Here is a 144,179-nt window from a genome sequence, read left to right as displayed (position 1 = left end):
TACGATCTGATTCGTAGGGACATCCTGTACTATAAGGGCCTAACAACACCTCTCTCCTCTACGATCTGATTCGTAGGGACATCCTGTACTATAAGGGCCTAACAACACCTCTCTCTCTAGGATCTGATTCGTAGGGACATCCTGTACTATAAGGGCCTAACAACACCTCTCTCTCTAGGATCTGATTCGTAGGGACATCCTGTACTATAAGGGCCTAACAACACCTCTCTCTCTAGGATCTGATTCGTAGGGACATCCTATACTATAAGGGCCTAACAACACCTCTCTCTCTACGATCTGATTCGTAGGGACATCCTGTACTATAAGGGCCTAACAACACCTCTCTCTCTAGGATCTGATTCGTAGGGACATCCTGTACTATAAGGGCCTAACAACACCTCTCTCTCTACGATCTGATTCGTAGGGACATCCTGTACTATAAGGGCCTAACAACACCTCTCTCTCTACGATCTGATTCGTAGGGACATCCTGTACTATAAGGGCCTAACAACACCTCTCTCTCCTCTAGGATCTGATTCGTAGGGACATCCTGTACTATAAGGGCCTAACAACACCTCTCTCTCTAGGACCTGATTCGTAGGGACATCCTTTACTATAAGGGCCGTATCGACATGGACCGCTATGACGTGCGGGACGCCATCGATGGTCGTGACGAAGACTTCAACGTGAGCGTGAAGAACGCATTCAAATTGCACAACAAAGACAGCGAGGAGCTCCACATCTTCCTGTCCAAGAAACTGGAGGAGAAGATACGATGGCTCCGGGCTTTCCACGAGGAGAGGAAGATGGTGCAGGAGGATGAGAAAATCGGTTAGACACACACACACATTCTTACACACTTACAGACACACACACACAAACGCACACACACCCACCACGTATACTCATGCACATACACACACACACACACACACACGCACACACACACAAGCACACACACACATGCACACACACCCACCACGTATACTCATGCACATACAGACACACACACACACACACACACACACACACACACACACACACACACACACACACACACACACACACACACACACACACACACACACACACACAGACACACCACACACACACGCACACACACACACCACTTATACTCTCACACACACACATACACACACACAAACACACACACACCACTTATACTCACACTCATCTTCTTGATGGTTCTCAGTCACACATTTTTCACCTACTTGAGATGATGTCAAATGTTAATTTTTTCAAATGTTAACAAAGAGGGTCTATTCTATTCTATTTGTGTTCAGACAGTAGGCTTGCAGTCAGGGTGTACACTCTGCATTAACTCAAGGTTAACATAGAGCCTGTGTGTTTCAGGGTTTGAGATCTCAGAGTACCAGAAGCGTCAGGCAGCCCTGACTGTGAGGAAGGTATCTAAACAGAAAGGTGAGACATCACGAAGACACCAGGTGATATACCTTTCTCTCTCTCTCTTCTCTCTGACACTCTGTCTTCTCATCGCTGTTTACTTAACAAGCCTCACACACACTTTTACCTGCACACACACTCCGTACAAACACACCGCACTCTTTTACTGTAAATACACACCACACATCACTCTTTTACTGTAAATACACACCGCAAATCACTCTTTTACCGTAAATACACACCGTACATCACTATTTTACCGTAAATACACACCGCACATCACTATTTTACTGTAAATACACACCGCACATCACTCTTTTACTGTAAATACACACCGCACATCACTATTTTACCGTAAATACACACCGCACATCACTCTTTTACCGTAAATACACACCGCACATCACTCTTTTACTGTACATACACACCGCAAATCACTATTTTACTGTAAATACACAGCGCACATCACTATTTTACCGTAAATACACACCGCACATCACTCTTTTACCATAAATACACACCGCACATCACTCTTTTACTGTAAATACACACCGCAAATCACTCTTTTACCGTAAATACACACCGCAAATCACTCTTTTACTGTAAATACACACCGCACATCACTCTTTTACCGTAAATACACACCGCACATCACTCTTTTACCGTAAATACACACCGCACATCACTCTTTTACCGTAAATACACACCGCACATCACTCTTTTACCGTAAATACACACCGCACATCACTCTTTTACCGTAAATACACACCGCACATCACTCTTTTACCGTAAATACACACCGCACATCACGTAAATACACACCGCACATTTTACCGTAAATACACACCGCACATCACTCTTTTACCGTAAATACACACCGCACATCACTCTTTTACCGTAAATACACACCGCACATCACTCTTTTACCGTAAATACACACCGCACATCACTCTTTTACCGTAAATACACACCGCACATCACTCTTTTACCGTAAATACACACCGCACATCACTCTTTTACCGTAAATACACACCGCACATCACTCTTTTACCGTAAATACACACCGCACATCACTCTTTTACCGTAAATACACACCGCACATCACTTTACCGTAAATTTCACCGTAAATACACACCGCACATCACTCTTTTACCGTAAATACACACCGCACATCACTCTTTTACTGTAAATACACACCGCACATCACTCTTTTACCGTAAATACACACCGCACATCACTCTTTTACCGTAAATACACACCGCACATCACTCTTTTACCGTAAATACACACCGCACATCACTCTTTTACTGTAAATACACACCGCACATCACTCTTTTACCGTAAATACACACCGCACATCACTCTTTTACCGTAAATACACACCGCACATCACTCTTTTACCGTAAATATCACACCGTAAATACACACATCACTCTTTTACCGTAAATACACACCGCACATCACTTTTACCGTAAATACACACCGCACATCACTCTTTTACCGTAAATACACACCGCACATCACTTTTACCGTAAATACACACCGCACATCACTCTTTTACCGTAAATACACACCGCACATCACTCTTTTACCGTAAATACACACCGCACATCACTCTTTTACCGTAAATACACACCGCACATCACTCTTTTACCGTAAATACACACCGCACATCACTCTTTTACCGTAAATACACATCACGCTTTTACATCACATCACTTTTACCGTAAATACACACCGCACATCACTCTTTTACCGTAAATACACACCGCACATCACTCTTTTTACCGTAAATACACACCGCACATCACTCTTTTACCGTAAATACACACCGCACATCACTCTTTTACCGTAAATACACACCGCACATCACTCTTTTACCGTAAATACACACCGCACATCACTTTTCTTTTACCGTAAATACACACCGCACATCACTCTTTTACCGTAAATACACACCGCACATCACTCTTTTACCGTAAATACACACCGCACATCACTCTTTTACCGTAAATACACACCGCACATCACTCTTTTACCGTAAATACACACCGCACATCACTTTTACCGTAAATACACACCGCACATCACTCTTTTACCGTAAATACACACCGCACATCACTCTTTTACCGTAAATACACACCGCACATCACTCTTTTACCGTAAATACACACCGCACATCACTCTTTTACCGTAAATACACACCGCACATCACTCTTTTACCGTAAATACACACCGCACATCACTCTTTTACCGTAAATACACACCGCACATCACTCTTTTACCGTAAATACACACCGCACATCACTCTTTTACCGTAAATACACACCGCACATCACTCTTTTACCGTAAATACACACCGCACATCACTCTTTTACCGTAAATACACACCGCACATCACTCTTTTACCGTAAATACACACCGCACATCACTCTTTTACCGTAAATACACACCGCACATCACTCTTTTACCGTAAATACACACCGCACATCACTCTTTTACCGTAAATACACACCGCACATCACTCTTTTACCGTAAATACACACCGCACATCACTCTTTTACCGTAAATACACACCGCACATCACTCTTTTACCGTAAATACACACCGCACATCACTCTTTTACCGTAAATACACACCGCACATCACTCTTTTACCGTAAATACACACCGCACATCACTCTTTCTTTTACCGTAAATACACACCGCACATCACTCTTTTACCGTAAATACACACCGCACATCACTCTTTTACCGTAAATACACACCGCACATCACTCTTTTACCGTAAATACACACCGCACATCACTCTTTTACCGTAAATACACACCGCACATCACTCTTTTACCGTAAATACACACCGCACATCACTCTTTTACCGTAAATACACACCGCACATCACTCTTTTACCGTAAATACACACCGCACATCACTCTTTTACTGTAAATACACACCGCACATCACTCTTTTACCGTAAATACACACCGCACATCACTCTTTTACCGTAAATACACACCGCACATCACTCTTTTACCGTAAATACACACCGCACATCACTCTTTTACTGTAAATACACACCGCACATCACTCTTTTACCGTAAATACACACCGCACATCACTCTTTTACCATAAATACACACCGCACATCACTCTTTTACAGTAAATACACACCGCACATCACTCTTTTACCGTAAATACACACCGCACATCACTCTTTTACCGTAAATACACACCGCACATCACTCTTTTACCGTAAATACACACCGCACATCACTCTTTTACCGTAAATACACACCGCACATCACTCTTTTACCGTAAATACACACCGCACATCACTCTTTTACCGTAAATACACACCGCACATCACTCTTTTACCGTAAATACACACCGCACATCACTCTTTTACTGTAAATACACACCGCACATCACTCTTTTACCGTAAATACACACCGCACATCACTCTTTTACCGTAAATACACACCGCACATCACTCTTTTACCGTAAATACACACCGCACATCACTCTTTTACCTATGCCTCTCACCATGTTGTGACCTGATCTTCGGCTTTCTGTTTTCAAATCGATTTACAACCGTTCAAAAAGCGTCAAGTCGAGTCACACACAGTTTTCCAGCAGAGACTTGTGAATCAAAAGACTGCTAAACACCTATGAAAAGACAGAGGCTTTTATGCATGGTGAATATTAAATCATAGTTTTCATGAAGTGAAAATGCAGAAGGTGTAAAGAATGCCAGTTGGATGTGTGTTGTTTTCCGTTGTTGATGTGATGTGTGTTTTGTACCTTTAGACTCATCATAACAGATGATGAGTATCAATGTACTATGAACGGTAGTAGTGTCAATATACGTACTATAAAGTGTAGTAGTATCACAATACTATCAACTGTAGTATCATTATACTATAAACTGTAGTATCAATATACTATAAACTGTAGCAATATCAACATACTATAAACTTTAGTATCAAAATACTATCAACTGTAGTGGTATCAATATACTATAAGCTGTAGTGGTGTCATTATACTATAAACGTTGTATCAATATACTGTAAACTGTAGTGGTATCAATATACTATAAACTGTAGTGGTGTCAATATACTATAAACATTGTATCAATATACTGTAAACTGTAGTGGTATCAATATACTATAAACGTTGTATCAATATACTATAAACGTTGTATCAATATACTGTAAACTGTAGTGGTGTCAATATACTATAAACGTTGTATCAATATACTGTAAACTGTAGTAGTATCAATATATTATGGACCAGGAGGAAAATATGCCATGTCCCCAGCCGAACTTAAAGACCGTCAATAACTTCCAGAACTCGAGACAAATGCATGCAGTAGACTAAGCCATGGAACACATGGATTGGCCAGTGAGTGGCCAGGCCCTAGTCACACCTACAGGTTGTTTATTCGTCAAAACCCCGCCCTTTCACCCCACCGCCAGCTACTGCACTCATAATTCTGGCTGTGAAAATAGTACAAATATTTTGACCTATAGCGCTACTGCCATCTCTGAGATTTACCACTGGGTTAGGCTTGTTAAAATAGAGCCCTAGATGTGTGTCAGAACTGTGTTGTTCTGTGTTTGGTTTGGTGTGTCACAGTACTGTACTGTGTGTGTGTTACATCGTGGTTTGACATTAACTGTGTGTGTATTACATCGTGGTTTGACAGTAACTGTGTGTATTACATCGTGGTTTGACAGTAACTGTGTGTGTATTACATTGTGGTTTGACAGTAACTGTGTGTGTATTACATCGTGGTTTGACATTAACTGTGTGTGTATTACATCGTGGTTTGACAGTAACTGTGTGTGTATTACATCGTGGTTTGACAGTAACTGTGTGTATTACATCGTGGTTTGACAGTAACTGTGTGTATTACATCGTGGTTTGACAGTAACTGTGTGTGTATTACATCGTGGTTTGACATTAACTGTGTGTGTATTACATCGTGGTTTGACAGTAACTGTGTGTGTGTTACATCGTGGTTTGACAGTAACTGTGTGTATTACATCGTGGTTTGACAGTAACTGTGTGTGTATTACATCGTGGTTTGACAGTAACTGTGTGTGTATTACATCGTGGTTTGACAGTAACTGTGTGTGTGTTACATCGTGGTTTGACAGTAACTGTGTGTGTATTACATCGTGGTTTGACAGTAACTGTGTGTGTGTTACATCGTGGTTTGACAGTAACTGTGTGTGTATTACATCGTGGTTTGACATTAACTGTGTGTGTATTACATCGTGGTTTGACAGTAACTGTGTGTGTATTACATCGTGGTTTGACAGTAACTGTGTGTGTATTACATCGTGGTTTGACATTAACTGTGTGTGTGTTACATCGTGGTTTGACAGTAACTGTGTGTATTACTTTGTGGTTTGACAGTAACTGTGTGTGTATTACATCGTGGTTTGACATTAACTGTGTGTATTACATCGTGGTTTGACATTAACTGTGTGTATTACATCGTGGTTTGACAGTAACTGTGTGTATTACATCGTGGTTTGACAGTAACTGTGTGTGTATTACATCGTGGTTTGACATTAACTGTGTGTGTATTACATCGTGGTTTGACATTAACTGTGTGTATTACATCGTGGTTTGACATTAACTGTGTGTATTACATCGTGGTTTGACAGTAACTGTGTGTGTATTACATCGTGGTTTGACATTAACTGTGTGTATTACATCGTGGTTTGACATTAACTGTGTGTATTACATCGTGGTTTGACATTAACTGTGTGTGTATTACATCGTGGTTTGACAGTAACTGTGTGTATTACATCGTGGTTTGACAGTAACTGTGTGTATTACTTTGTGGTTTGACAGTAACTGTGTGTGTATTACATCGTGGTTTGACATTAACTGTGTGTGTATTACATCGTGGTTTGACAGTAACTGTGTGTGTGTTACATCGTGGTTTGACAGTAACTGTGTGTGTATTACATCGTGGTTTGACAGTAACTGTGTGTGTATTACATCGTGGTTTGACAGTAACTGTGTGTGTGTTACATCGTGGTTTGACAGTAACTGTGTGTGTATTACATCGTGGTTTGACAGTAACTGTGTGTGTATTACATCGTGGTTTGACAGTAACTGTGTGTGTGTTACATCGTGGTTTGACAGTAACTGTGTGTATTACATCGTGGTTTGACAGTAACTGTGTGTGTATTACATCGTGGTTTGACAGTAACTGTGTGTGTGTTACATCGTGGTTTGACAGTAACTGTGTGTATTACATCGTGGTTTGACAGTAAGTGTGTGTATTACATCGTGGTTTGACAGTAACTGTGTGTGTATTACATTGTGGTTTGACAGTAACTGTGTGTGTATTACATCGTGGTTTGACAGTAACTGTGTGTGTGTTACATCGTGGTTTGACATTAACTGTGTGTGTATTACATCGTGGTTTGACAGTAACTGTGTGTGTGTTACATCGTGGTTTGACATTAACTGTGTGTGTGTTACATCGTGGTTTGACAGTAACTGTGTGTATTACATCGTGGTTTGACAGTAACTGTGTGTGTATTACATCGTGGTTTGACATTAACTGTGTGTGTATTACATCGTGGTTTGACAGTAAGTGTGTGTATTACATCGTGGTTTGACAGTAACTGTGTGTGTATTACATTGTGGTTTGACAGTAACTGTGTGTGTATTACATCGTGGTTTGACAGTAACTGTGTGTGTGTTACATCGTGGTTTGACATTAACTGTGTGTGTATTACATCGTGGTTTGACAGTAACTGTGTGTGTGTTACATCGTGGTTTGACATTAACTGTGTGTGTGTTACATCGTGGTTTGACAGTAACTGTGTGTATTACATCGTGGTTTGACAGTAACTGTGTGTGTATTACATCGTGGTTTGACATTAACTGTGTGTGTATTACATCGTGGTTTGACAGTAACTGTGTGTGTATTACATCGTGGTTTGACAGTAACTGTGTGTGTATTACATCGTGGTTTGACAGTAACTGTGTGTATTACATCGTGGTTTGACAGTAACTGTGTGTATTACACGGTTGGCACAAGGTGAAGTACTGCTCTTGAATTTTCAGATTCATTGTTAGATATCATCTTGAGAAAGAGGGCCTTGTTTTATGGACATGGTTTGAAAATGATAAAGGTATATCATTCATTAGAGTTTTGTTTACTGTAGAGATAATGCAACAAGATGCCATGGCAACTGATAAGAAATCTACGACTACTATAATTACCAATGGCATTAGAGCATGTTGATCTAGTATGTTCTATTTTACTCTCAAGGCTCTCCAAGATCTCCATAGAGAAACCGTGTCTATAATCAGTTAAAAAATACGAAGGACACTGTGTTTTTCAAGATGCCATGGCAACTTTAAAACTTTCCATCATCAAATATTGATTATTCACAGTTTTATATTGGCTGTGGAGTAGTTGTTGTAATGCTCATAGATCGTAGTCCAGCAGCTTTCTATTCTTATAAATCTATTTTGATTGCTCTTACTTTGGGTAGTCTTAGGGTGCTATTCAATCAAACACATAATCAGCAAAGAAGGAATAGCACTCTCCTTCATCAATGGAAACGCCTGATTTCATATATGTGCTGGAAGAATGTTATTGATTCAAGGATTGTTTGAATAGCATCTCTAGTTCTCCCTTGTGTCATTACTAGAACAGAGATGTGTATTTTCCATCCTCAAGCATCATCATACGATCATAATATTACATGCTACAATAGTAACACAGAGCTGAACAATGTAGTGCATAGTTGTAGTTGCCTGTTTGTTGTGAAAGCATGACTAGATGTTGTGTACAATGTTCTGTTTCTGATGCAATACTGACCATGTTTCTCTGGTTATCCACTTCTCCACCCACTCTTTGCCTCTTCCCCTACTCTGTTCCCTCCTTCCTGCCCCCTACTCTGTTCCCTCCTTCCTGCCCCCTACTCTGTTCCCTCCTTCCTGCCCCCTACTCTGTTCCCTCCTTCCTGCCCCCTACTCTGTTCCCTCCTTCCTGCCCCCTACTCTGTTCCCTCCTTCCTGCCCCCTAATCTGTTCCCTCCTTCCTGCCCTCCTACTCTGTTTCCTCCTTCCTGCCCCCTACTCTGTTCCCTCCTTCCTGCCCCCTACTCTGTTCCCTCCTTCCTGCCCCCTACTCTGTTCCCTCCTTCCTGCCCCCTACTCTGTTCCCTCCTTCCTGCCCCCTACTCTGTTCCCTCCTTCCTGCCCCCTAATCTGTTCCCTCCTTCCTGCCTCCTACTCTGTTCCCTCCTTCCTGCCCCCTACTCTGTTCCCTCCTTCCTGCCCCCTACTCTGTTCCCTCCTTCCTGCCCCCTACTCTGTTTCCTCCTTCCTGCCCCCTACTCTGTTCCCTCCTTCCTGCCCCCTACTCTGTTCCCTCCTTCCTGCCCCCTAATCTGTTCCCTCCTTCCTGCCTCCTACTCTGTTCCCTCCTTCCTGCCCCCTACTCTGTTTCCTCCTTCCTGCCCCCTACTCTGTTCCCTCCTTCCTGCCTCCTACTCTGTTCCCTCCTTCCTGCCCCCTACTCTGCTCCCTTCTTTCTGCCCCCTACTCTTTTTCCTCCTTCCTGCCTCCTACTCTGTTCCCTCCTTCCTGCCCCCTACTCTGCACCTGCCTTCAAGGTGTGAACAGGTGCGTGCCCCCCTCCTACCCGCCTCCCCAGGAATACCCTACCCCTGGGACAGTATGACCTAGCAAAGGACTTGGCACATGCAGAGGTTTTTGAATTGAGTCAATCCAAACGAGGCCAGGCTCCTTTCTGGCACAACAATTTTACTAGATTAACACCTTTTAAGAAATAGGGAAACAGACTCTTTCCAAGGACCATCTATTTTTTTCTGAGAAACACTCAAACTAAAATATTTGGAAGATTACATCGTTGTCCTGTGAAAAATAATTGAAGACAAAAAAATAACTACTGGAAGAAGGACCAATGATGTTTATTTGTGAGTTTCATTGTGGAGACTGAGTTTGTGAGTTGTCACCCAGGAGACTGGAGAACTATGGATTCTAACTTCTTCACTTCATTCTAACTGTTCTTGGTTCTGAGTTCCAATGCTTCTCTCCTTCAGTAGACACTCCTGTTCCATACTGAACTGTACTGTACAGGAATCTACTACCACATCCCTCAACCCCACCATCGCCATCTGAATGTCCTGGATTCATGGAGATCGCTTTTATTTGGTTCTTTTCAGGCTCTGCCTCTTTTCCATATTTGAAGTAAGCATATTTAATGTTTCTTTACCAGAACTAGTGAGTCCACCTACCTACAGTACAGTATGATTGTGTAGATGACAGGCGTTGTGTTGATGTGTGTGTCTGTGAGGATTATGTTGTTGTGAGTGTGCACTGCAACCATGAGGCTGAAATGGCATCCTATTCCCTATATTGTTTGGTAGGTGGGGTGCCACTTTGACTGACAGGAGAGCTGTTGGCCGGTTCTAATGTTTCTCAGAAGTTCTGTCGTCAGCATCACTGACGACTGTCCCATTAAAGACTGGTCAGACCATATCTCTCTCTCTCATTCTCTCTCTCGTCTATCTATCTCTCTCTCTCTCCCTCTTCTCTTTACCCTCTGTCTATCTATCTCTCTCTTGAAAAATCTTTACCCTCTGTCTATCTATTTCTTTCATTCCTGAGTTTGTCTTTCACCTCTGTCTATCTCTCTCTCTCCTTCATTCTCTTTCTCTGTCTATCTATCTCTCTCTTCCTCTTCTCTTTACCCTCTATCTATCTCTCTCTCTCTCCCTCTTCTCTTTACCCTCTGTCTATTTGAAGTCTTAATATCTATCCCTCTCTCTCCCTCTTTTCCATCTTTACCCTCTGTCTATCTATCTCTCTCTCTGAGTCCACCTACCTCTTTACCCTCTGATTATCTAGATCTCTCTCTTGTGTTGATCTTTACCCTCTGAATCTATGTTCTCTCCCTCTTCTCTTTACCCTCTGAAATCATCTCTCTCTCTATTCTCTTTAGGTCTGTCTATCTCTTCTCCTCTCTTTACCCTCTGTCTATGTTTCTCCCTTCTCTTTCTCTCTCTCTCTCTCTTCTCTTTACCCTCTGTCTATCTCTCTCTCTCTCTCTCCCTTTCTCTTTCCTCTGTCTATCTCTCTCTCTCTCCCTCTTCTCTTTACCCTCTGTCTATCTATCTCTCTCTCTCTCTCTACCCTTCTCTTCTATCCCTCTGTCTATCTATCTCTCTCTCTCTCTCTCTCTTTCCCTCTGTCTATCTCTCTCTCTCTCCCTCTCTCTCTCTCTCTTCTCTTTACCCTCTGTCTCTCTCTCTCTCTCTTCTCTTTACCCTCTCTATCTATCTCTCTCTCTCTCTCCCTCTTCTCTTTACCCTCTGTCTATCTATCTATCTCTCTCTCTCCCTCTTCTCTTTACCCTCTGTCTATCTATCTCTCTCTCTCTCTCCCTCTTCTCTTTACCCTCTGTCTATCTCTCTCTCTCTTCTCTTTACCCTCTGTCTATCTCTCTCTCCTCTTCTCTTTACCCTCTGTCTATCTCTCTCTCTCTCTCTTTACCCTCTGTCTATCTCTCTCTCTCCTCTCTTTACCCTCTGTCTATCTCTCTCTTTACCCTCTGTCTATCTCTCTCTCTCTCTCTCTTCTCTTTACCCTCTGTCTATCTCTCTCTCTCTCCTCCCTCTTCTCTTTACCCTCTGTCTATCTCTCTCTCTCCCTCTTTCTTTCCTCTGTCTATCCTCTCTCTCTCTCTCTCTCTCTCTTTACCCTCTGTCTCTCTCTCTCTCTCTTCTCTCCTCTGTCTATCTCTCTCTCTCTCTCTCTCTTTACCCTCTGTCTATCTCTCTCCTCTCTCTCTCTCTTTACCCTCTGTCTATCTCTCTCTCTCTCTCTTTCCCTCTGTCTCTCTCTCTCTCTCTCTCTCTCTCTCCCTCTGTCTATCTCTCTCTCTCTTCTCTTTACCCTCTGTCTATCTATCTCTCTCTCTCTCTTCTTTACCCTCTGTCTATCTATCTCTCTTCTCTTTCTTCTCTTTACCCTCTGTCTATCTCTCTCTCTCTTCTCTTTACCCTCTGTCTATCTCTCTCTCTCTTTCTCTGTCTATCTCTCTCTCTCTTCTCTTTACCCTCTGTCTATCTATCTCTCTCTCTTCTCTTTACCCTCTGTCTATCTCTCTCTCTCTCTCTCTTCTCTTTACCCTCTGTCTATCTCTCTCTCTCTCTCTCTCTCTTCTCTTTACCCTCTGTCTATCTCTCTCTCTCTCTTCTCTTTACCCTCTGTCTATCTCTCTCTCTCTCTCTTTACCCTCTGTCTATCTCTCTCTCTCTCTCTCTCTCTCTTCTCTTTACCCTCTGTCTATCTCTCTCTCTCTCTCTTCTCTTTACCCTCTGTCTATCTCTCTCTCTCTCTTCTCTTTACCCTCTGTCTATCTCTCTCTCTCTCTCTCTTCTCTTTACCCTCTCTCTATCTCTCTCTCTCTCTCTCTTCTCTTTACCCTCTGTCTATCTCTCTCTCTCTTCTCTTTACCCTCTGTCTATCTCTCTCTCTCTCTCTCCCTCTTCTCTTTACCCTCTGTCTATCTCTCTCTCTCTCCCTCTTCTCTTTACCCTCTGTCTATCTATCTCTCTCTCTTTCCTCTGTCTATCTATCTCTCTCTCTTACCCTCTGTCTCTCTCTCTCTCTCTCTTCTCTTTACCCTCTGTCTATCTCTCTCTCTCTCTCTCTCTCTCTCTCTATCTTCTCTTTACCCTCTGTCTATCTCTCTCTCTCTCTCTCTTCACTCTGTCTATTTCTCTAGCTGCTTTGTGTTTTTCTTTATTCCCTTTCTTTCTCTCTCTTTACCATCTTCTCCTCTCTCTCCCCTCTCTCTCTCTCCCTCCCTCCCTCTCTCTTTCTCTCTTCTCAATCCCCATTCCCCTCTATATCTGTCATATCTCGCTCTTTCCCCTCTCTCTGTCTCTTTCCCCTCTCTCTGTCTCTTTCCCCTCTCTCTGTCTCTTTCCCCTCTCTGTCTCTTTCCCCTCTCTCTGTCTCTTTCCCCTCTCTCTGTCTCTTTCCCCTCTCTCTGTCTCTTTTCCCTCTATCTTAGTTGTCTCCCTCTTTCTGTTCCCTCCCTTCTATCTGACTATGTTTTTGTTTAATGAGGTTAGACATCTAATTTGATGTCTGCCATTATCCATGATATTACGGCAGGTCAGGGAAATAATCAATAGCCGTAACATCAATACAACATTTACATTATCTACTACGCACCAAACACTGTTGACAGGGTATAATCATTGCGTCCATCCACAGAGGCTGGCTGTTGGGTCACAAAGGGTTTCATGTTCCTGTCTGTCTGAGTACTAAGATGTAGACCAGTAGAATGTCTGTTTGTCTCACCTGTCTGCCTGAGTACTGAGCTGTAGACAGGTAGAATGTCTGTCTGCCTGAGTACTGAGCTGTAGACAGGTAGAATGTCTGTCTGCCTGAGTACTGAGCTGTAGACAGGTAGAATGTCTGTCTGCCTGAGTACTGCGCTGTAGACAGGTAGAATGTCTGTCTGCCTGAGTACTGAGCTGTAGACAGGTAGAATGTCTGTCTGCCTGAGTACTGCGCTGTAGACAGGTAGAATGTCTGTCTGCCTGAGTACTGAGCTGTAGACAGGTAGAATGTCTGTCTGTCTGAGTACTGAGCTGTAGACAGGTAGAATGTCTGTCTGCCTGAGTACTGAGCTGTAGACAGGTAGAATGTCTGTCTGCCTGAGTACTGAGCTGTAGACAGGTAGAATGTCTGTCTGCCTGAGTACTGCGCTGTAGACAGGTAGAATGTCTGTCTGCCTGAGTACTGAGCTGTAGACAGGTAGAATGTCTGTCTGAGTACTGAGCTGTAGACAGGTAGAATGTCCGTCTGTCTGAGTACTGAGCTGTATACAGGTAGAATGTCTGTCTGTCTGAGTACTGAGCTGTAGACAGGTAGAATGTCTGTCTGCCTGAGTACTGAGCTGTAGACAGGTAGAATGTCTGTCTGCCTGAGTACTGAGCTGTAGACAGGTAGAATGTCTGTCTGTCTGAGTACTGAGCTGTAGACAGGTAGAATGTCTGTCTGTCTGAGTACTGAGCTGTAGACAGGTAGAATGTCTGTCTGTCTGAGTACTGAGCTGTAGACAGGTAGAATGTCTGTCTGTCTGAGTACTGAGCTGTAGACAGGTAGAATGTCTGTCTGTCTGAGTACTGAGCTGTAGACAGGTAGAATGCCTGTCTGTCTCACCTGTCTGTCTGATCGGACGAACACATATCATCTAATTCCATGACAGAAATGACAAAATTATATGACAGATCATTTTATTTTTTTCATTTTGTTCAGCTGTCGAATAATTAACATTCACAATGAAGCAAATAGGTTTTTTCTCGTTTTTTTTTCAATTCTGCATATGTTGAGGAAGCAGAGCCAACCATACAGTTGTGTGATACCTTGTTTTAGACATTAGTAAGAATACTACACTATTGGAGATGGTATCAACCAGTGGAGGCTGCTGATGGGGAGGACGGCTCATAATAATGTCTGGAACGGCGTCAATGGAATGGTATCAAACACATCAAACACGTGGTTTCCATGGTTTCCATGGTTTCCATGGTTTCCATGTGTTTGATACCATTCCATTGACGCCGTTCCAGACATTATTATGAGCCATCCTCCCCATCAGCAGCCTCCACTGATATCAACTGGTGTCGGGTTTCACTTCAAGTTCTGATGTGGCTCAGTTGGTAGAGCATGGTGCATGTAATGCCAGGGTTGTGGGTTTGATTCCCTTGGTGGACTGGTATGAAAATGTATCCACTCACGACTGAAAGTTGCTCTGTAGAAGAGCATCTCCTAAAAGGTCAATGTTTTTTAAGGGTGAGAATGTTGTAAACTAGAGAGAAATATCCACTGGATGTCTCTGTTTATAGGTCTTTGTTTTCCTGTTTCAACGTTTGAATTTAAGTTCATCTATCTGTCATATTAATGATCAACTGTCATATTAATGATCAACTCTGTCATATTAATGGAAGCGATGTTCATACTTAGACACAAATTCAGAAACAGATTTTTTATCAGATGATACCAGTTGATGGAAATCAAATACAGTATGCCAACTTGTGCAATGTGATATATCATTGTATCTACAAAACTCACGACAATGTGATATAAAACAATTATTATATAGTTTTATGTAATTTGTTTGCCTTCTCATAGGCCCTATATAAATTAATTATTGAAGAAGAAATCATTTAGATTTTATTTGTATGGTGTGTAATTTATGTTTTTTCATTTCAGTAAAACAAAAGTGATAAATGGATGATTTGATTCCTGGTATCTCTAGAAAGTGTTCCTAGAATGATTGCTTTAGATCAGGGTGGCCAACCCTCCTCCTGGAAAGATACCCTCCACCTGGAGAGATACCCTCCACCTGGAGAGATACCCTCCTCCTGGAAAGTTACCCTCCTCCTGGAGAGATACCTTCCACCTGGAGAGATACTTTCCTCCTGGAAAGTTAACCTCCTCCTGGAGAGATACCTTCCTCCTGGAAAGATGCCCTCCTCCTGGAGAGATACCTTCCTCCTGGAGAGATACTTTCCTCCTGGAGAGATACTTTCCTCCTGGAGAGATACCTTCCTCCTGGAGAGATACTTTCCTCCTGGAGAGATACCTTCCTCCTGGAGAGATTCCCTCCTCCTGGAAAGTTACCCTCCTCCTGGAGAGATACCCTCCTCCTGGAGAGATAGCCTCCCGTTTGATTTTATTCCAACCCTGCACCTACACACCAGACTCTACTAACCAGCTGGTCCCCAAGACCGTGATTATCTTGAATCAGGTGTGTTAGAGCAGGGCTGGAACAAAAGCCTGCAGGGTTGGAATAAAAGACTATCTCTGATCTAACTGTGTCCTAACAAATATGCATCCCAAATGGCACCCTATACCATATACAGTGCAATACTTTTGACCAGTGCCCATGGTCAAAAGTAGGGAATAGGGTGCCATTTGGGACACAATCTAACTGTGCCCTAACATAGATGCTATCTAACAGAGATGCCCTAACAGAGATGCTATCTAACAGAGATGCTATCTAACAGAGATGCCCTAACAGAGGTGCTATCTAACAGAGATGCTATCTAACAGAGATGCTATCTAACAGAGATGCCCTAACAGAGATGCTATCTAACAGAGATGCTATCTAACAGAGATGCTATCTAACAGAGATGCCCTAACAGAGATGCTATCTAACAGAGATGCTATCTAACAGAGATGCTATCTAACAGAGATGCGATCTAACAGAGATGCTATCTAACAGAGATGCTATCTAACAGAGATGCCCTAACAGAGATGCTATCTAACAGAGATGCTATCTAACAGAGATGCCCTAACAGAGATGCTATCTAACAGAGATGCTATCTAACAGAGATGCTATCTAACAGAGATGCCCTAACAGAGATGCTATCTAACAGAGATGCCCTAACAGAGATGCGATCTAACAGAGATGCGATCTAACAGAGATGCTATCTAACAGAGATGCTATCTAACAGAGATGCTATCTAACAGAAATGCCCTAACAGAGATGCTATCTAACAGAGATGCCCTGACAGTGATGCCCTAAAAGAGATGCTATCTAACAGAGATGCTATCTAACAGAGATGCTATCTAACAGATATACCCTAACAGACATGTTATCTAATAGAGATACCCTAACAGAGAGGCTATCTAACAGAGATACCCAAACAGAGATGCTATCTAACAGAGATGCTATCTAACAGATATACTCTAACAGAGATGCTATCTAACAGAGATACCCAAACAGAGATGCTATCTAGCAGAGATGCTATCTAACAGAGATGCCGTAACAGAGATGCTATCTAACAGAGATACCCAAACAGAGATGCTATCTAACAGAGATACCCTAACAGAGATGCTATCTAGCAGAGATACCCAGACAGAGATGCTATCTAACAGAGATGCTATCTAACAGAGATACCCAAACAGAGATGCTATCTAACAGAGATACCCAAACAGAGATGCTATCTAACAGAGATACCCAAACAGAGATGCTATCTAACAGAGATGCTATCTAACAGAGATACCCTAACAGAGATGCTATCTAACAGAGATACCCAAACAGAGATGCTATCTAACAGAGATGCTATCTAACAGAGATAGCCTAACAGAGATGCTATCTAACAGAGATACCCAAACAGAGATGCTATCTAACAGAGATGCTATCTAACAGAGATGCTATCTAACAGAGATGCTATCTAACAGAGATACCCTAACAGAGATGCTATCTAACAGAGATGCTATCTAACAGAGATGCCCTAACAGAGATGCGATCTAACAGAGATGCTATCTAACAGAGATGCTATCTAACAGAGATGCTATCTAACAGAGATGCTATCTAACAGAAATGCCCTAACAGAGATGCTATCTAACAGAGATGCCCTGACAGTGATGCCCTAAAAGAGATGCTATCTAACAGAGATGCTATCTAACAGAGATGCTATCTAACAGATATACCCTAACAGACATGTTAAATGCCCTAACAGAGAGGCTATCTAACTGAGATACCCAAACAGAGATGCTATCTAACAGAGATGCTATCTAACAGATATACTCTAACAGAGATGCTATCTAACAGAGATACCCAAACAGAGATGCTATCTAGCAGAGATGCTATCTAACAGAGATGCCGTAACAGAGATGCTATCTAACAGAGATACCCAAACAGAGATGCTATCTAACAGAGATACCCTAACAGAGATGCTATCTAGCAGAGATACCCAAACAGAGATGCTATCTAACAGAGATGCTATCTAACAGAGATACCCAAACAGAGATGCTATCTAACAGAGATGCTATCTAACAGAGATACCCTAACAGAGATGCTATCTAACAGAGATACCCAAACAGAGATGCTATCTAACAGAGATGCTATCTAACAGAGATACCCTAACAGAGATGCTATCTAACAGAGATACCCAAACAGAGATGCTATCTAACAGAGATGCTATCTAACAGAGATGCCATAACAGATATGCTATCTAACAGAGATGCCGTAACAGAGATGCTATCTAACAGAGATGCCGTAACAGAGATGCTATCTAACAGAGATACCCAAACAGAGATGCTATAAAACAGAGATGCTATCTAACAGAGATGCCGTAACAGAGATGCTATCTAACAGAGATACCCAAACAGAGATGCTATAAAACAGAGATGCTATCTAACAGAGATGCCATAACAGATATGCTATCTAACAGAGATGCCATAACAGAGATGCTATCTAACAGAGATGCCGTAACAGAGATGCTATCTAACAGAGATGCCCTAACAGTGCCTTCCAGCGTCCCACTAGTGATTACTGGATATATTCATGCAGCAACGATGATTCAGGCATGTATTCTCTTTCCCACTCCAGTGTAGGACTTCTCGTCTTTCTGGGCCGTCCCAAATGGGAAACCAGACGCTTTATCCCAGTCATAGGTCTCGTATGGGTGGTGGAACCCACTACCCTGGCGTTACAAGTGCCATGCTCTACCAACTGAGCTACAGAAGGACCAATTCCCTATAGGTCTCTGGCCAAAAGCAGTGCACTATATAAGGAATAGGGTGCCATTTGGGATGCTCTGTGCCTGCGAGTGGGGATTCCCAGTGTTAGAGAAACCAGACAGACAGAAACATGAAGGGCAGGAGCCTGGGAGCCAAACTGAATATCACTCTAAATATCACTCAGAATATCCTTCTAAATATCTCTAAATACACCAGTCAAGCACAACAACCTCTGCTCACATATGCAGTGTGTATTCCAGGATAGGTCAGGCTGTTTCCATGTGAGCGGAGGTTGTTGTGCTTGACTGGTGCATTTACCCCCTAACAAACCCCCAAATTATTATTGTAGTACCAGAGCATCTGTTGAATATCAGGGACATTTCACTCTTTTTGCCTGACGAATCCTAAGACTATCTAAAACCTACATTTTCGCCTAAAATGACATACCCAAATCTAACTGCTTTTAGCACAGGACCTGAAGCAAGGATATGCATATTCTTGGTACCATTTGAAAGGAAACACTTTGAAGTTTGTGTAAATGTGAAATGAATGTAGGAGAATATAACACATTGTATGTGGTAAAAGATAATTCAAAGAAAAAAACATGCTTTTTTTTCATCATATTTGAAATGCAAGAGAAAGGCCATAATGTATTATTCCAGGTTTGGTATGATTTTGATTTTGGCCACTAGATGGCAGCAGTGTATGTGCAAAGTTTTAGATTGAACCAATGAACCATTGCATTTCTGTTCAAAATGTTGTATCGAGTCTGCCCAAATGTGCCTAATTGGTTTATTGATACATTTTCAAGTTCATAACTGTCCACTCTCCTCAAAGAATAGCAAGGTATTATTTCACTGTAACAGCTACTGTAAATTAGACAGTGAAGTAAGATTAACAAGAATTTAAACTTTCTGCCCATATCAGATATGTCTATGTCCTGGGAAATGTTCTTGTTACTTACAACCTCATGCTAATCCCATTAGCCTGTGTTAGCTCAATCGATCCCGTAGAGGTAAAATTAAATGTAGATTAAATCAGTTCATTTAGATTTTAATACATTTTCCTATTGATCTCCTCAGTGTATTAATGAAAGACGTAGGGGGTTTGACTGAATGGTGGGAGATGATTATATAGTTAGTCAGTATTTGGTTTATTTACATTACTTTTTAATTTTCCAGTTCAACTTCCACATTTTAGAGAAGCTAACTGACATAAAATGGTGAGGAAACAGACAGAACAGGCGTACTACCTGTGACTAGCAGCTAACTACTTGTCCATACTGTATAAACAACAAATCATATATTATGTTACAATATTAGTATTTCCGTTGGAGACTGCCAACAGTGTTGCTTCAGTTCTAGTTTGAATGTCAAATGACAACATAATCCCCAATATAATGCACTACTTTGGACCAGAGCTCCAAGGCTCCTGTTCAAAAGTAGGGCACTGTAAAGGGAAGAAGGTGCCATTTGAGGCCCAGTTCTATCCTCAGTACCAGAGACCCAGTTCTAGCCTCAGTACCAGAGACCCAGTTCGATCCTCAGTACCAGAGAACCAGTTCTAGCCTCAGTACCAGAGACGCAGTTCTAGCCTCAGTACCAGAGACCCAGTTCTAGCCTCGGTACCAGAGACCCAGTTCTATCCTCAGTACCAGAGACCCAGTTCTAGCCTCGGTACCAGAGACCCAGTTCTATCCTCAGTACCAGAGACCCAGTTCTATCCTCAGTACTAGAGACCCAGTTCTATCCTCAGTACCAGAGACACAGTTCTAGCCTCGGTACCAGAGACCCAGTTCTATCCTCAGTACCAGAGACACAGTTCTAGCCTCGGTACCAGAGACCCAATTCTATCCTCAGTACCAGAGACCCAGTTCTATCCTCAGTACCAGAGACACAGTTCTAGCCTCGGTACCAGAGACCCAGTTCTATCCTCAGTACCAGAGACACAGTTCTAGCCTCAGTACCAGAGACCCAGTTCTATCCTCAGTACCAGAGACACAGTTCTATCCTCGGTACCAGAGACCCAGTTCTATCCTCAGTACCAGAGACACAGTTCTAGCCTCAGTACCAGAGACCCAGTTCTATCCTCAGTACCAGAGACCCAGTTCTATCCTCAGTACCAGAGACCCAGTTCTAGCCTCAGTACCAGAGACCCAGTTCTAGCCTCAGTACCAGAGACCCAGTTCTAGCCTCAGTACCAGAGACCCAGTTCTATCCTCAGTACCAGAGACACAGTTCTAGCCTCAGTACCAGAGACCCAGTTCTAGCCTCGATACCAGAGACCCAGTTCTAGCCTCGGTACCAGAGACCCAGTTCTATCCTCAGTACCAGAGACCCAGTTCTATCCTCAGTACCCGAGACACAGTTCTAGCCTCGGTACCAGAGACCCAGTTCTATCCTCAGTACCAGAGACACAGTTCTAGCCTCAGTACCAGAGACCCAGTTCTATCCTCAGTACCAGAGACACAGTTCTAGCCTCAGTACCAGAGACCCAGTTCTATCCTCAGTACCCGAGACACAGTTCTAGCCTCGGTACCAGAGACCCAGTTCTATCCTCAGTACCAGAGACACAGTTCTAGCCTCAGTACCAGAGACCCAGTTCTATCCTCAGTACCAGAGACACAGTTCTAGCCTCGGTACCAGAGACCCAGTTCTATCCTCAGTACCAGAGACACAGTTCTAGCCTCAGTACCAGAGACCCAGTTCTATCCTCAGTACCAGAGACACAGTTCTAGCCTCAGTACCAGAGACCCAGTTCTAGCCTCAGTACCAGAGACCCAGTTCTATCCTCAGTACCAGAGACCCAGTTCTAGCCTCAGTACCAGAGACCCAGTTCTATCCTCAGTACCAGAGACACAGTTCTAGCCTCAGTACCAGAGACCCAGTTCTATCCTCAGTACCAGAGACCCAGTTCTATCCTCAGTACCAGAGACCCAGTTCTAGCCTCAGTACCAGAGACCCAGTTCTATCCTCAGTACCAGAGACCCAGTTCTAGCCCTACCAGAGACCCAGTACCAGAGACCCAGTTCTATCCTCAGTACCAGAGACCCAGTTCTATCCTCAGTACCAGAGACCCAGTTCTATCCTCAGTACCAGAGACCCAGTTCTATCCTCAGTACCAGAGACCCAGTTCTAGCCTCAGTACCAGAGACCCAGTTCTATCCTCAGTACCAGAGACCCAGTTCTATCCTCAGTACCAGAGACCCAGTTCTATCCTCAGTACCAGAGACCCAGTTCTATCCTCAGTACCAGAGACCCAGTTCTATCCTCAGTACCAGAGACCCAGTTCTATCCTCAGTACCAGAGACCCAGTTCTATCCTCAGTACCAGAGACCCAGTTCTATCCTCAGTACCAGAGACCCAGTTCTAGCCTCAGTACCAGAGACCCAGTTCTATCCTCAGTACCAGAGACCCAGTTCTAGCCTCAGTACCAGAGACCCAGTTCTATCCTCAGTACCAGAGACCCAGTTCTATCCTCAGTACCAGAGACCCAGTTCTTCCTCAGTACCCCCAGTACCTCAGTACCAGAGACCCAGTTCTAGCCTCAGTACCAGAGACCCAGTTCTAGCCTCAGTACCAGAGACCAGAGACCCAGTTCTATCCTCAGTACCAGAGACCCAGTTCTATCCTCAGTACCAGAGACCCAGTTCTATCCTCAGTACCAGAGACCCAGTTCTATCCTCAGTACCAGAGACCCAGTTCTATCCTCAGTACCAGAGACCCAGTTCTATCCTCAGTACCAGAGACCCAGTTCTATCCTCAGTACCAGAGACCCAGTTCTAGCCTCAGTACCAGAGACCCAGTTCTAGCTTCGGTACCAGAGACCCAGTTCTATCCTCAGTACCAGAGACCCAGTTCTATCCTCAGTACCAGAGACCCAGTTCTATCCTCAGTACCAGAGACCCAGTTCTATCCTCAGTACCAGAGACCCAGTTCTATCCTCAGTACCAGAGACCCAGTTCTATCCTCAGTACCAGAGACCCAGTTCTAGCCTCAGTACCAGGTAGATCATTATCATCATATCATGGTGTTTTATGACATTCAGAGTTCTGCATGACACATCTTCTTTGAAGATTTTGTTTTCTCTTTTAACAACCAACGTGTTTGCCATTATTTTACAACCTTCCACTGTTTCATTCCATGTAATGATATGATGATTTCTCTAGGCCATAATATTCTGTTTCCCTCTCTCAAGGGATTATATGTATTCATGGCAGACAACAGTAGAATATGAATCCACAGACATGCCTTAGTCATAATATTATAACACTTGATTGTGGTTTGCTATCAATCAATAATTAATTGATTGGTGGTTAAGACATTAACATAACACTGGACTCTAGTTTATACTTTGATAAATCATGTGTTCATTTGATCAGTTAGTTCTCTGCCACACACTGACTATTGATAGAATATCCTACCACTCCTACAGAGCAGATTCAAGGTAAATGGGTCATTTTCTATGGCATCGGCACACCACATAGGAGATTTAGCTGCTGTTCATGGTGTTCGCATGTATTTATGCTGAACCAATCAGAAACGTGGTAGGAGGAGCTATATGTAACCATGGTCCAGAATACAGTCATGTACGCCGTTTATTCATGGCAGCAGCTCTACTCAACACAGTTATGGATTCTTTGAGGTGCATTTTGGAGACACTATTTATTTTCCTTCCAATATTATCACAAATATTTATGAAATGTAATATTGTGTATTATGTTGATATTAATGTTGTTGTTTTAGTCATTGACAGAATAAGCCCTTGATTCTGTTGTTGGCCGGGTGTCTGTTGTTGGCCGGGTGTCTGTTGTTGGCCGGGTGTCTGTTGTTGGCCGGGTGTCTGTTGTTGGCCGGGTGTCTGTTGTTGGCCGGGTGAGTCTATATTTAGGGCTGGAAGGAAGGAGGAATCTGTAGCAGCCATGATACATATGATGCACTGGTTTCGTCCCAAATGGCATCCTATTCCCTATATAGTCCCCATGGGCCCTCGTCAAATGTAGTGCACTAAACAGGGAATAGGGTACCATTTGGGACATACACACAGTCATCATTACAAATCCTTGTTGCTTTTCTCTAGTTGGTTATACAGTAGTATGTGGTTTCAGAACAATCAGGGTACTAATGTATGGACACTGAAACAGGTAACAAGACAAGTAATAAGTTTAGTTGGAGCTATTAGGCTATTCACTGTACATTCACATTGCCATCTAGAATGGGGGGGGGGTTGGACTCTGGTATGAATTCTATTTTATCTGTCAGTCTGAAATGTCATCACCATGTTTGTACAGTACAAATAGCAGGAACATATATTTTCTCTCTGGCCTTCGATTAGGTTTGTTTTGATTTGTTGTAGAAATGGAAAAAAACAACCCTGAAACTAAGTAATGCCTATTCAAATCCTGAAACTGTGAATGGGGATCGTGGAGAAGTCTATGTATATGTTTTGATGTAATCAAAGAGCACTGGGAATTATTACGTTGTATTTCTCTGTAAAAACTGAACCACATTGATATAACTGTACTTCTGTTGAAATTAAAACCTCTATATACTGAACTGTGTTCTAAGGTCAATGTGGACGTTCGACAGGATATCCTTATCCTGTAATGTGATGTAATATCCTGTCTGTGTACTAATCCTTCTGTTCAAATAAGGCAATGTCTTGTTTCCCTGTTTGTTTGCTGCTCCAGTGACTGACTGGGTTTGAACCTGGTTTGATGCACTACACCATACTGTGTCGCTGAGCTATCAGCAAGGACACTCCTAATGCCAGCAAGATTCCACAAATGACATTGTTTTTAGCTCGACGAAAGATGGAGAATACATCTACAGTGGTAGTGTGACACCTAGTGGTTACTCGTAGTTTTACACTTACTAAAGGTTTCTCCTGAAGCTCTGTGCACTTATATAACTGTCCAAGAAGAGAGGGCATTGTCTTCACCATGGTTTCAGCATTCTTCAACCAATTTCCAATGATTACATTTACCAAACATTTGCTGAATTCAATCACAGAGAATAAGTTAAATAAACATGTTTATTCTAATTCAACCTCTACAGCTATTCAAAGACAAACTTGGCATAATTATTATTCACACCTACAATAGAAACAGAACAAACTGGACTTTGCAGCCCATGATGCACTCAGTAGAGACAGAAGAGGATGGTATGAAATTGTTGCACTTTTTTTTGAAAGTTTTTCAGAAATCACCCTCCATATTGTTTCACCTAACATGTGTTTTCAGAACAGTGGAGATGAAGCAGAGGAATCCCCTGTAGACTATTGAGACACAGCCATATAGCGTATCCATTTGTGACATCATCTTCATGCAGAGTTCAGAGGTCAGGAGATAGAGGTCATGTGAGATGTTTCAGGTAGTTCCTCAGTATCTGGGGAATGTCCAAGCGGTCTATGGACGTCATTTTATTAACCACGGGGAGGTGTCTCCGAATCGCAAGCCGTGTCAGTGACATCAGAGTATTGGGACAAACTGGAAATAAAACACAGGGGAGGTTCTAGTTAATTCAATGAAATACGAGAATGTCTCCAATGTTCTCATCATTAACAACCATCAATCAATTAGAGTTACAAAACAGACTGAATATGTGACAGTACAATATGTAACAAATGTATAACTTATGTGCAACAAATGTAACGAATGTATAATAACTCTTTAACAAATATGAAACAACTGTTTCACAAATATGATACAAAAGTAAAACAAGTGTGTGTGATGTTCTCACCTCTCTCCTTGAGCAGCAGAGCCACCGCCTCGTTCTGCTTGGTGGTCTTGTCAATAATCAGCGTGGGCAGATACACGTCTGCCCCAAAGTCTATGAGCAGCTGTATGTATTCCACTCCACAGCCATACCTGAGACACATCTCCAGCACCGTCTTGGGCTGCTTGATCCTGGCCAGCATCTTCTCTGACTTACAGTTATAGTCAGGATTAGCCCCGTGGAGCAGCAGCAGCTTGAAACAGTCCAGGTGTCCATATACAGCGGATATGTACAGGGGTCCCCTGCAGGCTGTGGCGTTGGAGGCCCACTCAGGGACTTTGGGCCAGACGTCGACCTCGGCTCCAAACTGAAGCAGCTCCCTGAGGACCTCCACGTCTCCTTCGCGGGCGGCGGTCAGCACCGGGGAACAGTTGTTGTACGGGCTGCCGTTGGGGTCGGCTCCAGCCTTCAGTAAGACCACAACACAGTCCAGGTGTTTACCACTGACCGCTGTAAACAGAGGGGTCTGGGCCTTCACATCTAGACTGTCCACCTGCAAAACCAATCAATCACCAAACAATAATGAATCAATAGGTTAAATCACATTTATTTCTAAAGCCATTTTTCCATCAGCAGCTGTCACAACAGGCTTTTACAGTAACATAGAGTAAATGACTGTTGTTTGAATCAACCTTAACTCTAAAAGTGCAGACTAAATTAAACCAGGATTTTTTAGTCCATGTCAGGAGTAGGCGTCGGGGTACGAGAAGCTAGTCCAAAGTACTCTATCGCCATATCTCACCTCCGCTCCGTGCTCCAGCAGGAGTTCCAGACACCTCAGGTGTCCGTGTGCTGCGGCAGTCCGTAGGGGGGTAACAGGGATCCCCCAGCCGCTTCTGCTGTTGATAGACTTTCTGTAGCTCTCCTGGGACAACAGCTCAGCTAACACCACCACGTCATCACTGCTCACTGCCTGGTTCAGAGCCTGGGGAACAGAGCAGTATTATACTTCCGCTTATACCTCCACCATACACACAGTGTTATTGGGCTGCACTGCTGGGTGGTATTCACTACACTCAAAACACAAAAAAACTGAAGCAGGGAGGTACTATCTGAACTTGTTCAATAAAATAAGCTTGTCATTTGTAAATGATGTCCTTATGAATACGACCCTGGTTAGATCACACCCATGTAGACTTGGAAGTCACACCCTCTGATGCTGTGCACGTCTACTGATGCTGTCTCAGTGATAGGTTGCTAAGTTACAAAGCACTGCAAGCTCATTGGCTGTACCTGGCCATGCTCATTGTCCTCCTCATCCTCTTCCTTGGGCTGAAGCAGAGAGAAGATCTTGGAGACGTCCATTAGACTCATCTTGAGAGGGTTGGTGGCTGTGTTGATACTGTCTAGGACCATACTGTTACTATAGCTGTAACAGTTACAACTCCCCCATCTATTTCACTTTATATATTCACTTTATATATTATCTACCTCACTTGCTTTGGCAATGTTAACACATGTTTCCCATGCCAATAAAGCCCTTGAATTGAATTGAATTGAGAAGAGAGAGAGAGGAGAGAGAAGGGGGGATACAATTCAGTTAATGAATAACCTTTATAGATCCTTGGAGAGAACATTGGAATCAGACAAAGACAGGGAGAATACAAACACACAGGCATAGCTAAACTGTTTGGGTTTGTACCAACCAGGACTAATCTGTGCTTCAGGACAGTAATAGATAGAGACGGAATAAATAGAGACAGGGAATATATAGAGACAGGAATAGATTGAGACAGGGAATAGATAGTGAATAGATATAGACAGAGACCAGAATGGATAGAGACAAGGAATAGATAGAGACAGGGAATAGATAAAAGACAGGAATAGATAGAGACAGGGATAGATAGAGACAGGGAATAGATAGAGACAGTGAATAAATAGAGACAGGAATAGATAGAGACAAGGAATAGATAGAAACAGGGAACAGATAAAATACAGGGAATATATAATAGAAAGTAATACATAGAGACAGGGAATAGATAGAGACAGTGAATAAATAGAGACAGGGATAGATAGAGACAGGGAATAGATAGAGACAGGGGTAGATAGAGACAGGGAATAGATAGAGACAGGGAATATATAATAGAAAGTAATACATAGAGACAGGGAATAGATAGAGACAGTGAATAAATAGAGACAGGAATAGATAGAGACAGGAATAGATAGAGTCAGGGAGTAGATAGAGACAGGGAATAAATAGAGACAGGAATAGATAGAGACAGGGAATAGATAGAGACAGGAATAGATAGAGACAAGGAATAGATAGATACAGGGAATAGATAGAGTCAGGGAATAGATAGAGACGGGAATAGATAGAGACAGGAATAGATAGAGACAGGGAATAGATAGAGACAGGAATAGATAGAGACAGGGAATAGATAGAGACAGGGAATAGATAGAGACAGGGATTAGATAAGAGACAGGAATAGATAGAGACAGGGAATAAATAGAGACATGGAATAGATAGAGACAGGAATAGATAGAGACAGGGAATAGATAGAGTAAGGGAATAGATAGAGACAGGGAATAGATAGAGACAGGGAATAGATAGAGTCAGGGAATAGATAGAGACAGGAATAGATAGAGACAGGGAATATATATAGATAGGGAATAGATAGAGACAGGGAATAAATAGAGACCGGAATAGATAGAGACAGGGAATAAATAGAGACAGGGAATAGATATAGATAGGGAATAGATAGAGACAGGGAATAAATAGAGACTGGAATAGATAGAGACAGGGAATAAATAGAGTGTCACGCCTTGGTCATTGTATTTTGTGTTTTCGGTTTATATGTTGTGGTTCGTATTGGGGTTTTTGTATTATTGGGATTACGGCTGAGTAGGGGTGTTGCATAGGCTTGGCTGCCTGAGGCGGTTCTCAATCAGAGTCAGGTGATTCTCGTTGTCTCTGATTGGGAACCGTATTTAGGTAGCCTGGGTTTCGCTGTGTATTTCGTGGGTGATTGTTCCTGTCTCTGTGTAGTTTCACCAGATAGGCTGTAATTAGGTTTCACGTTCCGTTTGTTGTTTTTGTATATGTATAGTTATTTCATGTGTCACTTTGTTCATTAAAGTCATGAGTAACCACCATGCTGCATTTCGGTCCGACTCTCTTTCTACAAACGAAGAACGACGTTACATAGAGACCGGAATAGATAGAGACAGGGAATAAATAGAGACCGGAATAGATAGAGACAGGGAATAGATACAGTCAGGGAATAGATAGAGACAGGGATAGATAGAGACATGGATTAGATAAGAGACAGGAATAGATAGAGACAGGGAATAAATAGAGACAGGGAAGAGATAGAGACAGGGATTAGATAGAGACAGGGAATAGATAGAGACAGGGAATAGATAGAGACAGGAATAGATAGAGACAGGGAATAAATAGAGACAGGGATTAGATAGAGACAGGGACAGATAGAGACAGGGAATATATAGAGACGGAATAGATAGAGACAGGGACAGATAGAGACAGGGAATATATAGAGACAGGGAATAGATAGAGACAGGGACAGATAGAAACAGGGAATATATAGAGACAGGGAATAGATAGAGACAGGGACAGATAGAGACAGGGAATATATAGAGACAGGGAATAGATAGAGACAGGGACAGATAGAGACAGGGAATATATAGAGACAGGGAATAGATAGAGACAGGGACAGATAGAGACAGGGAATATATAGAGACAGGGAATAGATAGAGACAGGGACAGATAGAGACAGGGAATAGATAGAGACAGGGACAGATAGAGACAGGGAATAGATAGAGACAGGGAATAGATAGAGACAGGGACAGATAGAGACAGGGAATAGATAGAGACAGAAATAGATAAGCCACTTAAGTGCTGGGAATGTTTGTGTTACATGCATCTCTCACACACACTACATAGAGACCAGTTCACAGAATAATATATACAATTCAGTTCATTTACTATCAGACATCTGTAAATGTGTTATTGGAAGCCAAGTAGGATGAGCACTTCTTGGTATAGACATTACTATGCAAGAGTTAAATTAGTAAACTCCACATCCTCGCCATATGGGTTTGCACAACTTTGCAGAGAGGGCATAATGGGGAACTGAAAATGAAATATTTCTAGGTATGATCATGGAAAATACGATCAAAAAGCAACAGATTTGGGGATTGTTAAAAACGTCCAACCCAGAATCCCATTCCCCATGTAACTCCTGCTATAGCTACCATGATCCAAAGGCCCAGAGCCAAACAGCAAATGGTGGTTAACAATGCTTTCCACTTACCTCACCTACAGGGTCACCAACCAGGGATTTTTCTGCCAACAATGTTAATCAGGACGTTGGTAGTAAACACTTACCACTCTCTTATAACTCCATGGTCCGTTGGTCACGTGAAGGAAGAGGAGACTCCAAGAGGAATGTGTTGCTGTATCCACACAGGGACTGGGGTCTGAGAGCTGTGTGTGTGTGTGCATGTATGTGTGGGCACACGGGTGTGCATATGTGTTGCTGTCTAACACAGCAGAGCAGAGAGGGGGTCTGGCTGGCTGGGTGCTGCTTGGGGGCTATTTTTAGTCCCACAGATGGACCTATCTAAACTTCCATTCTTGGAGAACTGTGGGGGGTTATAATTAGATGGGTGATAGACTAGTGACACTGACACTCAGGCTGTGAGTTTGGTTGGTGGGCAGGGGCCTTGGTACTCCCTGGTGTTTCACTGTGTCCTAAGTAAAGATCACATGATAAGGCAGCACTTCTAGTTCTGATGGTCAGTAGTAGAAATACACAACTAGACTACTCTACCAGCAAACATGTCATTCAATGATGTGTGACCTGAAATCAGATAGGCTTACTTCAGTCCATTTTAATTTTAGCTTGCCATAATCACCAAAAGTAACTTTAACCCTTTAGGGTTTTTTTTTAAATAGTGTATGTGTGTAGTGAAATCCTTTAAGATAAATGATTTGTGCTGTATTGTGTCTATGTGTAACAGGCCTGTCATCACCTCCATTTCTTTAGTTTGCACTGTGACTGGCATCCATCTTATAGTCTGTGCGCAGCTGTCTGACTGTCAGAGGCTGTTGTAGACTATCAGCTGTTCACACAGCCCTGCCCTGCCTGCAGAACCATGATCAAGAAGACCTCTGCATTTGTAGAAGTATGGTGGTCATGGTCATCTTACATTCCTTTCCAAGATGATCTGCACATTCCAGGCATTTTGGGAAGTGAAGTCTGTTTCCGCCTCTCAAAAACACAGGGAAGGGAAATTATTTGATGTAACCATTGTTTGCTTATAGCTTAGATTACTTTGTCCTTATAACTAAACTGAAAATGCAGCCAATTTCTGAAAGTAGGCCTGCTTTTGTAGTTTAATTATGCCTGCCTATAACATACATGCAGGTAATAAAGTATACTATGATATAATATCATAAAGCATCACGATTTACATAAAATGTTGTCACATAAAAATATATAAGCAGGCAGATAACAAGGTTAGCCAAAAGTATTTCTAAATATGAACTTTTTCTTTTTCGGGCCCTCTTCATCTACCCCCCTCCAGTACGCTAGGTGGCGGTAAATACTCATTGTTAGCAGCACTGCGCTTGCAAGAAGAAAATATTTGCCCTGTTGTAGTTTTGGGTGTGTAACTCGCTATCTAACGCGTTTTAAATTGTATATAATAGCTAGCTAATTCATCACAAAGTTTGGGGATACATAATTGCGCCAACAACGTTAGGTTTTTAATGTGACGTGTACGTTGTAGTTGTTTGCACTTTACTGTATTCGTTGAGGCTCGACGTTATGGTCTGCTGGCAGCGGTAAAGCTAGCTAGTTTAGGTAGCATCAATCAAACTTTCGTCAACTCCTCTCGTTACGTGATTCAGTTGTCCGTCAGTTGATCAGAAAATCACGAAAATAATATCACATAGTGGCCACAGTGTTTGATATTAGGTCGGTTTGTTCAACCTTTGAAAATCGAAGTTACGTTGGCAACATCATAAACAAATGCGTCGCCATGTTGGCGGAAGTTGTGTTCCCTAGACATTGAAGTGGCGTTTCTGGCGGCGTGAAAATAGCTTTTTCTTGGCCCGAGGTATGGAGGAGAACGAGGCACTGGAGATCTACTGCAGGAGAATGATAACACAGGTCAACAATCAACTAAACCCAGAAACTGCAGGGGAGAGGGGGTGGAGAGAGAGGCAGGAGGAGAGGGGGGAAGAGGGGGAGAGAACAGCTCTCCGAGTGAGGGGGAGGAAGAGGTTGCAGAGTGAGGTGTGGAGGAGGATGATCATACAAATACACAGAAAACAGAACACAGAAACTATAGCAGCGAGTGAGAGGCAGAAGGAAAAGACTGTGAGGAGACAGAGGGAGTGTGAGGACCTTGCAGGAGAGCCTGTCCCTATACAGCTCATTTCTGCCCTGAAGATGAAGACTTTCACAGAGGAGATGAGACAGGTGAGACAGACACTATCTGGGCATAGTAATTGCCTATCAATTCTGGTGGGTCTACCCTGGTTTAGTCTCATTGTATCTCAGCCGTATCTCTCTATGTGTGTGTGTGAATTAACAGGCCATGGACACAGAGCTGCATGACCCATCAGTGTGTGGAGTGTGTGTGCAGCAGCAGGCAGCTTTGTCCCTAAACACCTTCATCAGGAGGAAGACTACTCAACTAGACACTAACATACTGGAGGATAAACTACACACACACCTCTATAACAGGGTACAACACACACACACACACACACACCTCTACAACAGGGTACAACACACCACTACAACGGGGTACAGTACACCTCTACAACAGGGTACAGTACACCTCTACAACAGGGTACAACACACCTCTACAACAGGGTACAACACACCTCTACAACAGGGTACAACACACCTCTACAACAGGGTACAACACACCTCTACAACAGGGTACAGTACACCTCTACAACAGGGTACAACACACCTCTACAACAGGGTACAACACACCTCTACAACAGAGTACAACACACCTCTACAACAGGGTACAACACACCTCTACAACAGGGTACAATACACCTCTACAGCAGGGTACAACACAACACACCTCTACAACAGGGTACAACACACCTCTACAACAGGATACAACACACCCCTACAACAGGATACAACACACCCCTACAACAGGGTACAAGACAACACACCCCTACAACAGGATACAACACACCCCTACAACAGGATACAACACACCTCTACAACAGGGTACAACACACCTCTGCAACAGGGTACAGTACAACACACCTCTACAGCAGGGTACAACACACCTCTACAACAGGGTACAACACACCTCTACAACAGGGTACAACACACCTCTACAAAAGGGTACAACACAGGAAGACGGACTGCACATAGAGTACAGGATATTCAATTGTGGTGTTCCTTTCTGCTTCTGTCTTGTCAATACATTCCCTGCTTTGGTATGTTATTATTTTAGGTTTCTGTGCCAAAATGGCCGTCTAAACTACCAATTGTCCCAGAAAAAAAATGTGGTGTGTAGTGGGTGAAGTAACCTGTGTTCTCATGTGTTGTAGGACGCTGTGTGTCTGTTGGGAGAGTTGCTAAGGGGCCTCCCCAAGCCCTCTGACGCCCCCAGTGGGATTTGGGAACAACTGCAGGCCAGAGGAAGACAGCAACTTGGGGTTACCTTGGAGACAGAACAGGAATCTGGATGTACCCAGACAAGAGAACGTCAATCTGGGGTTACCCTGACGACAGTACAAGAACTGAGCTAAGTGCACCCTCATGCTGGCCATGTGACTGAGCATAGCAGAAATGGCACCCTTTTCCCTATGTAGTGAACGAGTTTTGCGTCGAGACAGCCCTATGTGGAAGTGGATTGCAGCCTGTGATTTTCACTGAGTGTCACTGAGTGTCATTGATCATGTGTATTATGAGATGCATCTTATAAAAGAAAATACAATTCCAACTGCAGTACAAAATACATTTTATTTTTGTATTCTCTGGATAAGAGCGTCTGCTAAATGACTTAAATGTAATGTATTCAAGTTTCACATACAACACTGTTAAAATCAAATGAGCATTGTGGTTTTCTCAGTCCTTTGACCGTCCATTATGCCTTCAGTAAACATTAGAACAACTTCCTGGGTTATACAGTCCAATATCACAAACAGTTACAACACAGTCATTATAGTTCAGCCATGGAGAGTGTTCATGCAATGTACACATGTTAAATACAGAGGAACAAGTAAATACAGTACGTTTCACATTTAACGCCAGAACCAATCACAACATGGGTACAGCTACAGTATAGTATTGTGTATTATTGCATATAACATGTTAAATACAGAGGAACAAGTAAATGCAGTACGTTTCACATTTCTAATGTTCGAGCCAATAGCAACATTAGCTGAAGAACGCTCAACTCCGTTCGCTTATATCGAGGCAGAGTTGAGTTTTGATAACTGGTTGCATGATGTGCGAGCAACAACATTGAGTCACCATCAGTTGATACTTGTTAAAAAGTCAATTCTGAAAACGCCTACCTGCCCCTATATTTGTCCTGTACAACCTGTATAACCGCAGTGCCAAAATTCATACTTTGAATAAAAACTTTTAGCGAATACAGACCTCGACTTTTTCCTAATTTATGTTGCTTGTAAACTGGCTGTTTATTATCTATGCATAGTCACTTTACCCCTACCTACATGTACAAATGACCTCAACTAACCTGTACCCCAGCACATTGACTCGGTACATTGAAAATTCTAGCCCTTCAGCTGCTGCCATAGAAGTGCCCATCCATGAAGGCTCAAGGTCATTGGCCACAGATAAAATGACTTCAAATCACGTTATATGTACAGTAGCTTTGATTGGACTGATCATGTCAACATCATACTTTCACAATTTTAGCTAGCAAGCTAGACAAGCAGTCATCATCATGAATCAAGATGACAATCTACTGGCAAATCCAATTTAATCCTTGTCATAGGAAGAGAAATAATGAAGAGAAATTATAGATAAAACGTATCGGTGCTCATCGGCCATTGGACATTAACATTAAGTTGGAAATCGCAAATTCAACGAGTGGTTTGGAAGGAATCAGTGGCTGTGTGGACAAGGCTCTCCTGGCCTCTTATAGCCTGCACTTGGGTAAGATGTAAGTATCTCATGTGCCTCACCCTAATAATTTACCCCTCTTAATTTCGCCTACTGTTCTGTATGTAGCCTATAAACTGTTTTGGAGAAATGTAAAAATCAAATATTTTAGGTGCTTTCATTGTCTGCTTCTATGCCTCCTTTATTCATCCTACTGTTCTGACTTGGTGTGCAGGGAGAACACTATAAGAACGGCCCATCTTCTGAATTATGTTGATGTACATTTCAAAAGTGCTAAACAAATAGTTATATTGACTGACATTACGTCTGTCCTAGCTCGCTCATTGTCTTAATCGAAATTGCTGATTGCCTCTTATCCGCATGTTGTTCCCTCATGCCATAGTTTGTACATCTCAATTGTCAGTAGAAACCACATTTGTTTAAGCAAGTCAGCCATATCAGCTATGTTTTTAAAAGGCAGTAAATGAGGCTGAATGAACTGTTTCGCTGCCAGACAAGGCTCTGCTGATAGCCAGGCGTAGCAGTGGTAAGATGTTGGGACTGCTGTTGTGTTTATGGTCACCATTATAGTGCAGTTCATGTATTGTTTAGTGTTGTGTTGTGTATTGGCTTTTCTGGCATGCATTCCACTTGTTTTTTTTGCCCCACCAAGATTTACATGCTAAAATCACCATTGGAAACCTGGCACCATCCCTATGGTGAATCATGGTGGTGGCAGTATCATGCTGTGGGGATGTTTTTCAGCAGCAGGGACTGGGAGACTAGTCAGGATCAAGGAAAAGATTAATAGAGCAAAGTACAGAGAGATCTTTGATAAAAACCTGCTCCAGAGCGCTCAGGACCTCAGACTGGGACGAAGGTTCACCTTCCAATAGAACAACGACCCTAAGCACACAGCCAAGACAATGCGGGATTGGCTTCAGGACAATTGCTCTGCCAAAACCCGGACTGAAAATAGCTGCAGCGACATTCCCCATCCAACCTGACAGAGCTTGAGAGGATCTGCAGAGAAGATTGGGAGAAACTCCCCAAATACAGGTGTTCCAAGCTTGTAGCGTCATACCCAAGAAGAATAGAGGCTGTAATCGCTGCCAAAGGTGCTTCAAAAAAATACTGAGTAAATGGTCTGAAAAACTGAAATATCACATTTACATATTTTCTTTAAAATTATCAAACATTTTTCAAAAATTTTTTTGCTTTGTCATTATGGGATATTTTGTATAGGTTGATGAGGGGGAAAAACAATTGAATCAATTTTAGAATGAGGCTATAATTTAACAAAATCTGGAAAAAGTCAAGGGGTCTGAATACTTTATGAATGCACTGTAAGTTTAACAATTACATTTTAATACTCAAGCACTGATTTAAAAAGAAAACACATAGGATAATGAAGATGATACTAAAGGTAGGTTCCATGGCATGGAGAATGTTATGTATTACTGAATTCCAGCGATTTAAATGTATCAAAATGAGGTGGTCGTAGGAGAGTGTGTGTACTCTTGTCAGGCTTCATCTTGGGTTTCTTGTGGGAGAGACTCTTGGCGGTACACAATGGACAGATAGGAGCGTTATGATGGAACTGTTGGTGGCATGGCAGACAGGAATAGGATACATTTACATTTTTGTAACTTAGCAGACGCTCTGCAATAAGTGCATTCATTTGAAGATAGCTAGTTGAGGCAACTACTTCAGTCTTAGGTATACTTTTCCTGAATAAAGTAGTTATCAGCAAAGTCAGTGTCGTAGGAAAATACACGTGCGGGTTATATATTTTTTACAAATGTAATGGAGTAATGTGACATATAAGCGAAAAAAAGTGTAGTTTAAAGTATCGTTATTTTTTCGATCCTTTTCATGATCTAATCCCACTCCAGTACGGTAGGTGGCGGTAGGGAATCACTGACAGCGCTGAACTCGCTAGAAATAAATGGTTCTGTTGTGGTTATTCGTGTGTAAACAATTGAGTTGCTAGCAGTCTTTATAATCTCTTAGCTGGCTAATTATTCACACAGTTTGTAGATACACAATTGGAACAACATTTTTATTTCTTGCACGTTTAAGGTTAGATTTGTATTTGCACGTCGTAGTTTTTTTTGCACTTTACTACAACGACATTCGTTTCGGCTTGCTAGCTTTTTGTTCTGCAGCAGTACGGCTTTGAAGCCGGTTTAGCTACTATAGATAGTTAACGTGACCCGTGACCCGATTCTCGTCATCTCTTCTGATTACGTGATTGTTGTCCGTCAATAGATCAGAAAATCCTGAAAATATTATATCATAGTGGCCACTTTTCTTTGATATTAGTTCGGTTTGGTCAACCTTTGAAAACTTACGTTAGCCGTTCTTGTCGGCTTCACAGTCAGCGGTCGCCGGTACGATTCATTTGGTTTATTCGTTTTGTTTACTTCTAGCTAGCTATCTATCATCAATTCGTAATGCATTCGTGATAGCGTATAGTTTGGTTAAAGGCAGCATAATTCGCAATCCCGTTTATTTCCGTCGTCACGTTTGAATCAATCTGAATTTGGTATTGTTTTTTGTTAACAGGTTTTGAGCCCATTATGGACCTTCACAAGATAATCCACGATACCCTGCAGGAGTTCATTCAGACATGCATTCCCGAAGCAGACCTGAGTTCTCTGGATGATGTGTTGCTTCCCTACATCACTGGAGTCCTGGAGGATCTGGGATCTCGGGAGAGCGTGGAGGAGAACTTTGACGTGGAGGTCTTTGTAGAAATGCTGGAGGCCTACATTCCTGGCTTTGCTGAAATTGACAGTGTTAACGTTTGTGATATGATGTTCAGCCTGGCTTCAAAACTAGCCACAGCCCGGAGTTCAGAAAATAGTGTGCCAAAGGCTAGAATGGAGGTCCCACTGACAGTCAGCGCTACCTCCACTGGGCCTCCTGTGAGGGAGATGCACTGCCTTACTACACAGACTGAGGGGGCCACCGCCAAGGTGCCATTCCCTGAGTGGGAGGCCCAGGAGCCACTCCTTCTGGAGATGTTCCCCAAGTGCAGACTATCAGAGGCCAGGAGTGCGTTGTCCATTGCTAAAGGTGACATGGAGGAGGCTGTCCGCCTCATCATCGAAGGAGACATCCAGCTCAGCCACACACCTCTAAACGTAAACCATGGGAAGATGGGTTCCCCTCAGGCAGAGCAGAAGATGAAAGAGAGCATCCTGGAGAAGTACATGCTAGTGGACAGAGAGGAGGATAAGAAAACACACAGGCCTGTTGCACCTAAAGATGCCCCTAAGAAACTGGTGCGTTACCACAGCAACCAGGTGGTGACCACAAAAGGGGAGCGGTACCAACTGGTGAAGAAAGAGGAGACGGAGGAGGTGAAGAAAACTTACATCAGCATCAAACCCGCACGCAAATCCAGATTCCATTGATGACTGACTGGCACTCTTCTGGAACACCAGCCATTGACTTGGTTGTTTTACATCCTTTCTGAATGCCTTGGTTTTTTTGTTTTCCTGGTTATGGAAAATGTTTGTTTTTGGTATGTGTAAGTGTCTGATTTGAAAAGTGTGTGGCCATCGTCTTGCTTCGAATATAATTTCTCCTTTGCAGTGATTCTCTGGCATCATTGTTTTGTTCTCTAGGTGGGTCATGATGTGCTCTTGTGGTGGGCTGGCTTGAACAACTGCTACATTTGATTCTCTTATTATGTCCAAACTGTGTAATGTTTTTTTTCCATTTCAGCAGGTCTGACATGGTACAGATTTTTTGGGGTCAGATATAATTGTTATTGGTATTTTTCCTGGCAGGGGGACTTAGTGATTTGGGGCCTGTTTCAAAACACTATTTTCAGTACTCTATCGCAATACCTTACTCCTCATATAAGGGTAAGTTTAGTCCATTCAGCCTGTGTACCCATTTTTTTAATAAAATAAAAAATATTTATATATTTTTTTTTTTTACTAAAATAAGTTATCGGCAACCTCATAAACATGCGGCGCCATGTTGGAGGAAGTTGTTCCTTAGACTGGAAGTGGTATTTCCCGCAGCATGAAAAGGGCCTTTTTTTTACTAGCAAGGCACTGGAGATTTACTTCTGGAGAATGATAACCAAGGTCAACAATAAGCTGGACCCAGAAACTGCAGGAGAGAGGGGGTGGAGAGAGAGGCAGGAGGAGAGGGGGGAAGAGCAGTCCTCCGAGGGAGGGGGAGGCAGGGGTTGCAGAGTGAGACGTGGAGGAGGATGGTCATACAAGTACACAGAGAACAACCAAGAAAGGAGAGGGGAAGCACCCAACCCTAAAGGACAGAGAGAGAGACAGGAGCAAGGGCTGCAGAGGCAGTGAGAGTCTGTGGACCTTGCAAGAGCAAGGAAAGGACCAACCCTGCTGCCCAGACTGGGACCCAGTTGGTCCCCCTACAGCTCATCTCTTGCCCTGCTGCCCAGACTGGGACCCAGCTGGTCCCCCTACAGCTCATCTCTTGCCCTGCTGCTCAGACTGGGACCCAGCTGGTCCCCCTACAGCTCATCTGTTGCCCTGCTGCCCAGACTGGGACCCAGCTGGTCCCCCTACAGCTCATCTCTTCCCTGAAGCTCCAGACTGGGACCCAGCTGGTCTCCCTATAGCTCATCTCTGCCCTGCTGCCCAGACTGGGACCCAGCTGGTCCCCCTACAACTCATATCTGCCCTGCTGCCCAGACTGGGACCCAGCTGGTCCCCCTACAGCTCATCTCTTCCCTGAAGCTCCAGACTGGGTCCCAGCTGGTCTCCCTACAGCTCATCTCTGCCCTGCTGCCCAGACTGGGACCCAGCTGGTCCCCCTACAGCTCATATCTGCCCTGCTGCCCAGACTGGGACCCAGCTGGTCCCCCTACAGCTCATCTCTGCCCTGCTGCCCAGACTGGGACCCAGCTGGTCCCCCTACAGCTCATATCTGCCCTGCTGCCCAGACTGGGACCCAGCTGGTCCCCCTACAGCTCATATCTGCCCTGCTGCCCAGACTGGGACCCAGCTGGTCCCCCTACAGCTCATCTCTGCCCTGCTGCCCAGACTGGGACCCAGCTGGTCCCCCTACAGCTCATCTCTGCCCTGCTGCCCAGACTGGGACCCAGCTGGTCCCCCTACAGCTCATCTCTGCCCTGCTGCCCAGACTGGGACCCAGCTGGTCCCCCTACAGCTCATATCTGCCCTGCTGCCCAGACTGGGACCTAGCTTCTCCCCCTACAGCTCATATCTGCCCTGCTGCCCAGACTGGGACCTAGCTGGTCCCCCTACAGCTCATCTCTTCCCTGAAGCTCCAGACTGGGACCCAGCTGGTCCCCCTACAGCTCATCTCTTCCCTGAAGCTCCAGACTGGGACCCAGCTGGTTCCCCTACAGCTCATCTCTTCCCTGAAGCTCCAGACTGGGACCCAGCTGGTTCCCCTACAGCTCATCTCTTCCCTGAAGCTCCAGACTGGGACCCAGCTGGTCCCCCTACAGCTCATCTCTTCCCTGAAGCTCCAGACTGGGACCCAGCTGGTTCCCCTACAGCTCATCTCTTCCCTGAAGCTCCAGACTGGGACCCAGCTGGTTCCCCTACAGCTCATCTCTGCCCTGAAGCTCCAGACTGGGACCCAGCTGGTTCCCCTACAGCTCATCTCTTCCCTGAAGCTCCAGACTGGGACCCAGCTGGTCCCCCTACAGCTCATCTCTTCCCTGAAGCTCCAGACTGGGACCCAGCTGGTTCCCCTACAGCTCATCTCTTCCCTGAAGCTCCAGACTGGGACCCAGCTGGTTCCCCTACAGCTCATCTGTTGCCCTGCTGCCCAGACTGGGACCCAGCTGGTCCCCCTACAGCTCATCTCTTCCCTGAAGCTCCAGACTGGGACCCAGCTGGTTCCCCTACAGCTCATCTCTGCCCTGAAGCTCCAGACATTCACAGAGGAGATGAGATGGGTAAAATAATATTTCTCTTCACATAACTGTCTGTATCTTTTGAGCTGCATGTCCCTTCTGGCTGTGCCATTTACTGACACACGTGTGTGTGTGTGTGTGTGTGTGTGTGTGTGTGTGTGTGTGTGTGTGTGTGTGTGTGTGTGTGTGTGTGTGTGTGTGTGTGTGTGTGTGTGTGTGTGTGTGTGTGTGTGTGTGTGTGTGTGTGTGAATTAACAGGCCATGGACACGGAGCTGCATGACCCATGAGTGTGTGTGCAGCAGCAGGCAGCTTTGTCCCTAAACACCTTCATCAGGATGTAACAGGGTACAACACTCACACACCTCTGTAACAGGGTACAACACACACACACCTCTGTAACAGGGTACATCACACACACACACCTCTGTAACAGGGTACAACACACACACACCTCTGTAACAGGGTACATCACACACACACACCTCTGTAACAGGGTACAACACACACATACCTCTGTAACAGGGTACAACACACACATACCTCTGTAACAGGGTACAACACACACACCTCCGTAACGGTACAACACACACACACCTCTGCAGCAGGGTACAACACACCTCTACAACAGGGTACAACACAACACACATCTCTGCAGCAGGGTACAACACAACACACACCTCTACAACAGGGTACAACACACCTCTACAGCAGGGTACAACACAACACACACCTCTACAGCAGGGTACAACACAACACACACCTCTACAGCAGGGTACTACACAACACACCTCTACAACAGGGTACAACACAACACACACCTCTACAACAGGTACAACACAACACACCTCTACAACAGGGTACAACACACACCTCTACAACAGGGTACAACACACCTCTACAACAGGGTACAACACAACACACCTCTACAACAGGGTACAACAGGGTACACCACAACACACACCTCTACAACAGGTACAACACAACACACACCTCTGCAGCAGGGTACAACACAACACACACCTCTACAACAGGGTACAACACACACCTCTACAACAGGGTACAACACACCTCTACAACAGGGTACAACACAACACACCTCTACAACAGGGTACAACACACCTCTACAACAGGGTACAACAGGGTACACCACAACACACACCTGGACAACAGGCTACAACAGGGTACAACAGGGTACACCACAACACACACCTCTACAACAGGGTACACCACAACACACACCTCTACAACAGGGTACAACACACCTCTACAACAGGGTACAACACAACACACACCTCTGCAGCAGGGTACAACACACCTCTGCAGCAGGGTACTACACAACACACCTCTACAACAGGGTACAACACAACACACCTCTACAACAGGGTACAACACAACACACCTCTACAACAGGGTACAACACAACACACCTCTACAACAGGGTACAACACACCTCTACAACAGGGTACACCACAACACACACCTCTACAACAGGGTACACCACAACACACACCTCTACAACAGGGTACAACACACCTCTACAACAGGGTACAACACACCTCTACAACAGGGTGAAACACACCTCTACAACAGGGTACAACACACCTCTACAACAGGGTACAACAGGGTACACCACAACACACACCTCTACAACAGGGTACACCACAACACACACCTCTACAACAGGGTACAACACACCTCTACAACAGGGTACAACACACCTCAACAACAGGGTACAACACACCTCTGCAACAGGGTGAAACACACCTCTACAACAGGGTACAACACACCTCTGCAGCAGGGTACACCACAACACACATCTCTGCAGCAGGGTACACCACAACACACATCTCTGCAGCAGGGTACAACACAACACACACCTCTACAACAGGGTACAACACACCTCTACAGCAGGGTACAACACAACACACCTCTACAACAGGGTACAACACACCTCTGCAGCAGGGTACACCACAACACACACCTCTACAGCAGGGTACTACACAACACACCTCTACAACAGGGTACTACACAACACACACCTCTACAACAGGGTACAACACAACACACCTCTACAACAGGGTACAACAGGGTACACCACAACACACACCTCTACAACAGGTACAACACAACACACACCTCTGCAGCAGGGTACAACACAACACACCTCTACAACAGGGTACAACACACACCTCTACAACAGGGTACAACACACCTCTACAACAGGGTACAACACAACACACCTCTACAACAGGGTACAACACACCTCTACAACAGGGTACAACAGGGTACACCACAACACACACCTCTACAACAGGGTACAACACACCTCTGCAACAGGGTACAACACACCTCTGCAACAGGGTACAACACACCTCTGCAACAGGGTACAACACACCTCTACAACAGGGTACAACACACCTCTACAAAAGGGTACAACACACCTCTACAACAGGGTACAACACACCTCTACAACAGGGTGAAACAGGGTACAACACACCTCTACAACAGGGTACAACACACCTCTACAACAGGGTGAAACAGGGTACAACACACACAGTACTTTAGACTGCTCACTATCTGTGTTCTTTGCTGTTGAGGTCCTATAGCTGCTGCCATGTTATTATAGTCACTTTCTGTCCTTATGTTCCTGTACACTTAAAAGGCCCTCTGAATGGCAAACAGTCCCGAGAACAGAATATTAATCAGTGTTCTCATGTGTTGTAGGACGCAGTGGGAGAATCTCAATTGCATACTTCTCTAACCCCATTGGAGGAGGTCAGAGAGGTGGTGCCTGTAGCTTTCTCATCCAATGGGGTTTGAGGAGACAGGGAAAGAGGACACCAGGAGAATGCAAATGAGGTTTTCCCAGTATGTTTGTTGGGTGAGTTGCTAAGGGGCCTCCCCAAGCCCTCTGACTCCCCCAGCAGGATCTGGGAACAACTGCAGCCCAGAGGAAGACATAGCAACTTGGGGTTACCTTGGAGACAGAACAGGAATCTGGATGTACTCTGCCAACGCAATGTCAATGAAGGGGTTACCTTGAAGGCCCAGAATGTTAGCCTGACAGCAGTACAAGAACTGAGCTTAAGGTACCTTCGTACTGGCACTATCACCGTGTGGACATATCTGAAATATTTCCTACGTACTGCACGACTTCTGATCAGAGCCCTGTGTGACACAGCCTCTGACTTTCATTGCGTGTCATTGATCATGTGTATTATGAGATTCATCATATAAAAGAAAATACAATTCCAACTGCAGTACAAAATACATTTTATTTTTGTATTCAAGTTTCACATTAACACTGTTAAAAGCAAATAAGCTTTGTGGTTTTCTCAGTCCTTCGACCGTCCATTATGCCTTCAGTAAACATTAGAACAACTTCCTGGGTTATACAGTCCAATATCACAAACAGTTACAACACAGTCATTATAGTTCAGCCATGGAGAGTGTTCATGCAATGTACACATGTTAAATACAGAGGAACAAGTAAATGCAGTACGTTTCACATTTAACGCCAGAACCAATCACAACATGGGTACAGCTACAGTATAGTATTGTGTATTATTGCATATAACATGGTTATGGTCTATTAAACCTTAAGGTTAACAATTACATTTCAACACTCAAGCACTGTTAAAAAGAAAACACTTAATGACGATTACACTAAATGTAGGTTCCATGGCATGGGGAAAGGTTATGACGACATGTTTTACTGAAGTCCATATGTGAAATTTAGCAATATGAGGTGGTAGTAGGAGTGTGTGTGTGTCTACTCGTCAGGCTTCCTCTTGGGTTTCTTGGGGTTGCGGGAGCGACTCTTGGCCTTACACAGTGGACAGATAGGAGCGTTACGATGGATCTGCTGGTGGCATGACAGACAGGCCTGGAGAGAGGACAGAGATGTTAGTGTGTTATTACTATGTAGACACACAGACGTCAGTACAGTGTCATTATTGTGTTGGTACACAGACAGGGGAGAGGTGTGTATGTGTGTACCTTCATAGGAGGGTGTGTACTGTGTACCTTCATGGGAGGAGGCTGTTGTCTGAAGGTGGCGGTCTGGCGGGCATCTTGTTTCCGGGAGACCTGGAGCTGTTGGGCCGCGGCAGCCGCTGCTGCAAGGGATTCTGGGATGGTGGGCTCATGAGGCTCCTTCTGCCACTCAGCCTTCTGCTTCTCAAAGTAACTATGGCAACAGAGATAGAAGATGGCACAGAGAACAGTTGATGTGTGTGTGAATGTGTGTGTGTGTGTGTGTGTGTGTATAGGAAGTGTACTGACTCCAGAGAGAGTTTCTCCTCCTCTTCGTTGAGGTTGGGCAGTCTGTGAAGGCCCAGGGTCATCCTGAGGGCGTCGACATGTTCCTTCAGGGGTTTGTACTCATCATGGAGCCTCCGCGTCGTCTCCAGCAGCTTGTTCAGGTCGTTCTCTGACTGCTTTATAGTGCTCTCCATCTGGGGAGTAGGAGGACAGAAATACATATACTATTAAAGGGTAACTCTCAACCCCTTCACCTTCAAAAAATGCATCCAGGTGAGAAGTTGTGGGTGGCGGGAATTGCTCATAAATATTCATATTGCGGGTGTGTAAACGTAGTTGTGCCTGATCCCAACACTTTCTCACTAAAGAATATTTACCAGAAGTCCACTGGTATGCTCTGATAATAAAATGATGCATCGTCAGTAAGCATTTCACTGTAAGGTCTACTACACCTGTTGTATTCAGCATTTCACTGTAAGGTCTACTACACCTGTTGTATTCATCATTTCACTGTAAGGTCTACTACACCTGTTGTATTCAGCATTTCACTGTAAGGTCTACTACACCTGTTGTATTCATCATTTCACTGTAAGGTCTACTACACCTGTTGTATTCAGCATTTCACTGTAAGGTCTACTACACCTGTTGTATTCATCATTTCACTGTAAGGTCTACTACACCTGTTGTATTCAGCATTTCACTGTAAGGTCTACTACACCTGTTGTATTCAGCATTTCACTGTAAGGTCTACTACACCTGTTGTATTCAGCATTTCACTGTAAGGTCTACTACACCTGTTGTATTCAGCATTTCACTGTAAGGTCTACTACACCTGTTGTATTCAGCATTTCACTGTAAGGTCTACTACACCTGTTGTATTCAGCATTTCACTGTAAGGTCTACTACACCTATTGTATTCAGCATTTCACTGTGAGGTCTACTACACCTGTTGTATTCAGCATTTCACTGTAAGGTCTACTACACCTGTTGTATTCAGCATTTCACTGTAAGGTCTACTACACCTATTGTATTCAGCATTTCACTGTAAGGTCTACTACACCTATTGTATTTGGCATTTCACTGTAAGGTCTACTACACCTATTGTATTCGGCATTTCACTGTAAGGTCTACTACACCTGTTGTATTCAGCATTTCACTGTAAGGTCTACTACACCTATTGTATTTGGCATTTCACTGTAAGGTCTACTACACCTATTGTATTTGGCATTTCACTGTAAGGTCTACTACACCTATTGTATTCAGCATTTCACTGTAAGGTCTACTACACCTATTGTATTCAGCATTTCACTGTAAGGTCTACTACACCTGTTGTATTCAGCATTTCACTGTAAGGTCTACTACACCTGTTGTATTCAGCATTTCACTGTAAGGTCTACTACACCTGTTGTATTCAGCATTTCACTGTAAGGTGTACTACACCTGTTGTATTCAGCATTTCACTGTAAGGTCTACCTACACCTGTTGTATTCAGCATTTCACTGTAAGGTCTACTACACCTATTGTATTTGGCATTTCACTGTAAGGTCTACTACACTTATTGTATTTGGCATTTCACTGTAAGGTCTACTACACCTGTTGTATTCAGCATTTCACTGTAAGGTGTACTACACCTGTTGTATTCAGCATTTCACTGTAAGGTCTACTACACCTGTTGTATTCAGCATTTCACTGTAAGGTCTACCTACACCTGTTGTATTCAGCATTTCACTGTAAGGTCTACTACACCTGTTGTATTCAGCATTTCACTGTAAGGTCTACTACACCTGTTGTATTCATCATTTCACTGTAAGGTCTACTACACCTGTTGTATTCAGCATTTCACTGTAAGGTCTACTACACCTGTTATATTCAGCATTTCACTGTAAGGTCTACTACACCTGTTGTATTCAGCATTTCACTGTAAGGTCTACTACACCTGTTGTATTCAGCATTTCACTGTAAGGTCTACTACACCTGTTGTATTCAGCATTTCACTGTAAGGCCTACTACACCTGTTGTATTCAGCATTTCACTGTAAGGTCTACTACACCTGTTGTATTCAGCATTTCACTGTAAGGTCTACTACACCTGTTGTATTCAGCATTTCACTGTAAGGTCTACTACACCTGTTGTATTCAGCATTTCACTGTAAGGTCTACTACACCTGTTGTATTCAGCATTTCACTGTAAGGTCTACTACACCTGTTGTATTCAGCATTTCACTGTAAGGTCTACTACACCTGTTGTATTCAGCATTTCACTGTAAGGTCTACTACACCTGTTGTATTCAGCATTTCACTGTAAGGTCTACTACACCTGTTGTATTTGGCGCATGTGACTAATAACATTTGATTTGACATAGATGTGCGTGAAACGGTAAACCAAAATGTAGAATTTGTGTGCCTTACTGCCTTTTGAATTTTGTGTAACGTCAATAGTCTAGTCAAGGAAGCATCAAGTAAAATATATTGGTACACTCCACTATATATTGGCGCACTCCACTATATATTGGCGCACTCCACTATATATTGGCGCACTCCACTATATATTGGCGCACTCCACTATATATTGGCGCACTCCACTATATATTGGCGCACTCCACTATATATTGGCACACTCCACTATATATTGGCACACTCCACTATATATTGGCACACTCCACTATATATTGGCACACTCCATTGCTAAATAAGGTGCTTGTTTCTATACGAAACCAGAAGGTGGTACCACCCAGCACATCTAGAAGGGAGTGTATTTCATACCGAACCCCTCCCTTGAGGTGACGTATAGGAACCTTCTCCAGGTGCCTCTCCATCACAATTTCAATGGTAGAGTTGAACCACTGGGGCAAAAAGAGCTAGATGTACCACTAAAAGACCAAATTACAAAACATTATGAACACCTGCTCTTTCCATGATGTAGACTGACCAGGTGAAACCAGTTGAAAGCTATTATTGATCTCCCTTGTCAAATCCACTTCAAGGGGAGGAAACAGGTTAAAGAAGGATGTTTAAGCCTTGAGACAATTGAGATATGAATTGTGTATGACTGCCATTCAGTGGGTGAATGGGCAAGACAAAAGATTTGTGTCTTTGAACGGGGTATGGTAGTAGGTGTCAGGCGCACCGGTTTGTGTCAAGAACTGCAACACTGTTGGGTTTTTCACGCTCTAGTTTCACGTGTGTATAAAGAATGGTTCACCACCCAAAGGACATCCAGCCAACTTGACACAACTGTGAGATGCATCGACATCAAGATGGCCAGCATCCCTGTGTAATGCATTCGACACCTTATGTCCATGCCGTGACAAATGTTGGCTGTTCTTAGGGAACTCAATATTAGAAAGATGTTCTTAATGTTTTGTAAATATCAAAATGAATACACCAGAATTTAGGTTTCACTATAACTAAGCCGAAACGTCTTTTTCAAACAAAATAACTTTTAAAAAATGTACGCATTAATTTTTAAATATTTTTGTGCATTCAGAAGTCGAATAGTGGCTTCTGTCTCACATACACACACACTCTTTATTGCTCTCTCTACTAGAGGTCGACCGATTAATCGGAATGGCCGATTAATTAGGGCCGATTTCAAGTTTTCATAACAATCTGAAATTGGTATTTTTGGGCGGCAATTTAAAATAAAATAATACCTTTATTTAACTAGGCAAGTCAGTTAAGAACACCTTATTTTCATTGACGGCCTAGGAATGGTGGGTTAACTGCCTTGTTCAGGGGCAGAACGACAGATTTTCCCCTTGTCAGCTCGGGGGATCCAATCTTGCAACATTACCAGTTAACTAGTCCAACGCTATAACCACCTGCCTCTCGTTGCACTCCACGAGGAGCCTGCCTGTTACGCGAATGCAGTAAGCCAAGGTAAGTTTCTAGCTAGCATTAAACGTATCTTATAAAAAAACAATCAAATCAATCATCACTAGTTATAACTACACATGGTTGATGATATTACTAGTTTATCTAGCGTGTCCTGCGTTGCATATAATCGATGCAACGCTGGGGAATGATTTAACAAAAGCGCATTTGCGAAAAAAGCACAATCATTGGACGACTGTACCTAACCATAAACACCAATGCCTTTCTTAAAATCAATACACAGAAGTATATATTTTTAAACCTGCATATTTAGCTAAAAGAAATCCAGGTTAGCAGGCAATATTAACCAGGTGAAATTGTGTCACTTCTCTTGCGTTCATTGCGTGCAGAGTCAGGGTATATGCAACAGTTTGGGCAGCCTGGCTCATTGCGAACTAATTTGCCAGATTTTTACGTAATTGTGACATAACATTGAAGGTTGTGCAATGTAACAAGGATATTTAGACTTAGGGATGCCACCCGTTAGATAAAATACCAAACGGTTCCGTATTTCACTGAAATAATACATGTTTTGTTTTTAAAATTATCGTTTCTGGATTCGACCATATTAATGACCAAAGGCTCATATTTCTGTGTGTTATTATGTTATAATTAAGTCTATGATTTGATAGAGCAGTCTGACTGAGCGATGGTAGGCAGCAGCAGGCTCATAAGCATTCATTCAAACAGCACTTTTTTGCCGGCAGCTCTTCGCAAGCACAGCGCTGTTTACGACTTCAAGCCTATCAGCCTAATGGCTGGTGTAACCGATGTGAAATGGCTAGCTAGTTAGTGGGGTGTGCGCTAATAGTGTTTCAAACGTCACTCGCTCTGAGACTTGGAGTGGTTGTTCCCCTTGCTCTGCATGGGAAACGCTGCTTCGAGGATGGCTGTTGTCGATGTGTTCCTGGTTCGAGCGCAGGTAGTGGCGAGAAGAGGGACGGAAGCTATACTGTTACACTGGCAATACTATAGTGCCTTTAAGAACATCCAATAGTCAAAAGTATATGAAATACAAATGGTATAGAGAAATAATCCTATAAATATATTAACTACAACCTAAAACCTCTTACCTTGGAATATTGAAGTCTCATGTTAAAAGGACCCACCAACTTTCATATGTTCTCATGCTCTGAGCAAGGAACTCAAACGTTAGCTTTCTTACATGGCACATATTGCACTTTTACTTCTCCAACACTTTGTTTTTGCATTATTTAAACCAAATTGAACATGTTTCATATTTATTTGAGGCTAAATTGATTTTTATTGATGTATTATATTAAGTTAAAATAAGTGTTCATTCAGTATTGTTGTAATTGTCATTATTACAAATAAATAAAAATTGGCCGATTAATCGATATTGGCTTTTTTTGGTCCTCCATTAATTGGTGTTGGCGTTGAAAAATCATATTCAGTCGACCTCTACTCTACCCACCACATTGATATCAGCATGTATGAGTCGTAGCTCCTCTACATGGGCCATCTTCTCCTGCATTAGGAGGTCCATCTCCTGTTTGTATTCCTTCAGATGTTTCTCCTCAGACTCTAGGGACTCAAACTCTGACTTCAGACGAGACTTGATCTTCTGCATCTGTACCGTCTTATTCCTGAAATGATAGAAAACACAATTTAACCAATACATTACTACTTAGTTATCACTGTACACCCCTAGTTACCAATGTAACACAGTAGATACTTTACAAATGCACTAGTAGTTAGTTACCAATTATACAACAATCTGTCATTTTTTTACCTTTATTTAACTAAGCAAGTCAGTTAAGAACAAATTCTTATTTAAAATGACTGCCTAACCCGGACGACGCTGGGCCAATTGTGTGCCGCCCTATGGGACTCTCAATCACGTCCGGTTGTGATACAGCCTGGAATCGAACCAGTCTTTAGTAACGCCTCTAGCACTGAGATGCAGTGCCTTGGACTGCTGCACCACTCAGTAGTTACATACCACTGGGCTACTTACCAATGATCCAGTTACCAATTCTACAGCATTAGGTAGTTACCTACCACTGCACTATTTACAATTGCAAGTATTCATTTGATTACAGGGCAGAAGGCACAAAGACAACATTCTGTCAGTTCAACTTCACATAACTCAATCATGCTTCAGAAACCAATTGCCCTAAGTCATCTTCTATTGTTTCTCATTTATTTAACCAGGTTAGCCTCTTCAGATAAAAATGTTTTTTTTTTAAAGAAAGACCAGAACCCGAGACATCATAGTGTATTATTGTGTTGCTGTTTCAATGGATGAGTTTGTGAAACAAGGAGCATAAGGTATATAATGCATGCATAACCGACATATTCGTGCACGACATGCCATTGTTATAACTGGAGCAATTATTGTCTAGACGTCTTTTTTTTCTACTGATGCCAAGCTAATCAGCGTCACATCTATTCAACAATGTGCAAATTTGCAACTGGTTCCGCCTGAATGAACTCATTGGGGGAACCAGACCACCAACCATGGTTAGCCAATTATTAGCTAACGTTACCTGGCTAATGACAGAAAGCTAGCTAAGTAGCCAACTAAGCCGATAATCTGGCAAAGCACTTCGCATCTGGATTTTTGTTGATGCAAACAGCTGGATTGGTTATGCATAATACATAACTAGCAAGCAATTTTGTAATGTGCAAAACAAAAGCGAGAGTTTATCTGCAGTTCTTTCAAGAACAATAGAACGGTCACCACTGCTGGCTAACCTTGATCAAGGCTATGTCGCCACATATAGCTAGCTCCCTAGCTCAATAACAAAGCCAAGACGCTAATATTAGCTCCTCGCTGCTCTTTTCCTGAGCCATCCAGCTACCTGATTTACCAGATGTGGTTTCTTTGAAGAAGAAAAACAATCTTTACCGTATTTCCATAATGTTTTCTAGTTTGCACATTATCTCTTGTTCGTCCCCCATGATTTAGACTTTAGGCCCTGATAAATTAGATCTTAATGGAAGGACAGGGTGGTCTGCCAGCTAGCTAATAAAAACACAATACCTTCAGCCGTGACATGCGCTATGAAGCACCACGCATGCGCTAGGAAAGCCAGTGCCTACGTGTCCTGTACTGCAGTGACCCTGGCTGGAAACTGTTACATAGTGTCCGTCTGGCACTGAATCTGATAAAACCCGTTACATCAGGGGTTCTTAAACTTTTTCAGCCTGGGAACCAAATAATAAATTATGTGTTTTCCTGGGACCCAAGCGTAGGAAAATATGCAACTATACGTAAATATCATTGCCCTTATGTCTAAAAAAAACGTAATATAGACAAAAACAAATAATGAAATACCTATAGATATCTTTTGTTTATTTTCCCCCATTAAAAACACTCTTACATACCTGTCTAGATTGGAACTGTTGCTGTTAAAATACAATAAATAATTTAATTCTGAACTTGAATAAACGGATTGATCACGTTACACAGATGTATAACAGAACAAACACACACATGCACACAGGCTTTTTGATCGTGCAACCCAAAGTAACAGTAACAGTATAGATAAAACATTAGCAGGCCTACTGTACATCTTACTGTATAAATTATTGTTGATAGAAAGTCATGGTTGTTACTGTTGCTGTTAAAATACATATTTTTATATTCTGAACTGGAATAAACTGATCATATCACACAGATGTAGACCAGAAAACACACACATACACACAGTCCTAATGAGAGGTGTATGGCTGGTTGAAGTTTTCAACAAACATGTATATTCTGGGCTGCTTTAGACAGGAGAACCCTGACTTGTATAAGTGTGTGGTGCCAAACTGTATCAGAACAACTTACTGCTTTCTCAGTCAGGCTGGAGACCGCTTCCTGTTGCATATGAGCAACCCAGAACTGTGTGAGTGTTTGCCTCTAAAAGCATCTTGCTTCAATCAGTCAGTTTATTCCAGTTCAGAATAAACATTATTACCTATAACAGCAACAGTTCCAACCTAGACCCGTTTTCAACAATAATATCTACAGTAAAATGTACAGTAGGCCTGGTCATTTTTCATCTTCATCTGTAGTGTTTCTTAGGGTTGCTCTATCAGTGGCTAGTTAGCTTGCTTTGGCTAACGTTAGCTATTAGCTGTATAACGTTAAAAGGCCAGGGGATTGTTGAAAGAGAAACTCACATCTACTACTATGAGAGATAGTACTCCCTTATTTATGCCTACCGTCACTTGTTATAAAATGACAATGCCTTGCTATTTGAATTACTGTTCCACTTTTGAAGCACTGTTTCTTGAAGCCCGGTTCTGAAATCACTCCCTGGGTTTACCGTCATGTACAGTAGTGCCTGGATGTTTGGTCAGGACGTGCCGTTTTGTTCATTTGTTCGTTTTGAGACGCATTACTAACCACTTCCTCACACACACAAAAAAAACCCATTGTGGGCGCTCCTCGTTATTTCTCAAAGTTTGTATGACAGAGACAAAAAGTCATCACTGTATTTGCGTTTCATGACGATTGAGCTCAGTGAGAACGTGTGGCTTGCATGAGTCCATTTCCTGTGACAGCGGTGAAGAACAAGTCAGTGGCTTGAACCACAGCGCTGCAGCGGGTGGGTCGCGGAGGGATCTTCAACAAAACTGGAGATAAAAGATCCGGTAAACCACGAAGCACACGGGTATCTCCCTCTCGTGCAGCTGCCACCCTGAGCAGAAACCGCTGCCAAGCAGAGAGCGCGCTGAACCGGGAGCGCAGTTGCACTTGACCAAATCAATTCTAGTAATTCATGAAATAATTATACATTTACGTCGCGACCCATACTTTAAGAAACGCTGCGTTACATTGTTGTTGTAACATTGTAATGGAAACGGTTGCATTGTTTCAATGTAATTCTAAAGATAATGATGCCAACTGCCTACACTCATAGGGTAAAGTTGATAGTAGATTTCTTATTGTGTTTCAAATCTTAAAACATTATTTTCACAAAATAACAATTACATGTTGTATTAAGAAAGAACAATGAAAAAGACAAAGAGGGTCTTTTACAAAACAACAACAATGTAGAAGTAGGAATGAATGTCTTGAGGCTAATCACTTTTTCCTTGGCTAGTGGCAATGTGGTCTAGGGTTTAAGGCTAGGTCTACAGTATATTATCAACATTGCCTTATCATATATCTCATATGAAAGTATCGTATTCTAAAGGTGGATGTAAATTCAACGTCTTGTGCGCCATTTTGCGGTGGTCCTGTGAGGGTCAAGTGTTAGTACACCGCAATAATCCACCTTGAGTTAGATTCCTGGGCTGCCATTGGATTAGTCCTGAGAACACAACAATGGCTCGTTTTAATTCACCATAATCCCAGTGAATATTGAAAGCACTTTCATATGACTCTGTGGAGAAGAGGCTAATGCCGAAAGAAGAAACTCTCAGGAACGTAATAATATAGGAGATAAAATATTTACAAATGTCTTCTGTGAGTATCCATTTATACTCTTAATCCTATCAAATCTGGATTGAAGTTCAAATGTGGCTGTTTGTGTAAAATTAGGGTGAGATTGTGTAAATGTAGCATTTGACAGTAAAACAAGGCCAACTTTTTCCCATAGTAATGTCTCTGTTGCTCTGTGAGACAGAATAATGGTCTAGAAAACTATTTATTGTATATAATATGCTTACTTCCTTTATTGTGTATTTCACATTTCCTATTCTTATTTATTGTGTTCTTTTTCTAGTATTACATTGTTATTTATTATTGTATTGTTGGGGTTTTGAGTTTTCAAGAATCGCATTTCACGGTACGTGTGCATGTGACATTACAACTTGAAACCAGCCATTTTAAAGGTTTACGGTATTACTACCCTGAGTTATACCGTGTTTGTTAAAAGTTACATTTTTGTTTGTTAACCACTCACATCAGATACAAAGGTTTTTTTAAAGTTTGCGTTTCAACACAACACGTTGTTCTGTGAGATACTTGTAGTACAGTGAGTTCACTCAACTTTGAAACTCAATCTTTTATATCTTAGCACTTTTGAGTAATATAAACATTGTACTTGTAGAAACATTCATATTTTTGTGGTTGAAGTCTCCTGGTCAGAATAGGCCGATGTGATCAACATTAAACATCTGATAATTGGCCTAAATATGGGCCTTCCTGGTTGGCCTGGTCGTCTCTGATCTCAGCTGTTTAGTAACTTTATCCCAATTTGCTCCATAATCAGTGTTAATAAAAACCACCTCGTAAATCCTAGCGGGGGCTACCTGGGATAGGTTTGAACTTATTATATATATTCTTATTGTCCACACAATGTGGAAACTTTCACTAACATGATTGACATCAAAACAACAACAGCAACAATAGAAACCTACGCTACAGTTCTGTGTGGATCATGGAATCCTAGAATAAACCTACACTACAGTTCTGTGTGGATCATGGAATCCTAGAATAAACCTACACTACAGTTCTGTGTGGATCATGGAATCCTAGAATAAACCTACACTACAGTTCTGTGTGGATCATGGAATCCTAGAATAAACCTACACTACAGTTCTGTGTGGATCATGGAATCCTAGAATAAACCTTCCCCTGTTCTGAGAATACTCTCAACTCTATTTTGTTCTGAGAATTCTCCCTAAATAATATTTAACGTTTAAAAATACCTTGTGGGCTTCATGTTTTGATTGTAGTCCCCTACGACCTCTTGCGATTGGATGATCCTGCAGGCTGAACAGAAAAATGTAAGAAACATAATTATATTATATTTTGAGGGTCTTCTACGTCCCTAAGAACCTAGCACACACTTTTACAATCATAGTAAGAGACATATAATTTGCTTAGCCCCTTAGTACACTGAACAAAAATATAAACGCAACATGTAAAGTGTTGGTCCCATGTTTTATGAGCTGAAATAAAAGATCCCAGACATTTTCCAGACACACAAAAAGCATATTTCTCAAAAATGTTGTGCACATATTTGTTTACATCCCTGTTGATGAGCATTTCTCATTTGTCAAGATAATCCATCCACCTGACAGATGTGGCATATCAAGAAGCTGATTAAACAGCATGATAATTACACAGGTGCACCTTGTACTGGCAACAATAAAAGGCCACTCTAAAATGTGACATTTTGTCACACAACCCAATGTCACAGTCTCAAGTTTTGAGGGAGCGTGCAATTTGCATGCTGACTGCAGGAATGTCCACCAGAGCTGAATGTTAATTTCAGGCGCCTCCAACGTTATTTAAGGGAATTTGGCAGTACGTCCAACCGGCCTCACAACCGCAGACCACGTGTATGGCGTCGTGTGGGCGAGAGGTTTGCTGATGTCAATGTTGTGAACAGAGTGCACCATGGTGGTGGTGGGGTTATGGTATGGGCAGGCATAAGCTAAGGACAACAAACACAATTGCATTTTATCTAAGGCAATTTGAATGCACAAAATGCCCTTTTTTTTAAAAAGGTATCTGTGACTAACAGATGCATATCTGTATTCCCAGTCATGTGAAACCCATAGATTAGAACCGACTTAACTTATTTCAATTGACTGATTTCCTCATTTGAACTTTGAACTCAGTAAAATCTTTGAAATTGTTGAATGTTGCGTTTATATTTCTGTTCAGTGTATTCTGCATGCCTATCCCCTATTGTAAACCATACTACCTATTATACTAACCATTACTCTATATATGTGTTTTATTAGGCTATTAAGTTCTCTCTCCTCCCATTCATACTCCAGTTTGTGTCTATGTGAACGCCCTCTGGTAGATCAATGTTCGCGTCACCACCATGGACGCTGAGCTGGAGTTTGCCGTCCTGCCCAGCACCACTGGCAAACAACTTTTCGACCAGGTACGTGGACAGGCGGACGGACGGACAGACAGACAGGCAGACAGACAGACAAATCTTTGTTTCCTCGACTATGGACAAACAAGTGATCTTCTTCTTCATTGTTGTGTAGATAGTGAAGACCATCGGGCTGAGAGAGACCTGGTTCTTTGGCCTACAGTACCAGGACAGCAAAGGCTTCTCTACCTGGCTCAAACTCAACAAGAGGGTGAGTACATTCTCACTACTCTCCTCAGACAGTAACAACATATAGGACTGCCTCTTCTGCTGCCCTGCGCTCCTCCAGACGCTCTACCTCCTCCTGGGCAACCGTCCTCTGCTTCTCCAGACGCTCTGCCTCCTCCTGGGCAAACGTCCTCTCCTTCTCCAGCTCCAGGGCCCTGCGAGTCTGCTCATCCAGCTCTGCACGCACGCACGCACACACAGAGTAAACACACACGCATGCAAACACACACACACACACACACACACACACACACACACACACACACACACACACACACACACACACACACACACACACACACACACACACACACACACACACACACACACACACACACACACACACACACACACACACACACCCATCCATGCCCATTCATTCACTTATTAACTCACTCATGTTGTTGCAATGCTGTAATGTTCCCAGGTGACAGCTCAGGATGTACGCAGGGAGAACCCTCTGTTGATAAAGTTCCGGGCCAAGTTCTACCCTGAAGACGTAGCTGAGGAACTGATCCAAGAGGCCACGCAACGACTTTTCTTCCTGCAGGTCTCGCACACACACACACACACGACTACATGCGCATACACAGACACACACACAAGAGCTGGCCAGACACACGTGCACACACAAATACATCAAATCAAAGTTTATTTGTCACGTTCACAGGAAACAACAGGTGTGAACAGTACAGAGAAATGTTTACTTACAAGCTTTTCCTCAACAATGCAATGTTCTATATCAAAGGTAAAGGAGACCTGATTGTTTTCATCAAGGATCTCTCTGTACTTTGTTCCATTAATCTTTCCCTTGATCCTGACTAGTCTCCCAGTCCCTGCTGCTAAAGAACATCCCCACAGCATGATACTGCCACCACCATGCTTCACCGTAGGAATGTTGCCAGGTTTCTTCCAGACGTGACGCTTTGCATTGCTTGGAGAGAATCTTGTTTCTCATGGTCTGAGTCCTTCAGGTGCCTTTTGGCAAACTCCATGTGGGCTGTCATGTACCTTTTACTGAGGAGTGGCTTCCGTCTGACCACTGACGTGTCTTTACTATCATTAACTGAAGACTGATAGTTTTTATCAAAGATTCTCTGTAATTAGTTATTACGCGATCAACTGATTATTCACGTAACTAATTAACTAGGAAGTAGGGGAACCAATGAAAAATATTCAGATTACAATGTTATAATTTCCTAAAATAACTTTTCAGATATTTATCTGATCAATTAGTCTTTGAATTAATGAATTATTTACTTTACCTCACGTTAGTCTCATTCCAAACGTCGTAAATTGTTGGTTATCTGCACGAACCCAGTCTTCACTATGAGTCATCCATACATCAATTGTCTTAAATCATTTATTTATTATTAACTAATTCACAGAAATGCATAAACAAACAAACAAGGTAAATGTGGTTACATGAAATGATAGGAGAATGTGCCCTAGTGGGTTAAACCGGCATGGTGGCTTGTTAGACAAAAGGGGAAGTGGGGGTCGACTAAGAAGTCACTACAGATAATATCTGTAGTTATAACAATTGAAATGCTAATCCTTTGCACATGAACGCTCACTCATTCAGGAACAATTGCAATCAATATATATATTTACGCTCAGTGTGTCGTCTTGATCGCTGGTGAAAAGTTCATTTCTTTTGTAGAATTGTCCGTCTCTCTCCCTCTCTCTCTCGGTTGTGGTTAGAGGGAATTGTTCAGAGTGACATTTGTTATAGAATGGATGTTTCGGTGGTTGTCGTTCTTCGTGTTCAATGATACCGAATTCCTAGCTGCAGACTGGTAATTAATATCCAAGACTTGTTCTTATTCTGTCGGTATCGATAGTCTAAGAGTTTAACCACGTGATATGGTTAAAATATTCAGCAATGGTCTACAACATTTGTCCTCCTAATGGAGAAAAACATGGTCTGCAACCTTTAGCCATCTCGTAGTTGAGGTAAGCTCGGTCTGCTGATCGAAAACCCGAGTGGGGTTTTTATTTGGAATGGCAGAAAAGGCCGTCCCAGGATGTCTGACCCTACTGGGCTCAGGGGCAGTCCTCTGATTTAGTTAACTCCAATCCCCTTTTTGAGTTTTCCTTCATTAAACAGTCCAAAATTAAACAGTCCAAAATCACATGGTAAAATTGTGTAAACAGTATCATAGTCACTCATTCATCTTATACAACAATTAGATGTAAACCTCATATCTGAGGCTATTATATAAACAGCGTTATGGTAATGTGGCCACACGTCTCCCATGAGCTTCCCCAAGTCGTGACAAACGAACCAGTTCGTAGCTGGATTCTTCACCGATCTTTTATACTTTCTCCGGAACATAAAATTGTTCGTACCTCAAGTTCTGTGAGGTGGAAGATTTTCCTTTGTCCTCTATGAAAATTTACTCTCTCTATACTATGTGGCAGGGTTTTCTCGGGAATTTACGACCTCTGACCACAGCAGCCTAGTTGAAGGAGGCAAGGGGGAGGCAGGGAGAGGGGGACGGGTTTGCTATACCCAAAGAGGCTAATGTCATGACACCACTATACCATAAAGTCATGTTTGGTGGAATACGGCAGAGAAGGTTGTCCTTCTGGAAGGTTCTCCCATCTCCACAGAGGAACTCTGGAGCTCTGTATGAGTGACCATCCATTTCTTGGTCACCTTCCCCAGATCTGTGCCTGGACATAATTCTGTCTCGGAGCTCTACTGACAATTCATTAGACCTCATGGCTTGGTTTTTGTGGGACCTTATATAGACAGATGTGTGCCTTTCCAAATCTTGTCCAATAAATTGAATTTACCACAGGTGGACTCCAATCAAGTTATAAAAACATCTTAAGGATGATAAATGGTAACAGGATGCACCTGAGCTCAATTTCGAGTCTCACATCAAAGGGTTTGAATACTTATGTAAATCATTTATTTCATATTTGAATTGTTTTTAATTTGCCCCCAAAAATTGACGAGGAACATTTTTATTTGATCTATTTTAGAATAAGTCTGTAATGTAGCATAATGTGGAGAAACTCAAGGGATCTGAAATGCACTGTATGTATATTAAGATGTACACAGGTTAGACACACACACACAGCTCATACTGTTTATAATGTATGTCACTGCAGGTGAAGGAAGGCATCCTGAATGATGATATCTACTGTCCTCCTGAGACGGCTGTGCTGTTGGCCTCCTACTCTGTTCAGACCAAACATGGAGACTACAAGAAGGACTACCACTTCCCTGGTTACCTCAGCAGGGACAAGCTGCTTCCCCAGAGGTGTGTCGTCTCTCCCAGTCCCCCTGTGTGACATACCTCAGCCCACAAACAGAAGCTAAACTGGTGATCATTTTGAAGAGAGATCTATTCCAAGTCTCCCTGAACGCTCCTCTGATGGTTGTCTTCCATACTCAGATCAGTGTTGGGGTCAATTCCATTTAATTTAGCAGACACTCTTACACAGAGAGAGTTACCTAGTCTGCTCTGGGATTTGAGTACCGGCCCAACGCTCTTAATCACTAGGCTACCATCTTCTCTCTACCCTCCTAATTGACCCTTCTCGGTTCCTCTACCCTTAGGGTTCTGGAGCAGCACAAGCTGAACAAGGAGCAGTGGGAGAATAGGATAAAGGTGTGGCATGAGGAGCACAAGGGAGTGCTGAGGTAAGACCACATGTCCTCTCTACTCACAGTACAATCCAAGTTAACACTGGCTTACTTGTATTGCACTGATTTTACACTGATGTACAGAACATTAAGAACACCTTCCTAATATTGAGTTTCACCCCCCTCTTTTTCCCTCAGAACAGCCTCAAATCGTTGGGGCATGGACTTTATAAGGTGTCGAAAACATTGCACAGGGATGCTGGCCCATGTTGACTCCAATGCTTCCCGCAGTTGTGTCAAGTTGGCTGGATGTCCTTTGGGTGGTGGACCATTCTTGATACACACAGGAAACTGTTGAGTGTGAAAAACCCAGCAGCTTTGCACTTCTTGACCCAAACTGATGTGCCTGGCACCTACTACCAGACCCCGTTCAAAGGCACTTAAATATTTTGTCTTGCCCCTTCACCCTCTGAATGGCAAACATACACAATCCGTGTCTCAAGACTTAAACATCCTTCTTTAACCTGTCTCCTCCCCTTCATCTCCCGTAATTGAAGTGGATTTAAAAAAAACTAAAGTCAATGTCCGCACCCCTGTGGAAATCTAATTGGCATAATAAACAAATCCCCAGGAAATATATGTCAGTTTAAGCCAGAGATAGTCAGTTTAAGCCAGAGATAGTCAGTTTAAGCCAGAGATAGTCAGTTTAAGCCAGAGATAGTCAGTTTAAGCCAGAGATAGTCAGTTTAAGCCAGAGATAGTCCGTTTAAGCCAGAGATAGTCCGTTTAAGCCAGAGATAGTCAGTTTAAGCCAGAGATAGTCAGTTTAAGCCAGAGATAGTCAGTTTAAGCCAGAGATAGTCAGTTTAAGCCAGAGATAGTCAGTTTAAGCCAGAGATAGTCAGTTTAAGCCAGAGATAGTCCGTTTAAGCCAGAGATAGTCAGTTTAAGCCAGAGATAGTCAGTTTAAGCCAGAGATAGTCAGTTTAAGCCAGAGATAGTCAGTTTAAGCCAGAGATAGTCAGTTTAAGCCAGAGATAGTCAGTTTAAGCCAGAGATATCTTTAGTTTGCTTTGGATATGTCTCAATCCACCGCATTCGGACTTCTGCGTATGTTTGTAAGACCATGAGACATCCCAGAAAATCGTCTGTAGCATCCTAACGGTTTGGCCTACAAACCCACTCTATGGGAAGATGAGACTCTCATGAACACAATGGTGGTTCTCCGTTTTTCCCTTTCGACCCCCTCAAGCGTCTTGGTACTCGTCTGAAATCGGTACAGCCGATCTGCCAACTTATGTCTGTAACGTCCCAACAGTTTGGGCTACACACTAATAGGACCCCTCTGTGGAAAGGTCTCACGAACACATACACATTTTCTGTTGATTGTTTTGCTCCACAGGCCACACAAGACTCGTCTGAAGGTCCCCCAGTACCAGTTGAAAAAACGTATGGAATTATATACGGAGAATGTGTAGTGCCAAAAATAAGGGGTTAAATACATGTATAAAGATCTAAAAAACAACAACAAATGTTTCCTGATCTTTCTTATATCTCTCAGATAGAGGACAGACACTTCAGAACAAACTCCCTTTAGATTTTTGGGGGGACTATCAATGCATTTGCTAATAGCAGTAAGACCAATTTAAAATATTCATCAAATAATAATACTTTTTTTGGATACATCAAGGGGTCTTAAAATTCAAAATAAAATATCTAAATGATCCTTGGTATGACCTTCTGAAGACATTTCCCTCCCCCGGAATATAGACAAGGTTTAGTCTGTAGACTGTAGAGGGTTCAGGTGACATTAATAAGAGATCATAGCTTTCACCTGGATTCACCTGGTCAGTCTATGTAATGGAAAGAGCAGGTATCCTTCATGTTTTGTACACTCAGTGTATGTAGAATGTGCTATGCATTATGATAGCTGCATACAGAGCATCTTCCTCACTGATTGTCTTTGTCTATGTGTGTCTATGTATGTCTGTGTGTGTCTATGTATGTCTATGTGTGTCTATGTATGTCTATGTGTGTCTATGTATGTCTGTGTGTGTCTATGTATGTCTATGTGTGTCTATGTGTGTCTGTGTGTGTCTATGTGTGTCTATGTATGTCTATGTGTGTCTATGTATGTCTGTGTGTGTCTATGTGTGTCTATGTATGTCTATGTGTGTCTGTGTGTGTCTATGTGTGTCTATGTGTGTCTATGTGTGTCTATGTGTGTCTATGTGTGTCTATGTGTGTCTATGTGTGTCTATGTGTGTCTATGTGTGTCTATGTATGTCTATGTGTGTCTATGTGTGTCTTTGTATGTCTATGTGTGTCTATGTGTGTCTATGTGTGTCTGTGTGTGTCTATGTGTGTCTATGTGTGTCTATGTGTGTCTGTGTGTGTCTATGTGTGTCGATGTATGTCTATGTGTGTCTGTGTGTGTCTGTGTGTGTCTGTGTGTGTCTATGTGTGTCTATGTATGTCTATGTGTGTCTATGTGTGTCTATGTATGTCTATGTGTGTCTATGTGTGTCTATGTGTGTCTATGTGTGTCTATGTGTGTCTATGTGTGTCTGTGTGTCTATGTGTGTCTATGTATGTCTATGTGTGTCTGTGTATATCTATGTGTGTCTGTGTGTGTCTATGTGTGTCTATGTGTGTCTGTGTGTGTCTATGTGTGTCTGTGTGTGTCTATGTGTGTCTGTGTGTGTCTATGTGTGTCTATGTGTGTCTGTGTGTGTCTATGTGTGTCTATGTGTGTGTGTGTGTGTGTCTATGTGTATCTGTGTGTGTCTATGTGTGTCTATGTGTGTCTGTGTCTGTCTCTGTGTCAATCTGTCCCCAGGGAGGATGCCATGGTGGAGTATCTGAAGATAGCTCAGGATCTAGAGATGTATGGAGTCAACTACTTCAGCATCAAGAACAAGAAGGGTTCAGAGCTGTGGCTGGGGGTAGACGCTCTGGGCCTCAACATATACCAGAACACTGACAGGTTGGAACCGTTAACTACACTGAACAAAAATATAAACGTAATATGTCAATTTAGCAGTGCCCCATGGTGGCGGTGGGGTTATGGTATGGGCAGGTATAAGCTACGGACAACGAACACAATTGCATTTTATCTATGGCAATTTGAATGCACAGAGATACCGTGACGAGATCCTGAAGCCCATTGTCGTGTCATTCATCTGCCGCCATCACCTCATGTTTCAGCATGATAACGCACAGCCCCGTGTCGCAAGGATGTGTACACAATTCCTGGAAGCTGAAAATGTCCCAGTTCTTCCATGGCCTGCATACTCACCAGACATGTCACCCATTGAGCATGTTTGGAATGCTCTGGATTGAGGAGTACGACAGCCTGTTCCATTTCACACCAATATTGAGCAACTTTACACAGCCATTGAAGGTGGTGTAGGACAACATTCCACAAGCCACAATCAACAGCCTGATCAACTCTATGTGAAAGAGATATGTCGTGCTGCATGAGGCGACGTGGTCACACCACATACTGACTGGTTTTCTGATCCACGCCCCTACCTTTTTTTAAAGGTATCTGTGACCAACAGATGCATATCTGTATTCCCAGTCATGTGAAATCCATAGATTAGGGCCTAATTTATTTATTTCAATTGACTGATTTCCTTATATGAACTGTAACTCAGTAAAATCTTTGAAATTCTTTGAAATGGTTGCGTTTATATTTTTGTTCAGTATAGATCCGAATTCTCCATAGGTTCATCATGATATGAGACTACTTTTGTCTGAAGTCTGAAAACATTGGATGAACTTTGATTTTGGAGTGAACTATTCTACAGTGTTTTCTTTATAGGATGACCCCTAAGATCGGCTTCCCATGGAGTGAGATCAGAAACATTTCCTTCAACGACAAGAAGTTTGTTATAAAACCCATGGACAAGAAAGCCCCGGTATGTCACCTCTGTTTCTTTATCTGCTGTGTATTTGGTTATAATTCAAACCTCTGACCCGTTTTTAAGTATTAAAAAAGGCCACTTCATTTTTTCAAGAGGCATTTATGGTAAATGAGTCTGTTCCAGGATTTTGTGTTCTACGCCCCTCGTCTACGGATCAACAAGCGTATCCTGGCGCTGTGCATGGGGAACCATGACCTGTACATGAGGAGGAGGAAGCCAGACACCATCGAGGTCCAGCAGATGAAAGCCCAGGCCCGTGAGGAGAAGACGAAGAGACAGATGGATAAGTGAGGACAGAGAGAGGGGGAAAGAGAGAGAGAGATAATGTTGTTAGCAGGTGTTTACTCATCCCTCATATCCCTCATTTCAGAGCTCTGCTTGAGAGCGAGAAGAAGAAGAGAGAGAATGCGGAGAAGGAGACAGAGAAGATCGCCAGAGAAACCATGGAGCTGATAGGCAGACTTAAACAGATTGAGGAAGAGACCAAGAAAGCTCAGGAAGGTCAGACTCATTCTGTCTTCTGACAGTGTGTGTGCTGTATGTGCATGCATGCTTGTGTGTCTTCATATTATTTTGTGTGTGTGTGTATTTGTGCGTGTGTGTGTGTATGTGTATGTGTAGAGCTGGATAAGAGGACTCGCAGGGCCCTGGAGCTGGAGAAAGAGAGGACATTTGCCCAGGAGGAGGCAGAGCGTCTGGAGAAGGAGCGCAGGGCAGCGGAAGAGACCAAGGCAGCCCTCCTACAGCAGTCAGAGAGCCAGATGAAGAACCAGGAGAACCTGGTACACACACACATAGACACACACACATAGATAGGCAGACAGACACCACACAAAGACAGATAGATAGACACACATACATAGACAGAGACAGACAGCCACACAGACAGACAGCCACACAGACAGACAGACAGACAGACAGACAGACAGACACACACACACACACACACACACACACACACACACACACACACACACACACACACACACACACACACACACACACACACACACACACACACACACACACACACACACACACACACACTATACATACACATGGATTTAGTACTGTAGATATGTGGTGGTGGTGGAGTAGGTGCCTGAGGGCACACAGTGTGTTGTGAAATCTGTGAATGTATTATAATGTTTTTAAAATTGTATAAACTGCCTTCATTTTGCTGCTTTGACAGCAGATAATGGGGATCCATAATAAATACAAATAGACAGACAGACCGACAGACAGACGGACACTAGGAGAATAATTTATTATTCTAAGGTTCTTTTTCCAGGCTACTGATCTGACCTCTAAGATCTCCCTTCTGGAGGACGTGAAGCAGAAGAAGGACGACGATACAAAGACATGGCAGAAAAGGGTGAGAGAATAAATGAAGGAATTAATGAATAAATGTGTGAGTGTGTGTGTGTGTGTGTGTGTGCCAGCGTAACCCTCCATCTAACCACAGTGATTAAATGTGAGTGTGTGAGTGCCAGCGTAAACCTCCATCTAACCACAGTGATTAAATGTGAGTGTGTGAGTGTGTGTGCCAGCGTAAACCTCCATCTAACCACAGTGATTAAATGTGAGTGTGTGAGTGTGAGTGTGTGTGTGTGTGCCAGCGTAACCCTCCATCTAACCACAGTGATTAAATGTGAGTGTGTGACTGTGTGTGTGTGTGCCAGCGTAACCCTCCATCTAACCACAGTGATTAAATGTGAGTGTGTGAGTGTGTGTGTGTGCCAGCGTAAACCTCCATCTAACCACAGTGATTAAATGTGAGTGTGTGAGTGTGAGTGTGTGTGTGTGCCAGGGTAACCCTCCATCTAACCACAGTGATTAAATGTGAGTGTGTGAGTGTGAGTGTGTGTGTGTGCCAGGGTAACCCTCCATCTAACCACAGTGATTAAATGTGAGTGTGTGAGTGTGAGTGTGTGTGTGTGCCAGGGTAACCCTCCATCTAACCACAGTGATTAAATGTGAGTGTGTGAGTGTGAGTGTGTGTGTGTGCTAGCGTAACCCTCTATCTAACCACAGTGATTAAATGTGAGTGTGTGTGTTTGAGTGTGTGTGCTAGCGTTATCCTCTATCCAACCACAGTGATTCAATGTGAGCGAGCGTGAGTGTGAGTGAGCATGTGAGTGAGTGTGTGTGAGTGCGTGTGAGTGTGTTATCCTCTATCTAACCACAGTGCTTCAACGTGAGCGAGAGTGTGTGAGTGAACATGTGTGTGCATGTGTGTGTGTGTGATAGCGTTATCCACTGTGAGCGGTCATGTGTGTGTTTGTCATCTGGCGGTCATAGTGGATGTTGATTTGAAGACTAAAGTCATCCGTGTCCACCTCCAGGACTCTGTGCAGGGGGACCACGACGAGACCGACGAGAGCAGCGCCGAGGCCAGCGCCGAGCTGACATCACCAGGCATGGTCAGAGACCGCAGCGAGGAGGGACGCATGACGGAGGCTCAGAAGAATGAACGGCTACAGAAACACCTCAAGGTCAGAAACACCGGACTTAAAGGGGAACTCCCATTAGTCCACTGTTGATACGGTCATGTCAGCAGTCAAGTTGTCAAGATATTGGATTTTCATGAAGAAAAGTGTCACCAACCACATCATCATGATGATCCTTGCTCCAAGATGGCATAGCAGTCAGACGTCTTTTGTCCTCGTCTTGTCGTGTCCCGTATATATACAGTGGGGCAAAAAAGTATTTAGTCAGCCACCAATTGTGCAAGTTCTCCCACTTAAAAAGATGAAAGAGGCCTGTAATTGTCATCATAGGTACACTTCAAATATCACAGACAAAATGAGAAAATAAAATCCAGAAAATAAAATTGTAGGATTTTTTATGAATTTATTTGCAAATTATGGTGGAAAATAAGTATTTGGTCAATAACAAAAGTTTATCTCAATACTTTGTTATATACCCTTTGTTGGCAATGACAGAGGTCAAACGTTTTCTGTAAGTCTTCACAAGGTTTTCACACACTGTTGCTGGTATTTTGGCCCATTCCTCCATGCAGATCTCCTCTAGAGCAGTGATGTTTAGGGGCTGTTGCTGGGCAACACGGACTTTCAACTCCCTCCAAAGTTTTTCTATGGGGTTGAGATCTGGAGACTGGCTAGGCCACTCCAGGACCTTGAAATGCTTCTTACGAAGCCACTCCTTCGTTGCCCGGGCGGTGTGTTTGGGATCATTGTCATGCTGAAAGACCCAGCCACGTTTCATCTTCAATGCCCTTGCTGATGGTAGGCTTTGTTACTTTGGTCCCAGCTCTCTGCAGGTCATTCACTAAGTCCCCCCGTGTGGTCCTGGGATTTTTGCTCATTGTTCTTGTGATCATTTTGACCCCACGGGGTGAGATCTTGCGTGGAGCCCCAGATCGAGGGAGATTATCAGTGGGCTTGTATGTCTTCCATTTCCTAATAATTACTCTCACAGTTGATTTCTTCAAACCAAGCTGCTTACCTATTGCAGATTCAGTCTTCCCAGCCTGGTGCAGGTCTACAATTTTGTTTCTGTAGTCCTTTGACAGCTCTTTGGTCTTGGCCATAGTGGAGTTTGGAGTGTGACTGTTTGAGGTTGTCTCTTTATCCACACGATAGCAAGGGGTGTAAAGCCATAACACATACGTTTTTCCAGCAGACTATGATCGATAATGTCAAAAGCCGCACTGAAGTCTAACAAAACAGCTTATAAAAAAATGTTACTATCAGTTTCTCTCAGCCAATCATCAGTCATTTGTGTAAGTGCCGTGCTTGTTGAATGTCCTTCCCTGTAAGCGTGCTGAAAATCTGTTGTCAATTTGTCTAGAGTAAAATAGCATTGTATCTGGTCAAACACCATTTTTTTCCAGAAGTTTAATAAGGGTTGGTAACAGGCTGATTGGTTGGCTATTTGAGTAGGGGGCTTTACTACTCATTTATTTATTTATATTCTTATTTTTTTACCCCATTTTCTCCCCAATTTTGTGGTATCCAATTGGTAGTTACAGTCTTGTCCCATCACTGCAACTCCCGTACGGACTCGCGAGAGGCGAAGGTCAAGAGCCTTGAGTCCTCCAAAACACAACCAAGCCAAGCCGCACTGCCTCTTGACACACTGCTTGCTTAACCCGGAAGCCAGCTGAGGAAACACTGTACACCTGCCGACCGTGCCATCAGGAGTCGCTAGTGCGTGATGGTACAAAAACATCCCTGCCGGCCAAACCCTCCCCTAACCTGGACGACGCTGGGCCAATTGTGCGCTGCTCCATGGGTCTCCCGGTCACGGCCGGCTGCGACAGAGCCTGGACTCAAACCAGGATCTCTAGTGGCATAGCAAGTTCCTTAGACCACTGCGCCACTCGGGTGGCGGGCTTTACTGTTCTTGGGTGAAGGAATGACTTTGGCTTCCCTCCAGGCCTGATGGCACACACTTTCTAGAAGGCTTAGATTGACGATAGAGCAAATAGGAGTGGCAATATCGTCTGCTATTACCCTCAGTCATTTCCCATCCAGGTTGTCAGACCCCGGTGGCTTGTCATTGTAGATAGACAATCATCATTTTTTCACTTCTTCCACACTCCATGACCTTTAACCTTAACCCATGACTCTAATTCATGACCATGACAGAGGCCCAGAAGGATGACCGACTGACTATACAAAAGCCAGACCCTAACTTCTTTAACATATAACCTATGGCCCTAACCTAACCAGAACATTTAACATTTACATTTAAGTCATTTAGCAGACGCTCTTATCCAGAGCGACTTACAAATTGGTGCATTCACCTTATGACATCCAGTGGAACAGTCACTTTACAATAGTGCATCTAAATCTTAAAGGGGGGGGTGAGAAGGATTACTTATCCTATCCTAGGTATTCCTTAAAGAGGTGGGGTTTCAGGTGTCTCCGGAAGGTGGTGATTGCCTCCGCTGTCCTGGCGTCGTGAGGGAGTTTGTTCCACCATTGGGGGGCCAGAGCAGCGAACAGAATTCTGCATGGTTGGGTTCAGTCCTGACTAAATGTAAAAATCTTCTCCAGGCCTGAGCCCTGAAATGAGAGCTATGGTTCTTAGACGACATGCACCACACATTCATTCCCATGTATAGTATATTATGTTGACGCTCCACCAGTTTATTTGTGTCCTTGTTGTCCGGTTGTCCTCAGGCCCTGAGTAGTGAGTTGGCCAGCGCTCGAGACGACAGTAAGAATACTCCCAATGACCTGATCCACGCGGAGAACGTTAAGGCCGGCCGGGACAAGTACAGGACCCTCCGTCAGATACGACAGGGCAACACCAAGCAACGCATCGACGAGTTTGAGTCCATGTGAAGGATAGAAAGGATGCGAATGAGAGAGAAGGTGTGTGTGTGTGCGCGTGTGTGGGAGTGTGGGAGTGAGAGAGAGTGAGAGAGAGTGAGAGAGAGTGAGAGAGAGATAGAGAGAGAACAAGAGTCTGTACTGAATCTATGTATTTAAATGGGAGTCATATAGGCAGGTACAGTGTAATTACTAAATCATTAATGCTTCTCCCTAGTAGTGTGTTGTCCCCTGTGACCAACTTCATGGGATTTGTAGTTTGGTCAAGTAAAATTCTGTGGACTACAAACTGTAGGCTCCTCGTACCACAATCAAAGTGAGTGATGATACAATTAATCATAATATATCATAATTTATGCTGCTTTTGCTCATGGTTTTTGTAATCTTGAAATTAATCTATGCAAAATAATTATTAGCTGATATAGCATGAAAACCATATTTTTATGTATGGATAGATTAGTGACAGGAAGGGAATGGATAGATTAGTGAGAGGAAGGGTATGGATAGATTAGTGAGAGGAAGGGTATGGATAGATTAGTGAGAGGAAGGGTATGGATAGATTAGTGAGAGGAAGGGTATAGATAGATTAGTGACAGGAAGGGTATGGATAGATTAGTGAGAGGAAGGGTATGGATAGATTAGTGAGAGGAAGGGTTTGAGCTTAATTGCAATATTTTCTTAGGATGTTATTTCACAGGGACAGTTGAAGTGGGAAGTTTCCATACACTAAGTTGACTGTGCCTTTAAGCAGCTTGGAAAATTCCAGAAAATTATGTCATGGCTTTAGAAGCTTCTGATAGGCTAATTGACATAATTTGAGTCAACTGGAGGTGTACCTGTGGATGTATTTCAAAGCCTACCTTCAAACTCAGTGCCTCTTGACATCATGGGAAAACCAAAAGAAATCAGCCAAGACCTCAGAAAAAAAATGGTAGACCCCCACAAGTCTTGTTCATGACCATTGTTATGTTTGGAGGAAAAAGGGGGAGGCTTGCAAGCTGAAGAACATGTGAAGCATGGGGGTGGCAGCATCATGTTGTGGGGGTGCTTTGCTGCAGGAGGGACTGGTGCACTTCACAAAATAGATGGCGTCATGAGGAAGCAAAATTATGTGGATATATTGAAGCAACATCTCAAGGCATCAGTCACGAAGTTAAAGCTTGGTCGCAAATGCGTCTTCCATATGGACAATGACCCCAAGCATACCTTCAAAGTTGTGGCAAAATGGCTTAAGGTATTGGAGTGGCCATCGCAAAACTTTGAACTCAATCCAATAGAAAATTTGTGGGCAGAACTGAAAAAGTGTGTGCGAGCAAGGAGGCCTACAAACCTGACTCAGTTACACCAGATCTGTCAGGAGGAATGGGACAAAATTCACCCTACTTATTGTGGGAAGCTTGTGGAAGACTACCCAAAACATTTGACCCAAGTTAAACAATTTAAAGGCAAAGCTACCAAATACTAATTGAGTGTATGTAAACTTCTGACCCACTGGGAATGTGATGAAAGAAATAAAAGCTGAAAAAATCATTATCTCTACTATTATTCTGACATTTCACATTCTTAAAATAAAGTGGTGATCCTAACTGACCTAAGACAGGACGTTTTTACTAGGATTAAATGTCAGGAATTGTGAAAAACTGAGTTTAAATGTATTTGGCTAAGGTGTATGTACACTTCTGACTTGAACCGTATCAATGAGTACAACATCCTTTGCAAAGTGTTTTGCTATGACTCCAATAAATACCATTAACCAACACTGAATATGTGTTGAGTGCTGTGTATTTTGCTACTGTATCACTCTAGGCATATATTATTGTACTTGATGTGAGTGTGTTTGTTGTTTTATGTGTGTATGTGTGTATGTGTGTTAGTGTGTGTGTGTGTGTGTGTGTGTGTGTGTGTGTGTGTGTGTGTGTGCGTGCGTGCGTGCGTGCGCGCGCGCGTGTGCAGGTCTGACATATGTTTGTATGGAGTGTGTGTGTTTTTCAGTAGGCATGTTATGACTGAAAACATATAGTAAGGACTGTTTAAAAAAATATATATTGATTCCACATACAATTGTAAGATAACCAGCTGGAGCAAACATGTTGTTGAGCCAACTCACAATCATATTGCAGCTGGTTGCTTTAAGTTGAATCAACATCTTTTTTTATTTTTATACAGTGTTCTAAAATCTGAGGTCTACTATTCTGGAAGACAAAATCCCTCTCTGGGGAAAATACAGGGATGTTATTTGGGAAGTAGGCTATTGAGCAGCTCAGTTACATTACATTTGAGTCAATTAGCAGAAGCTCTTATCCAGATAGACTTACAGTTAGTGCATTCATCTTAAGGTACTGTAACACGGTGAACATAGCTTTCAATCACTTTTTTAAATACATTACCGGAGAGTCTGTGGGTCAGAAAAACACTAACAAGTCACTGTTGTTGTGTTATTACACTGAAGGAGGAGGAGAGCACACACTGTGTTTTGACTGGGAGATAAGAGGAACCAGCAACAGAGGCACTCTTGTCTCTTCAACTTTATTAAAACTATATTTCAAATATACTTTACAGTGAGAATAGCAACAGTCAAATAAGTAGCAGACAGATTTAGATCAACATAGATTTAGAACCATATACATTTGGAACCATGTGTTATAAACAGACAATAATGATACGGTAGAGAATGCCCTTTACTCCACACAAGTCTCAACTTGGACACGCGCCAGCCATTCCCTTCACTGAGCTGCGGAGGTCACACCCGAATGAGCAAAGCGCGGAGGCGTCGAAGTGACTTGTTGTTAATGTAGATCCCGTAGTTCGATGTGGTTATAGGTGGTGGCCAGACATAACGACATATCAGGAGTCTCCGGTGACACGGTTGCGTTTGGATTTTACGTAGTTGCTTCTACTCTCACATTACGGGACATTTTTTTGTAGCTCCTCGAGTTTTAGGTTCTGCTGTGCACAACTGAGACCTAGAGATCACGTATTAGTTTAGAACCGTGCGCGTCTGTGACGGAATCAAAACAACAATGCAGAGTGGCACAAATAAATCACATACAGCCAATGAATTAAGTGACGCGGTGCCTGTGTTTTTAGGTTTGAGTTCGCAGTTTAACGAGGTAGTGGATAATGGACGCGGCGACATTCCGTTCTCTGCAGACAGCGGCCCAAATTACGGAAACCGTTTCTCCGTCTCGGAGGATTTTGGAGCTGGCGCCAGTTTGACCTCATTAACCACCCAGATGTCGAGAAAAACGATAATTATATCAAATGGGCCATCATTCGAAGTAAATCAAGACATTTGTGGACAAAATGACTTGGGTTTTTTACAAACTCTGGAGCGCGAAAGGGACTGCGAATGGAACGTGACAAGGCCTACGCACGATTTGGAGATGGCCCAAGGTCTCCGTAAAAACTCGGACATGTTCGTGAATCTGGATAACGGTAACGCAGTGCCCTCTCAGTTTGACGAACTGTTACCTTTAAGTTCTCCATTACGTAAAGCCCCCCCAGCCCTGGTGTTTGGTAGGGACTTTCCGGACACATCGGCAGTCAATTACCAACCCAGCAGCCGTAACATCAAAATCGAACCAGGGCATGAGGGACCCTGTCCCGTGGCGGATGGATCTTGGTTCTGTAAATATTGTGACAACGGAAATTGCATGTCTCGTGGAGCACGTAAACCCTTTCCTTGTACCTCGTTCCCTGGGGTTAACTATACGGACTATGGCTCTGGGATGCCACAGGAGTTTCATGCCCAGGCGCAAAGTTACCAAAGTGTGATGATGGGTGAAAGGGGTCTCCAAGTGTATCATTCCGCTATCAAGAAGGATAGTTCTGGATGGATGGGTGCTGACCCCAGTTTGAGGTAGATATACTCTTTATAAGACATTTTATTTAAATGGTTTGTTTGTTTCCCATAATACCAAGCGGGCCAGAGGAACATCAATGTAGCTTCTCTAACTATGTTTGTGTCATCATAACAAAACATCAGTTTTTATAATCTGTCAAATTCAATAATAGTTGTAATGCTATCTGTTATATTGTTATGACAGTATTATGTAGAGTTAAGTGTTGTGATGCTTCTGGATGGCACCATATTCACTATGTGTCCTGCCATGTGTCCTGCCATGTGTCCTGCTATGTGTCCTGCTATGTGTCCTGCTATGTGTCCTGCTATGTGTCCTGCCATGTGTCCTGCTATGTGTCCTGCCATGTGTCCTGCTATGTGTCCTGCTATGTGTCCTGCTATGTGTCCTGCCATGTGTCCTGCTATGTGTCCTGCCATGTGTCCTGCTATGTGTCCTGCTATGTGTCCTGCTATGTGTCCTGCCATGTGTCCTGCTATGTGTCCTGCCATGTGTCCTGCTATGTGTCCTGCTATGTGTCCTGCCACCTGGTAAAATAAGGGTAAAAAAAAACAACAACATTCTGACCAGGCCACAAGCACACGTGTGTCCACATGCCCTATCACGCACATGTTGATTTTGTCCACCACACACCAGGCACGATCAGGACACACAAGTTGAAATATCAAAACAAACTCTGAACCAACTATATTCATTTGGAAAATAATTCAACATTTATGGCAATTGCTAGCTAGCTTGCTGTTGCTAGCTAATTTGTCCTGGGATATAAACATTGGGTTGTTATTTTATCTGGAATGCACAAGGTCCTCCACTCCGACAACTAATCCAACAATAAAAGGGTTAACCCAGTTAGTTTCTAGTAATCTATCCTACTATCCTTCTAGTATTCTATCCTACTTCAGATTTCTTCTTCTTCTTTAGACTTTATATGGCAGTTGGTAACCAACTTTAAGGTGCATTACCACCACCAACTGGACTGGAGTGTGGACCCCAGTTCATCGTTCAATCACCCACGTGGGTATATGCTCCTAAAAACCAATGAGGAGATGGCACATATATTTTATATGTGGGGCGGCAGGGTAGCCTAGTGGTTAGAGCATTGGACTAGTAACCGAAAGGTTGCAAGTTCAAATCCCTGAGCTGACAAGGTACAACATCTGTCGTTCTGCCCCTGAACAGGCAGTTAACCCACTGTTAGTAGGCTGTCATTGAAAATAATAATTTGTTCTTAACTGACTTGCCTAGTAAAATAAAGGTAAAATAAATAAATAAAATATGCTCCTAAAAACCAATGAGGAGATGGGAGAGGTGGGACTTAAAGCACGTCAAGCGTCACAAATATAACCAAGTTCTATTTTAGCGCCTGGCTATGCAGACGCTCGTTGACGAGCACGAGCAGTGTGGGTGCAATGATTGAATAACGTGTGCGTAAATACATTTTGCAACGCTCGTGCACGCGATGGGATTTGGTGTGGTAAGCATGTTAGTGAATATCCATTTTAACATGTGACCTAATTCCCTTCACCAGCTGCCTCAGAGACTCACTACAATATCCCCTTGCTGGAGAGGACAGACTGCAGCTGTCTTTTCCAGCATGGCCGTCTAGTGACTACTACCCACCAGTGGGTCTGCCCCTGACACAACTGTTTACTTCCTAACCAGTGTTTATTTAAGGGGTATTAGAGTAATAAGCTTCCAGTCAACTATCCGCTGGCCTTCAACTAACCAGGTGTAATGTATTTAGTCTCAATCCGCCGGCCCAGTAGGACATTTGGCAACACTCACCACTTAAAAATGCACTATGCAGAAATCACTAAGCCATTTCCTGGTTGCTGAAATTCTAATAGTTTGCCTAATTTCAGTTAATGTGACCAAAACAAGCAAGTATAATGTAGAAAATCATTGTTCCATTTAAAGATCTGTGAAATATATTTTCCATAAGCAAACAGATTGTATTTTCTGCTATTTGAAGCTGGTGTACAAGCCGAAAGTAAAAGACGCAAAAAAACAAACTTAAGCATGGGAAGTATAGAAACTTCGCATATAGAACAGATATACTGCTTCTTAGACATGCTTTCAATGAGAATGACAGATCTATTACTCACATTTCTATGTGAATTTGGTCAGGCTGCCCCAAAAGTGACATATTGCAGCTTTAATAATCAGGGGCACAACTTTGGGACGTAATATACAGTACCAGTCAAAAGTTTGGAATCAAATTGTATTACACATTTTTAGCAGATGTTATTGTGAGTGTAGCGAAATGCTTGTGCTTCTAGTTCTGACTGTGCAGCCATATCTAACAAGTAATATAACAATTCCACACAACAAATCAAAACTATGAAATAACACATATGGAATCATGTAGTAACCAAAAAAGTGTTAAACAAAACAAAATATTTTTGAGATTCTTCAAAGTAGCCACCCTTTGCCTTGATGACAGCTTTGCACACTCTTGACAGTCTCTTAACCAGCTTCATGAGGTAGTCACCTGAAATGCATTTCAATTAACAGGTGTGCCTTGTTAAAGTTAATTTGTGGAATTTCTTTACTCCTAAATGCATTTGAGGCAATCAGTTGTGTTGTGACAAGGTAGGGGTGGTATTAGGGTTGCACATTTTGGGGAATATTCTGAGGTGGAAACTTTCCGTGGGAATTAACCAGAATATAGGGGAATTAACGGAAATGCAAATTAATATTAATACCATTTAAATGTAGATGTTTTCTGCATTGAATATATTTACCATATCATATGGAGACAGAAACATTAACCTTTAACCTTATCATAAATAGACATAATTGAAAATGATTCAATCTTTCCAATAGAAAGAAAAAACAATTTCGTTACGAATTGAACTTTTATTAAATGAGTTGACTCTTCACATGGGATGATTTTCAACAAAAGAAAGGGAATATTCAATGATCCCCAATGATCCATCGCCTCTCCCAAAAATGTTTTCAACATGCATCTGTAAAATTATAGTCTAGAAACTAAAGCTTTGGTTGTTTTCCTCTCAGGCTTCCATGTCTTCTCCCTGGATGTCCTCAATGTCCACCTCTTAAACATCAGACTCTGAGGCTTCATCTTCACTGTCACTTTCCAACTTTGTTGAGGATGGCTCGTGGTCAGGCTCAAAAAGCCTTAAATTTGCCCGGATGGCCACCAATTTTTCAACCCTTGTATTGGTCAGCCTGTTGCGTGCTTTGGTGTGTGTGTGTTCCCAAACAAGGACCAGTTGCGCTCTGAGGCAGCTGATGTTGGTGGGATTTGGAGGATGATGGAAGCAACAGGGGAAAGAGCCTCAAATCCACAAAAGTCCCTTCCACCAGGTGGCTGATGAGATATGTTGCCACGACTGCCATATTGCATCTCCATCCCAAAGCCCTTGCTTGGAAGTGTACTTCGCCAGACTGCCAAGAACCGTGGCCTCATCCAGGCCAAGGTGGCAAGACATGGTATTGATGACACCAAAGGCCTTGTTGATCTCTGCACCAGACAGGGTGCTCCTGCTAGCAGTCCAACATGTACGCTGCGGCGTGTATGGGCTTCAGGCAGGAGTCTTCACGCTTTTTGATGTATTTCAGAACTGCAGTTTCCTCTGCTTGGAGCAACAGTGAAGTGGGCAGGGCAGCACAGATTTATTCTCTTACATCTGCAAGCAGAGTCTGAACATCAGACAGGATGGCATTGTCTCCCTCAATCCGTGCAATGGCTGCTGCTATAGGTTTCAGGCTGCTTACCACTCTCTCCCAATATACATTATCCAGGAGGATCCTCTTGATGCAGCTGTCCATATCGGCAGACTTTGATATGGCCATTTCTTGGAGACTCCTTCCCCTCCAGGAGACTCCCAATGGGTGTTATTTGGCAACTTCAATGTGGTGCTCTTATTCTTCTCACTTTACTTGGTGAGGTAGATTGCTGCTATAACTTGATGACCATTCACATACCTAACCATTTCCTTGGCTCTCTTGCAGAGTGTATCCATTGTTTTCAGTGCCACAATGTCCTTGAGGAGCAGATTCAATGCATGAGCAGCATAGCCAATGGGTGTGATGTGAGGGTAGGACTCCTCCACTTTAGAACAAGCAGCCTTCATGTTCGCAGCATTGTCTGTCACCAGTGCAGATACCATCTGTGGTCCAAGGTCATGATAACTGCCTTCAGCTCATCTGCAATGTAGAGACTGGTGTGTCTGTTATCGCTTGTGCTTGTGCTCTTGTAGAATACTGGTTGAGGGGTGGAGATTATGTAGTTAATTATTCCTTGCCCACAAACATTCGACCACACATCAGAGATGATTGCAATACAGTCTGCTTTCTCTATGATTTTTTAAAACTTCACTTGAGCTCTGTTGAACTCTGCATCCAGCAAATTAGTAGATAAAGCATGTCTGGTTGGAGGGGTGTATGCTGGGCAAGGAACATTCAAAAATCTCTTTCAACACACATTGCCTCTGAGCATCAGAGGTGAACCAGTTGCATACACAGCTCGAGCAAGATATTCATCAGAATTTCTCTGAATACGTTCCTCCGTTGAGTCAAAAAAAACTTCTGATTCCAAGAGGTACATGAGCTGTTGCTATTGATAAGGTATCTGATTAATCATTTTCACCTCAAATAGAAGTAGAGGGACTTTTGTCAGAGGTTGCTTGCTGTGAGCGCTGAGGGAACTTTATGCACTTGGCCAGATGATTCTGGATCTTTGTTGCGTTCTTCACATATGATTTGGCACAGTATTTGCAAATGTACACTGCTTTTCCTTCTACTTTAGCTGCAGTGAAATGTCTCCACATATTAGATAGTGCCTGTGGCAGTTTCTTGTAAAGATTATAAATTCTTAACAAGTTAGAAATGATTTAAACACACTTTGCTGTTGGCTACTATTTGCTAGTTAACAAAAAATCATGTATGTCATATAAAATATATTCACCCCACCCAGTATTGTAATCAAAATATACCGGAAAGCATGTAGTCCTTGGCTCAGACAGTGTAGCAGTGTACGCTCGAAAAGCATCACATTAGTATGCAAGATCTTGAGAATCAGCTGTACATGTGATGGAATGGTGCACTGTGCATGCAGAGGGTTGCAATTCCATTGAATTGGGAGAATTGGGGATAGTTAACCAAAATATGCCGCAAGACCTAGAATTGCCTTGTGTGTATCCCACAAAAAAGGTTCACTGTTATTAAGCTAACATTTTTTTGATGAAATGAAGCAAAATTCCCCAAATTCCAGGGCTTAACTTCCCATGGAAAATGTCTGGAAATTTACCGGAACGTTTCCGACCCTTTGCAACCCTAGGTGGTATACAGAAGATAGCCCTATTTGGTAAAAGACCAAGTCCATATTATGGCAAGAACAGCACAAATAAGCAAAGAGAAACGACAATCCATCATTGCTATAAGACATAAAGGTCAGTCAATATGGAACATTTCAAGAACTTTGAAAGTTTCTTCAAGTGCAGTCGCGAAAACCATCAAGCCCTATGATGAAACTGGATCTCATGAGGACCGTCACAGGAAAGGATTACCCAGAGTTACCTCTGCTGCAGAGGATAAGTGTCACAACCTGACTTAAGAGAGCCGTTTTATTTATCTATTTGGTTAGGTCAGGTTGTGATGTGGGGTGGGCATTCTATGTTTTGTTCTCCAATATTTCTATGTTTTGGCTGGGTATGGTTCTCAATCAGGGACAAGTGTCTATCGTTGTCTCTGATTGGGAATCATACTTAGATAGCCCTTTTTCCCTCCTTTCAGGGTGGGTAGTTAACTTTGTTAGAGGCATCATAGCCCTGTTAAGCTTCACGGTCGTTTTGTCTTGTTTATTGTTTTTGTTGGTGACATTTATCTAATAAAAGAAATATGTACGCTCACCACGCTGCACCGTGGTCCACTTCTTACGACGCCTTTTGACAATAAGTTTATTACATTAGAGTGTCTAGTTTGAGAAACAGACACCTCACAAGTCCTCAACTGGTAGCTTCATTTACTAGTACCTGCAAAACACCAGTCTGAACGTCAACAGTGAAGAGGCGACTCCGAGATGCTGGCCTTCTAGGCAGAGTTCCTCTGTCCATTGTCTGTGTTCTTTTGCCCATCTTAATATTACATTTTTATTGGCATCTTAAAATTACAGTTTTATTGGCCAGTCTGAGATATGGCTTTTTCTTTGCAACTCTACCTAGAAGACCAGCAACTCTAATGTACTTGTCCTCTTGCTCAGTTGTGCACCGGGGCCTCCCACTCCTCTTTCTATTGTGGTTAGAGCCAGTTTGCACTGTTCTGTGAAGGGAGTAGTACACAGCGATGTATGCGATTTGCAGTTTCTTGGCAATTTCTTGCATGGAATAGCCTTAATTTCTCAGAACAAGAATAGACTGACAAGTTTCAGAAGGAAAGTCTTTGTTTCTGTCAATTTTGAGCCTGTAATCGAACCAACAAATGCTGATGCTCCAGAACTAGTTTAAAGATGGACAGTTTTATTGCTTCTTTAATCAGGACAACAGTTTTCAGCTGTGCTAACATAATTGCAAAAGGGTTTTCTAATGATCAATTAGCCTTTTAAAATGCTAAACTTGGATTAGCTAACACAATGTGCCATTGGAACACAAGAGTGATGGTTGCTGATAATGGGCCTCTGTACGCCTATGTAGATATTCCATAAAAATCAGCCATTTCCAGCTACAATAGTCATTTACAACATTAACAATGTCTACACTGTATTTCTGATCAATTTTATGTTATCAATGGACAAAAAAAATTGCTTTTCTTTCAAAGACATTTCTAAGTGACCCCAAACTTTTGAATGGTACTGTATTTGTATTTTCTTCAGTCAGATAAGCACTCCAAACAGCCTACCCGACCGCTCGGTGGCGTCCGACTGATCCTAAAGCACACTGTTGCCCCGTTTAGTATCACATTTCCATTATAAAACACAAAAATGCTATTTCTGAATGGGGGGGCATTCCCCTGTCCCCAGTGTAAGTTGCACCCCTGTTAATAATAATATCACACTTAATGCCAAGGCTGTGGGGTAATGGGTCCGTCAAATGTCTAGTTGTGGATATTAATCAAGTTGAATTCATTCACATTCAAGGACCATTTAATTTATGCAGTGCATTCGGAAATTATTCAGACCACATCACCTTTTCCACATTTTGTTACGTTACAGTGTTACGGCTTTCTTCCGTTGAAGGAGAGTCGGACCAAAATGCAGCGTGGTTAGTTCGATACATCTTTAATAAAGAAAAAACACGAACAAACAAAAACAACAAACGGAACGTGAAAACCTATACAGCCTGTCTGGTGAACACTAACACAGAGACAGGAACAATCACCCACGACATACTCAAAGAATATGGCTGCCTAAATATGGTTCCCAATCAGAGACAACGAAATTCACCTGACTCTGATTAAGAACCACCTCAGGCAACCATAGACTTTCCTAGACAACCCTACTCAGCCACAATCCCAATACCTACTAAAACCCCAATACAAAAACACACCACAAAATAAACCCATGTCACACCCTGGCCTGACCAAATAAATAAAGAAAACACAAAATACTAAGACCAAGGCGTGACATACAGCCTTATTCTAAAATTGATTGAACAACATTTTTCCTCATCAATGTACACACCATATCCCATAATGAAAAAGCAATGACTGTTTTTTTTATCAATTTGAGCAAATATTACAAAAAATACCTTATTACACCTTATTACATAAGTCTTCAGACCCTTTGCTATGAGACTCAAATTTGAGCTCAGGTTCAATTGATTGGACATGATAGGAAAGGCACACACCTGTCTAAATAAGCTCCCACAGTTGACACAGCATGTCAGAGCAAAAACCAAGCCATGAGGCCGAAGGAATTGTCCGTAGAGGTCCGAGACATGATTGTGTCCAGGCACAGATCTGAGCAAGGGTACCAAAAAATGTCTGCAGCATTAAAGGTCCCCAAGAACACAGTGGCCTCCATCATTCTTAAATGGAAGTCATTTGGAACCACCAAGACTCTTCTGAGAGCTGGCCACCCGGCCAAACTGAGCAATTAGGGAGGAAGGGACTTGGTCAGGTAGGTGACCCAGAACCCGATGGTCACTCTGACAGAGCTCCAGATTTCTTCTGTGGAGATTCCTTCCAGAAAGACAACCATCTCTGCAGCACTCCACCAATCAGGCGTTTATGGGAGAGTGGCCGACGGAAGCCACTCCTCAGTAAAAGGCACATGACAGCCCACTGGTACTCTTGATCTGATGAAAGCCAATATTGAACTCTTTGGCCTGAATGCCAAGCGTCACGTCTGGAGGAAACCAGGCACCACTCATCACCTGGCCAATACCATCCCAACGGTGAAGCAAGGTTGTGGCAGCATCATTCTATGGCAATGTTTTTAAGTGGCAGTGACTGGGAGACTAGTCAGGATTGAGGGAAAGATGGACTTAGCAAAGTACAGAGAGATCTTTGATGAAAACCTTCTCCAGAGTGCTCAGGACCTCAGACTGGGACTGAAGGTTCACCTTCCAACAGAACAATGACTCTAAGCACACAGCCAAGAAAACGCAGGAGTGGCTTCGGGACAGGTCTTTGAATGTCCCAAATACAAGTGTGCCAAGCTTGTAGCGTCATACCCAAGAAGACCCAAGGCTGCAATCGCTGCCAAAGGTGCTTCAACAAAGTACTGAGTAAAGGGTCTGAATACTTATGTAAATGTGATATTTCAGTTTTTCCATTTTTTATACATTTGCAAAAATGTTTAAAAAACTGTTTTTGCTTTCTTATTATGGGGTATTGTGTGTAGGTTGATGAGAGAAAAAACAAATCAAATCAATTTTAGAATAAGGCTGTAATGTAATAAAATGTGGGAAAAAATTGAGGGGTCTGAAAACTTTCAAAATGCACTGTAGATATGCTACCTAATGTCAAACCAACTTTGTCACGGTCGTACACCAGCTGGCTGAAGCAAATTTGCTAAATTATTTGGCTAACTTTTCCACCTGTGAACACACAAAACACCCACATCAAACCACACCCCGAAACCAACTTGTTTGAATCCACTAGCATTTTTTTATTAACCAAATCTAAAACACGGCCAAACCAGAAAGTCCAGTCGCCCTTTAAAAGGATAGCTGGCTAACTTAAAATGTAACATTTGTCAGACTTGTCATACCTCAAATGTAGTGTAAAGTCGACCTGAGACCGTATTCCACACCATATCTGGTAAACAGATTCTGCTGCTAAATGAATGAAAAAGAATCATGACTCAATCCCAATCATCAATAGGCAGGTATGTGCAGATAGGCAGGTATAGGCAGCTAGTCAGGTAGGTGCTTTTCAGAAGTGAGGGTGTATCTGTAAGATCTAAACGAGCGTTAGGTGTGTTGTGTGTTTTCAGACGTGTGTTTATGTGTGTGGTTATGAGGTGTATATATAAGATCTGAAGGAGTGTTAGGTGTGTGTTGTGTGTTTACAGATGTGCGTGTGTGTTTCAGATGTGAGGATATGTTGCCAGTGAGAGTGTATTTCTCAGACCGGAGGGTGTGTAAGGTATGTGGAGACGAGGCGTCAGGCTGTCACTATGGAGCTGTTACCTGTGGGAGCTGCAAGGTGTTCTTCAAGAGGGCCGCAGAGAGTGAGCCACACACACACTCATGCACGCACATACACACACACATATCAAACACGACACACATGCACACCAAACACGGCACGCACACATGCCATAAACATACACTCGCACACATACTGTAAGTTTGTCTTAATATCGTCATGGAGATCAAACAATTCATTCCCATTCAAAATCCTATTTTCCCTAACCCCTAACCCCTAACCCTAACTCATAAACCTAACCCCTAACCCTAACTCATAAACCTAACCCCTAACCCTAACTCATAAACCTAACCCCTAACCCTAACTCATAAACCTAACCCCTAACCCTAACTCATAAACCTAACCCCTAACCCTAACTCATAAACCTAACCCCTAACCCTAACTCATAAACCTAACCCCTAACCCTAACTCATAAACCTAACCCCTAACCCTAACTCATAAACCTAACCCCTAACCCTAACTCATAAACCTAACCCCTAACCCTAACTCATAAACCTAACCCTAACTCATAAACCTAACCCCTAACCCTAACTCATAAACCTAACCCCTAACCCTAACTCATAAACCTAACCCCTAACCCTAACTCATAAACCTAATCCCTAACCCTAACTCATAAACCTAACTCCTAACCCTAACTCATAAACCTAACCCCTAACCCTAACTCATAAACCTAACCCCTAACCCTAACTCATAAACCTAATCCCTAAGCCTAAAATGGCCTTTTCCCCTGTGGGGACTGGAGAAATGTCCCCACTCCTTGTTTTACTCTCCTTGTGAGCGCGTCTGGTCCCCACAAGGATAGACAAAAACAAAAACACCCTTGCACGCGCACACATACAGGAAATGGGATACCCAATTCCCCTGAAGCAGCCTTGTTTGTTATTGTGTCCCCAGGTAAGCAGAATCACCTGTGCGCCAGCCGTAACGACTGCACCATCGACAAGCTGAGGAGGAAGAACTGTCCTTCCTGTCGTCTCAGCAGATGCTTCCGGTCTGGAATGAGCCTCAAAGGTAACAACTTTTACCATAACATACATGACTGTTAAATGGAGAGAGGGAGTGAAAGACATAACGAAGAAGAAGGGGGGGAAGAGGGGAGGAGAGATAAAGACACGCCTGTATTTTGGTTACAGGGTCTGTAAAAGCAGGAATCATGACTCGGTCTTTAGGATTTAATTGCCCATGTTGTTTACCCCCTACCTACCCTCTTTCAGCTATACCAACAGCTGTATACAGAAGCAGGCATGGTAAAATAGTGGGATTTTCTCTGTCTGTCTCTCTCTTTCTTTGACAGTTTTAACATAGCAAAGGTATTTTGAAAATTCTGTCAAATTGGTTGTTGATCATAGATAGACAGCTATTTTCAGGTCTTGACATAGATTTTCAAGCAGATTGAAGTCTGTCAAACTGCAACTCTGCCACTCAGGAACATTCACTGTCTCCTTGGTAAGCAACTCCAGTGTAGATTTCAAAATCAAATCAAATTTATTCGTCACATGCGCCGAATACAACAGGTGTAGACCTTACTCTGAAATGCTTACTTACAAGCCCTTAACAAACAATGCAGTTCAAGAAATAGAGTTTTAAAAATATTTACTAAATAAACTAAAGTAAAGTAAAATATAAATAAAAATAAACTTATAATTCACAGCAGACAAAAAAACTGTAAAAACTATTCTCGTTGTGTAGAAACCAGGGTCTGGTCCCGAGCCATCTCTCCCTGGTACCTTATAGAAGAGAAACATTAACTCCTACTCTGGAATGCGGTATCACCCAAAGACATCGTAAATCTCATCGTCAGTGTTAAATCTCCTAGAGGCCCACGTTCAGTTCACACAGACACGATAGAGTTATAAGAACCCTCTATTCTGTTGCATAAAACTACCAGTTGATGCAATTACAGTATTATTACATAATCTTACAATTTTGCTCTCACACTTTTAAGGAGCTTTTTGGACCTAGACTTGGCGCTCCGGTATCGCTCGCAGTGCGATAGCAGAGAGAACAGTCTATGACTTGGGTGACTGGAGTTTTAAAAAAAAAGACAATTGGGCCTTCCTCGGAAATCGCCTAATATATTGGTCCTGGATGGCAGGAAGCTTGGCCCCAGTGATGTACTGTGCCTAACGCACCACCCTCTGTGGGTCTTTACGGTCAGATGCCGAGCAGTTACCATACCAGGTGGTGATGCAACTGGTCAGGATGCTCTCGATGGCGCAGCTAGTAGAACTTTTTGAGGATCTGGGGACCCATGCCAAATCCTTTTGGTCTCCTGAGCGGGAAAAGGTGTTGTCGTGCCCTCTTCACGACTGTCTTGGTGTGTTTGGACCATGATAGTTTATTGGTGATGTGGACACCAAGGACCTTGAAACTCTCGACCCGCTCCACTACAGCCCTGTCGATGTTAATGAGGGGCCTGCTCGGCCCGCCTTTTCCTGTAGGCCATGATCATCTCGTTTGTCTTTCTCACATTGAGGGAGAGGTTCTAGTCCTGGCACCCCACTGTCAGGTCTCTGACCTCCTCCCTATAGGCTGTCTCATCGTCGTCAGTGGTCAGCCTACCACTGTTGTGTCGTCAGCAAACTTAATGATGGTGTTGGAGTCGTGCTTGGCCACGCAGTTGTTGGTGAACAGGGAGTACAGGAGAGGACTAAGCACACACCCCTTATGGGCCCCTGTGTTGAGGATCAGTGTGGCAGATGTGTTGTTGCCTACTAGAGGACCGATCATGATTTTTAAACGTCGATACCGATCCCGATTATTGGAGGACCAAAAAAAAACGATACCGGTTAATCAGCCGATTTATATTTATATATATAATGACAATTACAACAACACTGAATGAACAATGAACACTTATTTTAACTTAATATTATACATAATAAAATAAATTTAGTCTCAAATAAATAATGAAACATGTTCAATTTGGTTTAAATAATGCAAAAACACAGTGTTGTGGAAGTGTAATATGTGTCATGTAAAAAAGCTAACATTTAAGTTCCTTGCTCAGAACATGAGAACATATGAAAGCTGGTGGTTCCTTTTAACATGAGTCTTCAATATTCCCAGGTAAGAAGTTTTAGGTTGTCATTATTATAGGAATTATGACATATCAACTATTTCTCTCTATACCATTTGTATTTCATATACCTTTGACTATTGGATGTTCTTATAGGCACTTTAGTATTCCCAGCTTAATCTCTGGAGTTGATAGACTTATAAACAGTGCTGTGCATCAAGCATTGCTAAGAGCTGCACGCAAATGCAGTAAAGTGCTGTTTGAATGAATGCTTATGAGCCTGCTGCTGCCTACTACCGCTCAGTCAGACTTCTCTATCAAATATCAAATCATAGACTTAATTATAATATAATAAAGACACAGAAATACGAGCCTTTGGTCATTAATACAGTAAAATCCGGAAACTATCATTTAGAAAACAAAACATTTCTTCTTCCAGCGAAATACGGAACAGTACCGTATTTTATCGAACGGGTGGCAACCCTAAGTCTAAATATTGCTGTTACATTGCACAACCTTCAATGTTATGTCAGAATTATGTAAAATTCTTGCAAATTAATTACGGTCTTTGTTAGGAAGAAATAGTCTTCACATAGTTCACAACGAGCCAGACGGCCCAAACTGCTGCATATACCCTGACTCTGCTTACACTGAACGCAAGAGAAGTGACAATTTCTATAGTTAATTTTGCCTGCTAACATACATTTCTTTTAACTAAATATGCAGGTTTAAAAATATATACTTCTGTGTGTTCATTTCATGGAAGGGATTGATATTTATGGTTAGGCACATTTGTGCAACGATTGTGCTTTTTTCGCAAATGTGCTTTTGTTAAATCATCACGCGTTTGGCGAAGTTGAAGTAGGCTGTGATTCGATGATAAATGAACATGCACCACATTGATTATATGCAACGTAGGACAAGCTAGTTAACCTAGTAATATTATCAACCATGTGTAGTTAACTAGTGATTATGTTAAGATTGATTGTTTTTTATAAGATAAGTTTAATGCTAGCGAGCAACTTACCGTGGCTCCTTGCAGCCACGAGGTCCTTTTGATGCTGCACTCACGTAACAGGTGGTCAGCCTGCCACGCAGTTCCCTTGTAATCGGCCATAAACGGCGTCCGAAAAGGCCCATTACCGATTGGTATGAAAACTTTAAATTGACAGCTGATCATCCCCGCAGTGGCAGACCACGTGTAACAACACCTGTACAGGATTGGTACATCCGAACATCACACCTGCGGGACAGGTACAGGATGGAAACACACTATCCCTCCAACAGTGTTCAGACTGTCAGCAATAGGCTGAGAGAGGCTGGACTGAGGGCTTGTAGGCAGGTCCTCACCAGACATTACCGACAACAACGTTGCCTATGGGCACAACCCACCGTCGCTGGGGAATGGCAAAAAGTGCTCTTCATTGATGAGTCAAGGTTTTGTCTCACCAGGGGTGATGGTCGGATTTGCGTTTATCGTATAAGGAATAAGCGTTACACCTGTACTCTGGAGCGGGATCGATTTGGAGGTGGAGGGTCCGTCATGGTGTGTGGCGGTGTGTCACAGCATTATCAGATTGAGCTTGCTGTCATTCCAGGCAATCTCAACGCTGTGTTTTACAGGGAAAACATCTTCTCCCTCATGTGGTACCCTTCCTGCAGGCTCATCTTGACATGACAATGCCACAAGCCATACTGCTCGTTCTGTGCGTGATTTCCTGCAAGACAGGAATGTCAGTGTTCTGCCACGGCCATCGAAGAGCCTGGATCTCAATCCCATTGAGCACGTCTGGGACATTTTGGATCGGAGGGTGAGGGCAAGAGCCATTCCCCCCTGAAATGTCCAGGAACTTGCAGGTGCCTTGGTGGAAGAGTGGGGTAACATCTCACAATAAGAACTGGCAAATCTGGTGCAGTCCATGAGGATGAGATGCACTGCAGTACTTAATGTAGTTGGTGGCCACAACAGATACTGACTGATACTTTTGATTTTGACCCCCCTTTGTTCAGGGACACATTGTTCCATTTCTGTTAGTCACATGTCTGTGGAACTTGTTCAGTTTATGTCTCAGTTGTTGAATCTTGTTATGTTCATACAAATATTCACACATGTTAAGTTTACTGAAAATAAATGCAGCTGACAGTGAGAGGACGTTTCTTTTTTTTGTACAAGTGTACAATGTTGTTGATACATCCTCAGTTTTGATCTTATCACAGCGGCAGTGTGGCCTAGTGGTTAGAGCGTTGGACTAGTAACCGAAAGTTTGAAAGTTCAAAACCCCTGAGCTGACAAGGTACAAGTCTGTCGTTCTGCCCCTGAACAGGCAGTTAATTACCGTGAGACCGGCAGTTATTTGTTTGACAGTCACTAGCTGACAAAATGTCATGACCGCCACAGCCCTATCCATATTTGTGTCAAGTTGGCTGGATGTCCTTTGGGTGGTAGAACATTCTTGATACCCAACAGGAAACTGTTGAGCAGCATTGCAGTTATTGACACAAACTGGTGCACCTGGCACCTACTACCATACCCCGTTCAAAAGTACATACAATCTGTTTCTTTCCCATTCACCCTCTGAATGACGCACATACTGTACACAATCCATGTCTCAATTGTCTCAAGCCTTAAAAAGAGATAAGGGATCATAGCTTTCACCTGGATTCATTTGGTCAGTGTATGTAATTGAAAGAGCAGGTGTTCTAAATGTTTTGTACACAGTGTAGATCATACATATACAGGAAATTCACAAATTTTTCAGATTTTGTTGAGTTACAGCCTGAATTCAAAATGTATTACATTGAGATGTTATGTCACACAATACACAATACCTCATCATTTCAAAGTGGAATTCTGTCTTTCGCAAAATGTTACAAATTATAAAAAATATACAAACTGAAATGTCTTGAGTCAATAAATATTCAACCCCATTGTTATGGTAAACCTAAATAAGTTCAGAAGTAAACATTTGCTTAACAAGTCACATAAATTGCATGAACTCACTCTGTCTGCAATAATAGTGTTAATCTATGTACCCCTTTTCCTCAGTCAAGCAGTGAATTTCAAACACAGATTCAACCACAAAGACCACGAAGGTTTGTAAGTCGCTCTGGATAAGAGCGTCTGCTAAATGACTTAAATGTAATGTAAATGTTTTAAAATGTCTCGCAAAGAAGGGCACCTATTGGTAAATGTGTAGAAATTTAAATTACACATTTTTTCTAAGAGTATATCAATACACCCAGTGACTACAAATATACAGGCATCCTTCCTAACTCAGTTGCCATAGAGGAAGAAAACTGCCCAGGGATTTTACCATGAAGCCAATGGTGACTTTAAAATATTGTTCCTAGGCCGTCATTGAAAATAAGAATTTGTTCTTAACTGACTTGCCTAGTTAAATAAAGGTAAAATACATAAATAAAACAGCCATTAAACTCTGTAACTGTTTTAAAGTCACCATTTGCTTCATGGTAAAATGTAGTCTATTTCAGAAGAAGAGAATAGCATACTCTGAGTTGTCCTTGTGTTAGGCCCTGATCTGGCTATGCATATGGTTGTGGGCTACACTAGTTCATTTAGCAGACAAGATTTGCTTAGAATTCCGTGGCATTATGTTATATTCTTTTATAGTATGAAGAATACAATTGAACAAAGCTGAATAAAATATAAATATAAATATTGTCTTCAAACGATTTGAGGGAGTGAACACATGCAGCTGTTCTGTGTTGAGTGGTTAACAAAGAAACAGGTCCTCCTATATGCTTCATTTAGAGGTATTTATGCAACTTTACTTGTGATACAAACGTTGGCCTGTATGTTTTGATTTTAAACACATTCTAAAGCTGCATGATGCCTCTCTAATGATGATTTGAAAAATGTCACATGAAAAATGTCACATGAAAGACATGAGCTTTGATTTGTGCCTTGTGAAGGCTGCACACACTCCATCAATCTCTCATTCACAATGTGATAAAAACCTGATAATATTTTCACCAGGCCTCAATTTTTTTCCCGACGGCATCCCCTTTGTGTGGCTGTAACGCCCCATAAAACATACATGTATTTTGCGGTCAAAGTTGCCATTGTACCCTTGGGCTGAATATAATAATTATAATTCCCTTCTCCCGGCAGCAGTACTCAAAAGCACCTCTCACTCACATGACTCTCTCAGTTATCTCAATTCTTATTAGCCAATGCCTGTCACACGATCGGGTACTTCTCTCAGGCATCTGAGCTCTGAAGTAGGCTACAAGTGAAGACGTCGGGGATGCAACTGCACGCATCCCTCTTATCGAATTCCGATGTAAAAAATATTGAAGATTTTAGAACTGTCCACATTTACTTTTCGTCAGCCAACAAGATGAGTAGGAACGAACGGCAAAAGCACTAGTCTATGTCAGTCTACTATTCAATTCAAGGGCTTTATTGCCATGGGAAACATGTGTTAACATTGCCAAAGCAAGTGAGGTAGACAACATACAAAGTGAATATATAAAGTGAAAAACAACAAAAATTAACAGTAAACATTACACATACAACAGTTTCAAAACAGTAAAGACATTACAAATGTCATAATATATATATATATATACACAATGTACAAATAATTAAAGGACACGAGATAAAATAAATAAGCATAAATATGGGTTGTATTTACAATGGTGTTTGTTCTTCACTGGTTGCCCTTTTCTCGTGGCAACAGGTCACACATCTTGCTGCTGTGATGGCACACTGTGGAATTTCACCCAAAAGATATGGGAGTTTTTCAAAATTGGATATGTTTTCGAATTCTTTGTGGATCTGTGTGATCTGGGGGAAATATGTCTCTCTAATATGGTCATACATTGGGCAGGAGGTTAGGAAGTGCAGCTCAGTTTCCACCTCATTTTGTGGGCAGTGAGCACATAGCCTGTCTTCTCTTGAGAGCCTGCCTACGGCGGCCTTTCTCAATAGCAAGGCTATGCTCACTGAGTCTGTACATAGTCAAAGCTTTCCTTAATTTTGGGTCAGTCACAGTGGTCAGGTATTCTGCCGCTGTGTACTCTCTGTGTAGGGCCAAATAGCATTCTAGTTTGCTCTGTTTTTTTGTTAATTCTTTCCAATGTGTTAAGTAATTATCTTTTTGTTTTCTCATGATTTGGTTGGGTCTAATTGTGCTGTTGTCCTGGGGCTCTGTAGGGTGTGTTTGTGTTTGTGAACAGAGCCCCAGAACCAGCTTGCTTAGGGGACTCTTCTCCAGGTTCATCTCTCTGTTTGTGATGGCTTTGTTATGGAAGGTTTGTGAATCGCTTCCTTTTAGGTGGTTGTAGAATTTAACTATCCCCATAGTACAAAAGTTGACCTATTGTGTCGGGCAACTTCAATTTTTAAAAGCAATGAGGCTCATGCAACAGATCAGAACGTTTAGCTTTTAAGGTTGATAAACTATTAGGCTATTTCTTCACATTATAAGCACAGCAATGCACACACGGCAGTAGGCTGTAAGAGCGAATGTTTCAAAATGCAATCAATTAGCAGGAAAACACTATTCTCAAAAGTGACCGTAAATGCGATTATGCATGTAATGATGTTTATTATAAAGGTGCATTTTTAAGGTGAAAATTATCTTCCCCAAACTTGAAACTGACGCCAGTTTATGCCAGTTAGGATCTACAGTCATGGCCAAAAATTTTGAGAATGACACAAATATTAATTTCCACTAAGTTTGCTGCTTCAGTGTCTTTAGATAGTTTTGTAAGATGTTACTATGGAATACTGAAGTATAATTACAAGCATTTCATAAGTGTCAAAGGCTTCTATTGACAATTACACAAAGTTGATGCAACGAGTCAATATTTGCAGTGTCGACCCTTCTTTTTCAAGACCTCTACAATCTGCCCTGGCATGCTGTCAATTAACTTCTGGGCCACATCCTGACTGATGGCAGCCAATTCTTGCATAATCAATGCTTGGAGTTTGTCAGAATTTGTGGGGTTTTGTTTGTCCACTCACCTCTTGAGGATTGACCACAAGTTCTCAATGGGATTAAGGTCTGTGGAGTTTCCTGGCCATGGACCCAAAATATCGATGTTTTGTTCCCCGAGCCACTGAGTTATAACTTTTGCCTTATGGCAAGGTGCTCCATCATGCTGGAAAAGGAATTGTTCGTCACCAAACTGTTCCTGGATGGTTGGGAGAAGTTGCTCTCTGAGGATGTGTTGGTACCGTTCTTTATTCATGGCTGTGTTCTGAGGCAGAATTGTGAGTGAGCCCACTCCCTTGGCTGAGAAGCAACCCCACACATGAAGGGTCTCAGGATGCTTTACTATTGGCATGACACAGGACTGATGGTAGCGCTCACCTTGTCCTCTCCGGACAAGCTGTTTTCCGGATGTCCCAAACAATCAGTAAGGGGATTCATCAGAGAAAATGACTTTACCCCTGTCCTCAGCAGTCCACAATCCCTGTACCTTTTGCAGAATATGAGTCTGTCCCTGATGCTTTTCCTGGAGAGAAGTGGCTTCTTTGCTGCACTTCTTGACACCAGGACATCCTCCAAAAGTCTTCGCCTCACTGTGTGTGCAGATGCACTCACACCTGCCTGCTGCCATTCCTGAGTAAGCTCTGTACTGGAGGTGCCCTGATCCCACAGCTGAATCAACTTTAGGAGATGGTCCTGGAGCTTGCTGTATAAAATTATTGGTGAAAAGATTAAATGTAATTTTAGCTTCCAAATGAGAGAATTGTTTGTTCATAAGGTAAGAGCTCTGCTCAATCAGTGGCCCGCCCCTGTGAAGAGACATGGGCTATAAACTATGAAACACACCCTTCTCCATCCACTATATAAGCCCTTGACGAAAATGTAACCTCCTGTTCCGGGTACATTAGGACGACGATCCGATGTCAGAAGGATTCAGATAATAACTACAGAACGAAGCCAACCTCAGCGTGAGCTTTGGTTGCGAATGGTATGAACTTTGAACTCTTATTCGCTACAGAAGTGATACCTCCTAGCTGTTGCATTTTCCTTTTCCAAATGGCCGGTAATTTAGAATGCGTAAGATTCTGTATTTACGATAGAGTAGCTGCCTACGGCCCGATAGAGACATCGCTTCTCCCTTTGTTCTTCAGTCTTCCCGCTCTTTCACTCAAACCCAGCCCCCTTTTCATCTGTTCCTTCCGCTAGGGACGTTTTCCTTTGACATAATTTGTAATCAAGGTATGATTCATTCTATGTATATGTAATTCTGTGTGATTGGTTAGGTATTTAGTAAATAAATAATTCAACCCGATTTTGTATTGCTGATTCAACTTGTTAGCCAGGGTTCGTGAAGATAACCAAGAATTTACAACTTTCAAATGAGACTGAAATAAGGTGACAATTATTGACAATATTGACTGCTATTGATGTAAAATATTACTAGGTCATTAAGCGTTTATTCGGGAAAATAACAGCTCTATAAATATTATTTTGTGGTGCCCCGACTTTCTAGTTAATTACATTTACATGATTAGCTCAATCAGGTAATATTAATTACAGAGAAAGGATTTTATAGAATAGCATGTCATATCATTTAATCCAGCATAGCCAAAGACACGACACCACTCAAGGACATTCAGAGACTTGTCCCAAAGCCACTCCTGCGTTGTCTTGGCTGTGTGCTTAGGGTCATTGTCCTGTTGAAAGGTGAACCTTCACTCCAGTCTTAGGTCCTGAGTGCTCTGGAGCAGGTTTTCATCAAGGATCTCTCTGTACTTTACATTGTTCATATTTCGCTCGAATCCTGACTCGTCTCCCAGTCCCTGCCGCTGAAAAACATCCCCACAGCATGATGCCTCCACCACCGTGCTTCACTAGTCTCCCAGTCCCTGCCGCTGAAAAACATCCCCACAGCATGATGCCTCCACCACCGTGCTTCACTAGTCTCCCAGTCCCTGCCGCTGAAAAACATCCCCACAGCATGATGCCTCCACCACCGTGCTTCACTAGTCTCCCAGTCCCTGCCGCTGAAAACATCCCCACAGCATGATGCCTCCACCACCGTGCTTCACTAGTCTCCCAGTCCCTGCCGCTGAAAAACATCCCCACAGCATGATGCCTCCACCACCGTGCTTCACTGTAGGGATGGTGCCAGGTTTCCTCCAGACGTAACACTTGGCATTCAGGCCAAAGAATTCAGTCTTGGTTTCATCAGACCAGAGGATCTTGTTTCTCATGGTCTGAGAGTCTTTAGGTGCCTTTTGGCAAACTATTGAGGAGTGGCTTCTGTCTGGCCACTGTACCATAAATGCCTGATTGGGGTAGGGCTGCAGAGATGGTTGTCCTTCTGGAAGGTTCTCCCATCGCCACAGAGGAACTCTAGATTGCTCAGCTTGGCCAGACGGCCAGCTCTAGGAAGAATCTTGGTGGTTCCAAACTTCTTCCATTTCGATTACATTGTGTCTGAATGTCCTTTGGGTGTGTTGTGGTAATTCTAACCGAAAGGAGAGACAGTATTCTTCAAAACAACTTTATTATAAGATTTGCAAAAATGAAGCAATCAATAACATCCACAACACTCAACAACTTTTTGTTAGGAGAGCCGGGGTAGGCCGTCATTGTAAATAAGAATTTGTTTTTAACTGATTTGCCTAGTAAAATATGGGTTCATTTCCAGAAGCTGATTTAGTTTATCTATGCAGATTTAAGATACCACAATTGTCTGTTCCTTCCTGCATGTTTCCACACATCTAAGTTCTTGCAGATTCAGAAAACAGGATGTCACACACTGCAGTCACACCCACACAAGACAAGCGTATATCAAAACTAACAAATGACAATGGACAATTCTCTAATTAAACAACATAATGGGTAATTAAATAATTTCCTCTACAGGTAAAATACCATTCTTGATACACACAGGAAACTGTTGAGCATGAAAAACCAAGCAGCGTTGCAGTTGTTGACTCAAACCAGTGTACCAGGCACCTACTACCATAACCTGTTCAAGGGCACTTAAATCTTTTGACCCCTGAACGGCACACATACACAATCCATGTCTCAGTTGTCTCAGGGCTTAAAAATCCTTCTTTAAACTGTCTCCTCCCCTTCATCTACACAGATTCGAAGTGGATTTTAAAAACCCTTGAGTCGATGTCCGTGCCCTGGTGAACATCTAATTAGCATAATAAAAAAATCTCCAGGTGTAAAAATCCTTCTCCTTCCGGATTGAAGTGGATTTAACAGGCGACATCAATAAGTGATCATAGATTCCACATGAGCTGTAATTAAATACCCATACTAACATACTGTATACTGCATACTTAATGATACAGTGGCAAGAAAAAGTATGTGCACCCTTTGGAATTACCTGGATTTCTGCATAAATTGGTCATAAAATTTCATCTGATCTTCATCTAGGTCATAACATAGACAAACACAGGCTGCTTAAACTAATAACACACAAGCAATTCTACGTTTTCATGTCTTTATTGAACACACCGTGTAAACATTCACAGTGCAGGGTGGGAAAAGTATGTGAAACCTTGGATTTAATAACTGGTTGACCCTCCTTTGGCAGCAATAACCTCAACCAAACGTTTTCTGTAGTTGCGGATCAGACCTACACAACGGTCATGAGGAATTTTGGACCATTCCTCTTTACAAAACTGCTTCAGTTCAGCAATATTATTGGGATGTCTGGTGTGAACTGCTCTCTTGAGGTCATGCCACAGCATCTCAATTGGGTTGAGGTCAGGACTCTAACTGAGCCACTCCAGAAGGCATGTTTTCTTCTGTTGAAGCCATTCTGTTGTTGATTTACATCTGTGCTCTTTGTCCTGTTGCACCACCCAACATCTGTTGCGTTTCAATTGGCGGACAGCCTAACATTCTCCTGCAAAATGTCTTGATAAACTTGGGAATTCATGTTTCCGTCAATGATAGCGAGCTGTTCAGGCCCTGAGGCAGCAAAGCAGCCCCAAACCATGATGCTCCCTCCACAATACTTTACAGTTGGGATAAGGTTTTGATGTTGGTGTGTTGTGCCTTTTTCTCCACACATAGTGTTGTGTTCCTTCCAAACAACTCAACTGTAGTTTCATCTGTCCACAGAATATTTTTCCAGTAGTGCTGTGGAACATCCAGGTGCACTTTTGAAAACTTCAGACACGCAGCAATGTTTTTTTTTGGACAGCAGTGGCTTCTTCCATGGTGTCCTCCCATGAACACCATTCTTGTTTAGTGTTTCACGTATCGTAGACTCGTCAACAGAGATGTTAGCATGTTCCCAGAGATATCTGTAAAGGTTTTAGCTGACACTCTAGGATTCTGCTTAACCTCAGTGAGCATTCTGCGCTGTGCTCTTGCACTCATCTTTGCAGGAAGGCCCCTCCTATGGAGAGTAGCAACAGTGCTGAACTTTCTCCATTTATAAACAATTTGTCTTACTGTGGACTGATAAAAAAACATCAAAAATCTAATTTATTTATAAAGCCCTTCTTACACCAGCTGCTATCTCAAAGTGCTGTACAGAAACCCAGCCTAAAACCCCAAACAGCAAGCAATGCAGGTGTAGAATGAACATCAAGGCTGAACATCAAGGCTTTTAGAGATACTTTTGTAACCCTTTCCAGCTTTATGCAAGTCAACCATTCTTAATCTTAGGTCTTCTGAGATCTCTTTTGTTTGAGGCATGGTTCACATCAGGCAATGCTTCTTGTGAATAGCGAACTCAAATTTTGTGAGTGTTTATTATTGGGCACGGCAGCTCTAACCAACATCTCCAATCTCGTCTCATTTGATTGGACTCCAGGTTAGCTGACTCCTGACTCCAATGAGCTTTTGGAGAAGTCATTCGCCTAGGGGTTCACATGCTTTTCCCAACCTACACTCTGAATGTTTAAATTAGGTATTCAATATAGACAAGAAAAATACAGTAATTTGTGTCTTATTAGTTTAAGCACACTATGTTTGTCTATTGTCTTATGTAGAAATCCAGGTAATTCCAAAAGGTTCACATACTTTTTCTTGCCATTGTATACTACATACTATATACTATTAGTTCATTTTAGTACACCGTAAACTACTGGTATCCTTTCAGTTGAGCGAGCAAAGCCCTTTGCCTGTCTACCGGATGTTTATCCTGTTGCTCGGCAACTCTTTGCAAGCTTGTTAGCATAACAAATTACAAGCTAGACATCTTATATCCAGTGGTGGAAAAAGTACTCAAATCTCCTATTGGAGTAAAAGTAAACATACCTTAATAGAAAATGACTCATGTAAAAGTGAAAGTCACCCAGTAAAATACTACTTGAGTAAAAGTCTAAAAGTATTTGGTTTTAAATATACTTAAGATTCAAAATTAAAAAGTACGAATACTAAAAACTTTCCTTATATTAAATATATTAAACGGCAAAATTCATTTGTTTTGTTTTTTAATTACGGATTGTCAGTCACACTCCAACTGTAATGGTTTTCTTGACTTGAAGGAGAGGCGGACCAAAATGCTGCGTGGTTTCTATTCATGGTTCTTTAATAAAGAAAACTATACATGAATAGACTAACAAAACAATAAAAGTGAGAAAACCGAAACAGTCCTATCTGGTGCCACAAACACAAAGACAGGAACAATCACCCACAAAACCCAACACCAAACAGGCTACCTAAATATGGTTCCCAATCAGAGACAATGACTAACACCTGGCTCTGATTGAGAACCATATCAGGCCAAACATAGAAATAGACAAACTAGACATGTAACATAGAATGCCCACTCAGATCACACCCTGACCAAACAAAACATAGAAACATACAAAGCAAACTATGGTCAGGGTGTGACACCAACACTCAGACATAATTTAAACATAAAGCATTTGTGTTTAGTGAGTCCGCCAGATCAGAGGCAGTAGGGATGACCAGGGATGTTCTCTGTTTAGTGAGTCCGCCAGATCAGAGGCAGTAGAGATGACCAGGGATGTTCTCTGTTTAGTGAGTCCGCCAGATCAGAGGCAGTAGGGATGACCAGGGATGTTCTCTGTTTAGTGAGTCTGCCAGATCAGAGACAGTAGGGATGACCAGGGATGTTCTCTGTTTAGTGAGTCCTCCAGATCAGAGGTAGTAGGGATGGCCAGGGATGTTCTCTGTTTAGTGAGTCCTCCAGATCGGAGGCAGTAGGGATGACCAGGGATGTTCTCTGTTTAGTGAGTCCTCCAGATCAGAGACAGTAGGGATGACCAGGGATGTTCTCTGTTTAGTGAGTCCTCCAGATCGGAGGCAGTAGGGATGACCATGGATGTTCTCTGTTTAGTGAGTCCTCCAGATCGGAGGCAGTAGGGCTGACCAGGGATGATATCTGTTTAGTGAGTCCGCCAGATCAGAGGCAGTAGGGATTACCAGGGATGTTCTCTGTTTAGTGAGTCCTCCAGATCAGAGACAGTAGGGATGACCAGGGATGTTCTCTGTTTAGTGAGTCCTCCAGATCGGAGGCAGTAGGGATGACCAGGGATGTTCTCTGTTTAGTGAGTCTGCCAGATGAGAGGCAGTAGGGATGACCAGGGATGTTCTCTGTTTAGTGAGTCTGCCAGATCAGAGGCAGTAGGGATGGCCAGGGATGTTCTCTGTTTAGTGAGTTCTCCAGATCGGAGGCAGTAGGGATGACCAGGGATGTTCTCTGTTTAGTGAGTCCTCCAGATCAGAGGCAGTAGGGATGACCAGGGATGTTCTCTGTTTAGTGAGTCCGCCAGATCAGAGGCAGTGGGGATGACCAGGGATGTTCTCTGTTTAGTGAGTTCTCCAGGTCAGAGGCAGTAGGGATGACCAGGGATGTTCTCTGTTTAGTGAGTCCGCCAGATCAGATCAGAGGCAGTAGGGATGACCAGGGATGTTCTCTGTTTAGTGAGTCCGCCAGATCAGAGGCAGTAGGGATGACCAGGGATGTTCTCTGTTTAGTGAGTCCGCCAGATCAGAGGCAGTAGGGATGACCAGGGATGTTCTCTGTTTAGTGAGTCCGCCAGATCAGAGGCAGTAGGGATGACCAGGGATGTTCTCTGTTTAGTGAGTCCTCCAGATCGGAGGCAGTAGGGATGACCAGGGATGTTCTCTGTTTAGTGAGTCCTCCAGATCGGAGGCAGTAGGGATGACCAGGGATGTTCTCTGTTTAGTGAGTCCTCCAGATCGGAGGCAGTAGGGATGACCAGGGATGTTCTCTGTTTAGTGAGTCCTCCAGATCAGAGGCAGTAGGGATGACCAGGGATGATATCTGTTTAGTGAGTCCTCCAGATCGGAGGCAGTAGGGATGACCAGGGATGTTCTCTGTTTAGTGAGTCCGCCAGATCAGAGGCAGTAGGGATGACCAGGGATGTTCTCTGTTTAGTGAGTCCGCCAGATCAGAGGCAGTAGGGATGACCAGGGATGTTCTCTGTTTAGTGAGTCCTCCAGATCGGAGGCAGTAGGGATGACCAGGGATGTTCTCTGTTTAGTGAGTCCTCCAGATCGGAGGCAGTAGGGATGACCAGGGATGTTCTCTGTTTAGTGAGTCCTCCAGATCGGAGGCAGTAGGGATGACCAGGGATGTTCTCTGTTTAGTGAGTCCTCCAGATCGGAGGCAGTAGGGATGACTAGGGATGTCCTCTGTTTAGTGAGTCCTCCAGATCAGAGGCAGTAGGGATGACCAGGGATGTTCTCTGTTTAGTGAGTCCTCCAGATCAGAGGCAGTAGGGATGACCAGGGATGTTCTCTGTTTAGTGAGTCCGCCAGATCAGAGGCAGTAGGGATGACCAGGGATGTTCTCTGTTTAGTGAGTCCGCCAGATCAGAGGCAGTAGGGATGACCAGGGATGTTCTCTGTTTAGTGAGTCCTCCAGATCGGAGGCAGTAGGGATGACCAGGGATGTTCTCTGTTTAGTGAGTCCTCCAGATCGGAGGCAGTAGGGATGACTAGGGATGTCCTCTGTTTAGTGAGTCCTCCAGATCGGAGGCAGTAGGGATGACCAGGGATGTTCTCTGTTTAGTGAGTCCTCCAGATCAGAGGCAGTAGGGATGACCAGGGATGTTCTCTGTTTAGTGAGTCCGCCAGATCAGAGGCAGTAGGGATGACCAGGGATGTTCTCTGTTTAGTGAGTCCGCCAGATCAGAGGCAGTAGGGATGACCAGGGATGTTCTCTGTTTAGTGAGTCCTCCAGATCGGAGGCAGTAGGGATGACCAGGGATGTTCTCTGTTTAGTGAGTCCTCCAGATCAGAGGCAGTAGGGATGACCAGGGATGTTCTCTGTTTAGTGAGTCCTCCAGATCGGAGGCAGTAGGGATGACCAGGGATGTTCTCTGTTTAGTGAGTCCTCCAGATCGGAGGCAGTAGGGATGACTAGGGATGTCCTCTGTTTAGTGAGTCCTCCAGATCAGAGGCAGTAGGGATGACCAGGGATGTTCTCTGTTTAATGAGTCCTCCAGATCAGAGGCAGTAGGGATGACCAGGGATGTTCTCTGTTTAGTGAGTCCGCCAGATCAGAGGCAGTAGGGATGACCAGGGATGTTCTCTGTTTAGTGAGTCAGCCAGATCAGAGGCAGTAGGGATGACCAGGGATGTTCTCTGTTTAGTGAGTCCTCCAGATCGGAGGCAGTAGGGATGACCAGGGATGTTCTCTGTTTTGTGAGTCCTCCAGATCGGAGGCAGTAGGGATGACTAGGGATGTCCTCTGTTTAGTGAGTCCTCCAGATCAGAGGCAGTAGGGATGACCAGGGATGTTCTCTGTTTAGTGAGTCCTCCAGATCAGAGGCAGTAGGGATGACCAGGGATGTTCTCTGTTTAGTGAGTCCGCCAGATCAGAGGCAGTAGGGATGACCAGGGATGTTCTCTGTTTAGTGAGTCCGCCAGATCAGAGGCAGTAGGGATGACCAGGGATGTTCTCTGTTTAGTGAGTCCTCCAGATCAGAGGCAGTAGGGATGACCAGGGATGTTCTCTGTTTAGTGAGTCCGCCAGATCAGAGGCAGTAGGGATGACCAGGGATGTTCTCTGTTTAGTGAGTCCGCCAGATCAGAGGCAGTAGGGATGACCAGGGATGTTCTCTGTTTAGTGAGTCCTCCAGATCGGAGGCAGTAGGGATGACCAGGGATGTTCTCTGTTTAGTGAGTCCTCCAGATCGGAGGCAGTAGGGATGACTAGGGATGTCCTCTGTTTAGTGAGTCCTCCAGATCAGAGGCAGTAGGGATGACCAGGGATGTTCTCTGTTTAGTGAGTCCTCCAGATCAGAGGCAGTAGGGATGACCAGGGATGTTCTCTGTTTAGTGAGTCCTCCAGATCGGAGGCAGTAGGGATGACCAGGGATGTTCTCTGTTTAGTGAGTCCTCCAGATCAGAGGCAGTAGGGATGACCAGGGATGTTCTCTGTTTAGTGAGTCCTCCAGATCAGAGGCAGTAGGGATGACCAGGGATGTTCTCTGTTTAGTGAGTCCTCCAGATCAGAGGCAGTAGGGATGACCAGGGATGTTCTTTGTTTAGTGAGTCCTCCAGATCGGAGGCAGTAGGAATGACCAGGGATGTTCTCTGTTTAGTGAGTCCTCCAGATCAGAGGCAGTAGGGATGACCAGGGATGTTCTCTGTTTAGTGAGTCCTCCAGATCGGAGGCAGTAGGGATGACCAGGGATGATATCTGTTTAGTGAGTCCTCCAGATCAGAGGCAGTAGGGATGACCAGGGATGTTCTCTGTTTAGTGAGTCCTCCAGATCGGAGGCAGTAGGGATGACCAGGGATGTTCTCTGTTTAGTGAGTCCTCCAGATCAGAGGCAGTAGGGATGACCAGGGATGTTCTCTGTTTAGTGAGTCCTCCAGATCAGAGGCAGTAGGGATGACCAGGGATGTTCTCTGTTTAGTGAGTCCTCCAGATCGGAGGCAGTAGGAATGACCAGGGATGTTCTCTGTTTAGTGAGTCCTCCAGATCAGAGGCAGTAGGGATGACCAGGGATGTTCTCTGTTTAGTGAGTCCTCCAGATCGGAGGCAGTAGGGATGACCAGGGATGATATCTGTTTAGTTTGTCCGCCAGATCAGAGGCAGTCGGGATGACCAGGGATGATCTCTGTTTAGTGAGTCCGTCAGATCAGAGGCAGTAGGGATAACCAGGGATGTTCTCTGTTTAGTGAGTCCGCCAGATCAGAGGCAGTAGGGATGACCAGGGATGTTCTCTGTTTAGTGAGTCCTCCAGATCGGAGGCAGTAGGGATGACCAGGGATGTTCTCTGTTTAGTGAGTCCTCCAGATCGGAGGCAGTAGGGATGACCAGGGATGATATCTGTTTAGTGAGTCCTCCAGATCGGAGGCAGTAGGGATGACCAGGGATGTTCTCTGTTTAGTGAGTCCTCCAGATCAGAGGCAGTAGGGATGACCAGGGATGATATCTGTTTAGTGAGTCCTCCAGATCGGAGGCAGTAGGGATGACCAGGGATGTTCTCTTGTGCGAATTGAACCATTATCTGTCCTGCTCAGCATTCAAAATGTAACTAGTACTTTTGGGTGTCAGGGAAAGTGTATGGAGTAAAAAGTACATCATTGTCTTTAGGAATGTAATGAAGTAAAAGTTGTCAAAAATATAAATAGTTAAGTAAAGTACAGATACTCCCAAAAAACTACTTAAGTAGTACTGTAAAGTATTTTTGCTTAAGTACTTTACACCACTGCTTATGACTTCATTAACAATCCCCATTAAGAACACAACCACTATACCACTTAGCTAAGCTAAGAATGACCTGAATAATCAAGTCAATAGATTGTGTTTATAAAGCCACTGTGGTTATCTACTCCGATTTCAGAGCACTCTCGTCTGAGTGTGCCAGAGCGAGGAATAACTGACACATTTATGAACAAAACACCTGTTTAATATGGCAGGTGTCAGTAAACAATTGGCCCAGCATCGTCCGGGTTTGGCCAGAGTAGGCCGTCATTGTAAATAAGAATTTGTTTTTAAACTGATAATTAAATAAAACATGTTTTTTAAAAAGTCATCAGAAAAGCATAATTAAATTGTTGCCAGCAGCACAGTTACAATCAACAACGCTCTGGATTGACATAAAATCAGCCTAACCAGCTCTGCTAGGGCGAGTAAAATGGTCAGAGGGAGGTGTTCTCTCATTTGTGTCTGGAAGTAGCTCTTAACTGAGGTCAGAACGCTCGGATCAACCCTCCTCCTCCAGTGTACAGTGCGCGCTCTGATGCTCCTAATTTAGAATGGACAATCTGACAACGCTCTGAATTTACGATCACCCAGAGCGAAATCTGCCACTCAAGATTGAATTAATGAACACACCCTTAGAAGCCAACTAACATTAGGTAGCTAGCTAACATACAGGTACATACTGCTGTAATTATATGCTATGCGGTTTGTAAGTAGCGTAGTTTTCACATTGTCAGCCAACGTAAATGAACTTATTCGAAAAGTAATTACTTATTACATTGGCCAACATGTTCTTAACATTTGTCATAATTAGATAAAGCAATGCATTTGTATCGGACTTCGTCTGCATATAGGCCTATGGGCTAGGCTACATGAGCTGAGCGACTAGGATTTCAACAAAAAAAAGGCATGCTCTGTTTATTGTCACAAATAGTTCCATTAGTGTGGTTAGTATGAGTATTCGTACACAGCTCTGGATTCACATGGTCACTCTATGTCATGGAAAGAACAGGTATCCCCAATGTTTTGTACCCTCGGTGTAGTTTGTAATGCCTAGCCTCCTGGCTAGTGGCTACTGTGACATTCACAGTACTTTTAAACTGCGAAGCAAGAACGTGAATCGAACCCTCTCGGCTCTTTGCTAAAGTTAATTGAAAAGTGTATGTTCATATGATGTCAATTGACATTTCAGACCGATAATGCCATTCATTGAGAATAATAAAGAGCCTCTTCACAATTTACTCACACTTTACTTTTCATAAAAAATACCATCGGCTACACATTACTCAAATGTAAACTCACGTACTTGCTATGTCTCGACCGCTACCTCCGAAGGTATTGTATGACACTCGCCCGACAGTTGTCCGGCTTGAAGCAGGGCAGTGTAAACAGAATTGTCTTGTTCAGTCAACACTCCTACAGTATAAATGGTAATAGCAGAACAATGTTTTTGAAACAGCTGAAATGTACAGATATTTTCCTAATAGTTGAATCTTGTTTTATTGTGTTTTTAACTTAAATTGAAGTAACATGCTGTTACATTCTGAAATGTTGGAGAAGGTGTCTGTGCAACAGAAGTCACAGCAATGGCACACGCACTGGGGATGGGGTGTGCCGCGGGAGAGGGGGAGAAAACGTTATTTCGGTGACTCCGCAGCTGTGCCACACGAGAACTGTAGCTGCATCATCTCTTCCGTAGCGGTCGGGCAGTGTTGTGTAGGCAACGACGGTTGCTTGGTTCCTTCATCTGATCAACAGTATAGGCTATGCATCAAAGAAGCCTATTTTGCATTGACAAGCAAATATAATCTCCACTTATTGTTCAAACAATAAACCAAACAACATTGAACCTTAATAGAATCCACACAAAATTGCATTTTGTTAGGGTTAGGGTTATAGCCTGTAATAACTAGTGATTACAAGCTATTACGAAATGGTAGAAACTGCTGTAGCCAACTAACTTCTATTTTTAGCTGATAGGGGAATGAATACACAAGCAGCATATCAAACTGGGATACTGTTTTAGGTTACAACGGCAAGATTAAGAATATTTGCAAGGTATATATTTTTATTATTAATCCAATTTTTAAAAAAAATCCCACTCCACCCATGTGCACACATGTAGATCAACAGAATGGAGCTTGTAGAAACCTTAACCAACTCCTGACCCTAGTGACACCGTAGTGCTAGCGTATGACATAGTCATAAATTACCAGTAAACATTTTTTTAAATATCAGGTCATAAGGTTTTTTCTAAGATCCTGGAAAAACTCCTGGCCCTAGGGAGGGTGGCAACATTAAAACACTTTACACAGGCAGAGACAACAACTGTGAATGTGTCACGTTCTGACCTTTATTTCCTTTGTTTTGTCATTATTTAGTATGGTCAGGGCGTGAGTTGGGGTGGGCAGTCTATGTTTGTTTTTCTATGATTTGGGTATTTCTATGTTTCGGCCTAGTATGGTTCTCAATCAGAGGCAGGTGTCATTAGTTGTCTCTGATTGAGAATCATACTTATGTAGCCTGGGTTTCACTGTGTGTTTGTGGGTGATTGTTCCTGTCTCTGTGTTTGTTGCACCAGATAGGGCTGTTTCGGTTTTCCACGTTTGTTGTTTTGTATTATGTTCATGTTTAGTTGTCTTATTGAAAAACATGAACTTCAACCACGCTGCGTTTTGGTCCGCCTCTCCTTCAACTCAAGAAAACCGTTACAGAATCACCCACCACAACAGGACCAAGCGGCGTGGTAACGGGCAACAGCAACAGCGGCGCAAAGAGGAATGGACATGGGACGATGTATTGGACGGCAAGGGTTGCTACACCTGGGAGGAGATCCTGGCGGGAAAGGATCGCCTTCCATGAGGGAACACGGCTGGCAAGGAAGCCTGAGAGGCACCCCCAAAAAGTTCTTGGAGGGGGGCACACAGGAGGTGTGGCGAAGCCAGGTAGGAGACCTGAGCCAACTTCCTGTGCTTACCGGAGGGCGAGAGAGACCTGGCAGGCACCATGTTATGCGATGGAGCGCACGGAGTCCCCAGTGCGGGTGCATAGCCCGGTGCGGTACATTCCAGCTCCGCGTATCAGCCGGGCTAGAGTGGGCATCGAGCCAAGTGCCATGAAGCCGGCTCTACGCATCTGGTCTCCAGTGCGTCTCCTTGGGCCGGCTTACATGGCACCAGCCTTGCGCACGGTGTCCCCGGTTCGCCTGCATAGCCCAGTGCAGGCTATTCCACCTCGCTGCACTGGCAGGGCGACCGGGACCATTCAACCGGGTAAGGTTGGGCAGGCTCCAGTGCGCCTGCAAGAGCTCCAGTGCGCCTGCACGGTCCGGTCTATCCGGTACCACCTCCACGCACCAGCCCTCCGGTGGCAGCTCTCCGCACCAGGCTTCCTGGGCGTGTCCTCGGCCCAGTACCACCAGTGCCAGCACCACGCATCAGGCCTACAGTGCGCCTCGCCTGTCCAGCGCTGCCGGAATCTCCCGCCTGTTCAGCGCTGCCAGAGCTCCAGCCCCTCATTCCAGAGGCACCAGAGCCCCTCATTCCAGAGGCGCCAGAGCCCCTCATTCCAGAGGCGCCAGAGCCCCTCATTCCAGAGGCGCCAGAGCTCCTCAGTCCAGCGCTGCCAGAGCTTTCCTCTCCAGCGTTGCCGGAGCTTCCCGTCTGCCCAGCGCCATCAGAGTCGCCAGTCTGCCCAGCGCCATCTGAGCTACCCATCTGCCCAGCGCCGCCAGTGCCGCCAGTCTGCAAGGAGCCGCCAGTGCCGCCAGTCTGCAAGGGGCCGCCAGTCAGCCAGGGGCCACCAGTCAGCCAGGGGCCGCCAGTCAGCCAGGGGCCGCCAGTGCCGCCAGTCAGCCAGGGGCCGCTAGTGCCGCCAGTCAGCCAGGGGCCGCTAGTGCCGCCAGTCAGCCAGGGGCCGCCAGAGCCCCTCAGCCCAGAGGCGCCAGAACCCCTCAGCCCAGAGGTGCCAGAGCCCCTCAGCCCAGAGCCCCTGCCCTTCTGTCCAGAGCCTCCGCCCTTCTGTCCAGAGCCTCCGCCCCTCTGTCCAGAGCCTCCGCCCCTCTGTCCAGAGCTTCCGCCCCTCTGTCCAGAGCTTCCGCCCCTCTGTCCCGAGCTGCCCCTCAGTCCAGTGGGGTCATTTAGTAGGGTCACCGTGGTTAGGAGGACACGGAAGCGGACAAGAAGGCAGACTAAGACGATGGTGAAGTGGGGTCCGCGTCCTGCGCCAGAGCCGCCACCACGGACAGACGCCCACCCAGACCCTCCCCTATAGGTTAAGGTTTTGCGGCCAGAGTCCGCACCTTTGGGGGTACTGTCACGTTCTGACATTTATTTCCTTTGTTTTGTCATTATTTAGTATGGTCAGGGCGTTGTTGGGGTGGGCAGTCTATGTTTGTTTTTCTATGATTTGGGTATCTGTCACGCCCTGGTCGAAGTATTTTGTGTTTATCTTTATGTATTGGGTCAGGCCAGGGTGTGGCATGGGGTTTTTGTATTGTGGTGTGTTTTGTCTTGGGGTTTTTGGTGTGTATATATTGGGATTGTAGCTAGTGGGGTGATCTAGCAAAGTCTATGGCTGTCTGGAGTGGTTCTCAATCAGAGGCAGGTGTTTATCGTTGTCTCTGATTGGGAACCATATTTAGGCAGCCATATTCTTTGAGTTTGTCGTGGGTGATTGTCCTTAGTGTCCTGATGTCCTTGTTCTGTGTTAGTTTACACGAATATAGGCTGTTTCGGTTTTCGTTACGTTTATTGTTTTGTAGTGTTTGTGTTTAGTGTGTTTTTTCATTAAACATGAATCGTAATCTACACGCTGCGTTTTGGTCCGACTCTCCTTCACCACACCTAGAAAACCGTTACAGTATTTCTATGTTTCGGCCATGTATGGTTCTCAGAGGCAGGTGTCATTAGTTGTCTCTGATTGAGAATCATACTTAGGTAGCCCGGGTTTCACTGTGTGTTTGTGGGTGATTGTTCCTGTCTCTGTGTTTGTTGCACCAGATAGGGCTGTTTCGGTTTTCCACGTTTGTTGTTTTGTATTATGTTCATGTTTAGTTGTCTTATTAAAAAACATGAACTTCAACCACGCTGCGTTTTGGTCCGCCTCTCCTTCAACTCAAGAAAACCGTTACAGAATGGACACAAACTAACAGGGCTGAGCTGGCTGTATGCGGGGATTGCTTGGTTTAGGGCTTTGCATCTGTAATTAAAATATACTCATACTGTATGTCATCACTATTGTGTTGATCGATTCATTTCAGCCAATCATTTTTGATTAAAAAGGCCTAGGTAGCCTAGGCAACCGAAGTGTGAATATAAACCACATTTGATCACAGTCACATTTTGTCAGAACACAAATAATTTGGCCAATTTTAGGCTATAAATACATTGTTTAGGCCAGTTTCCCCAGATGGGCTCAGAAACAATATGCTTCTCTAGGCTATCTGGATCTGTATTTATCTATTTCATAATTATTATTGTATTTAAAAATCAGATATTATGTATTTTACCACAATTTCCACAAAATTCTCATTACCGCAACAATCCAAAAAAGTAATAAACAAATCAATTGCTAATATATATATTTTTTACATTACTCTCCTAATGAAAATGCCTGAGTTAAAAACAACACTGAAAATAAAACATGTAATTATAAAATGATGATAACATTTAATCAGTCTTTTCCCCTACATTTTAGTAATGAGAAGGATAAGAACCTCATTCTGAAGGTAGACACACAAATACATTAGCTTCTACTCCTCTAGATGATGCATCATGGGTGAATATAACTTTATTTGAAAACTGATTGGAGTTTTTACAGGAACGTTAACAAGTGTTATGGTAATGAGATGTCGTTTTTACAGGAACTTTAACAAGTGTTATGGTAATGAGATGTCGTTTTTTACAGGAACTTTAACAAGTGTTATGGTAATGAGATGTCGTTTTTTTCAGGAACTTTAACAAGTGTTATGGTAATGAGATGTCGTTTTTTACAGGAACTTTAACAAGTGTTATGGTAATGAGATGTCGTTTTTTACAGGAACTTTAACAAGTGTTATGGTAATGAGATGTCGTTTTTTTCAGGAACTTTAACAAGTGTTATGGTAATGAGATTACGTTTTTTACAGGAATTTGAACATTTGTTATGGTAATGAGGCACTATTTGTACGTGATAAATATTATAGTTTCATGTAAAATTCAACTAGTATACAATTTTTATGGTCAAACTGCAGCAACATATTTTGTGTTTAATTCAAATCAGTTAGGTTTTTCTCAAGTCATCGAGTCATCCCGCAGTGTTTGTGATTATACCCTGATGAAGACAGCTTGGCTGTCGAAACGTTGGTATTACATTTTTGCATCTGAGTTCCTAGAGTGTGCGGCTCTCTTTTATTTTGATGTTTTTCTCAAGTAACATGTTATAAAATGACCAGAGAAATTGAATCCGGACTCATTTCGGCAATGAAAATATGGGGTGAAAATGTGCAAAATTCAGGCATAAATGTCAAATGTATTTAAAATAATACACTTTGCCAAAAACTAGACATTAACTTAGTCCCAAATATGATAGCTGATTTTACAGATGCATCATGTTTTTCTTTCCAACTCAATTTGCTATAGACATGTTTAAAAATGGTTTCATGACAGTCACCCATCTGCAGCTGTGGGCGTTATCTGTAGGCTACAGTTGTTCAGATTGAAGCACAGACTAATTGTGCACGTTGACAAATCACGAGGCATGTTTATGTTTATTTAACTTAATGGTGGCAGGTATGAACTTCCATATAAAACGTATTGCAGTGAATTCACCTGTAACCATGTTTTCAGTCACAATGAGCTTTTACCACATCTACTGATTTGCATGATATTGATAAAAATGAAGCCAGGTTTGTTGTAAGGTAGTCCCTTTGTCATTTTATATTAGAATGAGAGCATTAATCGTTCATTTTTGATAGGCTAACATTACGTGATGAAGACATGCTGTTACAAAAGCAACTCTGTGCCTTTTTCTTGAAGCAAAAATGTAAGTGTAGCCTACAGATGAGAAAATCAACCTTTTAATTGTCTGCATGTACATGCTTGTGAAGTTTTGCCTTATTCAAGAGTGTAATATGGTTTGGTTGTATTATTCAAGAGTGTACAAATGTTTTAAATAAAAGTTTGTCATTGTTAAATAGTTTGTGCTTACTGGCTAGTGGCTACTGTGATATTTACGGTCAATTTGAGCTGCAGACCAGGAATGTCACATGGCCAGCAGCCACAACGAAATGTTAAGGAAAGGATGTCATGTGAATGGAAACCTAGCATTCTCTTTCTTCACCCCACTCCTCAGACTCCTTCATATCTCCTAGTGGTAAAGGGACCTTTCTCTCTGTCCTACTTCTGTGTGTGGTGCATTTTAGGCCGGAAGCTGAGGGGAGCTGGCCCACTGAAAGGAGGAGTGGAGGGGGGAACACAGGCACCTGGCAGAGAGAGGCCTGGAGAGAGGGAAGGAGAGAGTCCTGGAGAGAGGGAAGGAGAGAGGCCTGGAGAGAGGACTGGAGAGAGGGAAGGAGAGAGGCCTGGAGAGAGGACTGGAGAGAGGGAAGGAGAGAGGACTGGAGAGAGGACTGGGGGACTACAGTTAGCCACCATTTCCCCACAGGCTCAATGTGAGGATCAATATTTTATTTTACCTTTATTTAACTAGGCAAGTCAGTTAAGAACAAATTCTTATTTTCATTGACGGCCCAGGAACAGTGGGTTAACTGCCTGTTCAGGGGCAGAACAACAGATTTGTACCTTGTCAGCTCGGGGGTTTGAACTTGCAACATTCTGGTTACCGCTCTAACCACTAGGCTACCCTGTGTGAAATATTTTTCTTAACCAGAATGTAATTTTTTCAAATGATCCCTAACAAAGAAAGCAGTTACAACTTAATTCAGAATTTACGACCAACCCTGGATGAAAGGCAGCACATATTCAGTCTCAACTTGTCTAATTTTGTCACATATCTCTTGTCTCAACTCATCTCATCTCATATCCCTCTCTGCAGGCTGTGGTGCTTCGCAGGCTCCCACTCTTGGCCCCTCCCCTAGTCTACGCCCCTCCCTCCTCAACGTCCTGAGTTCCATCGAGCCAGGAATGGTCAACGCAGGCCACGACACCTCCCAGCCAGACTGTTTCACCTCCCTACTGTCCAGCCTCAACGAGCTGGGAGAGAGACAACTGGTGTCTGTGGTGAACTGGGCTAAAGCCATGCCAGGTAAACCATTCTTCTTGTAATCTACTGTTACCTAACCACTACCTGTTACCAACCCTCTATCATACTGTTACCTAACCACTACATGTTACCAACCCTCTATCTTACTGTTACCTAACCACAACATGTTACCAACCCTCTATCTTACTGTTACCTAACCCCTACATGGTACCAACCCTCTATCTTACTGTTAACTAAGCACTACATGTTACCAACCCTCTATCTTACTGTTACCTAACCACTACATGTTACCAACCCTGTATCCTACTGTTACCTAACTACTACATGTTACTAACCCTGTATTCTACTGTTACCTAACCACTACATGTTACTAACCCTGTATTCTACTGTTACCTAACCACTACATGTTACTAACCCTGTATTCTACTGTTACCTAACCACGACATGGTACCAACCCTCTATCTTACTGTTACCTAACCACTACATGTTACTAACCCTGTATTCTACTGTTACCTAAACACTACATGTTACTAACCCTCTATCTTACTGTTACCTAACCACTACATGTTACCAACCCTCTATCTTACTGTTACCTAACCACAACATGTTACCAACCCTCTATCTTACTGTTACCTAACCACTACATGTTACCAACCCTCTATCATACTGTTACCTAACCACTACATGTTACCAACCCTCTATCATACTGTTACCTAACTACTACATGTTACTAACCCTCTATCTTGCTGTTACCTAACCACTACATGTTACTAACCCTCTATCTTGCTGTTACCTAACCACGACATGTTACCAACCCTCTATCTTACTGTTACCTAACCACTACATGTTACCAACCCTCTATCTTACTGTTACCTAACCACTACATGTTACCAACCCTCTATCTTACTGTTACCTAACTACTACATGGTACCAACCCTCTAACCCTCTATCTTACTGTTACCTAACTACTACATGTTACTAACCCTGTATTCTACTGTTACCTAATCTCCCTGCACTGTGTGTTTCTAAGAGCTGCATGTAGAAGACCAGATGTCTGTGATCCAGTCTTCATGGCTGGGGTTGATGATGTTCTCTGTGTAGGTTTCAGACAGCTGCATGTAGAAGACCAGATGTCAGTGATCCAGTCTTCATGGCTGGGGTTGATGGTGTTCGCTCTGGGCTGGAGGTCTTACACTAACACAGACGCTGGAGAGCTCTACTTCGCTCCTGACCTCATCTTCAACGAGTCAGTACAACTATTGTCTTGCTGAATACAATATTGATAAATCTCTCTCTTTCTCTAGACAATAAATAAAAGGGAAATAAACAATCCTAAATTAAGAATAAACATTATACTGAGCCTCTCTCTCAACCTCTGACCCCCCTCTCGCTCTCTCAACTTCTGACCCTCTCTTTCTCTCAACTTCTGACCCCTCTCTCTCAACTTCTGACCCCCCTCTCGCTCTCTCAACTTCTGACCCTCTCTTTCTCTCAACTTCTGACCCTCTCTGCTCTCAACTTCTGACCCCCCCCTCTCTCTTTCTCTCAACTTCTGACCCTCTCTGCTCTCAACTTCTGACCCCCTCTCTCAACTTCTGACCCTCTCTTTCTCTCAACTTCTGACCCTCTCTGCTCTCAACTTCTGACCCCCCCTCTCGCTCTCTCAACTTCTGACCCTCTCTCTCTCAACTTCTGACCCCCCCCCTCTCTCGCTCTCTCAACTTCTGACCCTCTCTTTCTCTCAACTTCTGACCCTCTCTGCTCTCAACTTCTGACCCCCCCTCTCTCGCTCTCTCAACTTCGGACCCTCTCTGCTCTCAACTTCTGACCCTCTCTCTCAACTGCCGACCCTCTATCAACTCCTGACCCTCTCTCTCTCTCTCAACTTCTGACCCTCTCTCACCCTCAACTTCTGGCCCTCTCTTTCTCTCAACTTCTGCCCCCCTCTCCCTGTCTCTCTCAACTTCCGAGCTTCTCTCACTCTCTCAACTTCTGATCCTCTCTCAACTTCTGACGCTCTCAAATTCTGACCCTCTCTCTCTCTCTCTCTCTCTCTCTCTCTCTCTCTCTCTCTCGATCACCTTCTCTCTCTCGCTCTCTCCCTCTCTCTCTCTGACCCTCTCTCCTTTTCTCACTTTCTCACCCTCTATCTCTCTCACCCTCTCTCACACCTTCTCACCCTCTCTCTCTCTCTCTCTCTTTCCATATCACCTTCTTACCTATCTGCCTCGCTCTCTGTCTGTCTGTCTGTCTGTCTGTCTGTCTGTCTGTCTCTCTCTACCTACCCCCCCACTCCAGTCAGAGGATGCGTGTGTCCAGTATGTATGAACATTGTGTCCGGTTCCGTCTCCTGTCCCAGAGGTTCTGTCTGCTCAGAGTCACCCAGGACGAGTTCCTCTGTATGAAGGCTCTGCTCCTCTTCAGCATCAGTGAGTCACATCACTGACACACTGACACCAAGTGACTGTATCATTATCTGGTTCAATATGTGCTTATTTATTTGTGTCTGTTAGTCCCTGTGGAGGGTCTGAGGAATCAGAAGTGTTTTGACGAGCTGAGGATCTCTTACATCAAGGAGCTGGATCGTCTGGCCAGACACCATGGAGAAAAACACCACACGCAACGTCTGTTCCAGCTAACACAGCTACTGGACTTCCTACACCCGGTAAAATACACTAACCCTGACCTCTGACCCCTAACCAACGCCTGTTCCAGCTAACACAGCTACTGGACTACCTACACCCAGTAAAATACACTAACCCTGACCTCTGACCCCTAACCAACGCCTGTTCCAGCTAACACAGCTACTGGACTACCTACACCCAGTAATATACACTAACCCTGACCTCTGACCCCTAACCTCTAACCTGTACACAACACCAGTTCCAGCTAACACTGAGACTGGACTACCTACACCCGGTAATATAGATCTACTATCCCTAACTTCTGACCCCTGACCTGATCAACCCCCCCTGCTTTGGTGGTATTGAAAGTTAACACCTCTCCCCCTGTTCGCTCTCTACCCACCCACCCTCTTTCTCTCCTTCTCTCTTTTTCTTTCTCTCAGATTGTGAGGAAGCTGCACCAGTTCACCTATGATCTGTTTATTCAGGCCCAGTCTCTGCCCACCAGAGTCAGCTATCCAGAGATGATCTCTGAGATCGTCAGCGTTCACGTGCCCAAGATTCTCACAGGCATGGTTCAGCCAATCCTCTTTCACAATGCACCTTGCTAGAGGGTCATCCCATTACAATTCATCCTAAAAGAGGGACAGACAATAACTAAACAATCTGCTAGACATTCAACCCAGGGTCCCCCATTGATTTTGTCAGTCTCTCTCACTCAGATATCATATGAACTCATAAGTCCTGGCAAAATGTGTAGAATTTTAGAAAATTGTCTTTAAAACAGCAAGATTTTCTCTCCACCCCATTGCAAAATGAGTAGAATAGCATGAAATGTGTTTTAAAACTGCAGCATTTTCTCTCTGCCTCATGGCAACATTTGTAGAATTACAGAACATGTGCTTTAAAACCACCACATTTTCTCTCCTCACCATGGCCAAATGTGTAGAATATCAGGAATATATGCTTTAAAACCACAACATTTTCTCTCTGCCCCATGTCAAAATGTGCAGAATTGCAGAAAATGTACTTAAAAAAGTTTCTTTTTTTTTGCCGTCAAGAGGGGTACCAGTGAAATGCTTTACCCGCGAGGTGGGAGTAAACCTAACCCTGGTTCAATATATCACAAAACACCTTGGAGGTCAAAACTATAACTATAACCTTGTTAGACACCCAACCATTTACTGTACATAATTAGACATAAAGCCATCGATGACATCATATCAAGTCGGTTTTAGCATGCTAAGATGGCATCTCATGAGGGAGATTTATGTAGACATCACATGCACAGTTTGAGCTACTCCAGGAAGTGATGTTGCAGGCTAGCTCAGTGCTGCCCCTCTCATTGAGTTTCTCAAGTTGAAATGATAGCCGACCGGGGTACTGCAGGCTGCCATAGCAACTAAATTATCCATATAACTTCTTTGTGTGATTTAAAAAAAAAAAAAGTTGGTTCAAGGACATACATCTGTTGTAATAGAAGCAATTATCTGGAACATGATTGTCTTCTAATGTTTTCTTTCTTTTTTTTCTTTGAATATTGACCTGAAGGTTGTTATTTACTATATGGCAACCATTTGCTTTAACGGGGGATCCTGCTTTCTGGAAAAAACAGCCTGGCTTCAATGAGAGGTGGCAGTTGGTCTCCCCTGGGTCCCACACATACTCTTCCTTTGCGCTGCTAGTCACTAGCCTGGAATCCAAACTGAATATCATTCTGTATTGTTCACTATCCTTCACTTCACCGACAGTCACCAGAATCTATGCCATTGATTACGTTGGATCCCCTGATCTCAAGCTGGGGTTTGATCCTGAATGTGCACCTCAGATTGTTGTTTTTCGCTTTTACTCTTCAGTTTACCATTATTTTCTCTTTCATAGTTTCAGCAAAATGTAGTAAGTAGTACATTACACAATATGTCAAAATAAGACATAATTCTTCTGAATTACACATCATTCATACTCTATAGACACAGACAAAGAGGTGCCTATAGCTGTTCATTTGAATTACACATCATTCATACTCTATAGACACAGACAAAGAGGTGCCTATAGCTGTTCATTTGACCTTTGTATATAGCACCATATCAAACACAAAGTATACATGGCTTCTGTAAATATGGAATGGATTATATGTTGCATATTATATAAAAAGAAATCAGACTTCTTTCAAATTCGATCTAAAACGAACAAATAAAACAATCTATATTCCACTTCACTGGGGTCCCTTGCTTTATTTAGTGTTTTCCATAGTGTGTCCAGAGGGAACCAGGCATACAGGGTGTGTCCAGAGGGAATCAGGCATACAGGGTGTGTCCAGAGGGAATCAGGTATACAGGGTGTGTCCAGAGGGAATCAGGCATACAGGGTGTGTCCAGAGGGAATCAGGTATACAGGGTGTGTCCAGAGGGAATCAGGCATACAGGGTGTGTCCAGAGGGAATCAGGTATACAGGGTGTGTCCAGAGGGAATCAGGTATACAGGGTGTGTCCAGAGGTAATCAGGCATACAGGGTGTGTCCAGAGGGAATCAGGCATACAGGGTGTGTCCAGAGGGAATCAGGCATACAGGGTGTGTCCAGAGGGAATCAGGTATACAGGGTGTGTCCAGAGGGAATCAGGCATACAGGGTGTGTCCAGAGGGAATCAGGCATACAGGGTGTGTCCAGAGGGAATCAGGTATACAGGGTGTGTCCAGAGGGAATCAGGCATACAGGGTGTGTCCAGAGGGAATCAGGCATACAGGGTGTGTCCAGAGGGAATCAGGCATACAGGGTGTGTCCAGAGGGAATCAGGTATACAGGGTGTGTCCAGAGGGAATCAGGCGGCAGCGTAGCCTAGTGGTTAGTGGTTAGAGTGTTGGACTAGTAACCGGAAGGTTACGAGTTCAAACCTCCGAGCTGACACGGTACAAATCTGTCGTTCTGCCCCTGAACAGGCAGTTAACCCACTGTTCCCAGGCCATCATTGAAAATAAGAATGTGTTCTTAACTGACTTGCCTGGTTAAATAAAGGTTAGGGGAAAAAAATAATACAGGGTGTGTCCAAAATAGAACCGTATAACTTATAGACACTACAGGAAATGGCAGAGGGAGCACGCCCCTATCCACATCGACCGCAGTTGTGAAGGTGAAAAGCTTCAAGTTCCTCAGCCTACACATCACCGACGATCTGAAATGGTCCACCCACACAGACAGTGTGGTGAAGTAGGCTGCAACAGCACCTCTTCAACCTCAGGATGCTGAAGAAATTCAGCTTGGCCCCTAAGACACAAGCTTACAGATGCACAATTGAGAGTCTTAGAAGCTGTACCTTAGAAGCTGCTGCCCTATATACATAGACATGAAATCACTGGCCACTTTAATAATGGTACACTAGTCACTTTAATATTGTTAACATAGTGATTTACTCATTTCATACTGTATTTACTGTATTCTAGTTAATGCCACTTCGACATTGCTCGTCCTAATATTTCTATATTTCTTAACTCCATTATTTTACTTAAAATGTGTGTGTATTGTGAATTGTTAGATATTATTGCACTATTGGAGCTAGGAACTCAAGCATTTCGCTACACCCACAATAACATCTGCTAGATATGTGTACGTGACCAACACAATTTGATTAGATTTTTGAGTCGGGCCCATAGGGCTCTGGCCAAATATCCTGCACTATATAGGATGCCAATTTCTGACTCAATCCCAGTCGTTTTCCATGAAAAGCATATATTTCTCTTTCAGGTAAGGTGTTACTATATATTGAAGTATTGAGCTTCACCAATACTTTATCCTGTCCGAGTTCACATTTCTACTACACATTTCTACCAAATAAATACCTTACCTCACTAATAAGTCAGTGGCCTGATTCTAAAAGGTATGTTCTATTCAGTGAGGTGATATGTCTAAATAAATACCTTACCTCACTAATAAGTCAGTGGCCTGATTCTAAAAGGTATGTTCTATTCAGTGAGGTGATATGGTTAAATAAATACCTTACCTCACTAATAAGTCAGTGGCCTGATTCTAAAAGGTATGTTCTATTCAGTGAGGTGATATGTCTAAATAAATACCTTACCTCACTAATAAGTCAGTGGCCTGATTCTAAAAGGTATGTTCTATTCAGTGAGGTGATATGTCTAAATAAATACCTTACCTCACTAATAAGTCATTGGCCTGATTCTAAAAGGTATGTTCTATTCAGTGAGGTGATATGTCTAAATAAATACCTTACCTCACTAATAAGTCAGTGGCCTGATTCTAAAAGGTATGTTCTATTCAGTGAGGTGATATGTCTAAATAAATACCTTACCTCACTAATAAGTCAGTGGCCTGATTCTAAAAGGTATGTTCTATTCAGTGAGGTGATATGTCTAAATAAATACCTTACCTCACTAATAAGTCATTGGCCTGATTCTAAAAGGTATGTTCTATTCAGTGAGGTGATATGGTTAAATAAATACCTTACCTCACTAATAAGTCAGTGGCCTGATTCTAAAAGGTATGTTCTATTCAGTGAGGTGATATGGTTAAATAAATACCTTACCTCACTAATAAGTCAGTGGCCTGATTCGAAAAGGTATGTTCTATTCAGTGAGGTGATATGTCTAAATAAATACCTTACCTCACTAATAAGTCAGTGGCCTGATTCTAAAAGGTATGTTCTATTCAGTGAGGTGATATGTCTAAATAAATACCTTACCTCACTAATAAGTCATTGGCCTGATTCTAAAAGGTATGTTCTATTCAGTGAGGTGATATGTCTAAATAAATACCTTACCTCACTAATAAGTCAGTGGCCTGATTCTAAAAGGTATGTTCTATTCAGTGAGGTGATATGTCTAAATAAATACCTTACCTCACTAATAAGTCAGTGGCCTGATTCTAAAAGGTATGTTCTATTCAGTGAGGTGATATGTCTAAATAAATACCTTACCTCACTAATAAGTCATTGGCCTGATTCTAAAAGGTATGTTCTATTCAGTGAGGTGATATGGTTAAATAAATACCTTACCTCACTAATAAGTCAGTGGCCTGATTCTAAAAGGTATGTTCTATTCAGTGAGGTGATATGGTTAAATAAATACCTTACCTCACTAATAAGTCAGTGGCCTGATTCTAAAAGGTATGTTCTATTCAGTGAGGTGATATGTCTAAATAAATAAAAACAGTTGTTCACAACATTACAGATAGAAAGGAAGCACACAACTGTTTTACCTGAGAAACAATCATCTGTTCACCACAATACATTTCATTACATTTACATTTAAGTCATTTAGCAGACGCTCTTATCCAGAGCGACTTACAAATTGGTGCATTCACCTTATGACATCCAGTAGAACAGTCACTTTACAATAGTGCATCTAAATCTTAAAGTGGGGGGGGTGAGATGGATTACTTATCCTATCCTAGGTATTCCTTAAAGAGGTGGGGTTTCAGGTGTCTCCGGAAGGTGGTGATTGACTCCGCTGTCCTGGCGTCGTGAGGGAGTTTGTTCCACCATTGGGGGGCCAGAGCAGCGAACAGTTTTGACTGGGCTGAGCGGGAACTGTACTTCCTCAGTGGTAGGGAGGCGAGCAGGCCAGAGGTGGATGAACGCAGTGCCCTTGTTTGGGTGTAGGGCCTGATCATTCTGTCAACAACAACAAAAAATTACGAACGGAGCAGCAGGTAGCCTAGTGGTTAGAGCGTTCGGGCCAGTAACCGAATGGTTGCTAAATCGAATCCCTGAGCTGAGTAAAAATCTCAAAGTAAAAACCTGTTGTTCTGAACAAGGCAGTTAACCCACAGTTCCTAGTCCATTATTGTGAGTAAGAATTTGTTCTTAACTGAATAAATAAACAAAAAAATGTTGCATCCTGAACAGGCCCCAGTGATTGTCTGTTTCTGGGTCTTGTAGTTTTTACTTCTCAGCCAGATGAGAGCACACAGCAACATAATTAACAACAGCTTGCCTGAGCAGAGCACTTCAGTGATCAACTACAGCCATCTAGTGGACTGTAGTGTTACTGCAACAAGCAGCAAACGAAGACCAGGTGGCAATGCAACTGACAGTCTGCCACATTGATACCAACTGCATTAGTTCTACATGCTGGAATCATTATGAAAATACATCAATCATCCCGTGGCTTATAATGAAACTGTATTTTCTGATCTCATAACTTTCTTCATGTATTATTCATGAACAACAACCTCTTGCCCTCAATGTTTTATGTTGAAATACTGTATAAGAATATGTTTTAGGGCCGGCTCAAGCTCTAGGCTCTATATTCCAATGTCCACACCTGGTACGACACTTAGTATGAAGCATTTCAATGGGCATGTACTCTAAGCTAGGTGGTACAGTAGTATGGAGATTGGAACAGGACCTAAATAGTCTTGTTCAAAACAGCCACTGTCTATAAGTCTGTGGGTTTGTCCCAAATGGCACCCTTTATAGTGCACTACTTACTCTAACCCTTACATAGTGCACTACTTTTGACCAGGCCTCTGGTCAAAGTAGTACACTATATCGTGAAAATGGTGTAATTTCAGACTCACACTCCGACCAGTCTTAACCAGAACCAATGTCACATTGAATCACTCTGTTTCCTGTGGGTTTTAACAGTCCATTTAGTCTCTCTGGTTGTATGAAAAATGAAAAACATTCTTCTTTCTGTTAGTGAAATGTTTTAGTACATCTCTCCACAGAGAGGAGTGACATGACTCCGACTGAAAGCCACTAGTCTATTTTAGTTCATTGGATTGGATGTCCAAAAGATCCCCACTGTAAAAAGCCGAGCTCTGTCAGAGTAACATCCTGCACTACGGCCATGTTAAGGACACACACACACGCACACACACACACACACACACACACACACACACACACACACACACACACACACACACACACACACACACACACACACACACACACACACACACACACACACACACACACACACACACACACACACACACACACGTACACACACACACACACACACACAGTTCGTGCTCTAAACAACACTCAACAACTATTTGTCTCCTCATAAATGACGCAGAACTAAGAGTGATCGAGCGCTGAAATATCACTTATCTCTAACTATATTCTTTGCAACATTGCCCTTGTGGTTTGACTTTAAAAGGACTGGCATCTCGTACAGTTGAAATGATCAAAAATAGATGTGTTGACGTCGACAGTTAAACTTTTAGTTGTGATTCCATTTGATTTGTGTGTGTGTGTGTGTGTGTGTGTGTGTGTGTGTGTGTGTGTGTGTGTGTGTGTGTGTGTGTGTGTGTGTGTGTGTGTGTGTGTGTGTGTGTGTGTGTGTGTGTGTGTGTGTGTGTGTGTGTGTGTGTGTGTGTGTGTGTGTGTGTGTGTGTGTGTGGTCTCCCAGCCATTTGTACATCAATATTACATTGCCACTGTAGTGGAGGTACTGGAGAGTAGAGACAAACATCATAATCACAAATAACTCTAGTTTTCTACATTCCTATTGGATGTATATTTATATACATATGAACACTTAAACCCAATGCTCACCAGAGTAGAACATGCAGTAGAAACAGAATCAATGTCCAAGGAGTCGTTCTGACTGGTTATACACTACATGACCAAAAGTATGTGGACACCTGCTCGTCGAACATCTCATTCCAAAATCATGGGTATTACAGTAATATGGAGTTGGTCCCCCTTTTGCCGTTACAACAGCCTCCACTCTTCTGGGAAGGCTTTCCTCTAGATGTTGGAACATTGCTGCTATAACAACCTCCACTCTTCTGGGAAGGCTTTCCTCTAGATGTTGGAACATTGCTGCTATAACAGCCTCCACTCTTCTGGGAAGGCTTTCCTCTAGATGTTGGAACATTGCTGCTATAACAGCCTCCACTCTTCTGGGAAGGCTTTTCACTAGATGTCGGAACATTGCTGCGGGGACTTGCTTCCATTCAGACACAAGAGCATTTGTGAGGTCGGACACTGATGCTGGGCGATTAGGCCTGGCTCGCAGTCGGCGTTCCAATTCTTCCCAAAGGTGTTAGATGGAGTTGAGGTCACGGCTCTGTGCAGGCCAGTCAAGTTCTTCCACAGCATTTTCGACAAAGCATTTCTGTATGGACCTCACCTTTGTAAAAGGGGGCATTGTCATGCTGAAACAGGAAAGTGCCTTCCCCTAACTGTTGCCACAGAGTTGGAGGCACATAATTGTATAGAATGGCATTGTATTCCATAGTGCTAAGATTTCCCTTCAGTGGAACTAAAGAGCCTAGCCCGAACCATGAAAAACAGCCCCAGACCATTATTCCTCATCCCGAGCTTGTGTGGCCTACCACTTCGCGGCTCAGCTGCTGTTGCTCCTAGACGTTTCCACTTCACAATAAAAGCACTTACAGTTGACTGGGGCAGCTCTAGCAGGGCAGGAATTGACTTGTTGGAAACTGACTCCTATAATGGTGCCACGTTGAAAGTCACTGAGCTTTTCAGTACAGGCCATTCTACTGTCAACCTTTGTCTATGGAGATTGCATGGCTGTGTGCCCTATTTTATACACCTGTCAGCAACGGGTGTGGCTGAAAGAGCCAGATCCACTCATTTGAAGGGTGTCCACATACACTGTGTATGTTAGTGGAAGAACTGTTCGTCGGAAGCTTCATTAAATGGGTTTCTATGTCCGAGCTGCCACACATAAGCCTAAAATCACCAATGCCTTGCATCGTCTGGAGTGGGGTAAAGCTCGGCGCCATTGGACTCTCTGGAGTGATGAATCACGCTTCACCATCTAGCAGTCTGACAAACTAATCTGGGTTTGGCGGATGCCAGGAGAACACTACCTACCCCAACTGTAAAGTTTGGTGAAGGAGGAGTAATGGTCTGGGGCTGTTTTTCATGGCTCGGGCTAGGACCCTTAGTTCCAGTGAAGGGGAATCTTAACCCTACAGCATACAAGTACCCTCAAAGCTCATCACTAAGCTAAACACCCCCTTCTGCAACTGGATCCTGGACTTCCTGACGGCCGTCCCCAGGTGGTAAGGGTAGATAACAACACATCTGCCACGTGTTCCTCAACACTGGGGCCCCTTATGGGTGCGTGCTCAGTCCCCTCCTGTACTCCCTGTTCACTCATGACTGCATGGCCAGACACAACTCCAACATCATCATTAAGATTGCTGCCGACACAACAGTGGTAGGCCTGATCACTGACAATGATGAGACAGCCTATAGGGAGGAGGTCAGAGACCTCGGCAATGTGGTGCCAGGATAACAACATCTCCCTCAATGTGATCAAGACAAAGGACATGATTGTGGACTACAGGAAAAGGAGGACTGAGCATGCCTCCATTCTCATCGACGGGGCTGCAGTGGAGCAAGTTGAGAGCTTCAAGTTCCTTGATGTCCACATCACCAACAAACTATCATGGTCCAAATAGACCAAGACAGTCGTGAAGAGGGCACAACAAAGCCTATTCCCCCTCAGGAGACTGAAAAGATTTGGCATGTGTCTTCAGATCCTCAAAAAGTTCTACAAAAAGTTCTACAGTTGCACCATCGAGAGCATCTTGGTTGCATCACTAGCTGGTATGGCAATTGTTCGGCCTCCGACCGCAAGGCACTACAGAGGATAGTGCGCACGGCCCAGTACATCACTGGGGTCAAGCTTCCTGCCATCCAGGACCTCTATACCAGGCGGTGTCAGAGGAAGGCCCTAAAAATACTCCAACCACCCTAGTCATAGACTGTTCTCTCTTCTACCGCACGGCAAGTGGTACCCGAGCGCGAAGTCTAGGTCCCAGAGGCTTCTTAACAGCTTCTAACCCCAAGCCACAAGACTCATAAGACTCTGAACAGCTAATCAAATGGCTACCCAGACTATTGGCGCAGCCACTCCACCCCCTCCACCCCTCCACCCCCTCCACCCACTCCACCCCTCCACCCCCTCCACCCACTCCACCCCTCCACCCCTCCACCCACTCCACCCCCTCCACCCACTCCACCCCCTCCACCCACTCCACCCACTCCACCCACTCCACCCCCTCCACCCACTCCACCCCCTCCACCCCTCCACCCCCTCCACCCACTCCACCCCCTCCACCCCCTCCACCCCCTCCACCCCATCTGTTACGCTGCTGATCCTCTCTGTTAATTATCTATGCATAGTCACTTTAACTCTACATACATGTACATATTACTTCAATTACCTCGACTAACCGGTGCCCCCACACATTGACTCTGTACCAGAACCCCCTGTATATAGCCTCCTCACATTGACTCTGTACCGGTACCCCCTGTATATAGCCTCCTCACATTGACTCTGTACCAGTACCCCCTGTATATAGCCTCCTCACATTGACTCTGTACCGGTACCCCCTGTATATAGCCTCCTCACATTGACTCTGTACCAGTACCCCCTGTATATAGCCTCCTCACATTGACTCTGTACCGGTACCCCCTGTATATAGCCTCCTCACATTGACTCTGTACCGGTACCCCCTGTATATAGCCTCCTCACATTGACTCTGTACCGGTACCCCCTGTATATAGCCTCCTCACATTGACTCTGTACCGGTACCCCCTGTATATAGCCTCCTCACATTGACTCTGTACCGGTACCCCCTGTATATAGCCTCCACATTGACTCTGTACCGGTACCCTCCTGTATACAGCCTCCACATTGACTCTGTACCGGTACCCCCTGTATATAGCCTCCACATTGACTCTGTACCGGTACCCCCCTGTATATAGCCTCCACATTGACTCTGTACCAGTACCCCCTGTATATAGCCTCCACATTGACTCTGTACCGGTACCCCCCTGTATATAGCCTCCACATTGACTCTGTACCGGTACACCCTGTATATAGCCTCCTCACATAGACTCTGTACCAGTACCCCCTGTATATAGCCTCCTCACATTGACTCTGTACCGGTACCCCCTGTATATAGCCTCCACATTGACTCTGTACCGGTACACCCTGTATATAGCCTCCTCACATAGACTCTGTACCGGTACCCCCTGTATATAGCCTCCACATTGACTCTGTACCGGTACCCCCTGTATATAGCCTCCACATTGACTCTGTACCGGTACCCCCTGTATATAGCCTCCACATTGACTCTGTACCGGTACACCCTGTATATAGCCTCCTCACATAGACTCTGTACCGGTACCCCCTGTATATAGCCTCCACATTGACTCTGTACCGGTACCCCCTGTATATAGCCTCCACATTGACTCTGTACCAGTACCCCCTGTATATAGCCTCCACATTGACTCTGTACCGGTACCCCCTGTATATAGCCTCCACATTGACTCTGTACCGGTACCCCCTGTATATAGCCTCCACATTGACTCTGTACCGGTACACCCTCACATTGACTCTGTACCGGTACCCCCCTGTATATAGCCTCCACATTGACTCTGTACCGGTACACCCTCACATAGACTCTGTACCGGTACCCCCCTGTATATAGCCTCCTCACATTGACTCTGTACCGGTACCCCCTATATATAGCCTCCACATTGACTCTGTACCGGTACCCCCTGTATATAGCCTCCACATTGACTCTGTACCGGTACACCCTCACATTGACTCTGTACCGGTACCCCCCTGTATATAGCCTCCACATTGACTCTGTACCGGTACACCGTCACATAGACTCTGTACCGGTACCCCCCTGTATATAGCCTCCTCACATTGACTCTGTACCGGTACCCCCTGTATATAGCCTCCACTTTGACTCTGTACCGGTACACCCTCACATTGACTCTGTACCTGTACCCCCTGTACATCGCTACTGTTATTTTACTGCTGTTCTTTATTATTTGTTATTTAAATGTTTTAGTTATCTATTTTTATTTAACACTTACTTGTCTTAAAACTGCACTGTTGGTTAAGGGCTTGTAAGTAAGCATTTCACTGTAAGGTCTACGTTGTATTTGGGTCGTGTGACAAATAAGATTTGATTTGACATTCTAGACGATTCTGTGGCCCTTTCCTGTTTCAGTATGACAATGCACAAAGAAAGGTTCATAAAGAAATGGTTTGCTGAGATGTGTGTGGAAGAACTTGACTGGCCTGCACAGAGCCATGACCTCAACTCCATCTAACACCTTTGGGATGAATTGGAACACTGATTGCGAGCCAGGTCTAACCACCCAACATCAGGGCCCGACCTCACTAATGCTTGTGTGGCTGAATGGAAGCAAGTCCCCACAGCAATGTTCCAACATCTAGTGGAAAGCCTTCCCAGAAGAGTAGAAACTGCTCTAGCAGCAAAGGGGGGACCAACTTCATATTTATGCACATGACTTTGGTTTGAGATGTTCGACGAGCAGGTGTCCACATACTTTTGGTCATGTAGTGTACTTTTATATACTGCTTCCCTGGTTGTACTATTTATAGGAATCTGTTTGGGTAAAATGAACATTTTTTATTTATTCTATAAACTACTGACAACATTTTTCCCAAATTCCAAATAAAAATATTGTAATTTAAAGCATTTATTTGCGGAAAATGACAACTGGTCAAAATACAAAAAAAGATACAGTGTTGTCAGAACTCGAATAACGAAAAGAAAACAAGTTCATATTCCTTTTTAAACAACACAATACTCATGTTTTAACTTAGGAAGAGTTCACAAATCAATATTTGGTGGAATAACCCTGATTTTCAATCACAGCTTTCAATGCATCATGGCCTGCTCTCCACCAGTCTTTCACATTGATGTTGGGTGACTTTATTAGGGGTTCGGAGAATAATCTCACTAGACAATGTGGTCAACACTTAAAGCACTTCACTTGGGGCCAAAAAATGACAATTATAAACCAGAGCAGCAGCACATAAAACAATAATGAGATTAACATCTACCCTCCGGATAACACAATATATTGTGCGTCCAAAACAGCACCCTATTCCCTATAAAGTGCACCAATGGGCCCTGGTCGAAAGTAGTGCACTTTATAGTGAATAGGGTGCCATTTGGGACGCTGTTCTTGGTTTACTGTGAGCAGAAAGCAATCAGCCAGTTGTAGAGGTGTAACCCTACACTATGACCAGGGCTCACAGGGCTGTGGAATGGTAATAAACAGGAGACTATTGGGACTATTACCAAAACCCAGTCCATTAACAACCAATTAACAGACTATTACTATTTCACCAGACAGCCCCTCTCATCTCACTGTGGGTTTAAATGAGGATATCCCAGGAGAGAGAAAGAGAGAGAGAGTGTGTGTGCCGTTTGAACATGATCTGCTTTTAGCTGCATCATAAAGAGGCTTTTGAAATGGTCTGGATGGAGGGAAGAGGAGGAGGAGAGAGGAGATGGAGAGGGAAAGACAGAGGTGGAGAGGGAAGGGAGAGAAGGAAAGGACTGAAAGATGGGCAGAAGTTGTAGAGAGTTGGGAAAACGGGAGGAAGAGGAGAGGAGGAGGTGAGAGGGGAGAGAGGACTGGGGAGATGGTCTGGAGAAGTGGTGAGGAAAGGGTATAGGGAGGAGGAGGTGGAGAGGAAAGGGAATAGGGAGGAGTAGGTGGAGAGGAAAGGGAATAGGGAGGAGAAAGTGGAGAAGAAAGGGAATAGGGAGGAGGAGAAGGTGGAGAGGAAAGGGAATAGGGAGGAGAAAGTGGAGAAGAAAGGGAATAGGGAGGAGGAGAAGGTGGAGAGGAAAGGGAATAGGAAGGAGAAAGTGGAGAAGAAAGGGAATAGGGAAGAGGAGAAGGTGGAGAGGAAAGGGAATAGGGAGGAGGAGAAGGTGGAGAGGAAAGGGAATAGGGAGGAGGAGGTGGAGAGGAAAGGAATAGGGAGGAGGAGAAGGTGGAGAGGAAAGGGAATAGGGAGGAGGAGAAGGTGGAGAGGAAAGGGAATAGGGTGGAGGAGAAGGTGGAGAGGAAAGGGAATAGGGAGGAGGAGGTGGAGAGGAAAGGGAATAGGGAGGAGGAGGTGGAGAGGAAAGGGAATAGGGAGGAGAAAGTGGAGAAGAAAGGGAATAGGGAGGAGGAGAAGGTGGAGAGGAAAGGAAATAGGGAGGAGGAGAAGGTGGAGAGGAAAGGGAATAGGGAGGAGGAGGTGGAGAGGAAAGGGAATAGGGAGGAGGAGAAGGTGGAGAGGAAAGGGAATAGGGAGGAGGAGAAGGTGGAGAGGAAAGGGAATGGGGAGGAGGAGAAGGTGGAGAAGAAAGGGAATAGGGAGGAGGTGGACAGGAAAGGGATTAGGGAGGAGGAGAAGGTGGAGAGGAAAGGGAATAGGGAGGAGGAGAAGGTGGAGAAGAAAGGGAATAGGGAGGAGGTGGACAGGAAAGGGAATAGGGAGGAGGAGAAGGTGGAGAGGAAAGGGATTAGGGACGATTACATGGAGATTAGGGTTGGGAAGTAACTGATAACTGTAGTCAGTTATGTTGCAGTAAAAAATATTGTAATAAGATCACAGATACTTTTCAAAAACGACATGATTACTTCTTGGATTACTTTTAAATTCAAAAAGGACTTTTGCGAGAAAAAAGGTGCAAATTTAGATATGTTCCACTTTAGCAAGTCTGATGACAAATCAGAGACCTCTACCGTGACACACCAAATGATGACCACCAATCAGAGACCACTATCGTGACACACCAAATGTGTTTAATGGATCCTTTTCATCTCCTAACGCCTCTTAAGGGGAAAAAAAAAATCCAAAAAGGAATCAGATTACGTTACAGAGTTTGTGTAATCCAAAAGTTACATTACTGATTACAATTTTGGACAGGTAAAACTGTTAACTGTAACGGAAGGAAGGGAAGGGTGGGAAGGAAGAAAGGAAGGAAGGGAAGGAAGGGAAGGAAGGGAAGGAAGGGAAGGAAGTGAAGGAAGGGAAGGGTGGGAAGGATGAGAAGGAAGGGAAGGATGAGAAGGAAGGGATGGGAAGGGAGGGATGAGAGGGGAGGGGAAGGAAGGGAAGGGAAGAGTGGGAAGGGATGGGAGGGGAGGGGGGCAAGGGAGTGGAAGGATGAGAAGGGATGGAAGGGAAGGAAGGGAAGGTAGGGAAGGAAGGGAAGGGTGGGAAGGGGAAGGGAAGGGAAGGAAGGGAAGGGAAGGAAGGGAAGGGAAGGGAAGGAAGGAAGGAAGGGGAAGGAAGGGAAGGGTGGGAAGGAAGGAAGGGAAGGAAGGGAATGGTGGGAAGGGTGGGAAGGAAGGGAAGGGTGGGAAGGAAGGGTGAAAGGAAGGAAGGAAGTGGGAAGGAAGGGAATGAAGGGAAGGAAGGAAGGGAGTGGGAAGGAAGGGAAGGAAGGGAAGGATGAGGGAAGGAAGGGAAGGGATGGGAAGGATGAGAAGGAAGGGATGGGAAGGGAGGGATGGGATGGAGGAGGGGAGGCAAGGGAGTGGAAGGATGGGAAGGGATGGAAGGGAAGGGAAGGGAAGGGATGGAAGGGAAGGGAAGGGTGAGAAGGAAGGGAAGGGGAAGGATGGGAAGGAAGGGAAGGAAGGAAGGGAAGGTAGGGGAAGGAAGGAAGGAAGGAAGGAAGGAAGGAAGGAAGGAAGGAAGGAAGGAAGGAAGGAAGGGTGGGAAGGAAGGGAAGGAAGGGAAGGGAAGGAAGGAAGGAGGGAAGGAGGGTGGGAAGGAAGGGGGTGGGAAGGGTGGGAAGGAAGGAAGGGAAGGAAGGGTGGGAAGGAAGGGAAGGAAGGAAGGGAAGGAAGGGAAGGAAGGAAGGAAGGAAGGGAAGGGAAGGGGAAGGAAGGAAGGGAAGGAAGGGAAGGAAGGGAAGGAAGGGAAGGGAAGGAAGGGTGGGAAGGAAGGGAAGGGTGGGAAGGAAGGGAAGGGTGGGAAGGGTGGGAAGGAAGGGAAGGAAGGGAAGAGTGGGAAGGAAGGGAAGGAAGGGAAGGAAGGGAAGAGTGGGAAGGAAGGGAAGGAAGGGAAGGAAGGGTGGGAAGGGAAGGGAAGGGAAGGAAAGGAAAGGAAAGGAAAGGAAAGGAAAGGGAAGGGAGGGGAAGGGAAGGGAATGGAAGGGAAGGGAAGAGAAGGATGGGAAGGAAGGGAAGGAAGGGAAGGGTGGGAAGGAAGGGAAGGAAGGGAAGGAAGGGAAGGAAGGGAAGGGAAGGAAAGGGTGAGAAGGAAGGGAAGGGAAGGTTGGGAAGGAAGAGAAGGAAGGAAGGGAAGGAAGGAAGGGAAGGAAGGGAAGGAAGGGAAGGAAGGGAAGGAAGGGAAGGGTGGGAAGGAAGGGAGGGTGGGAAGGGGGGAAGGAAGGGAAGGAAGGGAAGGGAAGGAAGGGAAGGGTGGGAAGGAAGTGAAGGAAGGGATTGGGTGGGAAGGAAGGGAAGGAAGGGAAGGAAGGGAAGGAAGGAAGGAAGGGAAGAGTGGGAAGGAAGGGAAGGAAGGGAAGGAAGGGAAGGAAAGGGAAGGGAAGGGAAGGGAAGGGAAGGGAAGGGAAGGGAAGGGAAGGGAATGGAAGGAAGGGAATGGAAGGCAAGGGAAGGGTGAGAAGGAAGGGGAGGGAAGGAAGGTAGGAAGGGAAGGAAGGGAAGGGTGGGAAGGAAGGAAGGAAGGAAGGAAGGAAGGAAGGAAGGAAGGGAAGGAAGGGAAGGGTGGGAAGGAAGGGAAGGAAGGGAAGAGTGGGAAGGAAGGGAAGGAAGGGAAGGAAGGGAAGGAAGGGAAGAGTGGGAAGGAAGGGAAGGAAGGAAGGAAGGGAAGGGAGGGAAGGAAAGGAAGGGAAGGAAGGAAGGGAAGGAAGGGAAGGGAAGGAAGGGAAGGAAGGGAAGAGTGGGAAGGAAGGGAAGGAAGGGAAGGAAGGAAGGGAAGGAAGGGAAGGAAGGGAAGGGAAGGAAGGGAAGGAAGGAAGGGAAGGAAGGGAAGGAAGGGAAGAGTGGGAAGGAAGGGAAGGAAGGGAAGGAAGGGAAGGGTGGGAAGGGAACACAGCCGCACAGAGTAAACTTCCTCCTCTCTGCTGTAACAACACCTACACACTAATACAATGATAGATGTTATCTCTCCTCTCCTCTCTCCTCTCCTCTCCTCTCCTCTCCTCTCCTCTCCTCTTTCTTGAGCTCTGTCTTTCTCTCCACAAGTCTATAATTCCACTTTGAAGACAAGTTGAGTTATACAGACCAGTGCTTTAGTGCAGAGTTCACTACACACACACATTTACATTACATTTACATTTAAGTCATTTAGCAGACGCTCTTATCCAGAGCGACTTACAAATTGGTGCATTCACCTTATGACATCCAGTGGAACAGCCACTTTACAATAGTGCATCTAAATCTTTTAAGGGGGGGTGAGAAGGATTACTTTATCCTATCCTGGGTATTCCTTAAACACACACACCACACACACACACACACACACACACACACACACACACACACACACACACACACACACACACACACACACACACACACACACACACACACACACACACACACACACACACACTGGGGCGCAACGTTCACTGGTGTCCGGGGGACATGACCGGTTGGGTAGGTTGTTTGGCAGTTTCAGATGTAGCTGGCAAGGCACAGTGCATTCAGAAAGTATATTTTGTTACGTTATAGCCTTATTCTAAAATTGATTCAATTGTTTTAGAATTTTTCTGCACACAATAACACAAAGCAAAAACAGCATTTTTAAAAATCTTTGCAAATATATAAAAAAATGAAAAACTGAAATATCACATTACATAAGTATTCAGACCCTTTACATTTAGTATTCAGACCCTTTACATAAGTATTCAGACCCTTTACATTTAGTATTCAGACCCTTTACATAAGTATTCAGACCCTTTACATTTAGTATTCAGACCCTTTACATAAGTATTCAGACCCTTTACATAAGTATTCAGACCCTTTACATTTAGTATTCAGACCCTTTACATTTAGTATTCAGACCCTTTACATTTAGTATTCAGACCCTTTACATTTAGTATTCAGACCCTTTACATTTAGTATTCAGACCCTTTACATTTAGTATTTACATTTACATCACATTTAAGTCATTTAGCAGACGCTCTTATCCAGAGCGACTTACAAATTGGTGCATTCACCTTATGACATCCAGTGGAACAGCCACTTTACAATAGTGCATCTAAATCTTTTAAGGGGGGTGAGAAGGATTACTTTATCCTATCCTAGGTATTCCTTAAAGAGGTGGGGTTTCAGGTGTCTCCGGAAGGTGGTGATTGACTCCGCTGTCCTGGCGTCGTGAGGGAGTTTGTTCCACCGTTGGGGGGCCAGAGCAGCGAACAGTTTTGACTGGGCTGAGCGGGAGCTGTACTTCCTCAGTGGTAGGGAGGCGAGCAGGCCAGAGGTGGATGAACGCAGTGCCCTTGTTTGGGTGTAGGGCCTGATCAGAGCCTGGAGGTACTGAGGTGCCGTTCCCCTCACAGCTCCGTAGGCAAGCACCATGGTCTTGTAGCGGATGCGAGCTTCAACTGGAAGCCAGTGGAGAGAGCGGAGGAGCGGGGTGACGTGAGAGAACTTGGGAAGGTTGAACACCAGACGGGCTGCGGCGTTCTGGATGAGTTGTAGGGGTTTAATGGCACAGGCAGGGAGCCCAGCCAACAGAGAGTTGCAGTAATCCAGACGGGAGATGACAAGTGCCTGGATTAGGACCTGCGCCGCTTCCTGTGTGAGGCAGGGTCGTACTCTGCGGATGTTGTAGAGCATGAACCTACAGAAACGGGCCACCGCCTTGATGTTAGTTGAGAACGACAGGGTGTTGTCCAGGATCACGCCAAGGTTCTTAGCGCTCTGGGAGGAGGACACAATGGAGTTGTCAACCGTGATGGCGAGATCATGGAACGGGCAGTCCTTCCCCGGGAGGAAGAGCAGCTCCGTCTTGCCGAGGTTCAGCTTGAGGTGGTGATCCGTCATCCACACTGATATGTCTGCCAGACATGCAGAGATGCGATTCGCCACCTGGTCATCAGAAGGGGGAAAGGAGAAGATTAATTGTGTGTCGTCTGCATAGCAATGATAGGAGAGACCATGTGAGGTTATGACAGAGCCAAGTGACTTGGTGTATAGCGAGAATAGGAGAGGGCCTAGAACAGAGCCCTGGGGGACACCAGTGGTGAGAGCGCGTGGTGAGGAGACAGATTCTCGGAGATGCCCAACTCGGAGAGGGTGGAGAGGAGGATCTGATGGTTCACAGTATCGAAGGCAGCCGATAGGTCTAGAAGGATGAGAGCAGAGGAGAGAGAGTTAGCTTTAGCAGTGCGGAGCGCCTCCGTGATACAGAGAAGAGCAGTCTCAGTTGAATGACTAGTCTTGAAACCTGACTGATTTGGATCAAGAAGGTCATTCTGAGAGAGATAGCGGGAGAGCTGGCCAAGGACGGCACGTTCAAGAGTTTTGGAGAGAAAAGAAAGAAGGGATACTGGTCTGTAGTTGTTGACATCGGAGGGATCGAGTGTAGGTTTTTTCAGAAGGGGTGCAACTCTCGCTCTCTTGAAGACGGAAGGGACGTAGCCAGCGGTCAGGGATGAGTTGATGAGCGAGGTGAGGTAAGGGAGAAGGTCTCCGGAAATGGTCTGGAGAAGAGAGGAGGGGATAGGGTCAAGCGGGCAGGTTGTTGGGCGGCCGGCCGTCACAAGACGCGAGATTTCATCTGAGAGAGAGGGAGAAAGAGGTCAGAGCATAGGGTAGGGCAGTGTGAGCAGAACCAGCGGTGTCGTTTGACTTAGCAAACGAGGATCGGATGTCGTCGACCTTCTTTTCAAAATGGTTGACGAAGTCATCTGCAGAGAGGGAGGAGGGGGGATTCAGGAGGGAGGAGAAGGTGGCAAAGAGCTTCCTAGGGTTAGAGGCTGATGCTTGGAATTTAGAGTGGTAGAAAGTGGCTTTAGCAGCAGAGACAGAGGAGGAAAATGTAGAGAGGAGGGAGTGAAAGGATGCCAGGTCCGCAGGGAGGCGAGTTTTCCTCCATTTCCGCTCGGCTGCCCGGAGCCCTGTTCTGTGAGCTCGCAATGAGTCGTCGAGCCACGGAGCGGGAGGGGAGGACCGAGCCGGCCTGGAGGATAGGGGACATAGAGAGTCAAAGGATGCAGAAAGGGAGGAGAGGAGGGTTGAGGAGGCAGAATCAGGAGATAGGTTGGAGAAGGTTTGAGCAGAGGGAAGAGATGATAGGATGGAAGAGGAGAGAGTAGCCGGGGAGAGAGAGCGAAGTTTGGGACGGCGCGATACCATCCGAGTAGGGGCAGTGTGGGAAGTGTTGGATGAGAGCGAGAGGGAAAAGGATACAAGGTAGTGGTCGGAGACTTGGAGGGGAGTTGCAATGAGGTTAGTGGAAGAACAGCATCGAGTAAAGATGAGGTCGAGCGTATTGCCTGCCTTGTGAGTAGGGGGGGAAGGTGAGAGGGTGAGGTCAAAAGAGGAGAGGAGTGGAAAGAAGGAGGCAGAGAGGAATGAGTCAAAGGTAGACGTGGGGAGGTTAAAGTCGCCCAGAACTGTGAGAGGTGAGCCGTCCTCAGGAAAGGAGCTTATCAAGGCATCAAGCTCATTGATGAACTCTCCGAGGGGACCTGGAGGGCGATAAATGATAAGGATGTTAAGCTTGAAAGGGCTGGTAACTGTGACAGCATGGAATTCAAAGGAGGCGATAGACAGATGGGTAAGGGGAGAAAGAGAGAATGACCACTTGGGAGAGATGAGGATCCCGGTGCCACCACCCCGCTGACCAGAAGCTCTCGGGGTGTGCGAGAACACGTGGGCGGACGAAGAGAGAGCAGTAGGAGTAGCAGTGTTATCTGTGGTGATCCATGTTTCCGTCAGTGCCAAGAAGTCGAGGGACTGGAGGGAGGCATAGGCTGAGATGAACTCTGCCTTGTTGGCCGCAGATCGGCAGTTCCAGAGGCTACCGGAGACCTGGAACTCCACGTGGGTCGTGCGCTGGGACCACCAGATTAGGGTGGCCGCGGCCACGCGGTGTGGAGCGTTTGTATGGTCTGTGCAGAGAGGAGAGAACAGGGATAGACAGACACATAGTTGACAGGCTACAGAAGAGGCTACGCTAATGCAAGGAGATTGGAATGACAAGTGGACTACACGTCTCAAATGTTCAGAAAGTTAAGCTTACGTAGCAAGAATCTTATTGACTAAAATGATTAAAATGATACAGTACTGCTGAAGTAGGCTAGCTGGCAGTGGCTGCGTTGTTGACTTTGTAGGCTAGCTGGCAGTGGCTGCGTTGTTGACACTACACTAATCAAGTCGTTCCGTTGAGTGTAATAGTTTCTACAGTGCTGCTATTCGGGGGCTAGCTGGCTAGCTAGCAGTGTTGATTACGTTACGTTGCGTTAAAAGAACGACAATAGCTGGCTAGCTAACCTAGAAAATCGCTCTAGACTACACAATTATCTTTGATACAAAGACGGCTATGTAGCTAGCTATGTAGCTAGCTACGATCAAACAAATCAAACCGTTGTGCTGTAATGAAATGAAATGAAAATGTGATACTACCTGTGGAGCGAAGCGGAATCGACCGGGTTGTTGAGTGCGGAAGTTCTATTCGGTAGACGTTGGCTAGCTGTTGGCTAGCTAGCAGTGTCTCCTACGTTAAGGACGACAAATAGCTGGCTAGCTAACCTCGGTAAATTAAGATAATCACTCTAAGACTACACACTCTAAACTACACAATTATCTTGGATACGAAGACAGCAAAGACAACTATGTAGCTAGCTAACACTACACTAATCAAGTCGTTCAGTTGAGTGTAATAGTTTCTACAGTGCTGCTATTCGGTAGACGGTGGACGTTTGCTAGCTGGCTAGCTGCTGGGCAGATAGCAGTGTAGACTACGTTAGGACGACGAAATACGATAATTACGCAATTATCTTTGATACAAAGACGGCTATGTAGCTAGCTAAGAAGAAATTGCTAAGATTAGACAAATCAAACCGTTGTACTATAATGAAATGTAATGAAAAGTTATACTACCTGCGGAGCGAAGTGCGGATGCGACCGCTCGCTCCAACCCGGAAGTAAACAAACAGTATTCAGACCCTTTACATTTAGTATTCAGACCCTTTAAATTTAGTATTCAGACCCTTTACATTTAGTATTCAGACCCTTTACATTTAGTATTCAGACCCTTTACATTTAGTATTCAGACCCTTTACTCAGTACTTTGTTGAAGCACCTCTGGCAGCTATTACAGACGTGAGTCTTCTTGGATTTGACGCTACAAGCTTGGCACACCTGTATTTGGGGAGTTTCTCCCGTTCTTCTCTGCAGTCCTGTCAGGTTGTGCCTTTGCACAGATATTTTCAGATCTATAAAGAGATGTTCAATTGGATTCAAGTCCAGCCTCTGAATTGGCCACTCAAGGACATTCAGAGATTGGCCCGAAGCTACTCCTGCATTGTCTTGGCTGTGTGCTTAGGGTCGTTGTCCTGTTGGAGAATGTTTTCATCAAAGATCTCTCTGTGCTTAACTCTGTTCATCTTTCTCTCTTTCCTGACAAGTCTCCTAGTCCCTGCCTCTGAAAAACATCCCAACAGCATGATGTTGCCACCACCATGCATCACCGTAGGGATATGATTAGGACAATTGATTGCGTTATAATGGAGTATATTGAGATAACAGCAGGACAATATAGAGAGTTATAGTGGAGTATATTGAGTTAACAGCAGGACAATATAGAGAGTTATAGTGGAGTATATTGAGTTAACAGCAGGACAATATAGAGAGTTATAGTGGAGTATATTGAGTTAGCAGCAGGACAATATAGAGAGTTATAGTGGAGTATATTGCGTTAGCAGCAGGACAATATAGAGAGTTATAGTGGAGTATATTGAGTTAGCAGCAGGACAATATAGAGAGTTATAGTGGAGTATATTGAGTTAACAGCAGGACACTATAGAGAGTTATCGTGGAGTATATTGAGTTAACAGCAGGACAATATAGAGAGTTATAGTGGAGTATATTGAGTTAACAGCAGGACAATATAGAGAGTTATAGTGGAGTATATTGAGTTAGCAGCAGGACAATATAGAGAGTTATAGTGGAGTATATTGAGTTAGCAGCAGGACAATATAGAGAGTTATAGTTGAGTATATTGAGTTAACAGCAGGACAATATAGAGAGTTATAGTGGAGTATATTGAGTTAGCAGCAGGACAATATAGAGAGAGAGTTATAACAGCAGGAAAATATAGAGAGTTATAGTGGAGTATATTGAGTTAACAGCAGGACAATATAGAGAGTTATAGTGGAGTATATTGAGTTAGCAGCAGGACAATATAGAGAGTTATAGTGTAGTATATTGAGTTAGCAGCAGGACAATATAGAGAGTTATAGCGGAGTATATTGAGTTAACAGCAGGAGGGCATTATAGTGGAGTATATTGAGTTAACAGCAGGACACTATAGAGAGTTATAGTGGAGTATATTGAGTTAGCAGCAGGACAATATAGAGAGTTATAGTGGAGTATATTGAGTTAGCAGCAGGACAATATAGAGAGTTATAGTGTAGTATATTGAGTTAGCAGCAGGACAATATAGAGAGTTATAGTGGAGTATATTGAGTTAACAGCAGGAGGGCATTATAGTGGAGTATATTGAGTTAGCAGCAGGACAATATAGAGAATTATAGTGGAGTATATTGAGTTAACAGCAGGACAATATAGAGAGTTATAGTGGAGTATATTGAGTTAGCAGCAGGACAATATAGAGAGTTATAGTGGAGTATATTGAGTTAACAGCAGGACAATATAGAGAGTTATAGTGGAGTATATTGAGTTAACAGCAGGTGGGCATTATAGTGGAGTATATTGAGTTAGCAGCAGGACAATATAGAGAATTATAGTGGAGTATATTGAGTTAACAGCAGGACAATATAGAGAGTTATAGTGGAGTATATTGAGTTAGCAGCAGGACAATATAGAGAGTTATAGTGGAGTATATTGAGTTAACAGCAGGACAATATAGAGAGTTATAGTGGAGTATATTGAGTTAGCAGCAGGACAATATAGAGAGTTATAGTGGAGTATATTGAGTTAACAGCAGGAAAATATAGAGAGTTATAGTGGAGTATATTGAGTTAACAGCAGGTGGGCATTATAGTGGAGTATATTGAGTTAGCAGCAGGACAATATAGAGAGTTATAGTGGAGTATATTGAGTTAGCAGCAGGACAATATAGAGAGTTATAGTGGAGTATATTGAGTTAACAGCAGGTGGGCATTATAGTGGAGTATATTGAGTTAGCAGCAGGACAATATAGAGAGTTATAGTGGAGTATATTGAGTTAGCAGCAGGACAATATAGAGAGTTATAGTGGAGTATATTGAGTTAGCAGCAGGTGGGTCTCTAATGTGTATGACTGTAAGAGTTTGCTGAAAGATTCTTGACTTTTGCTCAGGATTCTCTCTCTGTTTTGAGAATGGAACACCTGAATGGGAGACATGGGCTCATTGCTTTTGCATTTATTACCAGCTAGAGACAGAATACACACACACACATAGTGGTGTGCACGCACATACATACGTACTTACATACATACGCATACACACACATGCATGTGTACGCACGCACACATATACACACACACATGGAATCACACACACCTATTCTCACAGATGCAAACACACGACCACATGTATAGACACATGCGGTTGGTGTGCTCTGTTGAGAAACCATGATAGAGAAAACATGATAGAGAAACCATGATAGCGAAATCACGTTAGAGAAACCATGATAGAGAAATCATGAACCATGATAGAGAAATCATGAACCATGATAGCGAAATCACGTTAGAGAAACCATGATAGAGAAATCATGAACCATGATAGAGAAATCATGAACCATGATAGAGAAATCATGATAGAGAAACCCAGATAGTGAAACCATGATAGAGAAATTATGATAGAGGAACCATGATAGAGAAAACATTATGGAGAAACCATGATAGAGGAACCATGATAGAGAAACCATGATAGAGAAACCATGATAGAGAAACCATGATAGAGAAATCATGATAGAGAAACCATGATAGAGAAATCATGATAGAGAAATCATGATAGAGAAACCATGATAGAGAAATCATGATAGAGAAACCCAGATAGTGAAACCATGATAGAGAAACCATGATATAGAGAAATCACGATAGAGAAACCATGAACCATGATAGAGAAATCATGAACCATGATAGAGAAATCATGAACCATGATAGAGAAATCATGATAGAGAAACGCAGATAGTGAAACCATGATAGAGAAACCATGATAGAGAAATCATGAACCATGATAGAGAAATCATGATAGAGAAACCCAGATAGTGAAATCATGATAGAAAAACCATGATAGAGAAATCATGAACCATGATAGAGAAATCATGATAGAGAAACCCAGATAGTGAAATCATGATAGAGAAACCCAGATAGTGAAATCATGATAGAGAAACCATGATAGAGAAAACATTATGGAGAAATCATGATAGAGAAACCGCGATACAGAAACCATGATAGAGAAACCGCGATACAGAAACCACGATAGAGAAACCGCGATACAGAAACCATGATAGAGAAACCGCGATACAGAAATCATGATAGTGAAACCATGATAGAGAAACCATGATAGAGAAACCGCGATACAGAAACCACGATAGAGAAACCGCGATACAGAAACCACGATAGAGAAACCGCGATACAGAAACCACGATAGAGAAACCGCGATACAGAAACCACGATAGAGAAACCATGATAGAGAAAGCGCGATACAAAAACCATGATAGAGAAACCGCGATACAGAAACCATGATAGAGAAACCGCGATACAGAAACCACGATAGAGAAACCGCGATACAGAAACCACGATAGAGAAACCGCGATACAGAAACCATGATAGAGAAACCGCGATACAGAAACCACGATAGAGAAACCGCGATACAGAAACCATGATAGAGAAACTGCGATACAGAAACCACCATAGAGAAACCATGAAACATGATAGAGAAACCATGATAGAGAAACCATGAACCACGATAGAGAAACTACGATAGAGAAACCATGAACCATGGTAGAGAAATCACGATAGAGAAATCACGATAGAGAAATCATGATAGAGAAATCACGATAGAGAAATCACGATAGAGAAATCACGATAGAGAAATCACGATAGAGAAATCACGATAGAGAAATCATGATAGAGAAACCATGATAGAGAAACCATGAACCATGATAGAGAAATCACGATAGAGAAATCACGATAGAGACATCACGATAGAGAAATCACGATAGAGGAATCATGATAGAGAACCACGATAGAGAAACCATGATAGAGAAACCATGATAGAAATGCCACGATAGAGAAACCGCGATAGAGAAATCACAATAGTGGAATCACGATAGAGAAATCACGATAGAGACGTCACAGATAGAGAAATCTCGATAGAGAAATCACGACAGAGAAATCACTTTACCACCAGAGACATTCTTCCGAGGACAGGAAGATCTCTGTTGGCCAACACGACCAGCATCTACGACCAACCTACCGAGGCGCAGCTCAGAGTAAATATTTATTGCATTTTCCTTTTACAAATGGGCGGTAATTTAGAATGCATAAGATTCTGTATTTACGATAGAGAAGCTGCCTACGGCCCAATAGAGACATCGCTTTTCCCTTTGTTCTTCAGTCTTCCTGCTCTTTCACTCAAATCCAGACCCTTTTCTTTGTGTAACCAGCTGTCATATCTGTTACGTCCTCTAGCGATGTTTTACTTTATGACATAATTTGTAATCAAGGTATGATTGATTCTGTGTATATGTAATTCTGTGTGATTGGTTAGGTATTTAGTAAATAAATAATTAAACCCAATTTTGTATTGCTGATTCAACTTGTTAGCCAGAGTTCGTGAAGATAACCAAGAATTTACAACTTTCAGATGAGACTGAAATAAGGTGACGATTAATATTGACTGCAATTGATGTAAAATATTACTAGGTCTTTAAGAGTTTATTCGGAAGATAACAGCTCTATAAACACTCTTTCATGGTGCCCCGACTGTCTAGTTAATTACATTTACATGATTAGCTTAATCAGGTAATATTCATTACAGAGAAAGGATTTTATAGAATAGCATGTCATATCACTTAATCCGGCATTGCCAAAAACATGACATTACTGATGTAAAAAGATGTGTGTGTCTTTTACCATTTCTACGTTCATTTGTCATGGTCTTTCCCCAGAGCACACCAACGGTACTTTAAAGGAAAAATAAACATGGCCATTGTAAGAACTAATGTAGACATGTTCAGTAGAGTATTTACAGAAGAGGATATGACGCAAGAATAAATATTGGGAAAGGATAATTTTTGAATGGTTTTCTTATTGAGGTCCAGAATAAATATACTTCAATCAAACATGTTTATGTCATCATGTTCATTGTGGATTACCAAGGTTTTCCATCTTGAGCAAGAATGCCCTATATACAGTATATTATTATCATCCTCTTTCTCACCATCATCCTCTTCCTCCTCCCTTCATCGTTTTCTCCTTTTGTCTTCATACTCCCACCCTTTCTCCCTCCTCCTTCTCATCTCCTCCTCTCCTCTCTTCTTCCCCCTCTCAATCTCCTTCCCTTTATATGTCCTATTCTGCCCTCTGTTTTCTCCTCTTCTCTCCTCCTCCTCTCCTCCCTATTGTCCTCTCCTCTCCTCCCTCCTGACCTCTCCTCTCCTCCCTCTCTCCTGTCCTCTCCTCCTTCCTGTCTTCTCCTCTCCTCCCTCATGTCCTCTCCTCTCCTCCCTCATGTCCTCTCCTCCCTCCTCTCCTCTTCCTCTCCTCCTCCTCTTCTCCTCCCTCCTGTCCTCTCCTCCCTCCTGTCCTCTCCTCCCTCATGTCCTCTCCTCCCTCCTCTCCTCTTCCTCTCCTCCTCCTCTTCTCCTCCCTCCTGTCCTCTCCTCCCTCCTCTCCTCTTCCTCTCCTCCTCCTCTTCTCCTCCCTCCTGTCCTCTCCTCCCTCCTGTCCTCTCCTCCCTCATGTCCTCTCCTCCCTCCTCTCCTCTTCCTCTCCTCCTCCTCTTCTCCTCCCTCCTGTCCTCTCCTCCCTCCTCTCCTCTTCCTCTCCTCCTCCTCTTCTCCTCCCTCCTGTCCTCTCCTTCTCTCCTCCCTCCTGTCCTCTCCTCTTCCTCTCCTTTTCCTCTCTTCATCCCATATTACTTTCATTAGTGCTTGTGAATAAATGAGGATGGAAACAAAGAATTTCATGCTGTTTTTTAGTTTTCCTCTAATTTATATTTATTCTCATTATGTTCTAGGCTTTATAGGAAAACCCCCCAAAACGAAAACTGACAAATGGAATTATTTACTGCATGACTGTCTGTCTGCATCCCAAATGGCACCCTAATACCCACAAAGTGCACTAGTTTTTGTCCCATAGGGCTCTGCCATTTTGGAGTGAACAAGTCTTTTGGACAACCAGGCAATACTTTCAGTGTCAAGATAATTGTACTTTTCACTGCATTATGCAATATACCTTAGAGCCACACACACACACACACACACACACACACACACACACACACACACACACACACACACACACACACACACACACACACACACACACACACACACACACACACACACACATTGCATAATTTAGAATCATTCTGAGTTTATTGCATAAAGACTACTGTATCTGAGACAGTGAAGTGGGCTGTTATTGCTTTTCTTCATACATAAAGACTACTGTATCTGAGACAGTGAAGTGGGCTGTTATTGCTTTTCCTCATACATAAAGACTACTGTATCTGAGACAGTGAAGTGGGCTGTTATTGCTTTTCCTCATACATAAAGACAGCTGTATCTGAGACAGTGAAGTGGGCTGTTATTGCTTTTCCTCATACATAAAGACTACTGTATCTGAGACAGTGAAGTGGGCTGTTATTGCTTTTCCTCATACATAAAGACTACTGTATCTGAGACAGTGAAGTGGGCTGTTATTGCTTTTCCTCATACATAAAGACAACTGTATCTGAGACAGTGAAGTGGGCTGTTATTGCTTTTCCTCATACATAAAGACTACTGTATCTGAGACAGTGAAGTGGGCTGTTATTGCTTTTCCTCATACATAAAGACTACTGTATCTGAGACAGTGAAGTGGGCTGTTATTGCTTTTCCTCATACATAAAGACAACTGTATCTGAGACAGTGAAGTGGGCTGTTATTGCTTTTCCTCATACATAAAGACTACTGTATCTGAGACAGTGAAGTGGGCTGTTATTGCTTTTCTACATACATAAAGACAACTGTATCTGAGACAGTGAAGCGGGCTGTTATTGCTTTTCTACATACATAAAGACAACTGTATCTGAGACAGTGAAGTGGGCTGTTATTGCGCTACATCATACATGAATAATGGTTGCTTGGTAAGAATTCATTTCTGTCGTCACGTTGGTAATTATGCAAAAGCAACATTTAAAGTTCAACTTGTGTATGTAGAGTTGTTGTGTTGAAGAACCTTATAGAAGCACTGAGGTTTGGTGTGGGCATTTCTATAGGTCATGACCTATAGTCATACCCTTCCAGCCTTACTCTGGTTATGAAACAGACACCAGTACAGTGCCTTTCCTATTTTGCTGCATTACAACCTGTAATTAAAATAGATTTTTTAAATTTGGATTTAATGTAATGGACATACATCAAATAGTCCAATTTTGTGGTGAAATAAAAAAAGAACTTGTTTCAAAATGTAAAATAAATAAATAACGGAAAAGTTGTGCGTGTATATGTATTCACACACTTTGCTATGAAGCCCCTAAATAAGATCAAACCAAATACCTTCAGAAGTTACATAATTAGTTAAATAAAGTCCACCTGTGTATAATCTAAGTGTCACATGATCCGTCACATGATCATAGGAAATATAGACCTGTTCTGAAAAGCCCCAGAGTCTGTAACACCACCAAGCAAGCGGCACCATGAAGACCAAGGATCTCTCCAAACAGGTCAGGGACAAAGTTGTGGAGAAGTACAGATCAGGGTTGGGTTATAAAAAAATATCCCAAACTTTGAACATCCCACAGAGCACCATTAAATTCATTATTAAAAATATGGAAGTAATGTGGCACCACAACAAACCTGCCAAGACTCACGTGCCAGGCAAGGAGGGCATTACAATTTTTTCCAACTGCTTACACAAGTTTTCAAAACTGTCTCCTTTTTTTCAAAACTCTACACACAATTCCCAAAACTACACACAATTCCCAAAACTCTACACACAATTCCCAAAACTGCACCCACAAATGCCTCACATCTCCTTAAAAATGTAACACTGCATTCAAAATGCCATAAACACATGTCAGAATGAAGCATTTGCATCAAATGGCAAACACTGCTTTCATAATAGTACATGTCTGGATACACCATGTAAACACTGTTGTTCTGAATCTAAAGCTCTGTGGTCTTTCATAGGCTTATATCTACATTTCAATACAATGTTCTACAGTGAAAGTCATCTGCTGAGAGGGGTAACAAGTACACTGTAAACACCAATGCAATGTAGAAACAGAACATATTTATTAGGCCAAACATTACTGTTGTATACAGTAGCATACAACAAAACCATAAACATATGTAAACCAAAA

At 43.5% G+C, this 144,179-nt stretch overlaps 6 protein-coding genes and 1 long non-coding RNA gene across 22 annotated transcripts in view; 5 read left to right on the top strand and 2 right to left on the bottom strand.

Moving 5' to 3' along the window:
* LOC118373006 (uncharacterized) overlaps nt 1–11,048 on the top strand; it is an 83,348-nt gene extending 72,300 nt beyond the window's left edge. Inside the window, 4 exon segments of the mRNA XM_052515673.1 lie at nt 588–831; nt 1,375–1,443; nt 10,082–10,125; nt 10,127–11,048. Coding sequence (XP_052371633.1) covers nt 588–831; nt 1,375–1,443; nt 10,082–10,125; nt 10,127–10,261 — 492 coding nt within the window. The 3' untranslated portion in view covers nt 10,262–11,048.
* Nucleotides 11,049–13,092: 2,044 nt separating this feature from the next.
* Nucleotides 13,093–17,961, top strand: LOC127928547 (uncharacterized). 14 transcript variants are annotated; one of them, XR_008131560.1, is made up of 3 exons: nt 13,093–14,264; nt 14,300–16,535; nt 17,732–17,961. It is a non-coding gene; the product is annotated as an uncharacterized LOC127928547 (long non-coding RNA). The 14 variants fall into 14 exon arrangements; XR_008131559.1 differs by having other exon boundaries at nt 17,716–17,961; XR_008131558.1 differs by having other exon boundaries at nt 16,940–17,961.
* A 7,041-nt stretch (nt 17,962–25,002) lies between these two features.
* Nucleotides 25,003–30,252, bottom strand: asb12b (ankyrin repeat and SOCS box-containing 12b). Its single transcript, XM_035759055.2, has 5 exons — nt 30,105–30,252; nt 26,993–27,239; nt 26,502–26,684; nt 25,724–26,252; nt 25,003–25,470 (listed from the first exon to the last, which is right to left on the bottom strand). The coding sequence occupies exons 2-5, from the start codon at nt 27,113–27,115 to the stop codon at nt 25,337–25,339; spliced, it is 969 nt and encodes a 322-aa protein (XP_035614948.1). The 5' UTR covers nt 27,116–27,239; nt 30,105–30,252; the 3' UTR covers nt 25,003–25,336.
* Nucleotides 30,253–36,789: 6,537 nt separating this feature from the next.
* cuedc2 (CUE domain containing 2) lies at nt 36,790–38,442 on the top strand. The gene is made up of 2 exons (XM_035759057.2): nt 36,790–37,229; nt 37,405–38,442. The coding sequence occupies exon 2, from the start codon at nt 37,419–37,421 to the stop codon at nt 38,256–38,258; it is 840 nt and encodes a 279-aa protein (XP_035614950.1). The 5' UTR covers nt 36,790–37,229; nt 37,405–37,418; the 3' UTR covers nt 38,259–38,442.
* A 5,538-nt stretch (nt 38,443–43,980) lies between these two features.
* Nucleotides 43,981–51,860, bottom strand: zc4h2 (zinc finger, C4H2 domain containing). The gene is made up of 5 exons (XM_035759063.2): nt 51,732–51,860; nt 50,295–50,466; nt 45,009–45,181; nt 44,751–44,913; nt 43,981–44,610 (listed from the first exon to the last, which is right to left on the bottom strand). Exons 1-5 carry the CDS (start codon nt 51,782–51,784, stop codon nt 44,497–44,499), a joined length of 675 nt encoding a protein of 224 aa, XP_035614956.1. The 5' UTR covers nt 51,785–51,860; the 3' UTR covers nt 43,981–44,496.
* Nucleotides 51,861–51,866: 6 nt separating this feature from the next.
* On the top strand, nt 51,867–71,471 carry LOC118373007 (moesin-like). Of its 3 annotated transcripts, none has more exons than XM_052515576.1 (15): nt 51,867–52,716; nt 55,499–55,549; nt 56,581–56,664; nt 56,774–56,869; nt 57,314–57,436; nt 60,010–60,161; nt 60,461–60,544; nt 63,327–63,473; nt 64,314–64,410; nt 64,540–64,703; nt 64,787–64,917; nt 65,038–65,198; nt 65,708–65,791; nt 66,762–66,911; nt 69,567–71,471. In XM_052515576.1, the coding sequence occupies exons 2-15, from the start codon at nt 55,523–55,525 to the stop codon at nt 69,729–69,731; spliced, it is 1,665 nt and encodes a 554-aa protein (XP_052371536.1). In that variant the 5' UTR covers nt 51,867–52,716; nt 55,499–55,522; the 3' UTR covers nt 69,732–71,471. The 3 variants fall into 3 exon arrangements, with proteins under 3 accessions (XP_052371536.1, XP_052371528.1, XP_052371537.1); XM_052515568.1 differs by lacking the exon at nt 51,867–52,716 and adding an exon at nt 53,220–54,284; XM_052515577.1 differs by lacking the exons at nt 51,867–52,716; nt 55,499–55,549 and adding an exon at nt 53,220–54,284.
* A 1,000-nt stretch (nt 71,472–72,471) lies between these two features.
* Nucleotides 72,472–115,869, top strand: LOC118373009 (androgen receptor-like). The gene is made up of 9 exons (XM_052515560.1): nt 72,472–73,578; nt 83,077–83,216; nt 84,089–84,205; nt 110,233–110,481; nt 110,865–111,074; nt 112,134–112,278; nt 113,331–113,461; nt 113,546–113,697; nt 114,100–115,869. Exons 1-9 carry the CDS (start codon nt 72,740–72,742, stop codon nt 114,265–114,267), a joined length of 2,151 nt encoding a protein of 716 aa, XP_052371520.1. The 5' UTR covers nt 72,472–72,739; the 3' UTR covers nt 114,268–115,869.
* Nucleotides 115,870–144,179: the final 28,310 nt, after the last annotated feature.

The sequence above is a fragment of the Oncorhynchus keta genome, chromosome 4 (genome assembly GCF_023373465.1).
Source record: "Oncorhynchus keta strain PuntledgeMale-10-30-2019 chromosome 4, Oket_V2, whole genome shotgun sequence".
NCBI classification, from domain to species: Eukaryota; Metazoa; Chordata; class Actinopteri; order Salmoniformes; family Salmonidae; genus Oncorhynchus; species Oncorhynchus keta.
This window is presented reverse-complemented; position numbering and strand designations above follow the sequence as displayed.

Coding starts and splice junctions, on each gene's coding strand:
- asb12b (XM_035759055.2), bottom strand. CDS start 27,115: ATGGTCCTAGACAGTATCAACACAGCCACCAACCCTCTCAAGATGAGT. Junction 26,685..26,992: donor AGGACAATGAGCATGGCCAG/GTACAGCCAATG, acceptor TCTGTTCCCCAG/GCTCTGAACCAGGCAGTGAG. Junction 25,471..25,723: donor TCTGCTGCTCAAGGAGAGAG/GTGAGAACATCA, acceptor TTTTATTTCCAG/TTTGTCCCAATACTCTGATG.
- cuedc2 (XM_035759057.2), top strand. CDS start 37,419: ATGGACCTTCACAAGATAATCCACGATACCCTGCAGGAGTTCATTCAG.
- zc4h2 (XM_035759063.2), bottom strand. CDS start 51,784: ATGGGGGACGAACAAGAGATAATGTGCAAACTAGAAAACATTATGGAA. Junction 45,182..50,294: donor TACATGCTGATATCAATGTG/GTGGGTAGAGTA, acceptor CCTACTCCCCAG/ATGGAGAGCACTATAAAGCA. Junction 44,611..44,750: donor AACAGCCTCCTCCCATGAAG/GTACACAGTACA, acceptor TCCTCTCTCCAG/GCCTGTCTGTCATGCCACCA.
- LOC118373007 (XM_052515568.1), top strand. Junction 55,550..56,580: donor TGCAGGCTGAACAGAAAAAT/GTAAGAAACATA, acceptor GCCCTCTGGTAG/ATCAATGTTCGCGTCACCAC. Junction 57,437..60,009: donor AACGACTTTTCTTCCTGCAG/GTCTCGCACACA, acceptor ATGTCACTGCAG/GTGAAGGAAGGCATCCTGAA.
- LOC118373009 (XM_052515560.1), top strand. CDS start 72,740: ATGCAGAGTGGCACAAATAAATCACATACAGCCAATGAATTAAGTGAC. Junction 84,206..110,232: donor GTCTGGAATGAGCCTCAAAG/GTAACAACTTTT, acceptor GGTGCATTTTAG/GCCGGAAGCTGAGGGGAGCT. Junction 112,279..113,330: donor CCTGACCTCATCTTCAACGA/GTCAGTACAACT, acceptor CCCCCACTCCAG/TCAGAGGATGCGTGTGTCCA.